The 102,172-nt window shown below is 35.8% G+C and overlaps 7 protein-coding genes across 8 annotated transcripts; 6 read left to right on the top strand and 1 right to left on the bottom strand.

Moving 5' to 3' along the window:
- Nucleotides 1-16,326: 16,326 nt before the first annotated feature.
- LOC100370001 (uncharacterized) lies at nucleotides 16,327-19,586 on the top strand. The gene is made up of 4 exons (XM_002731104.4): nucleotides 16,327-16,546; nucleotides 16,724-16,808; nucleotides 18,581-18,754; nucleotides 19,147-19,586. The coding sequence occupies exons 1-4, from the start codon at nucleotides 16,352-16,354 to the stop codon at nucleotides 19,458-19,460; spliced, it is 768 nt and encodes a 255-aa protein (XP_002731150.2). The 5' UTR covers nucleotides 16,327-16,351; the 3' UTR covers nucleotides 19,461-19,586.
- A 3,694-nt stretch (nucleotides 19,587-23,280) lies between these two features.
- On the top strand, nucleotides 23,281-26,666 carry LOC102807504 (uncharacterized). Its single transcript, XM_006811950.3, has 3 exons — nucleotides 23,281-23,641; nucleotides 24,167-24,284; nucleotides 25,990-26,666. The coding sequence occupies exons 1-3, from the start codon at nucleotides 23,393-23,395 to the stop codon at nucleotides 26,004-26,006; spliced, it is 384 nt and encodes a 127-aa protein (XP_006812013.1). The 5' UTR covers nucleotides 23,281-23,392; the 3' UTR covers nucleotides 26,007-26,666.
- A 10,421-nt stretch (nucleotides 26,667-37,087) lies between these two features.
- Nucleotides 37,088-42,474, top strand: LOC100369855 (uncharacterized). 2 transcript variants are annotated; one of them, XM_085490524.1, is made up of 5 exons: nucleotides 37,088-37,327; nucleotides 39,172-39,289; nucleotides 39,463-39,714; nucleotides 39,914-40,213; nucleotides 41,136-42,474. In XM_085490524.1, exons 1-5 carry the CDS (start codon nucleotides 37,130-37,132, stop codon nucleotides 41,618-41,620), a joined length of 1,353 nt encoding a protein of 450 aa, XP_085346650.1. In that variant the 5' UTR covers nucleotides 37,088-37,129; the 3' UTR covers nucleotides 41,621-42,474. The 2 variants fall into 2 exon arrangements, with proteins under 2 accessions (XP_085346650.1, XP_006812011.1); XM_006811948.3 differs by having other exon boundaries at nucleotides 39,448-39,714.
- Nucleotides 42,475-50,737: 8,263 nt separating this feature from the next.
- On the top strand, nucleotides 50,738-55,040 carry LOC100369703 (EEF1A lysine methyltransferase 4-like). Its single transcript, XM_078011185.2, has 3 exons — nucleotides 50,738-51,011; nucleotides 52,849-53,132; nucleotides 54,278-55,040. Exons 1-3 carry the CDS (start codon nucleotides 50,861-50,863, stop codon nucleotides 54,557-54,559), a joined length of 717 nt encoding a protein of 238 aa, XP_077867311.2. The 5' UTR covers nucleotides 50,738-50,860; the 3' UTR covers nucleotides 54,560-55,040.
- Nucleotides 55,041-60,576, bottom strand: LOC100369553 (uncharacterized). The gene is made up of 4 exons (XM_002731102.2): nucleotides 60,383-60,576; nucleotides 59,041-59,346; nucleotides 56,800-56,815; nucleotides 55,041-55,702 (listed from the first exon to the last, which is right to left on the bottom strand). Exons 1-4 carry the CDS (start codon nucleotides 60,489-60,491, stop codon nucleotides 55,099-55,101), a joined length of 1,035 nt encoding a protein of 344 aa, XP_002731148.1. The 5' UTR covers nucleotides 60,492-60,576; the 3' UTR covers nucleotides 55,041-55,098.
- Nucleotides 60,577-60,891: 315 nt separating this feature from the next.
- Nucleotides 60,892-76,391, top strand: LOC100369403 (cytosolic acyl coenzyme A thioester hydrolase-like). The gene is made up of 7 exons (XM_085490523.1): nucleotides 60,892-61,136; nucleotides 62,631-62,751; nucleotides 64,685-64,856; nucleotides 66,087-66,311; nucleotides 69,203-69,412; nucleotides 72,398-72,600; nucleotides 75,252-76,391. The coding sequence occupies exons 1-7, from the start codon at nucleotides 60,925-60,927 to the stop codon at nucleotides 75,345-75,347; spliced, it is 1,239 nt and encodes a 412-aa protein (XP_085346649.1). The 5' UTR covers nucleotides 60,892-60,924; the 3' UTR covers nucleotides 75,348-76,391.
- A 724-nt stretch (nucleotides 76,392-77,115) lies between these two features.
- LOC100369260 (cytosolic acyl coenzyme A thioester hydrolase-like) lies at nucleotides 77,116-89,975 on the top strand. Its single transcript, XM_006811957.3, has 7 exons — nucleotides 77,116-77,377; nucleotides 78,905-79,019; nucleotides 80,229-80,397; nucleotides 80,911-81,147; nucleotides 84,459-84,668; nucleotides 86,893-87,077; nucleotides 88,447-89,975. Exons 1-7 carry the CDS (start codon nucleotides 77,226-77,228, stop codon nucleotides 88,570-88,572), a joined length of 1,194 nt encoding a protein of 397 aa, XP_006812020.1. The 5' UTR covers nucleotides 77,116-77,225; the 3' UTR covers nucleotides 88,573-89,975.
- Nucleotides 89,976-102,172: the final 12,197 nt, after the last annotated feature.

Raw genomic sequence — 102,172 nt, 5'->3', positions numbered from 1 at the left:
CATTTCGACATCTTTTCAAAAACAAGCATGCATAGAGATAGCGCCATAAATGCAAATTAGAGCTTTTATTAGAGCAACCTTTTAACAAGAAAATCTACATAATATAATATCATTCTGTTTTTGGTCAGAGTGAGCACCACCAAAATAAGTATGAGTTGATTTTTTCTCATGAATTTTGCCAAGATAGAGCGGTCTTTGACGAATTGATGAAACCTGCAAAATGTGTGCCTGTCAAATATTTAGTTTTCTGTGTCTTCACGTATTAATGTTTTTGTGACTCTTTTGGGCTGGGCCGATTTCGTTAAAACTTGGCAGGCAGGCAGGTAACAACTTCACTCTAGTTTGGTGGTAAAATATGAAAGAATATCCGGCCCAAAAAACTGATTTTTGAATAGCTTCGCGCCAAATGTATCTCCTCCTACAAAGCTGGGAGTTGAAAACACATAAATTAGTTATTACGAGCTGTGTAAGCCGAAAATTTACTGAATTTATTTCGTGGTTCTGTAGTTTATAAACATGCGGCAAACTATGTCTACGCATTCGATACAAGTCACGATGAGAGATGCAACAACATTCCAAACATTTTCACGACAAGCGAATCGGGTTTCAGTTTATGTACTACGAAATGAGAACAAATTTAGCTGTGTTACACTAAGGCAAATAACGGCAGGGACAGGAACATTTCAAAACAAATTATGTGGAACGTATACTGTCGAGTGCCTAAGGTAGGGAAGTGTAATACTGGGTATGAATGGCATGGTAATTAAGATTTAATAACCACGTAAAGGCAAGAAAAAAAAAGAAAATCTTTCCATATTCCACAATGCAAACGGAATATTGCGGGGGAAAATGTTTGTAATCTTATCTAAATCTAGGTCAAAGTGTTTATCTTACTGACATTTGACCATGTGCTGTCTTGTTTATATATGATTATAAGAATGAGTATTTTTCCGATAAAAGAAAAATAAATAATCAAAATGGATAAAAACAGTTAAGTAAAAGAACACGGTTATTTTTCATAAAGACTGTGTTATGTGTTGTACAATTTTATGGAGGCAGATTTTAAGGTGTAATATCTATTCCACTTATACCAGATCAAACCAGTCGGATTATATACCTTGCTCATCGAGTGTTGCCCATTTACATTTGCCCAGGTACATTCAATAAATGATGTTACAGTATACCACCATCCACCAAACCCTAATTTCGCACAGTTATATGTTGCCGACACATCATTGTCTCTGTCAATTGTCGTGAATGCTTGACCATCGTTATAAAACATTGCATTACCAGCTGTTCCTGAATAGTTCCCCAAATGCAAGACGTAGTTATGGGCTTCGTCTTCAATCCAGAATGAATCATACTCGGCGAATGCTGTATTCTCATTTTATAGCTAGCTTGTGACGTCAAACAATGGATTGCATCGTTACCCATCCAGTAATCTCCATTGATATTGCCAAATCCTTCTTTATAATCGACCCAGCTTCTGTTAAAATCTCCATAAACGTGTATTACTGCAATGAATAATAGAAAGTAAATGGACAGCTCATTAACATTCATAGAGACATGGAATACTGTAAACAGACAACTTCTGTTCTGAATATAACATAAATAAAGCTTAGAATATTGACACATTGTTGATGTGATGCATTCATTTTTTGAACTCACAAAAGCAATCAGATACATTGTGTGGCAATGTCTTCAGTGTTTTGTATTCAGTTTATTGGACATGCACGGTATTATATCTAACAACTATTAAGTCAATACCATCCATAATCACATATTTGTTGTACAAGCATTCCTTTATTAAAACAGACTGTGGTTAGGCAACATGGAGGGAATAGGTGAAATTGGCGTTGTTTACATGTTAATTGATCGAATATATATAGTATAGTAAGTATATTGACAGGCCATATGAGTTACTCACTGTTACTGTTTTTGGAATAACTTGTTATTAACGAAAACAATTATTAAAGAAGTAGGGCAATATTAGGCAATAAAACTGAGCGGTTTTGACCGATTCACGTAAGAATTATCAAACTATACATCCTAATTTAATACAAACATGACCTAGAGTATTTTTCCCAAAAGTAACAAACGCGAGACTAAGTGAAATGTACAATCTGGTTAGTATTTAAAGATTTTATTTAAAAAAATATAGTAGTACATACCAATACCAGGTTCGTTCCTTACTAAGCGATGAACTAATCGATACTCTTCAGATGTTCCAGGGCAATTATTTCCACCAAAACATGGTCGTGTACGCCTTTCATTGCCACAATGTTGAGTCCAAGAGGTCCATGAACCCCATTCATCCTCTGTAATAAACAATGCAATGGTAGTTCAATTTAAGCTACAGTGAATAACAAATAATCAAGCAACTTTCTTGTTTTATCGTAATTGGTGAATAAACCACCTTTTTAGATAGTATTATATGTCATTAAACGCATTCCCATTAAATGTGGTAGAACATTCTTTAAAATGAAGGATATGTACTTACGACTGAGACATGTGACACCGGCATACACGTCATGAATGCGAGATGTCAAGGTGATTCCACATTGGTCTAGAGACAATTCTGTGCCGTTACACTTCACTGAACAGACAGCTTCACTCTGGGAGGTGATGGCATTAGTTGCCCACCCTGAAATGAGATAAAGCACACACGTGATTCTGCATATTTAATATTTTTAGAACAGATTAAGATATATATCCACAAATTTAATTGATGAATATCAGTAAATTGTCAAAAGCCCACTGGTGATAAATGAAGAGTCGAATTATACAATAACTAATCACAATCAGGTGCGATATTACGTGAGGAGAACTAATAAAGAAAATAAACAATAAATTTACTGATATATTACAATACATCGTCAAATTGATGACAGCAATTACACTAAATGGTACAATGAGCTTGTTTGGAAAACTCTTAATTGAGGTTTATATTTAATTTATGGGTGTTTTTCAAGCGTGTGCCGGTCACTGGTAGCCTAGTGGTTGTCATCAGACTCATGACCGGTAGACCTAAGTTCAAACCCCTACCCTGGGTCAGTGTGCCACAGACTCAATGGGAAGGCCAATTCCACTGGCCGAGATTAATTCACTAACGAATACGACTCTGGGGGAACCTTGGTTGTAGTCCGCAGGTGCTTGTGTTCGGCCGAGCCCGGTTGACGCCAGGATAGCGCATTAAAATTGCCATTTGATAGAGAGATGGCCACACAGCCCTGTCATGTAGTCCCAATCATGAATATGACTGTGGAAAAAAAATGCACTATGTGTCAGCACTAGCACTTGCCATTTGCACATACAAAAAATAAGTCCGGACCTGTCGCCTTGCACAACAAAGTATTTAAAAAAGGGTGTTTTTTTGAGTGGGTGGATGTCAATTTACAATACGACATAATAACAATGCGTACCCGAAATAGAATCAGGAAATCCTAGGTGTTTACATGCGATGTTGGCATCATTAAAATTCCAAGCCAAGCCATTTACACCAATCCATCCACCAAGCCATTCGATGAATAACTGTAGAGTGCCATTACCACTCATGCCTCCGTTCCCAAGTAACCTTGGTACAGCTATAGAAAATGAAGGACGCTAATGAAAAGGGCTTACACAGGAATATAGTTTGAAGTTAATACATTTTACTTACTGTGTGACATGACAATGTTGAAAGTTGTCTTTCATTCTTAATCAAATGATGGTAAACAACAACTATCCTTTAATTTATAATCGTTCGTGAAATATTGTGGATATAGAAATTAGTAATTTGAATTAAAAAATACCTTTTGTCTGAGTATTTAAAATATCACCTGAAAAACAAATTAAAATGAATATTAGTCATTTTATCATGCATATTTCTTAATAAGCCATGTCAGTCATTTTTTCGAATTGAATGTTAGTGAATTTTTACACAGTAACAAGTTAATACATTTTACTTACTGTGTAACATGACAATGTTGAAAGTTGTCTTTCATTCTTAATCAAAGGATGGTAAACAACTACTATCCTTTAATTTATAATCGTTCGTAAAATATTGTGGATATATATAAATTAGTAATATGAATTCAAAAATACCTTTTGTCTGAGTATTTAAAATATCACCTGATATCACTTTAAAATGAATATTAGTCATTTTATCATGTATATTTCTTAATAAGCCATGTCAGTCATTTATTCGAATTGAATGAATTTTATCGACGGTAAAGAATTCTGGTTCAAGGACTCAACAACGATCAGTAAGATTAGGTTGGAGTAATGCAATTCAGACAAACACTTTGTACCTTTTTTCTCGTTAATGTAACATTTCTTAAATTCAACTGGGTGCCCAAGACCTGAACCCTCTCCTAATGTTAAACCTTCGTGTTTCAGAATGTAGTGCCTTTTTTCTTTCCTGGTACCTGCTGCAGTTGCTCCAAAGTTCCCATGTGCTCCAAATGTTGATGATAGGTGTTACTATAGAAGATATAAATTAACACGCGTAAATATATATAACTACACTATATTGGAAGCTACAATATAATACTTTCAGAATGGCAATGTTTTTCTAATCAAGTTTCAAGTTGACAGGAATACGTACCAGGAATCTCACAATTTGTCCCGGTGAATCCGCCACTGAATCGGCAAGTGCAACTGTACGTTTCTCGTGAAAGCGCAACACACCATCCATTGTTCTTACAGGGATCGTTGGCACATGGATTCTAAAAAAAATATGGCTCAATAAATGCGTAATAATAATGAAATACTGATAGAGACAACAATAATAAATAAAAACCGGTATATTTAATTAAAATAAACATATTTTTCATTCTAACAGTTGTCGATTTCAGGATGCCCATGAACGGATGTGTTTACAGATCATCACTGTGGGGCACAACTACCCAAAAACGCTAAATAGATATTTATTTAGTAAAAAGCTGTGTGATTCAACACAATCAACATTAATCTGTAAAAGGTCTAAAATGTTTTACCCAGTCACAAAATGACACCACAATTAAACATATGTGCGCACATAAATGAAGGTGATATAATGCATGTAAATTAACTTAGAAGCTTGTTTATAATGTTCATAATTGTCAGAAATAGGGAAGAAATTGTCCCACATCCTATCGATCTTTTAAATTTAAGTTGAATAGTCTAATATCACACTCGGGTCCTACATGCAAAGTTTCAAACGAAAGCGATTGAGTGAGTCTTATGACACTTGTTGATAGACAGAAGACGATTTCTTACAAAGATATTAAATACTAGTATATATAAAAAAAAACATTTCATTTGTTTTGTGTGTAGTGCCATGAACGTGAATACATATTATGACGCGCAGCAAAGTCAAAATGGTTAATACAATAGTTTAGAATACATAATCTCATACATTGAATCGATCTCATTGAAACATATAACACTGATATTAGTTCATGTGAGGTTTGGAGGTATGTGTGTAGATGCAGTAAAGGCAAATTATTAACGTAGATGGCAAGTCAATAATATACTACTCCGTACACCACCAATTCAACACGTAATGGTTTAGTCTGATGATAATTATTTTGAAAAAAAATGAATAACTATTTGAATTGAGAGTTTGATGAACTAATACTTACTTTTGCTTCGTCTTTTATGTCCCCTTGTAACTTATCGATGTCAATCCAACTTTTCCTTGATGTATATGTATATGCAGACAGTGGAATATTGTCGACTGTAACGTTGTACATATCGCACCGTTGATCCATGAAATGGTATCGTACTGACTTACACATGCCTTCAATGTCAGCACATGCAGACTCACATAAGAGTGAATTCGGAGCATATATAACTTTTTTGGTGAAATACTTATTGACTCTCCGGAGATTTCGCTTGCGGTTGCAATCCAAATTGTACTCATCAAGATAAGACTGCATACGCTCAATCGGTGAAATATTGTATACGCCATGCTGCCTGCAGGACAAATGATTCTGTTGAATTAATCAACTTACTGATTACCATGTTCCAGGTGGTTAATTCTTTATAATTAGTTATTCAGAGACTTCATTAAGTACATTACATTAATTACTATTTTTTTATCTTCAAATAACCAATTAAAAGATTGAATGATTGTCTCTTTGTTCTACTAATATTACTAATTTCCCCCAACGTGCGAATCATTCCAGTCCCTATCATTTTATGTAGCATTGTGAATGGCAAACAAAATAATTATTTATAGCATGTGCATTTATTATTTGTCGCCTTGTGTTCGATGGAGAATATGTGTGTTATCTCCCTTCACTAATTAGATGCATTAGACTAATTAAAAACATAGACATCCCGCATATGTTTTTAAGAGAACAAAAACAATATTGATATTCCAATCACCCATGTTACGTTGGGGTAATAAACTACCCAATTTGATTTCCGAAAAGCGGCGAAACTAGTACTTCTGAAATATGTTTTTGATATAAATGTAATCTCGTAAATTTATGTGTGCGTTCATGTAGTTTTTTGTTTTAGAATGATATTTCTGACGTGCCTGAAAAACTTTTTTTTTATTCTATACAAATTTCTATACGATTTTCGTGTTGTGAACACTTTGGACGCTGGTCCTTGACACCATTAAAATGCAATTTTACTATTTGATATCGAAATTTAAATTATATTTACAGATATTCCAATTTTTTCGTCCAAACATATACATATTAGATGCAATGGGTACAATTATCGGTGACTTTCGTATATCCCAATACTGACAGAACTCCTTGATACTTGCCTTGGCGTTTATAAGTGCGAAATTTTTACTGTATATAAATATATTATTAAAGTGAGTTTTTGGGGGGGGTGTATTGGTAGTTGTTATTCAGCATTAGTAAACATTTTACCAATGTTACACATACAAAAACGTATACAATATCTTACAACGTTTATGTCAATTCCTAACACACTTTACTTTAGTAAATAAATGGAGCAATGGGGGCATCCTGATTGGTCGAAATATCTGTAATATGTGTTTTAGCACGGTTGGATTTCTCTGTACTGAGTTGATCGCAAACTAAGTTGGAGTAACCAAAATTGACACACCCAGTAACTTAATTATCCAAGACATTTTGAGGACGTGTTTCAATCAATCCAATAGTTGTTACAGTCACCTCTAAATAGAACATTATAATAATAATAATAATAATAATAATAATAATAATAATAATAATAATAATAATAATAATAATAATAATAATAATAATAATAATAATGTTGTTGCTCATAGTAATACTATTTTGTGAACAATAGTCAATAGAAATACAGCCATCACTGTGTAACCCAATTAGTCTAAAAGCAATAATTATTACAAATATCAATCCAAATACACTAAAATCAAACTTGACTTAATTACACACCTCCCGCCTGTAGCTGACGTCGTATGTTGTTAACGAAATTGTAACACTCGTATGTAAACTTATCAATTCGGTAATGTGTACATTATTTAGATCGTGTACACTAGCGAGTTAAAAATATTTATTCAGCCATTAAGAAACAGACATTTGCTATCGTATTCACAGATATGCTCGTAAACGACCATTGGCGCAAGGAGCAAAATTAATACAATGGTAACGGTGAAATACATTCCAGCTCACTCATAAGCGAGACAAATTTGTTGTAATTGAGTATTCACAAAATCTAATATCAAGGGGATTATGTCTTTCATTTTCAATACGCAAATTGCAAGATGAACAACGTAACCTACATTTTTCTTGATCAAGTGACGATTTAAAATTGTAATAGGGACGGAGTTTGAGGGAAGGAGCAGTGTCGTCGTGGCAGAATTGTAGCACACAATCTTTAATTCTCTGAGTGTACTGTGAAAGAAACACACTTTTTGAACCTCACTTTGTTCAGCCATACATGGCCGAATCAAAGGCGAAAAAGCAACATTTTTATATTAAACGCCCGAAATTACATTAACGTTAAATAGCATATATGGGGATATCCATTGGCATCCATTTGTAATATACTACTTGTGTCATTAATATTGTCAAAACAAATTGTTTTTGCCTAAATAGTAGAAACAAGCGAGGCTATATTGACTCTGATGGTCATGCCTTCCTTGTCAATTTCATAAACCAGTACTAGTGAGTATAGAAGTCTTAGCTACTCTTTAACTGAACAAAGTAGACTGACGTTTACAAAACATTTGTAGTTAGCATGCCGATATACAAGTTGCTTTGTTTATATTCAACACAATCACTTCATTTTGAACGGTGACTATGTCATTGATAAAGATTTATTAAATCCAGTGACTATATTACTGAACAATATATTGAAAACTACTACTGTAAGACATATTAATACATATGGCATATACATCCATGGTAACACTTACGTCGTTTCACCACAATCGTCAACGTTGCATTTTCTCATTTAATTATATTTTATAATGACAATATGGTTCATTACATTAAGTAATTAATTTTACAAAAATAGTATTTTATTGATTGCGCACATATCATTGCATTGCCAGAGCGATAACCTGCGTCATTAGGTGTTGTAAAGAAATTAACCAGAAATTTACGCATCAATAAAATAAGATTCAGAATATATTTCAAGGCCAGTACAAAGTATTGATCAATATAATACGTCAAACAATCGACAAGCAACATATATTGAATCAAATGAAATCTATATCCGCTAGAAATTCACCAGTATCTGCTCTCACATATAAGTGTTAACGAAGGACTACTCAAAAATAACGAACAACTGGGACCAGATGCTGCGTATTAATAGGTATAGGTTTTTCAAGTAAACAAGCTTATGAAAGAGACAACAACGTAGACTTTGTTTTATAATGACATAGGCTTCGACAACACGACGTAAGGGGTTGGAACAGTAGAATTACCGGTTCAAGTAAATTCTTTCAGTTCGACGACCTTAATATTGAAACTTGTTTCACTTGCCAGTTTAGTGTTATTAACACTGGCTTTGTTTTCGGTGAACTTGACACACTTAGCTGATAACACTTACACGTAGAGATACTAGATTCGATCTAAAGGAATACACTTCAGTTTATTACAGATATTCCAGCTTTATTCTGCCAAACAGTCAGCTGAGGTAACCCCTCGCTGTTCCGTTCTCTCGTTATCCCCTTACAAAAAGGCTACAAACTTTCAATTTTAAAAGTCAAGTCACGGCGCGGCAGAGTAAACATGTGATTAGACAAACCAAGTTTTGTTTTCAATGAATAAACTTACAGTATATTATTGAAAATCAACCTCCCTACACTCCTCCTCTCCTACATTCAAGTTAAATCGTACATCTCAGTTAAAACTGACCGAATTTTAAATCGTACACGAAAAACATCTCGACCAGGCTCCAATTACCAAGTAAGATGATACTGTAAAGTATACTTGTATACTATAGGGAGAATATGTACCTAGTACAATTACCCAGAAACTTAGGATCCGATTCTGCGAAAGTTAGAAAATGTTATTAAAAACTATATGCTGTTCAGTAGGCTATCCCTACTTCCGGCTCAAACGATAAGATGACCGTGACCTTTGAGCTGTGCCAGAAGTGAGGCGTCATATATATAATATGTAAAATTCTTCATATTTCTATATATAGATTGCAATATAATAGAATTGAATCGTTAGTACATTGCATTTCAATATTCGATTACAATTGGCTGAAAATAAATTGTAATTGAATTGTATTACAATAATTTAAAGGATGTCGGAACCACAATCGAACTGCGGAAACCACAAAGAGATACGTTATGTACCTAAGTTAATTATCATTGAGTTAGTTGATTGGCTACTCAGTAACAAGTTACGTAAGCCCAAACTTCCGGCCACACTGTATGTATACTTTCAACACACGCTTTATTCGGCAGTAGCTGTATAGTATTCGTATAATCTACATCGTAGAATAAAGTCTCTTTCCTCGACTTAATCGATCGTCTCCTTTATCCTATTATTCGATTCCCACAAAGGATTGCATTTTAATTTAATTAATGAAGACTGCGACTAGCAGTGGCTGAATTGTTTTCATAGTTATGAGTTGTGGTATTTGTAATGTGTTATTCCAGCGAATCACTTCGTTCGCATCCGCTGACGCCGTGTTGCATTTGTTGCAGCATCTGGCACCATCTGGTGTACGATTGAGATGAATGATTTTAAAACTCGCTGTTACGATTCGTACCTTTACATATTGTACTTATAACAATACAGTTTACTAGGTTTGCTTGCAAATTTTATTGTTGGATTAAAATGTTTATTTTATTTATCACTGGGGATATCAGTGACGTTTTACGAAATGTGCGCATATTCCACTGATTCTGATCGTTCTTTGCGCATGCTCGATCTGACCATGAGATATTGTATATTGTAACCGCTCCTTTAACCATTATCCTGCAAGCTCCAAACACTTTCATATTGACTTGTCAAGATAAGGGCTAATCTTTCACACAAGGTAGTAAGACTGTCTGGCACATATGTTTTGCAGTCACCTTAATAAAAATATTCAGAAAATATTATTGCATGTAGTAGCGACCGAACGATTTGATCCATATGACCGCTGATGTACTCGTAGCGTACTATAACGCAATGCAATTGTGTGTTCGACATATCTATGCACAAACAATATGTGCATTAGGAATACATTCCGCAGTGTAAAAGTATTTATTATATCTGTAAAATCTCAATTAATTAAAACCGGCACGTTAAAAGCTCAAAGAAAGAACTGTAGAGATATATACCAAGAACTGTATTAGTATGTATTAACTAGATGTATATTTGCTTCGCATTTTACAATGTAAATGCGATCCCAAAACATTGTTTTTGATTTTTCTTCAATTTTTCCATTCTTCCAAATAAATCCACTCCAGAACCAACTGTAAACTGCTAGCTTCATACAAAATGAAGCGAAGAAAGATTTTTTAAAGATTTTGAAGAGTCTAAATTACTTCAGAACCATCCTCCCGTTTACCCGCATCTAAACAGTATTAAATTGTGTCCTCATTGTGACCTCTGAAAGATCGTTTAGAATAAACAACAGACTTGATTGAGTTAATATCTTTAAAATGGAACTGGAACTGTGATATATTGTATTCTAATGTTCTGTTTCTAGTTACATTTGACTAAGTTTGTTGTTAAATTATGTTATGTATTTATTAATTGATGAGAAACACATTATACCCAACACGACATTTTATGTAATTACGAAGAACGTATAACACACCCGCACTGTAATCTATCTGACTTTTGAGTTTTGTCATTAGTGAATAAACCTACTGTATATAACTAAAATCAACCTGTGGTGCCAGTATCAGTTCTTCACACCCCAAACCTCCTCTGGTCGATTCTTTACTCGTACACGAAACACACGTCATCAGACTCAAATTACCCAGTAAGATCATAAACCTTCATAATATAGGGGAGATGTAATTTTTATTTCAATGCAGAATTTCCTGGAAACTTAGGAGCTGATTCCGCGTAAGTTAGAGAATGTTATATCGTAAACATGTTTTTCTGCGTGCAGGCTATCCTTATATCCGGCTCAAATGATAATATGACTTTCAAGCTATTCCAGAGGTGAGGTGTCATAAATAAATTACAATATCCAAAATACTACATACTGTATATGATTAGATCTTAATTACATTGCATTTCTATATTGGAATTCAATTAAAATGGCTGCATATAATAGCGACCGAAACGATTGGTTCAACTCTTTGATCAAAGCTTAATATAGAAAAATGTTGTGTAATTTCATTCACAAATAACAAGAACAAGTTTGGTTACAATTGTGTAATTAGGAATTCCCGTTTGAAGCGAGAGACATCGGTCAAAGATCTGGGTATTGAACTTGACGGCTTTTTGAAATTTTCCAATCATATCAATATTATGGTTAAAAAAATGAACGGGTACAAAAGAAATTTATCCAATTTTTATCTTTTAAATCTAATAAGCATTTTTTAACTTCAAAATATAATGAGCATTGTAATTTTGTTAGCCTTTCCCCTCTATGGGTTAGGGGAAAGGTTGCTGACCTATGTTTTTTACATAAATGTGTTCATTCGAATATTGATTGTGCTCATTTGACCAGTGCAGTACCTTTTTATGTGCAGCGCGTTTTGAGGCATACAACCCTTTTTTCCATTCCCTATTCAAGAATTAATATAAGGAAATATTCTTTTTTCGCGAGTCCTATCGCTTTTTAATGACATTATTAATGACTTCAGTTTTTTTTGCAGATCCTGTAATTGTGAATTTTCTCCTGTAGGTCATCCGATTGAATAAATAAAATAAATAAAATAAATAAATAAATAAAAATAAATAAATAAACTCTGAAGACCATCTGCCAAAATACCGCCGTCTTTTCGGAACTCGTTTATAACCACTGCCACTATTTTTTTCATTCGTATGGGGTAATGTGATAGACTCAGTCAAGAAATTCAAGTTTTGAATTATGTATAATATATTTTAAATTCTAAAATATATTTCGGATGGAAGTAAGCGTGAGTAACTTGTGTTTTATTTTAGTTATTGAAGATAAGATTATATTGTAGGCAAAAGACAAATGTGTCTGTCAAAAATATTCTAAAAGTAAGGTCTCATATACACTATATGCAAAATTCTGCATATCTTTATAATGATATCAATGTTAATTTTGTTTATTTTAAATGTAGATACAACTGTGAAGATAAATATGTGATCTACTAGAAGTAATTATTTCTAGTTGAAAATCATCTGAGGTTACGCATTTCCAGGATTGCATTATATTTCGGTGTTGCGGATATCTCTACTGATATGGTTACTTTTTGCACACAAATTCTCTGAATGTCATATTTGCAAGATGCAAGCTCGTAACAACATAGTGTGGATAAGATTTAATAAAGTGTTCATAATAATATCCTTTATACGTTTTAATTATTTTTATATTGGTAACTCTCGTGGTTTGTATATTGGATTTAAGTTACGCAACTACAATTGAAATTAGATTGATATCAATTTGACTTCTCTAGCATATCATACATAGTCGGTTAAAATATTATAAAATAAAAGAAGACCTTAACAAATTTGGTAAGTCTGGTACAAAAGAAAATAAGATAGTCAAATAGACAGATTCGCAAAGTGGGTTTGCTAGCTAGACAGCTTTATTAATTATTCGTTGTATGAAGAGTTTCAATCAGCGTATCGGACCGCACATAGCACTGAAACGGCTCTTTTGCGGGTCGCTAACGATGTACTATGCAGTATTGATAATTCTAAGAATTCAGTTGCTCTCGTACTTTTGGATCTTTCAGCCGCTTTTGATACTGTGAATCACAGGATTCTCATCGATAGGTTGAGATCAAATTTTGGTTTAAATGGTCTCATCATCAAATGGTTTGAGTCGTATTTGAGTAACCGCATTCAAAAAGTGAAAATTGGAAATGTATTTTCTGATATGACGTCTATATTAGAAACCGGTGTTCCACAGGGCTCCGTCTTAGGGCCATTATTGTTCTCAATGTACATGCGTCCATTGGGCGAGTTATTGCGACGTCACGGCGTAAAATATCATTTTTACGCCGATGACACACAGATTTATTTATCGGTTTCTGAAGATGATCAAATTCGCGCCCGGGTGATACTTCAGACATGTATTCAAGACGTTAGCGATTGGATGTCTTGTAATTTCCTACTTTTGAATGTGTCGAAAACTGAATTTGTGTGCATGTCGTCTCGGAGATTCTCACAAGACTCGTGTCCTTTGTCTAGTATCGCAATTGGTGAAGAATTGGTTAGTGCTTCGTCAAGTGCTAGAAACTTAGGTGTCTTGTTTGATTCGCAGCTATCTATGGAAACACACATTTCTACTATTTGTAGATCTGGATATTCCCATCTAAGAAATATTAATCGTATTCGTAAATCATTATCCCAATCTGATACTGAAAAGTTGGTACATGCATTCATATCTTCTCGCTTAGACAGCTGTAATTCATTATTGTCTGGTCTCCCTGTAACTAAGATAAAACCTCTTATTCGTGTACAAAATGCAGCAGCCCGCCTTGTCACTCGTGCTCGAAAATATGACCACATTACAGACATTTTTATTAAACTTCATTGGTTACCAGTTGTACAAAGAATCAATTTCAAATTACTTTTACTAGTGTATAAATCTTTGTATGGTTTTGCCCCAAATTATCTATGTGAATTAATCGAATTTTATGTACCTAGTCGTAGTTTAAGATCTGAATCAAAGTTTCTTATTAAAACTCGTCAGGTGTGTAGTAAAAAGTCCAAGGTGTTATACAAAGACCGTGCTTTTGAAAATTTAGGTCCTAAACTTTTTAATGAATTACCTCTGTCTGTTCGTTCTAGTCCTTCAGTAGACATTTTTAAATCCAGACTGAAAACGCACTTATTTAAATGTGCTTTTAATATTTGACTGATTGTTTATTGTATCAGCGCCTTTGATCTTCATATGTTGGAATTGTTGCGCTTAATTAAATAAAGTTATTATTATTATTATTATTATTATTATTATTATTATTATTAATTAAGGGAGAACAGCTGGGAGAACAAATAACCTCGGTCTGAAACTGCAGTTGAATATTCCCGGGATAATTGCCGGTTATTCACCGAGACAATATACCATTCCGTTCGCTGTCGGACCTCGCGTTATGCGTGAAAACGAACGTAAAAATAGGACAAACAAAGGTCATAGCGCCGCAGTTAAGTAACAACTTCGCGTAGGGGTCAACAAACGCGAAACTATTTTTGAAGCGTTTCACGATTAATAATGTGCAAATATTGGTCAATTTTGCTAGAGTAAGTGTAGTAAAATGCCATCCGAGAACTTGACATTTCGACATCGGTCCGCGCCATTCAGGCATTTTGCTAGATCTCAAAGTAAAAGGAAATTTGTCGTATAATGATCGTTGTTTAAAGGTTGTAAACGCCAGGGGGGCAGCCAGAATTGTTTCGGGGTACACTCTCACAATAATCCGCTGTCCCCTTGGCGTGACTCTCATTTATGCACTTGTCAAGTTCAGATACGGTCGATTTCGTCGTTTTCAGATGGTCACATACTACAAACTAATAAGGGTTTGACCATAATTCGAAACTATGTAATAAATATTTAGTTTTTGCTTAACAGCAGATATATAGTGCATCCCACTCCGAGGTTTTACAATGCTCATCCCCTAATGGCTGCCATATCATATACTACTATCAAGGCCAGTAAGAATATCCTCATTTTGACCTCATGACAGGGGGTCCTTTACAATAAACAGCTAACTTGGGTCAATATAAGGTTAACGCTCCACACGTCTCACTCGCATGTTTATTAGTACGTGTTCTACTTTTAATGCTCTATTTCTAGGTTGAGTGCCAAGTACGAGTGTTTCCAAATTTCGTTGTTTCTTTTCATTTACTTAATTGTCAGTAAAATATTTCACAGTATGACTTCTCCTCTATTTAATAATACATGTTATGGAAATTATCGAGAATGTCCAACCCTATTGAATACATCACCAAACTACTGTGAAAGGTTAATTATTCACTGGGTTTGATTTTGCTTATTTCGCTGACTGGAAAATGCGCTAAATTAAAATCCGCTGAATATGTTAAATTTATCATAGAACACATTATCTAAATGATAAAACAGTGAATTTAATACCTACTGAATATGCCTGAAATGGTAAATCAGCAAAATATAAACCCAGTCAAAATTAGTCATTTTACAGTACTTGAGATTGGCTATGAATATACACACATTATGTTTTTTTTATAAAAAAAAACAAGAATCTAATAAACTAATATATTAATGAAAATCAACTCTTCTATTAAAGTCTAGTTCTGAATCAGTAAAATCGGTCAGTTGAAATCAATCCCTAAATCTGATACGAAGCACTTCTAGGCCAATTCCCCAGTTGCGCAAACATTCAATGGTGTCGACAACGTGAAATTACGGGCAGTGATATCTCGTAAAGTGAGAAATCGACAGTGCAGTGTACGGGAGTGTACGACGTGCAAAACACGCTAGTAGGGATAGATGTTTATTAAACAATTCGAACAAATGTGGTAAACACAGTCTTAAGCTTGTTTGTATGTTTGTGCATTAACCTTAATAAATATGCAGTTATTGTTTTATAACAGGACAGCACTGGTACCGAGCTTATGGTATTATAATCAAGTTTATATTTTTGCGGATGTACTCGCAGAATTTCTAAGAATTTTTGGAGAACATTCTGCGAATTACATGTTGTTCTGAAAAAAATAACCTTACATCCGTCCCAGAGGATAAGATGACCTTCAAGTTTAATCTATAAATACGGCAAACTAATTTTGAAGCAGCATAGTTGTTCTCTCAATTCTTTGTGAAGCACAATTCTCTGTCTGCAATGTTCAGCCTTGTGTTAGCTGTTTGCGTCTGCGTAGTGGTGAGTGGAAGAAGCCTTGAGACAAATACGGGCTTACCCAATGATTACTTCACTACAAAGGAAAGAAAGGCAGAATTCCAGCGAGAATTTCTAGAACTTTTGAAAACGTTTGAAGATATCTTACCAGAAATACAGGCTGAATTTTTATCTACAAAGGTCAGTAGTTAAACGATAACATAATGTATTTAACGGAGTATGTGGTCGCTTAGTGCACTCACTTTTGTTTTATAATAATGTGTATTCCAAGAACAATATTGTAGAGTTAAATAATAACTGTTTATTTTACCAAAATTAATTTCATTTTGTCTCATTTCATTTAATTTAACTAATCAGTACCCAGTCGAACAAGAAACAACAGAGGATTCGAAGTATGCCGAAGACGCTTTCGGGATAAGAAGTAGACGATGCAGTACATGCGGTGAGTGGTTTTCGTCACGTGACCATATGCTTGATCTGTTCAGTTCCGCATCATGATGTCTTTCATGAATGTACGCATACCCTTAATACTAATTATGTAATTCTCGCACATTTATGTTCTCTTGAACAACTGCTGCAACAATTGCCAAACGCATAAATCAATTTGCAATTAATGTTCAATTATTTGTTTCATAGCCAGGCAGAATACACTGTTCATATCAAGTAACTTATAGTGACGGAGCGCTTCTAACATATGTAGGTGAAAATATTTTCGCTCGAAGCGACAACTTTTTGGGCTCATTGGTCATCTACACGACTGTGACAGTACAATCTGCGTTGAAGGATGAGTGCAGATCTAAATGATTGTTTACGTTAGGCGACATTTCCAAAAATCATAGTTTTGTATTGCTATTTGTATGCGCATGTGTAAATTAGATCAATAACCCCGGATAATATCGCATGTTTAGAATGCTGGGTAGACTGTAGTTTGATTTATACTGCAGAGAAAATAGTCTGCTTATGGAATGTATATTCCTAAAACGAATTGAATTTCCATAATAATGCCGAAAATATGCCCCAACGTCATAGTGGGAAAAAAAGCCCGAGTGCATGTTTTTTTGTTTTGTTTGTTTTTAATTTGTTTGTTTGTTTGTTTTGCTTTTGCGAGTCACACACGCTACACTATTCACTCATGCTCAGATTTTCTCTCTACATGTGCATAAACTATGTGTAACGAGTGAACATTCAGAACAGTGCGTCAATTTGAAGAAACAAAATGAAACGTTCTTGTCAATCGTAAGGTTTCCGATTTCTTTGGAATTTTATTGCACTGTCAGATGACGTCGAAAAATTCGTTGTACGACGTCACATCGCAATAATTTATAACAATGAATTTTATTAACCAAAGTACACCGGTAGTACAACTATAAGTTGAAGTTTAAAGCAGGATAATCGTCACCTGCGCATGCGTCAGGTGGCAATAACGTGTTTACAAACAAGCGTCTACCCATGGGCCTTTGCGTTTTAGCGTGTGTTGTTATCGTCGCTTGGAACTCAATTCCCGCGCATGAGAGTTATTTTTATATAAAATGTTTTACAAATTTAAAATAACGGTTGAAAAACATTTTGACAAATCACAGCACAACAATGGATGTATGGAAGCAAATCGATTGAAGGAATCCCACGATGACTCGTCGGTAACTGACGTTACCAAATGTCCTATATAGCCAATGAGAGTGTATTATTTGAATGCAACGCGAGAGTCTTCAAGGTTGAACGTTTTTAAAATATTTAAACAAGATAAGATTGCATACACGAGTTTGTAGTGAAATTCAATGTAATCACTACAATTAAACCAATCAAAAAACAAAACAAATTGTAATATTCTTACCGAGACTTTGGTGCATATTTTCGCCATTTATATAATGCAATATTGAAGAAAACATCATTTTTTTTATAATGTGGTTTGTTTCTGTATGTTGATACTGTCATCGTGAATGTTGTAGCAAACATCCGAGCATTTGTTCGATGAAAGAATAAAATTCTCTAATACGCATGTACACTTGTTGTTGTGGTACGTACAATACCAATCATTGCACATGCGTATTAGTGTTTTTCCATTTTCTATTATATACTATGTTCATACATTTCAAATTTACAGCTGCTATTTTTGGGTAAAATGTGAAACTTACGATAAAATCTGGAGTTGTTAATCCTAGTAGTGGTTCCCAGCATCATATAGTAAACTCCAAAGTTATTTGTTCTTGTGTGTAGGTTGCCAGAGCTTACCTAGCCAACTATCTGAAACTGACGCATACTCTTGGCTTGGATTCGACCCAAATGGTCCCGGAGAGTGGAGAGTATCTCTTCAAAATATTTTCAAGGTGTTTGCTATAAGAGACATGGCTGACGATAGCAAAGCCGATGCTCAACGTGAATTTCCAAATAGTAAGTAGCACCTAGACCTGAGGAACATATGGCCGCCGAGATCTCGTGAGGAACGTGAGTGCCACGAGACTTGTTTTGATCTCACAAATACATGTAGTAATTCCTTCTCCCATAACCATAGTATTTTGAACAGTTGACTCGATGACGGAGCGAATTGGAACGCTACTTGAGAGAACTCGGCGGCCTTTTTTGTCCATTCATTAATGTTAACATTTATGCGATAAATCGAGAGTTGATTTCATACGTATCACTGAGTGTCATCCGATATTCCTACACCATAGTACAAGTACGTGTCAATTCAGTTCATATACTGTTGATGTATGGATCTACTTATACTTAGCACAGACAGGCCTAAGAGTTGTGTACTAAATCTGTCATCTTTCTTCATTTAGGTCTGCACAACGGGCAAGGCGATGCCTTCCGTCATGCCCTGTGGATGTACCGAGTAACAAAGAGGTACGGAAGCTATACAGCCAAGCAGTTCGGGGATGCACACGAAGTTTCAAGCGTCAATGTTCTGTCTGAACGACTGATGGATCTGTATAATAACAAAGTCGGTCGTTGTCTTGGCGAAATATCATCCAATCATTCGCGCCGTGATGTTGACGTTATCAAAGACGCTATATCGTTGGGTCATCTTCAGACAACCCTTGACTCGACTTACTCGGGAACCGCCACTGGCTCACACTATTACGGTGGTCGTTAACTCCTCGATCGTCGGTGACGTTGGTTACAGTATTGACACAATAGAAAAGAAATAGTTTAATAGTTTTCATATTGTAAACTGTAGTTTAGAATGTTGTTGTCCAAATATATTACTTCTTTTACACCATTACATTGTGTTACGATTCATTTGTGCGTAATTCAATAACGGCACTCGATGCGCAGTACAGTACGGTACTGTATGATGTCTAACCAAATACACAACCGGACGGACATCCGGGCATTTTCACTGCCTGGCAAGTCCAAAAACAGTCAGAAAACTATACTTTGAGATAGTTGTTGAGAATCCCCTGAACAGTGTATCTCTACATGTGTAACATGTATAAATTTGGTTGCTCAGGATTACTTCAAAGTTGAGTTTGTGACTGTTCCATCTATTTTCACCGGGCCTTCGACCGGCGTCGCGCAGACCAATATTAAAGTACTTGCTACAGTGGTGCTCGTCTTTGCAACGTAAGACGTTCTGTGACGTAGCTCCGACCCCTAGAATATGAAATCTAACCAGGAGTCGTAATTATGTAGTGCCCATACAGTGACAAATCAAGCTGAAACTCTTTGTGTTATATTATGTTATGTATGTCAGGTCAATTTGTAGTAGCGTTTCAGAGGGTCTCGATTTCAAACATGCAGTAATTGGAAGGCAGTAAAATAAAACATACACTGTAACATTGGAAAAGACGCTACATGTATACGAAGTATTTGCATATATAGTACAAATTTCTCAGACAATATTCCGATGACGTTTTTTTCTCTTACCAATTGAAAATGCTTCGAATGGAATGCGTACTAATACACGTCGCGGGACTCTGACTCAAAGTCTCGCTTGGCAGGCAAACCTTTCAATGTGTAGTGTTTGATTCGACCCAAAGGATTTTCACAGATAGCTCAGTTATATTACTAACTAACTCGTCTGTAGCGCCGAGTCGTCAACTCAATTCCAGCTCTTTACATTTCTATGAATTACAGTGTGTGACATGGAAGACTGACTACTTGCACAATTTTCATTTTGTTCAGGCGTTACTACTGTTCAATATGGACGTGAAAGGGACTGCATAGTATACAAATTAACGCCATTGCTTTATTTGTTCTGGAATCGTCAGCAGGACATTTTGATATGTTGAAGAAATTTTCAGAAAGATACTTTAGGGCGATAAGCTCATACACCAGTTCGAGTAAGTTATCACAGTACTATGATGAATGTGTTTTTGCGTATCTGTTAATCGACTTAATTAAATGAATGGATGTGTTATGTCTGGCACCGTTTAGGCCATATGGAGTTTTGGACGGAACTTGGCTCAGTAATTTGGAACTAATTACAAGATACCGTCGCTATTCTGACATCCGTAGTTATTAATGTAGTGAACGATTAATCCAAAGATATGACGTATTCAGTACTTAGTGTGATTGGCTTTATGATTGAAGGTTACGCCCTAAAGTCTTTATACTGCTTTGTAATTGGTTGATGTTTTGAAAATGAATAAAGATAGTTTGAGTTGGTCTTGGCGAGTACACCACGATAAAGTAGTCCAGTCCTGGAGAGTCCAGTCCTGGAGAGTCTTGGGGCGAGCCTTGAGGCAGTCCAGTCTTGGGCTAGTCTTGGGTCAGCCTTGCGATAGTCTTGGGGATTTTTCCCCAGGGCGCTGTGTCTTATAGAGTGCTCGACTGATCGACTAAGACGAGAGTTGAAACGTATTTCGTTGTGTGTGTCTTATTTGACTGTAAGGCTTAAGTGACTTCCCCGATCCCGTACCTCGAGGGGACGCGATATAGAGACGAGACGAGATTCCCCCCGACAAGTGTGGAGAACCCTAGAGGATAAGAATTTACCCATGATAGTACTCCACTTTGCACGCCATTGCATAAACAGGGATTTAACATGCCGCAACTCGTCTGATGGATGTAGAGTTATTGAAAGGGCGATGTTCGTCGCGATGAGTCCCATACCGAACAGACCGCCGCCCCATAAATAAACATTCGGATCGTGTCATACGCAATAATGGCAGCGTCATAGCGAAATATTTTCCAAAACTCGGCATTTGGTGGCGTCCTTGGTGAGGGCAAAACATACAAATATGGAATGACAACACTTTGCTCCCTAGGTTATTAATCAAACAATTGTCGATAAAACAAAGATGAAAATTTAAAAGGTCCAAGCACTGTGAAATATGAATTAACCGAATGTCCAAGAAAAGGACGTCACACGGATTATTCCTTGTGAGCTTAGCTCCCGTTAATGATATGACAAATTTAACCTAAAACATGTCTCCCATATTGCAATATTACGTCTCGGGATCGAGGTGTGCGGGGAAAATTCACGCGATGTATATCGCCTATGCTCGGCAAAACTATCTCCCAGTATGCACTGTTGAACCAACATTAAGTTTCTCAGATGTATAGGTATATTCAAAATACCATGAACTGCTCCTTAGCATTAACAATTGATAGACATGGAATTGAACCATGGTCTCCCTGGACACCCCTTCCTTTTGTGTGAAAATCGTCCTTACCATTGTTACCATAGCGACATCACGTAAACACGTTGAGTTCCCACGACGTTGCAGGTTCATTTAGGATCAACCATATGCATATTTAAAATAGATTTTATAAACATGTCTTTCAGGAATTTAACAAACACTATACTAACTCCGTAGTGGTAACACCACAATGATTTCTCATTTGATACACTACCCTGGTAATCACGTGATCGCGCCAAAACTTGCAGCCATATGCCGATCGCATGTTTATCTAGCACGCCTTAGAAATGTATTTGAAGTATTTAAGATTTTGTAACAGTGATTAACAGTCGAGCACCATTAAATAGTGTCACCTCATCTGAAAGTAACATCTTTAAAAGAAAAAAAGACACAATTACCAGGTTTGATTGAATGAATCGTTATAGTGGTAACAAAATCTACGGTTAGTATTCTCGGCCTAGTCTGACGTCATGGCAATATCCATCTGTAAACAGCAATAACATGAGCGGGATTAAAGAAATGAACTTGAGTTTTCCCGGGGAGTTTTCATGGCCTTTTTTATCCAAACATCTTTTTCAGCACCACAACAACCCCCAGCAGGAACTGTCCCGGCCTACTGTCGTATACTAACGCTGGGCGTTTTATTCGAATTGTGGCGATTTGTTTGTATTTGTTTTGATTTGTTTACACAGCGAAAAGAACATAAGTGACCCTCAAGCGTGTAAAGTTCCGAATATGAGAATACAATTGTACAGTACACACAGCATCTTACTCAATCGAAACCTATAATCATCATTTTAATGGAGTGGAATTACACGTCATTCAATGCAAAAACAAATAAAACAAGGAACTACTGACAATACGTATTAGATGGTCAGATAACAACCAGTAATTGTTTGCATTAGTGTGGCTACATCCTGTTTCACATACGACACCCACCATATAAAGTATCACGAGTAATCATATTATGTAACGCAGTAACAATGTGGGCGGTGATAGATGTTCATTAAACATGGTGAATATCAATTAACCGTTATTAGTACAAAGGAGGAAATAACGCATCTTTCCAGATCAAACTGGTTTCAAAACGTCTGAGTTCTGTGCTAGTCTTCCCCCGTAAAAATAAAAATTCAACAATGACTAAAACAATATAACAAGTTAGAGGTTAAAACAAGTGACGTCATTACTGAATTCCATGTATTTTGAAGTCAATATATATATATAAATCATGATATTTACGTGTCTACTCATTTCAAAAATCAACAATTATGTTCATTTGTTTGGCATCACGTAAATCGGAAATCTTAAACCCAGTGTAGGCCAGTCGGTTTAAGTCATGTCATTTAGATCCTAGTGTGCATTTCAGGAATATCGCAAGTGTCTGATACTAGTATAACAAAAAGTTTTGTTCATTTTAACACTTTCTCATTGCTGCTTGAACATGCATTTTCTCATGGCCATCGGGTTCGCTGTGATATTCGGTGTCATGTCTGTGTCTTCCTCACCGGTGTATTCGTCCTCGTATTCGTCGGATATATGGTCGATCATCTATGATATAAGTAGTAGTGATTATAGCTACGATGAGGAAGGGGGAAGTTCATCGTTTACAATGAATGAAATACAGCCGGTCTTAGACAAACAGGAGGAACTGTTTAATATTCAGTTACAAAATACAGTCGCAATATTGCAGGTGAGTTACTATGTACATCGTAAAGAATAAACCCTGGGAACAATATTCCGTTTGAACTATTTCACGGAAATACTTTTTGTTGGATAACCATTTGCTGGTTTCATGTGTGTGCGTGCACTATTCTTTCTTCATTTTATAGCCTTGTTCAAAGATGTGGGACGTCACCCAACGCCATCGCCCCATACATGCCTATATGCGTACAATTTCCATGCAAACACTTGTCACTTCTAAAGAAATATAAGCAAAATAGGTATGGGAGACTGTAGTCCGCTAGGATATATAATAGTGTTAATATAATAGTGTTAATTCGCTTTCACATAATAATTTAGTTTTGTCGTAACAAAAAGAGTTATCTTTTGTGTCGCAACTGTTTTTGCTATTGTTAAATACTGTCGTATCTCAGAACGTCTTGTGTGTGAGAACTCTGCTCTACACTCACACCGTTCCATTCACTAATTATTAGCCATTACCCTTTTGAAATCATGAGGATATATGTATTTAGGATTTGTTTGTTTCCCCCCACAGGATGAAGTAAACAATCTCAAGAACAAAGTCAACATTTTCGCGACTGACCAGAGAACAGCAAATGGTTTAAACATGAATACTTTTCTAGACCAGCTTAGAGACAAACGAAATGTCCAAGGTAATGGTAATATGAAGAATACTTTATTCGATGAACCATTTATTTGTCAGCACAGACCCTTACCATAAAACGGGAGAACAGGTTTTAACAGTTGCTCATTTGTTTTTGTTTTCGATCCCATTTCAGCCTATGGTGTGCCCAGTCAGGTAAACCAAAAGAAATGTAATTACAGTACCAATCTATTTACATTGTTGATTATTTACGATATTTCTATTTTCTTTTGTGAAAAATATCCCCTGCCTGCATGTTATCATTTGAAACATGTTCTATAAAGTATTGGGGGGTATATCCAGGGCGCCTGTAATTTAAACACGTATACTTCAGTTAGTTCGTTCGACATTACAAACATACTCTGAACACATTGTGCATTATCGGGCAAAAGCTTCGATCGTGCAGCACAGTATACAAGATATTGAATAAACATTTGCTCTTCGAAATGAAAGAACATAGTTAGCATATTTAATTGGTTAAAAATCAGGAAAATCAGAGTAGGTCATGTGATATCACTTATTCGTAGATCCGGTTGATTTGGTGCACAAATTACACAGCTCATGGCGTCAATAATAAGAATTAATATTAACAATTTACTTGTCTAAATAGGTAAGTATCCATAAAAATTATGTTATTGAGTAGACAAGGTAACTGATAACAATAATTCACATGTTATAATATTTTAATGTTTTGAGGCTTTTTATTTTTATTTTTTTTTTTGGATATTGTGAATTTTTTGAAGTATAATTATATTTGTTAACGTTATTGCTTATAAATGTATTGTTGGACACACTACATCTTCTGTGGTTTCATTTAGTCACATAAAAACAAAGGATATGCAAAAATATAGAGAGTATTTCAAATCGTGTATTGTCCGTAATATTCACATAAATTGTGACGGCGTACTGTTCGAGTGCATACCTTGAGATATCATCGTAATAACCTTATTATTATACATCTTTTCCTTCCAAGGATACATCATGGGAATGCCAAAATCTAAAAGGTTTAGAACAGAATCAGTGAACTTATTTGTATTGAGTCCGGTCAAACTCTGGTGGCAACCATGTTTGTTTTTATTATTAATCATTCCATATTTAAAATACCGCAAAATTACGACACGCTGTAACTTATGGCGTTACGGTGACAGATGTATAAAAATATCCAGCATTGTACAACAATATTCACAATTATAATTCGCTTTTCAAATATGATGACGGAATCTGCATACTCGAGTATAATTTTTAGGAAACATTACTCGCTTTCTTCAATGTCACAAGTATCACAACCGCTTTGATTGCGTTCTTCAGTTGGTCACGTAAGTCCGAAATTGAATATCTCCTAAAAATCATTCGTACAATGCCGGCTGTTTGTTTACTTTTTTGATATTAATGTGTTGCTCGCGCATATAGAAATTTTGCAAGGAGAATGCAATATAATCAATTGACACTTATGACGTCTCTGTGTAAAAACAAATCAACAGTATAAAAAACACCCGGAAATTTCACATCATACGGACCAGAATTAATTGGTAAACTCCCTGGCCACCTGAAAACGATATATGTGCATTTTAACCAATGTAATATGTGCGAAGCCAAGACTTTTTATATAATATTCCAAATACAATGCTTTTGCTCACACGTAATTGTATCAATATTTATATATAATGTTTTCCGAGATGTATCAATTGCGTTAATCTTCTTCTGTCTCTATAAAGGAAATCGCAAGAACTGACAAGACTAAATCACTGCTTCTAAAGGCTTAGAGTTGATACAACTGGTTGCCTGAAACATGCAAACACGATACAGGTGTGAAAAAACCTATAGCTATTGGATAACAGAAGTAATGGAACAAAGAAAGTAAACAAACTGGACGAGTATTTAGATGTGTCAGCAAACTTCTCAGCCATGTACACACTGAGGTGAAACAATGCTAGTTATCATATAACCATTGCGACATTCACGGAACTTGCGCATGCGCATCACTAAACGTTAAAATGTGATTTCCATGTCATTGATTAAAATTAAAATTAAAATGTCCAACCGTGTGTGTAACAGAACTTTGTTTAATTTGGGATTTATGATTAATTTTGCTTCATTCATAACATGTTTATGTTTTTCGTTTAAAAATATTCTTGGTCAAAGATCACTCAAACAGCTTTATTGTAGATGAAATGCATGCTCTTAAGAAGTTTTTAATCAATATTAATTTTTCTAATATGTACAATCTTGTTTATTATGTAGAAGTTTTAACAAAATGAGCTCAAATCTTGAGAAAATTGTTTTGATAACCTGTACAATTTGGACGAATAATTAGGTCATTCAAATGCATCATTATTATGTGGTATGCACAGCACCAGTCTATATATATAATTCAATAAAGAACATTGATCTACTGGTTCTATCCTAATTTTAAATCACAATATGTGAGAATTGCAGAAATGGGTTAGTTATGGGAAATATAATTTTCTGGCAGTTCTGGCTTTAAGTGACTAAAAAAATTAATAATAAAGTAAATCAGCACCATTGTTTTGTCTACAGTTTTGCACACGAATCTCAGATGGTGGATGAAGATTTGAAAAAAAAAGAAATTGCGTCTAAAGATGAATTTGATAGTTCATTGTCATTAAGGTGAAACTTAATTCTTTTGAGTGAACAAAATATAAGGATTTTACATTGTTGGTAAAATAAATATAATTTTCTGGAGGTTCAATTATAATACAAAGAAAAAAGTGATAATAGATGGGAAGTAATATATAATCTTCAATGAAAAAAGTGTCAAAGAATATAGGTCTCAAACCTAATAAAAACGGATCGGGGAAAGGTCTACGTGTATAAGCTCACTTGTGCGTGAGAATTGACCTCTCGAATTTTATGGTCAAATAGTATACGATATTATGACATTTATGGCTTTCAGTCAGTGGCGGCGGCACCGTGGGGGCAGTGGGGCGGTCGCCCTCACGATAAAATAAGGTGAAAAACTCATCTATATTTGTAAGAGAAATATACCTAAGTGTTCCATAAAAATTTGCTCCCCAAATGCAGGAAATAGCGTTTCAGAGGGTCTAGATTTCACAGTCAAGAAAAGCTGCCGCTGCCTCTGTTAGTAACTAAGAGTCACCAGCCTAGGGAGTCATACGATATATATTCGTTCTCGAGTACGCAAGAAATATGCCATTCAATGTTGCGAAGGGTCTATCCATCGAGAAAAATCCAGGTCATTGTAAGTAACTCTCAGTCAGTATGACAGTGGCTAATCGGTGCACTATATGCATAATAAACAGACAAAGATGCCTAAAATCAATTACAAAAGTATTTAATAAAAAAAAAGTTTTTGAGTAATGTCACATGTGTAACAGCTCTTACCGAACTCCCTAAAATACTGTTATTATTTCCCCATCTCGTCTGGCACGACGTGACACTATTTTACCGTACAACAGTGAACAGAGATTAGAAATCAATTCGCATATTCCAAACTAGGAACAATGAAACCGCTATTGTTTCCACACAATGGCACAGACCAGTACTCAAAATCACATAGTGGCTGTTCTGCCAAAAATATTAAAGTGTGAGCCATACAGTAAGCGGCTTTCGAAAATAAGTCATAGGATTATTTTGATGCTGCATAACTCATCATACAACTGACAATATAATGGAATTCATTTGAATACAGCCAAACGGGCATACGTAATAGCGTCCTCGGCGTCAAAAAATGAAAGAGAAATAAAAAACAGGATCTTAACTATGGAGGGCCTCAATCACAATACAAGACCATATTATAGAAAAATGATTTGATATATTTATGTCGTTACCGAGCAGCTCGAAAAGGTAGGTCTCATAGATAGGTTATATATGTTGGCCGTCTTTCTGTGTAGGCTCCAGCGGCAGTCTGTATTACATCGTCTATTTTGTACTGTAACCTGCGTGTCATTGTTTACAAACAAGCGTCTACCCATGAGCCTTTGTGTTTTTAGTAACTGTTGTTATCGTCGCTTGGGACTCAATTCCCGCGCGTGCGCAGGTGACGACCCTCCCGCTTTAATGAGGGCGTACTTTCTCATAATCTTCTCATGACAATCATTGCTGTTGTATAACAGTATGTATATTGTACTTTAATAAATAAATAAAAAATAGTCACTCTTATGATTTCTGTCAATGAGCGCGTAGTTTAACACAATCTCCATGCGATAATCATTAGTGTTCTATCTATCTATTTTGTATTCCAATAAAGACAAATGAATCACTGCTATGCTCTCTGCTAATGAGGGCGTATTTTGACATAATCGTTTTATAATGACAATAATTAGTGCTGTATCACATCATGTATTTCGCCCTGCTGAAAAAACGAATAAATCACTCATAAGATGTTGAACATTGAGGGCACAAATTGACATAACACATGTCACAAGACATGCTTCTCACGTTGCTACAAGTGTTTGCATGTGCTGGTTACTGGGACCAGCAAAAGATATCATATGGGAATGTTAACACTGAAATTTGGGAAATGTATCATTATCTTAAATTTGAACTTAAATATTGTGGCAATTAGTTAAACAAAAATGATTGATTGTAATTTCGTTATTAACCAGAGGGATGGGCCAGTGATAATCAATTGGTGTGTATACCACCAGAACCACCTAATTCCTTTCAAATCAATACTCCTAAGATGTGACCCCTCAAATTACATGTTCTAAATTTTAATACTCCTTCACACACACACACACACACTGTTTTGGAAAGTACAAATAAACTACAACTAAACTAAATTGGTTAAATTGGTTATTTATTTTATATTTTGTGTAAAAATATTACGCGTCTTGATGACCGCCTTTTAAACTCGCATACCAAATACTAATTCATATAGCTACGTGTCCTCCGTGTTGTACAGAAGCTACCAGACCATGTGAATTGAAAGAGATCCTGTCTTTTGTCGGTATTACTTCAATCAATCACTACTGTCAGTTTCACTGTGCCCCACAGTATCAACAATTCCATTCATCATGTGTCCCAATTTGGTTAGTTCTAATACTTCCATAGCTTGGCAAATATCTCTACCAATATTTGCTTCTACAATTTTCGGTGATTTTTTTTTAATTTTCTTTTCAACATTTATCAATTCGTGTTGTAAAACTTATTTATTGAGATCTGATACATTGAACACATGTATGAGAATATAATCATGGCAGATTATCACCCAATATTTTCTGGAATGCCATCACCTCTCACGGTTGGTCTTTTGAAGTCAATACTAACTTTGATATAACCTGAGACAAAGATGCTCTATCTATTGTATCAACAACATTTGATGATAAAAATGTCTATTTCAAGCAATTTTAGTCAATTTATAATGCTATCAGAACTAACATTGGCAGGCATTCGGTAGAATAATCAAAACGAAGAAACGAACACAGATATTGGCAGTGCAGAATCCATAACATTTGAGCCGAGTCTTAATCGCCAGGTGATGGGTTCCTGTCCCACTTTGAGCGCCAAATTGGTACCAGTATTCACAACAGTCTAAGTTATATATTCATCAATCTTAGGACAGAAAACGAAGGAATACTGTTTACTGAGCTATCGTGTTTGAGTCGTTGCTGTGGCGTACTAAGGTATGTTTCTACTTACAGTGACAAGACCCGTTGCCAATCGTCAAGCATTAAAATAATGTGTATTGCCTTGTTATATGTTTTTGGTTTGTCTATGCTAATATATGTAGCATAATCAGAAACATGCGGTAGTGGGTGTTGTAAATAAAGTTGTTACTTTTAAGTAAATATGGAAATTACATTCATTACACTCTAGCCTGAGATACAAATATTTCAAAATAGCTTGTAGTAACACTAAACGTATTTCAATATTAAAGGGCGGAGGTCGTCGCGCCACGCAAGCGGGAGATATGGGTCTCATATGAACAGTGGTGGCGACCTATATTGCTGCGCAGACTAACGAGTACACACTGATACGTTATCAAGCTTTAAGTAGGTAATTTCTTTGGTGACTGGGAGGTATCAAAGGTGTCATCGGTGGTAATTAATACGTCGTGCCCAGTTCGAACTCGTCCTCTTGATTTCAATTAGAAAAGCCCATTTGCTTGTGGGAAAATCAATGTGACGACAAACGCATTTTGAATACTGATTATATCTGCCACAAACTTAAGCGCGCGTTTGAATTCCATGTAGATAAACAGTATATCGAACAGGACGCGGTACGACGACTGTCGCCCTTTAAGGTGTAACATGTAACTGAGCATTGGAAAACAAATTTGCAGATTGATAAGCAATGTTGTAAATTAACTTTCAATATACTGGTGTCACAAACTACCGAGGTAATTTTAAGTCAAAATAATTATCAGTACAGTAAAGAGATTTCGATTGTTTTGTGACACATTGTGTACAGTTACACATACATAACATTTACTACAGAGGACCATTTGAGCGTTTAAGCATATTTCTTCAAAAATTAAAAAAAGAAACATAAAGTGTGAACAAACCTGGTGCCAATAAATGTTTATAACCTGTATTTTTTGGTCATTGAGCGAGCCGAGTAGATGTTACGTAGGTTAAAACTTTAGCCATCAAACAGAATCTAAAATAAGACTACAATCCTCAATTTCACTTTTGTAAAATGTGTCTCTCTGATTTCAACCGGCTCATCCCTCCTTGTTAAAATTCGAAAGCACCCTAAGTAAAAAATATATTTTCTAAGAGTTGTCATGGTTACCCATTATTTGTATTTTACCTAGTTTGTAGTTCTCGTGATCTAGTGTTCTTGTCAAAACGATGACTAAATGTTATTTATTTAGATTTCAAGTAACCATTCAAGGTAGATTTGAACATTTGCCAAATTGAATTAGTATTTTACAATGAAATACTTCAAAAAGGAACGCGTATATATAGATACAGCGGCGTGTCACAGAATAATCAGCCAACTCATCGTATAATGAAGTTGAATTGACTGTTTGATAGAAATTTGCACACCCAGCAAATGATTCAAAAATAGTTGATAGTGTGCTAGTGACGATCAATCAGTGTTGTACCACCAACTCCTTTTTTCTCTCCTAGGTTATGACCTGCCCTTAAATTACAAAAAAAAAATTGGAAAGTACAAATGTAAAATCTGTAATGAGTTATTTTATATTTTTTGTAAAACAAACATTGTATCATACACATTTTGTTCATGTCACTATGGAACCCGCATTTAACATTACGCGTCTTGGTGACCGCCTTTTAAACTCGCATACCAAATACTAATGCATATAGCTACGTGTCCTCCGTGTTGTACAGAAGCTACCAGACCATGTGAATTGAAAGAGGTCCTGTCTTTTGTCGGTATTACTTCAATCAATCACTACTGTCAGTTTCACTGTGCCCCACAGTATCAACAATTCCATTCATCATGTGTCCCAATTTGGTTAGTTCTAATACTTCCATAGCTTGGCAAATATCTCTACTAATATTTGTTTCTACGATGTATGTTTCACCATTTTTTAAATCTATTTTTTATTTTATTTATTTATACCACGGACCAATTTGTGGTGTAGAACCTTATTTATTTATCCTGGCAGATGGATGTCATCACCTATCACTGCTGTTCCTTTTCAGTCAATGAGAACTGAGACAAAGATGCTCTATCTATTGTATAAATAACATTTGATGATGAATTTCTATTTCACCTAATTTTAGTCAATTTAATACGCTACCAGATCTGACATTGACAGACATTTGGTAGAATAATGCCATCACCTCTCACGGTTGGTCTTTTGAAGTCAATACTAACTTTGATATAACCTGAGACAAAGATGCTCTATCTATTGTATCAACAACATTTGATGATAAAAATGTCTATTTCAAGCAATTTTAGTCAATTTATAATGCTATCAGAACTAACATTGGCAGGCATTCGGTAGAATAATCAAAACGAAGAAACGAACGCAGATATTAGTAGTGCAGAATCTATAACATCTGGGCTGCGTCTTAATCGCCGGGTGATGAGTTCCGGTCCCACTTTGGGCGCCAAATTGTTACCAGTATTCACAACAGTCTAAGTTATTTATTCATTGATCTCAGGGCGGAGAACGAAGGAAAACTGTTTATTGAGTTATCGTAGTCGATTCGTTGCTGGGGCGTACTAAGGTACGTTTTTACTTACAGTGCCAAGGCGCGTTGCCAATAGTCGTGCGTTAAAATAATGTTTATTGCCCTTTTATATATGTTTGCGTTATTATATGTTAACATGTATTATCAGTAAAAGTATTCCAATGTTAAATATTGGTTATGTTTGTTACAAACTTAGGTATAAAATGTCACATAGCATTGAAAGAAAACTAGCAATTTAATAAGTAATATTGTAAGTTAACTTTCAATATTTTGTTGTCTCAAACAAGCAAGAAGTTTTCAAATAAACAGTGCAGTAATGTATTTAGTGAATAACATTTACTATAGAGACTCAGCTACGCGTGGAGAATATTTCTTCAAACGTTGAACAAATAAAATACTGTGAAATACTTTATTTTAGCTGGAATTAATTTTCGCTGAAAAAGCGTTTTGGGTGTTTTGTATGGAATTTATTTTCACTGATTTTTTGCCGAGTTGAATATGAGACAAAGGAAAACAAGTATATTCGCTGGATTTTATTTTTACTGAGAAGCATCCCTTCAGCGAAAATAGCGAAAATAAAGTATTCTACAGTAAAAGAAAATACATGTTTATAACCTGCATTTTTTGGCTATCGGGCGAGTCGAGTAGATATTACGGTAGTTAAACCACTCAAAGAGATTGCAAAATGAGGTAAAATCCCCAATTTCATTTTAGTGCCCTTCTACCGGCTTATTCCTCCTGGTTAAAATCGAAAGCATCCTAAATAAAACAGATACTGTATTCTAACAGTTGTCATAGTTATCAAATATTTGTATTTCACGTTTCTCGTTCTCGTATTTCACTCATGTCGTTCTTGCCAAAAGAAAAAGAATAAATTTGTCTAAAAATTAAAGTTAATTTTGAACAGGGAACACTTTACATCGAGCAGGGAAATAATGAATTATCAAATTAAATGCGTACATGAATACAGCAGCGTGTCACAGTATGTATGGTCAGCGACCTCATCGGCAAATGAACTGTTTAGTATCAATCCACACGGCCTGCAAAAATTCAATATCACTTGATAGCGTACTAAATAGTACAGACGATGTAATTACCACCACGCCCCTGTGGGTTTATTTTTGGAAAGAATACATCACAAATAAACACGTTCAAGACATGGTTGTACACATGTGTATAACCAACCAAATCTACGTCTGTCTCAAATACCAACCCAATCTCTAGAGTCTCCAGAAACCTGTGACCTGCACACCTGTCACGTGCCATATTACTCATTTTGGCGCACGTGTCGGTGCTTATTGGGGGTCAGCAAGGGCGCCCCCAGGGAGGTCGATATATATAACACTGCGTGGGAGTACTTTCGATGAAAGATACAAATAATACACGATGGTTGGAACAAGACACCAGAATAACCAAATCACAAATTGTTTCGGAGATGTTACGTAATCTGCTATGTTAAAATTTCCAATCCTTAGTTTTGAGGTACGTGTTAAAATGAAGCGATAACACTGTTGATTAAAACAATAGATATCCATGACGCGAAAGAGGAATAATTGTGCAGAATATCTTTGGGAGGCTCTTGGTGTATATGTTTTGTCTTTCAAAAGTATTTGCCAGTCGTCAGTAGCTCATCCACTTGGAAGGGTCTAAGTTCACTTGGTAATATAAAGTGTGAGAAGTGTCCGCCATATTGATATGGACGCCTTAGGGAGGCTCGTGACAAATGTCATGTTCTATGCCATACTTTCATTAATATTAGTTCATACCATTAAAATACTGAAAACAAAAAAATGGGGTAATCGGATGTTTTTTGAGATTCAAGAGTTCGAAATATTTCAAACGATGGTCAAATGATTGTCATTTTACATTGGTTTATGTGGTGAGATTATTTATGCACTCCAAAATTGAGCTCGGTTAAATGGATTGAAAAAATCGTATACCATTATTGATATAAAATCTGACATTGTGAAATCATTTCAAAAAATTGACATATGACTTAGTTTTCAATATTTTGTTTTGGTTATAACGTATTGAGTAGTGCAAAATTAGAATTTGGCGTAAACTGCCTTAAATTATATTACTACATATAGTATTATTTTCTTGCGTTAAAACCACGTTCTGTGATATTAAATGGCAACAACGTTACAGCGATCTGATTGAATATAGTATGTACAAACTTGTTTCATAAATCCACATGATCCAATTTTCACTTTAAGTCGTTTTCGATTTTAGTTGATTAAATATTTTGACCTTTCTATACACATTTCTGAAAAAAAGCACTTAAAGACCTTTCCTACGCGTCAGCAGTACACATAGCTGGTACCAAATATTTGGGAATCACGTGACTGTTACAGTGCAAAATGCGCCTCGTGTTGTTGCAAATGATTTGGAAAATTACAGGTAAGATAATAATCGGTATTTTGTGTTACACTATAATTTGTCATTCCAGAGAACAGAATTTATACGCCAATATGGATTCACACATCCAGTCGTCATCTAAATATACACAAACCTCTCCTTAAACCAAAAGAAGGATGTTACACATTCTCGAAATTTGCGCATGCGCTGTTCTATCCGTGCTACAAAGTTGCGTACGTGCCCGACGGTAACCAACGCGTTGTTTATTGGCAGATTAATGTATTTGGCCAGAAGGTCATCTGATATCATATCAAATGTAATATTATACTCTTGGCAATTTCACTTTAAGAAAGAAAAGTCTCATAAATTCCCGTCCGCGACTGCCTCGATTCCGGAGAAAAGTTTGAATTCGATTTTCACAAATCTCTGATTGTTTATATTTAATCTCCACCATAAGCATTTCGATAAGCAGGGTCGATTCTCGTACGTGATGACATGTGCGTCCCACTAAGTTTTGGGTATATGCTCTTAACATTCACGTGATAAGTATGTGTGCCCTGGTATTAACTGATCGTTATTTTGTTGTGTTATGCGCACTGGCAGATTTGTCATAGTGAATGAACAAACATACTCGGAGACGAGCTCTTCGCTTTTTCGTTTCAATTTTTACTTTTGTGTGCCCCTCCGTTATAATCAAACCCCGTGTAACTGAGACTAAACAAAGTAAGACAAGGGTGTTCTGGTCGGCGTCAGTTTTCAATCAATATGAATAACATACATCATGGCTGGGACATTTACCTACTTGCGTGTTGTGAACTTCTAGATTTCCAATCTACAATCGGGCTCACTGTACAACGACTGGACGGTTCTACCGCATCGCAATGACGTTGACTGTTATGCTGTCACGCCCCCAGATAGTAGGCGACACAATTTTTATTATGAAGGAAATCATGATTAAGTGTACTCCAAAGATATTAACATTTTTATAGTTTTTAAAATGCAAGTCTTATTTGGGGTAAGTGTTATTGTGTTATTTGAGGTAAGTGTTATTCGAAGTAAGAAACTTATTTCGAGTGTTGAACCTGAACTAGATTGTCATCCTGATAACGTGAATTTAAGAGCGCCAAAGAAATGAAAGAAAGAAGCAAAGAGGTGATTTCTATCAATGAGCGGTCTGTTTATGGGCGATATTGTTTTTAGTTATTGTTTGAATTGATTGATTTGAAAATAAATGTTATTGGTATATACAAATTATGAAATAATTTGCGTGATTATAACTTCCTGCATCAATGGGGGTGGTGAGGTGCTAGTTTTTTTAGCGCGAGACTAAAAATAGCATTCCATCTCACAACAAATTATGAGCAAGTTGATAATAAAGTTGAACGTGAGTAGCAATGTGGACCAGACAGCTCGTGAAAGAAAAGTCGGTTGACAGTCAAAGTTGGAGTTGATTTGGATATCTCTATTTTGCAATTTGCTTTCAATACCGGGAAATCAGTAACTAATACCATGAGGAAAAATTCCGTTTCGATCCACATCCTCATTCCTACATAGTTGCCCCCTCCCAGTTTAAGATACACATGTAATGATGTTTTGTTATGCCCTCTGGTATTCTGGTATATGATGAGTCATGCTATGTTATTGTATTGAAAGATGATTCTTCCTCGTGGGACTTTGGGTTTCTCTGTTTTGCTTAAACACTGGTACGAGAATGTCCATCTACCATCACCGCCATCAACAGCAATGATGCAACTGGCTTCGCAGTCATAAAACCTTCCGAGAATTTCAAAGTTTTTCGCAATCGCTACAGAGGGGTTAGCGACTGTGGAGATGGTAGATATATTTTAGAAAAAAAAAACTCCACAGAAAAGGTTTAGAAAAACGAAATTTCAGAAAAAATATTTATAAACATTTATACATATTTTATATGAATGAAAATCATTAATTCCCGAAACCCGGTGCAGAGGTAAACCAAAAACAAATTGCAACAACAAAAACAAAAGCAACGCCATCCTGAAAAAAACAACAATATATAGCTTAAAGTAAGTGAAGGGAAACAAATAATGTGAGTTTGTATAGTTTTCCCTCCCAAATGTTCTAATGGTTAACACTATGCAGTCAACTCTAGTATATACAGACATATTGGAACAATAACTTTAAGTTTATTCCAGTGCAATGTATTGGCTCCAATCCAAAAGCTGTCAGACCTATACTGGTTTAGATTACCTGGATAGAAATCGTGTAGTTTTCCCAGCACGTGTGCGTAAATCCCAGGGACCTAGTTCTGTGAATTATGAGTGTTAGGAGAGTTTCAAATTTCCCACGACTTCCTGTCTATAAAAGAAACAGACATCCACTGTCTTTTGCTCAGTCATACTTAAACTTTCCCCGTTGAAACTGCAATATGCATTTCTTAATCGCCGTCGGTTTTTCGGTGATAGTCGGCGTGGTCTCCGTGTCTTTGCCGTCCACGCATGATACGGAGAGTAAAGATGGCTATGAGGGATGGAGCTCATCCGATGCGATGGATCAGTTACAGACGGCACTCAGCAAGCAAAAAGAGGTGTATATGCAGCTACAAGAAACAGTTAAGAAATTGCAGGTGAGTGAAATTACACGTGGAAAATGCAAACTTGCCCATTTCATTGTGTTATTTCTGTTCTATTACTACATAGGCAAGCCGTCATCGGTTCACCGATTTGCCCATTGATCAAATATTTACTAAACAGGTCGTGATGTGATGGAGGACAGTAAAGCAACTAATTACAAAGTAACTCGGACGACAAAAACGTAATACAGATTAAAAGTACGCCAAGTTTTAAGTTAGACGGGCACAGATTTTTTTTTAAATTTATGAATTAAAATTCCTAATTATATAGTTTCTCGGGCTGTACTTTCATTCGGGATAAATATTTGTATATGTTTTCTTTTTGTGTTCACTATTCTAGTAATAAAGTAGCTTGGCAATCCATGAAGGGTTATGTTAATGAATAAAGTTCCGCCGCAGATATTTGAACGTATTATTTTGACCTTGTCATATTAATTATAATAACACTTTAGGTAGTTATCTCTTCGTGGGCATAATAACGGGTATATCCACTCCAAGGACGGTGAACTCTTGCTCATAAATGTGATCATGTCGGAGTAGCGACGAGCTATGAACACTAACTAGTAACATACCGTTTTAACTATCTGTCTATAAAGACGTTTAATGGGATGCACTGGAGACGAACTGCATTTTTCGAACCAGTAAAAAGTGCAACGAATGCCCGTGTATTCTTTTAATGTTATTTTGGGTAGGGTTGTTAACTACGTAACAATGAATGCTAAACTGACTTAATTTGTTCATTGTTTGGCCAGCTTCCCTATTGAGTTATCATAATTAACTTTTTTTTTTCAATTGCAAAAAAAATAGAGTGCATTCTTTTCAACCCTTCGAATACAGTGATTAAGTGGCGCATGTTAATATTAACGGAGAATGCAAATTCAGGTGCCATCATCACGCGAGGCGTGTTCAAATTAAATTTCTTGAACTCAAATGTATATTACACGCGCTGCACGTCTCTCATGGTGACGACGCGAAAAACTATAACGCTGTAATCGGTTATTTGCAATACCATATAGGGGTTCGGTGATTTTTCGAGGGTACTCTGTTTTTAATTTCTTTTAATTTGATCGAGGAAGTGGATTCATCACATTTTTGCTATAATGAGGGAAATGATTTCTACCGACCAAAGCTCGGGTGTTTATGGTACGGTGATTAGAAACATATAGACCGTTTAAGATTACGTCATACATTTACTCAAATACAACGTGGTGCCCAATTACTAGTATGAACAAATATTATGTGTTTGCGCTTCTCAGTAGACCATTAGCCGGCATCTGGTGCACGTGATATTTGGTCCGATTAAATTAGTAGCTCGTAGGCTCATCCGAGGCTTGTCTATGGCCCCTGGTTTATGACGCAAGTGTAGAAATACATAAGCCAAACCAGAGCAGCGTTATCTCATGTTCGCAGGGTCTCAAGTTAAAGGGTGTGGTCGTCGCGCCACGCATGCGCGAGATATGCGGGATATGGAACTCATATGAACAAAGATGGTGACTTTGACTGTCGCGCAGACTAAATAGTACAGACTGAGACGTTGCCAAGCTTTAACTAGATAATTTATTTGGTGATTGGAAGATATAGAAGGAGTCGGCGGAGGCAATCAGTGCTCGTTGCACCGGGGTAAAAATTCGTACTCGTGATTTTCATTAGAAAGGCGTATTGGATTGTTGGGAAATCAATGTTTATCAGAACAAATGTCGCACATGCGCGACACGACGACCACCGCCTTTAAATATGTATCTCCGATGCCGATAGAAACATATTTGGGGAAAGACAGATAGATTCAATTGCCTTTCTATATATACTGTTAGATATGTTGGTGTTGTTTAATCTAACAGGAAGAAGTAAGTGTTCTTAAGAGTAAAGATAGCGACACAATCATTGAGAAGATATTTGGGAAAGAAACTAAAGCCGATGATTTGGTCAGGCATTACAGAAAAAGGCGTGACGTAGGAGGTGAGGAATATTTTTAGTATTTTGTTAATTGCAAACTCAAAATCCATGTTATTATAAGATATTGGATGGCTCGATCCAGTGGATAGTGCGAGGCACTGCATGTGTGACAGTGTTGCCGTGCAAATATCTAGTCCTTTAATTATTTTAACTTGTATCAGATACATATTCTACAGCGAGCCCTCTGTTGGAAGATGAAGTAACGGAACTCCAGAGTCAGTTATCTGAAACGAATACACCTACATTGGGGGCGTTCATCGACCTGCTTATGACGCAAGGACAATCCCATTCGACGGCAGGGGTAGTGTCCAATGGACAATGTCTTCAAGGCCCTCCTGGTCCACCTGGTCGTGATGGACGTGATGGTAGAGATGGAAGAGATGGTACCAGCAGCGGGATACCTTTGGGTGAATTATCATCTGAATCAGGTAGACAGCTATTAAAACCTTAAATGACCATCGTCTGGTCGGCGTCGGCCGTCGTCGTCGTTAGCCGCAAACCCTAGTATGCGTGAAAGCAAATACCTTAAATGAAATAAGTGCAGGAACTATGAAAGAAAAGTTTCCGAATTTAAATATATTAAAATATACCATTCTCACTCTTCTAATGTTGACTCTTCTTTTTCAGAACTTTTGCGTGGTCCACCTGGTCCACCTGGAAAATCTGGCCCGGTTGGACCGCCAGGTCCTCCTGGTCCCGCAGGGATGTCCGAACATTATGACTACGACCAGTCACCGGTGAACAACCGTGATATATCTCAATCACAGCCTCAACAACGATTACTCGTACAGGCACCACAGACACCACAACAACCGCCACAGCAGAATGACCCCCCACAAACAGTCGACAATAATGATTCCGGGGGTACTGTCTACGTCCGATGGGGTGCCAGTGAGTGTAACTCGTCTGCGGAGTTGGTGTACACAGGTGAGTCGTTATTAAGAGTCACGGGCTTATAGTAGATCGTGGTAGATATAGTAGTATATATCGGACCGTAAAGGAAAAGATAATCGCCGATAACCGGTAATGTAGTGGTTGTTGCATCACACTAGGATCAGTAAATTTTACTTGGACTGAACACCGTCTTCGCCAGCCAAGAACCGTTTGTTTCGGGTCACTCCTCCAAACTAACTCTTAGCAGATTGAACCACTACAGTGCGTATTTAATAGGCGCCCTTAACGACAGGGGAGGAGATGCGACAAAAATAAACAGCCAATCGGCTATCTTGTATCAAAATACAGTAGAGCGGCCCAAGCATATCAGACCACGCAGTTTTTTTTAAGATAAAAAGCCTCATCGATTACCAAAACCATGCACTTTGTCACTTTGCTGACGAAGTATGCCATAAACAGCCTGCAACGTTGGCATAACAAATTGTGGAAAACTGGGTGAAAAAATGCAGCGCCGGTTTTTGGGTTTGGCAAACAACCTAAACACACTCTACACGCACGGCTACTAGAAGAATTTTGAAATAATCGTGCTACACGTCGCCATTTTCGACATTCTGTTCTTTATCTTACCGCGCAATGTTACACAGCGTCTGATTGGGCGCCTTTCCAACAGGCGCATCCAATCAAACTTGGCTATTTGTTTAACATAAAATACGCTTTTACCCAAGCTGTTCCTGCAAGTTTGGTGGAGTCGTCAATGAGTCGGCACTAACAAACCGTACGATTCGGACGATGGCTGAACACCAAAAAGGTGAACCCATGTATCGTTTCTGTGGCAAAATTGCACTAAGATGAGGTCGTTGTTACTTCACGAAGATTTTCAACGCCGCGAAATCAAAATATCGATCTTGAGTAATTTGCACATATATTCATATACAGTGTACTTTTCATTTTACAGGTGTCATTGGCGGCGGGCATTATTCACACAAGGGTAGTGGGAGTAATCATCTGTGTATGCCCGAAGAACCCATTTATGATGAACCCGTTGACGGGGTGCAAAGTACTAGCGCACGACTGTATGGGGGAGAGTACCAAACTAATCAATATGGGCCAATGTCTTCACTTATGGACCATGATCCTCCTTGTGCCGTCTGTCTTGTAAGACAACGCACCACGGTGTATATGGTTCCTGCTCGCAATGTGTGTCCGGACAACTGGACTAGGGAGTACTTCGGCTATCTCATGGCGGCGCACTATGCTCACGAAGGGAGAACAGAATTCATATGCGTGGATCGCAACGCTGAAAAACTGCCAGGCACCCATACCAGTCAAGACGGCATCCTTTTATATCCGACGGAAACAATGTGTACAACCAGCGGCGGATTGCCTTGTTCACCATACGTTCAAGGCTACGAACTCACCTGTGCTGTCTGCACGATCTAATTCCTGGGCGGTTTATTAAATTGAAGTGTTAAACTTATTTCGCAGATTTTGTGGCTGAAATACACGCGATTAAGACTTGGTCGTTAAGAGCTAAATTCGTTCTACAATATGGTTAAACCCGAATTAAAATAAAGTTAACAAACTATACGTGCTATAACGGAATATAGTTGCACATATTTCGACATTCTTCGGTTAAAGCGCGGTAGTTGTCGCGCTGCGCATGTGCGACATTTGTGTTGATAAACATTGATTTTCCCACAATCCAATGCGCTCTTCAAATAGAAATCACAAGTATGAGGTTTGACCTGGGCGCGACTTGCACGGATTACCGCCAGTGACTCCTTCGATACCTTCCAATAACATGAAAATTACTTAATTAAAGCTTGGAAACGTCTCAGTTCGTACTCGTTGATCTGCGCAACAGTCAAAATCGCCATCTTTCTTTATATGAGACCCATATATCTCGCACATGCGCAGCGCGACGACTACCGCGCTTTAATAATAGTAATTACATGTACAAACATTCTATAACAGGTTCTGACGTATTTAAAGGAGTCGTCACTCGCGCATGCGTCAGATGGCCATAGCGTGTCATTGTTTACAAACAAGCGTCTACCCATAAGATTTTGCGATTTTAGCGTGTGTTGTTATCGTCGCCTGGGACTCAATTTCCGCGCGTGCGCAGGTGACGACCCTCCCGCTTTAAAGCGGATGCTTGGATGTATTCATGCTATTGAAGTTTCATACTCAACATCACATTTACTGTTATCGTAAGATGTCAATTTAAGGTCAATTTGTATAAAATATATATTCAAGAATTAACTTCAAATAAAAAAATGCCTCGTTTTATATAACAGTTTGAAGTATATGTGATGTTTTTTGATATATAATTCAATGTCAATGGTGTTGCAAGGTTTAAATTAACTGAGTACAAGATAGACAGCTTAGTAATTTATGCACGAATGAATAAAATGGTGGATTTGATGACGTACCCGAACTTCACGTCATACTGTAAGCTGAGCACTATTACAATACGCCCGTTCTATGCCGCTAGTTGGTCCACACATAACAATAAATTAGCTGTCTTAAATAAGTCCTTGAATAAATTAGCTGTCATAAATAGGGCCGTGAATAAATTAGCGACACAATTAGCATTTTCTTCAAGTTATCACTCAATCGAGCTGAAATTGCTTAGTTTTGTCACTTTTTGGGTTATAGTCTTTTTGGGTTATAGTCACTTTTTCTCAGAATAACAGTTCCTGTAGATTTTTACAATTTCGAGGTATAATCAAAGCAATTATTGCTTGATCACTGCTAAATTTATGAATTCATTCGAGAAATGTGTATATGTGGATATAATGTACATTTCTTTGCGGTTGTGAAAAAAATATCTACTGCTACAATTGATGAGACCAAGGCATTGAGTGTGTGCAAATACGCAAATTTAGATATACAATTCAAGAACCAACTGAATGCTGAGCAACACCGTGTTGCTGCCATTATTATTCATGTTCACACTGCAGTCCAATCACTTTACACCAACCTACAAATTTCAACCCAACTCCCCCAAATACCGCTCGATGCATATCCAGCTTCTCCTTGTCCCGAAGGCGACATTAAAATTAAACATTTGCCTGTTCATACCAGTGTTATTGCTAGTGTAGCTGCCACCCTGACCTCTATCCGATACGATTTAATAGTCACACCCTTCGTATCTGAAAGATAACTCTACGTATATCCACAGTCTAGAGGGAGTTGCGTTGATCTGGTAAACTAACGGACAATGCCCCCCTCCCATACACAAGCCTATGAACACAGGACTAAACTGAAAAGTCAGTGTCGGATCCAGAGGAGGGCCAAAACGCATGACGATTCATATAATCTGGATTACGCATAGCTTCTCTGCGATTTTCGCTCCGTAATGTTAAGCGAAGTTCCCCCCCCCCCCCCTTCAATACATTTTGCTGGATCCGCCACTGGAAAAAAGTTACTGACTATACACGCACTCTTGCAACTATACATGGTATTTCCCTATCCTCTATACATTTAGATCCTAGAGGTACGTCATGAAACTCGCCACCAGAGGGCGACGTAGTGCGGCTAAAAACACACACTGGTTTCTCGATATCGATCAATTGGGTGCACATTCTGACACACACAACGAATATGTTAGATCTATCTAGTCTCTCCCAAAGTCTTCCTACCTTTGATGTTATGTTCTTCACATTCCCAATCCTTATAAACACCGGCGTTTTCTTACTCGAAATAGTACCAGGCATGCTATAAACACGCCAAATTGGCGGTATGTTTGTAAATATACAATATGAGACAGGAAACATGGACCTACGTCACCCTTAAAAGAATTTCCACATATTCCCACAAATATTAATCCTGCACAACCGTGCCTACACACACACATATTAATCCTGCACAACCATGCTTACACACACAAATATTTGTCCTGCACAACCGTGCCTACACACACAAATATTTGTCATGCACAACCGTGCCTACACACACAAATATTCGCCCTGCACAACCGTGCCTACACACACAAATATTGGTCCTGCACAACCGTGCTTACACACACAAATATTCGCCCTGCACAACCGTGCCTACACACACAAATATTGACCCTGCACAACCGTGCCTACACACACAAATATTCGCCCTGCCCAAGCGCGCCTACACACACAAATATTGGTCCTGCACAACCGTGCTTACACACACAAATATTCGCCCTTCACAACCGTGCCTACACACACAAATATTGGTCCTGCACAGCCGTGCCTACACACACAAATATTGGTTCTGCACAACCGTGCCTACACACACAAATATTGACCCTGCACAACCGTGCTTACACACACAAATATTGGTCCTGCACAACCGTGCCTAAACACACAAATATTCGCCCTGCACAACCGTGCCTACACACACAAATATTAATCCTGCACAACCGTGCCTATACACACAAATATTGGTCATGCACAACCGTGCCTACACATACAAATATTCGCCCTGCACAACCGTGCTTACACACACAAATATTCGCCCTGCACAACTGTGCCTACACACACAAATATTGGTCATGCACAACCGTGCCTACACAAACAAATATTGGTTCTGCACAACCGTGCCTGCACACACAAATATTGGTCCTGCACAACCGTGCTTACACACACAAATATTCGCCCTGCACAACCGTGCCTACACACAAAAATATTGGCCCTGCACAACCATGCCTACACACACAAATATTGGTCCTGCACAACCGTGTTTATACACACAAATATTCGCCCTGCTCAACCGTGCCTACACACACAAATATTGGTCATGCACAACCGTGCCTACACACACAAATATTCGCCCTGCACAACCGTGCCTACACACACAAATACTGATCATGCACAACCGTGCTTACACACAAATATTGGTCCTGCACAACCGTGCATACACACACAAATATTGGTCCTGCACAACCTTGCCTACACACACAAATATTCGCCCTGCACAACCGTGCCTACACACACAAATATTGGTCCTGCACAACCGTGTCTACACACACAAATATTGGTCCTGCACAACCGTGCTTACACACACAAATATTGGTCCTGCACAACCGTGCTTACACACACAAATATTGGTCCTGCACAACCGTGCCTACACACGCAAATATTGGTCCTGCACAACCGTGCCTACACACACAAATATTGGTCCTGCACAACCGTGCTTACACACAAATATTGGTCCTGCACAACCGTGCATACACACACAAATATTGGTCCTGCACAACCTTACCTACCCACACAAATATTCGCCCTGCACAACCGTGCCTACACACACAAATATTGGTCCTGCACAACCGTGCTTACACACACAAATATTGGTCCTGCACAACCGTGCTTACACACACAAATATTGGTCATGCACAACCGTGCCTACACACACAAATATTCGCCCTGCACAACCGTGCCTACACACACAAATACTGATCATGCACAACCGTGCTTACACACAAATATTGGTCCTGCACAACCGTGCATACACACACAAATATTTGTCCTGCACAACCGTGCCTACACACACAAATATTTGTCATGCACAACCGTGCCTACACACACAAATATTGGTCCTGCACAACCGTGCCTACACACAAATATTGGTCCTGCACAACCGTGCATACACACACAAATATTGGTCCTGCACAACCTTACCTACCCACACAAATATTCGCCCTGCACAACCGTGCCTACACACACAAATATTGGTCCTGCACAACCGTGCCTACACACACAAATATTGGTCCTGCACAACCGTGCTTACACACACAAATATTGGTCCTGCACAACCGTGCCTACACACACAAATATTGGTTCCAGACAACCGTGCCTACACACACAAAATTTGTCCTGCACAACCGTGCCTACACACACAAACATTGGTCCTGCACTACCGTGCATACATGCACAAATAGTAGTTCCGCACAACCGTGCAGGGGGATAGTGGTACAGGCTACAGGAAATGAAAACGGCACTTTACATTTTTACAGGAAATAAAATGAAAGTTCCATTTACAGTAAAAAAAAATTGTCTTTACACTTTACAGATAAAGCAAATTTCTAATAAAATTTTACATTTTAATAATATTTTTAATAATTTCAGTTTAATAATCAAAGTTGGAAATTGATTTAGACGCTTACAAAATTAATATCTTTGTACAAATTACGGTCGTATTAAATAGCTGATTACATTTTACACCTTGCTCATGTCTACGAATATACGTTTTTTTATTTATTTAAATTACATTATTATGAGAATAAAAACAAGTGATTACAGCTTACGAACATACCCCTTCCTGAGCCTCAATAAATGGTTGAAACCAAGATTTACGACTATACGTACGACAAATGTGGTGAACTTGAATACCACGCGTATGTAGAGGTATATCCCTACACACCTGATATACTCACGTTATTAAATGACCAATGCACCAATAAAAAATAAAGTCAAGCATTATCACAATAACACGACCAATGTATGTGATTAAAACTAACTAACCGATGTGCAAACGAAAACTTGCACACGTGACATCTTTACTCTTACCTCATATGTATCGGTAATAAATGAACTGATGAAAACACCTTGCTTCCACCATACCACAGAATGCGGTAAAAGATCGAAACCCGATGTAAACTAACTCCGCTGTTATCAATGCACATTTCAATTAAAGAACAGAAGATATCATCAGAAAATGAGCAATATGTATAGTATTAAAGCAATCAGACTTGCTGTTTTCAACAAACATTTGAAAATATCACTTTTCACTAAAAATGACAAAAATATTTATCAAAATTAGACAATTAAAGATATCATCACAAAATGAACAAATCTGAGAAAGGTCCACCAAAGGTACCTACATACCGAGTATCAAAGCATATGGGCTAGCGGTTTTCAAGAAGAAGTCGAAAATAGCATTTTTGACCAAAAATGACAAAAATATTCGCTATAAATAAGACAATCGAACATATCCACACGAAATTAACAAATCTGAGAGAGAACCACCCAATGTACCTTCCTAGGAAGTTTCACAGCTATACAGTTTGTGGTTTTTAAGAAGAAATCGACAATTTAAAGTTGACGACGGCGAAGGTGGCGACGACAAACAGTAATACTAAGCTCCACTCGACTTCATCGACAGCGGAGCTACAAAATAAACTGCGAATCACGTCTGTTCTGCATGACGTAGACATGCTATACAATATGTAAAACACTATGGAAACTGACAGACTTGGCATAAAGCAAAATAATCGAAAGAACACTTTCCTGCACCTTATGTGAAGAAGGCTGTGAATTGTGCACCTGTCCCTGGTCGTGACGACGAGCCATGTATCTCTTGCTTTTCCTATTGAAGCATTGCTAGCATATACGGATCGACGACTCTGTACGAACGCCTGTGCCAACCACACAATAACTAGCGGATGTTATCAGAGTAGCTGTGATTCGTGTTGCTGCTAACACCTGCCGCCGGTGTGGGCCATTGTATTAATTTCCATACTGCACAAACCAACTCCATGTCTACCTGCCTTGATTCAAGTGAAACGATCAAATCTCATTTTTCGATTTAAATACGTAGACTTTTACATGGATATTTATCAGTGGGCTAATCATGCGTTACGTTCTGTTTATACGTCGCAGAGGTTTATATTTTATTAGTTATGTTTATTGGTAATAGTGAAAAAAAAAAATGAAATATTTTCAAAGTTGTATTATAACGAACCGTAACATTCGGCGCGCCGTTAAACTGTTGTTCTAATCCACGGTGTTCACTGTTGTGTCAACTCGGGGTTGAACACGGAATTCATGACCAGGACCCGAGCTAAACTAATCCGGATTAACTTGTTCACACGTGTTTTTCAACAAAGGGTTTAAAAAAACTCAGGGTCGAGCTTCGCATTTTACTGCACATATGAACACGAGTGAATGTTGGGGCTGACAGTATTTCTACGTGGGTACTGTATTTGTATCCGAACGATGTGTGTTGCTTTTAATTTGGGTAACTCTGTATTTGCTCAGAGCCCAGGTATAAAATAATAACTTGAACTGTGTTCCATTAATCCGTTGACGCCAACTTTTCTCACCTTTCTGAAAATTAAAATGCGGAATGAACAAAAAATATACCACGTAGCGGAACCCAGTCGGATATGGGATGAGATCTGTGCCAACATTATATTTATTTGCTGTGAGTGTTTTTTGTATACATTGTATTAAAATTAAATTTATATGTTTATATTGTCTTTGTATTAGATTGGCATTTAGCATTTTGATTTTGTTTCGTTATTATGTCTTGACATTTTTTGAACTTTTATCATGATGTCTTGTGTCGCAAAATCATAATGTATGAGGAATCAAACACCCTATCCCAGGTATTATGATACCCCGGACATTGGCATCGAATTGATGGTGCATGGCTATATTAATTTTGTTAATATATAGTATTTACTATATAATAAATATCATTGCCAGGCTTTCTTACTAAGTATACATTTCGTAATCTCGTATATTTCATAACCATCCCCAACCAGTCAATTTTCGACATTCCTGTTACTTATATCACTTGCTGCACTGTATGCTACGGGACGATCGCTATGTTATAATGCAGTGGCGAATCGAGGGGGAGGGGGTTCTTGGGGTCCGGGACCCCCCCCCCCCCCTTGACAAATTTATTCAATTTGTTTTTGTATAATATAAAGGAATCATTAACATTAACCTGGCGATTTTAAAGTTTGCCCCCTCCCCCTCCATAAACAATCCTGTATCCGCCCCTGTAATACTAAACTGCCTATAATGCAGCCAGGCTGGAATCGAAGTCCTCAATTGCTATAATATAACACTGTATATCCTATAGTGGAATACCATACAGTTTCTTTCAACATAGTTTCAAGGTCTATATGCTGTGTGGGGCGGTGAGTTTATGTAAGTTTCGAATTGCTATTATAATGCAATCCTGTTTCCTATCATGTGTACAACATGGATTGTTTGGTCATCATAATAATAAAACGCATTCACATGCACACAGTGTAATGCTACAATACCTATCATGGGCTATAATGCAAAAATAACCACGGTTGGGCATTCATGTCTAAATATTATAAAAAATATAAACTTGTTATAACGATACAAAGTTCATTAGTTTTGTTTCCTTGTAGATAACACTGTCCCATTTTGTTTCTAGTCTCTGTTTTCATAGTGAAAAAAATTATTACAATCGCAATTTTCAGTTTCATCTGTATTAATAGAATGGACCGAGTCATTCAGTTTCAGTAAAATGCAATTATTCTAATTATATGTAACGAAACAATTGGCTCATTTGTTATAGCCACAGCCTAGAAGCAATGTTTGGCCGAAGGAACAAATGTATGCGTGGGTGCGGCAAGCAAAGTCAGGTGGCGTACAAGTGATAATAAAATAAATGCGATATTTACTATATGTGTATCTTGAATACGGCTTGAAACTAAATAAAAAGACAAGTTGGGAAATCACGAAAAAATAGCATCTTTTCACAGCTAAACGATCCGTCGGGGGTAATATTAAGCAAACCACTAACACAATTCGACCGAATTTGTCGTTTTTGTGTGTAAAACCGGCGTAACAGTATGTGTTTTGCCTAGGGTATCGATCGTTTATGACAACTTGAACGTACGTGGGTTTTTATCAGGTCTGTATCTTCATAAAATCAAACGCTGTGCAAAACATACAATCCAACCAGGGAATAATACTTGCTAGTAAGGCTAAAATAATTTTGTTTTCGCACGTTTGGTCAGACCTAATAAGAATAGCTCGCTTGAACGAGTGCATCCGCCTTCTTAAAAGCCGTGGCTGTATAACGGAAACAGACATTCATAAGTTCTGTAACTATACCGGATTTTCGACATCTGCAGAACGCCTAATATAGAGTTGTTGTCACGACCGAACATTGTGCCAAACTCGGGCACCGATTAATGGCTTAATGGTATAAAATGACAATATTAATGGGGAGTGCATATATTTTAAATTCAGCGAATATAACTGTTTTCCTTTATTTTACATTCAACTCATCAAAAATCAGTGAAAATAAACTACATACAAAATACCTGAAAATTATTTTCAGAAAATTGATCGGGTTAATATACAGTACTTTGCAGCACCATTTTTATTTCGCTATTACAATAGAAGACAGCGATTCATTCCAAGCACCATTTAGTCGTTCACGATTACCAAAACTCTGCCAGTAAATAATTAATAAATCAAAATAAAATAAAGTAAAAAAAATGTATAATAAAAATAAATAATTGTACACAATTAATACTGTAAAAAAAACTCAAACTAGAATCTTATTTTAATCAGACTGCTATACACAACGACTATATACTAGTAACTATATTTATGAAGAAATAGTATCCATTTTAATTCATGATTAATCCAGTTCAACTATTTGATACCATTTTTAACGAATTTTAAAACAAGATTTCATGCGTCATCATGCCACATAAATTACATTTCTTAGATCTGTAATGCGGATTTTTTTTTTTAAATAAATAGCGCCAACGAAAGCACTACTAAATACGCCACTAGGAGGCGCAATCACAAAATGGCGCTGTGTGGCATGAAGTTGTATCAGTAGACTCTTTTATTGAACTCGTATTGTTTGAGAGTGCTATTTTGTCCATGGGCACACTTGAATTGGGCAGCTAATACGCAAATGGAAAATACAAACCATCGATATAAAAGCAAGGACTACTGGGATGAGAGGTATGGGTCCGAGGACTCGTACGAATGGTTTACAGGATACCCAGCCTTTCGACACATCGTGGTAGGAAAGATCAAGAAAACAGACCGTATATTGGTACTTGGTAAGTATGATGTATATAGATTACGATGCATTCAACACGTCACATGTACCTATTCCGGTACGTGCAATAACACTCGGGATATACATGCCATACGGGGAGCCTGAGAAGGAAGACCGCTGATAATAAACGTGTTTTATGTCAGCATGCACAGATGACAACAGTTAAATAGTATGCAGTTAACCGCGTCTGAATGTCTGCCCAGACCAAGGTCGCCGGTAGTGATAATAATAACACAATTATGAACACGTACACTGTGATATGAGCAAATTCATGTATTCAAAGGAAGAATTTTGATATGTATGCATATTATATAACATACAATATCCAGAACAGTTTTTTTCAGCATGGTTTGTACACGCCTTGTGGCTAACCGTGAGACCATCAACGAACTATGATTTACAAACTGGAGTTGTATGTTTGGTTTTTCTTGGTGTACTGACATGACATTTATTGCAGTGATCTGTGAACCATAGCACGATGTTTTCGGTTAATTAATTACTTAAAATAAAGTAATGATGATAGGATAAAGGTGCTTACATATTACTATATGACTAACAGATGTGACCTTTCAATGTAAGGAGCGAATAGTCAAAAGAATAAAATACTACATGGAGTCTGCTATTGGGTAATTGTGGCATAGAGTCTATCTACTGGAATTACCCATTGTTAACAGATAACCATGTTTAAGCAGGGTCATTACAAGTTTAAAATAATATCCCTTTTTATTTTGACCAATAGAGTAACTATGAATGTGTAAATTACTGTTGGTACTGTCAAACGGTATTTAAAGCGAGAGGGTCATCACCTGTGCATGCGCAAGAATTGAGTCTCAAGCGACGATAACAACATATGCTAAAAATGTTTGTAAACAATGACACGCTATGGCCATCTGACGCATGCACAGGTGATGTCAGCCCTGCTTTAAATATTTTATGGTAATTGAACACCCGGAAATCACTCTTTTCACCCAACACATGGGGATGTGTCGCATGACAGAATTAAAAAATGAGGAGCTCACCAGTTATATAATTTTTTTCTTGTCTTTAAACCTTGCCATGGTAGTGATTACCAATATGTCATAGGTATACTGAACCACAGTCATCTGGCACACACGTAATATTAAAATAAATACGATATTTACTATATGGGGGGGGGCATCTTGAATGCAGCATAAAACTAAATAAGAGACAAGTTGTGAAACACATTTTTAAGATTCCTACAAATCAGGATAAGAATACCAATCTTTCACAAAAATGCGATTCATTGGAGTTATATTAAGCCAACCGATAACAAAATTCGGCCGAATTCAGCGTTTTTGTGTGGAAAAATCCCTTGCATACGAACACCTAATTACACGAAGAACATCGAACACTTTCCTGAGGTATTGGAAACCGAAATTGTCATCTGAATGTAAGGCCATCACTGATTGGCTGCTGAGCTGGAATGACAATATAGTAAATATCGTTTTTATTTTATTATCACGTGTGTGCCAGCTGACTGTGTACTGAACATACAGGTATATGGGCTGGCATCTTTACAGCATAGGCTGTAATAGCATAGGTCTAATGCATGGCGTGTTCATGTCCAATATGAAGTAGTTTACATACTTATTCGAATAATTGGTTACTCAAACCTAAATATAATATAAAGAAATCATTTGTGCTCATATTTTCACAATTTATTTATTTACCCATGAAAGAAGCACTGATGAGGTCGACATTTCAGTTGAGTCTAAGCTTTAAACAAAATTTCAAATACTGTATTAGAAAACAAAAGTATTGTAGAAAGTTGACATTAGAGGGCGATATACTATTCTGGAATTCTCATCTTCTTCTAGGGTGTGGTAATAGTTTACTAAGCAAAGACTTGTATGATGATGGATACACAGATATAGTTAATGTGGATTATTCCAAAGTGTGTATTGATAAAATGAAGCAGAGATATCGTAATTGTCCTGGAATGGAGTGGAGGACAATGGACATTAGGAAATTAGACTTTCAGGATAGTAGTTTTGATGTCGTTTTGGAGAAAGGAACCATTGATTCTTTATTAGTAGAAGAAAAAGATCCGTGGAATGTTTCTGAGGAAGCAAAGAAATTGATGCATAATGTACTGAATGAGGTAAGGGGTATATCCTTTGATCACTGGTCAACTAAACTTTTGGTGAGTGGGTGTTTCTTATGATCACTGGGTGGCACTATATTCCCATCTATCTATGTATATTCACTCTTTCACCTGCAAAGTCTACTGTAAAATCTGTATCAAAAGCCGCGGCTTCTATTAAAATGGTACAATGCAACAGAGGGGATGCAGTTTCTTTTAGAACATTTACACAAATGAGAAATTGTGATTTTTTCGTTCTCAATTATTCAAAAAATCATCAGTCAATTTCCATGTGAGAATGGGGAGATGATTTCTAGCTTTCACAATTTATTATTGGTTTCACATCATATATGAAAGGATAGTATAATAATAAAATGCTGAAAGTATAAATACATTATATAAATATAGTCCTCATTGCAAATGAATTTCAAATTCAAAGACTATTAATTTGGGTTCCTTCTGTCTGCCCGTTCGTCTGGCTGTGCATGTATTCGGAGTCATTTCTGAGACACGTGAACTCAACACACATGTGTATGATGAATTACATGTGCACAATGACTTACATTAGTATTTGATCAAGTATGGCTGTCTGACAGCCATTGTGGGCCTCATAATTGCAATATTCTGATAGTTAAACATGTCTGGAACCAAGTTTTATTCCAACTATGTATCATTATCATGCATATAGGGTTACAGTTGCCCCTTTTTTTCACGATTCAAACAAAAATGCCAGACTGGTGGTCATTTTCTCATTAATACATTGCCTAATTTGCATATAAGTATAATATTTATTGGTCATGTATGTTATTTTGTGATTTGATCAAATCTGTCAAATTAACTGCCATTTTGTCTAAAATCCTGACATTCTAGTCTATGAAGAATTCATGGAGATGAACAGGGTGTTTTCATTCAAGCATGGCCAATTGGCAGCCATTTTTCCCCATGTCGTTTCCTCACTAATATATTAACTGATTTAAATTATATATTAACTGAGTTAAATAAGCATATGATATAAAATAATAATAACAGCAAGTAAAAAAAAAATAGTCATAAATAAACAAAAATAACAATAAAAAAAATAGAGCCAAAACCTACATCACATTTTGATCAAATTGCGATATATCATATTTTCCATTTTATAATTACTGTTTTATTTTTTCCAGACTAGCAGAGTTTTAAAGACTGGAGGACACTTTATATCAGTAACATTTGGTCAGCCACATTTCAGAAGGCCATTACTTGCAAAGACAGAATACAACTGGTCAATTCAACATCAGACATTTGGAGACTACTTTCACTATTTTGTTTATTCCACAACTAAAGGTGAACTGCTCTCCCTTCAAGACTTGCAGTCACAAAGCATTGTGGGTAAAACATATGGGGAGACGGAGTACTTGGATTATTTTGACAATGAAAATTTTTTGTACCAAATTGAAATCAGTTAGATTTTGTTATTTATTTTGAATTACTGTAAAACATGTCTTTCTCGCGAGCATGTCCACAATTCGTTAAAATTGCATGCCGCTTTTTCAACATGTTTTACAGTATATCTCCAAAATTATAGTATAGTTAAAAACTTCAGTTACCGGTAAACCTGAACAGTTTCAGCCACTATACAATATCATGCATTTCAAGATTATGCTTAGTTTTAAGTTTAATTTAAAAAATTAGAAATTATATTCATATGTCAAAGTCACATGAGAGATATAGCATCACTGCAGTTATCAAACATTCAAAAATTGGTGGCAGCCATTTCTGAGGACTCACAGTTTATTGAATCCATATTCTTGGGAATGGTGTGATATTTCACACTCTCAAAAATTTGTCATCAATATTAAGAAGTTTTTGTTAATTTAATTATACCAAAATATTGCGAAAAATAGCTTTACTTCCTTTATGAAAGAAAAAAACAAAACGTTCAAAGCATTTTACAGTCGTCTTATTTATATGGGTCTCATGTGATCTTACAATACATATAACTGTGCTATGATTGTGGTGCTTTTAAGAACGGACAAGATGATTCACTGGCTTTCTTAGATTGTTTTCCCTTGTCATTTTCCTTTCTAACCCACCACTCTGTGAGGGCGCCATTCATATTCACAGCAGGAAGTATGTCATGTACTACAGGGAAAATGAGAGTGTCCCGAATCAGATACTCCCTCCCACTTTTCTTATATGCAATCCGTATCCTGTCCCTAACTGTTTTGGGACTTTCCCAGTTCGTATGCGGTGTATCTTTTGGTAGGCTATGCAGCCAAAATGATATTTCGGGTTGAAAAAGAATAAAGCTATGGGGAGAGCCGAAATTAAATCTTGAGCTTGTTTCCGGGTAAAGTGGCGCAAACGTTGTGATGAAAAATGTTTCTCTGTTGAATTCAAAACACCATCCTTTTTTCCCAATAAAAGACTTGTTCATGCAGTGGTATCCAGCCGGGTCGTTGTCGGACAGCACTGTCAGAACTCGACGGACACTGTCACCGAATACCTCAATACTATCACCAAACTGCTCACCTGGTAGTTGAAAGACGAACCCATCAAGGTGTCTGAGAGAACAGATAGCAGTAAACTTGATAAACATTGGAATAGATCTGAAGTAGAAAGAAAAGTGATTATATTTGAAATAGTTCCACACTTTGTGACTTAAATTAAAAAAAAAAAAACTTCACATTAAACAAACAAAAATTTCCTCTATTGTCACTAGATGGAATTTCAGTGATAATGATAACTTATGTACACAAACAAATTCCAACAGTGACAATATATATTGTTTTAATATTAAAATCAGTCTATAGCTACTAGCAATGTTAAGCTCACATTTTACTCTGTCTACGTTTCTTGACTTATATTGTGGAACAAGCCACATTTGAAATCAAGTTTTCAAACATAAACATACTGCTGTTGGTGGCATGGTTGATCATCCAAAATCTCTGCTACAGGTAACATTATATATCTCAAGATTGAGCATTTTTTTACAAATGTGCTATATAACTTATAGTTTTGAATTTCGATTATAATATTTTTTTTCAAGCCAAAATTCAGCATACCGGTATGTGATAAATAACCACAGAAACATTGCCAAACACAAAAAAGTAGGTCAGCTCTTGTGTACAACAGCATGAACTTGCACATTCTGTGAAGCATTCAGAGTAAAAGATACCCGTAAGTGGATGTATCCAAAAGTTAAGAATAAATCACAGAAATGTTTTCGGGTTATGGAGGGAGCTAATGATCTGTTCATCTTTCTACTGCTTTTGAGAATCACGTAGATGTCCAAGTGCTCATTATACATGCGTGTTAAGAATACAAGAATGTTTGAAAAATATTCAAATTAACCTGTGGCAGAAATTGATGCAAATTGATGTACGCTCAGTTGATGCCAAAATTTGTGTGAGCAATTTTGCCTCTTTTTATGTGATATTGTTTGATAATTTAGGGCCAAATGAATAAAATTGCCTAATACATGTATTAGCTAAATCAAAATTTGGGGAAAATGTGGGTTTTATTTTTTTTTTGGAAAGGTAACAAGTTGACTTTGCGTTCAAAGAGTTAAAAATTGTGATGTTGGAGATTATAGTTGTGAAACACAAAGAAGCAAGCAAATATCTCAGCAGTTCAAAGGTCGTACATGTATTTAGTGGAAATTGCTGTTTAGGTCACACAGACTTATAAGTAGAATACCACATACCTTGTTATGTTCTCTTCTAATGTCAAGATTATTGAGGAAATGAAAGAAAATATATACATGTAAGTATTTCAAATATTAATTTAATTGTTAATTATATTTATAGTCATTAGTTTGCTATAAAACTATAATTTCACAATGATTACAAGAAATGAGATATTCGGTGACTATCTGACTTATTTTTTCAATTGTTATTAAATATGTATTTATTTTTCATATACATTATATTTTTTGACTACCATGTGCGAAGCACAAAATGGGAGTCTTTGCAGTTAGTGTGTCTGTATGTGTGTGTGTATGTGTGTCCGACTGCTGTCCGACTGTTCCGACTGCTATCTCAAGAACCATACATCGGTTTTTGATGAAACTTGGTGCATAGATGCTCTGGGCCAATGTGCAGATTTGATTAGGTTTTGGTAAAAATCCATGCTCGTTAATTACCTAATTTGCATGATAATTAGCTGATTTTTAGCTGTACCATGATTGTTCCACTGATATCTAAACAACCACTCATTGGATTTTGATGAAACTTTGTACATACATGCTCTGGACTAATGCTAGGTTTTGATTAGTTTTTTGTAATAATCCGTGGATACTAATTACCTAATTTGCATAATGATTAGTCAATTTTTGGTTTTTCCACTGATATCTCAAGTACTAATCATCACATTTCAATGAAACTTGGTACATAGATGTCATATGACACTGTACAGACCTGATAGTTTTTATGGTAATATCAGTACATATTAATTACCTAATTTGCATAATTAATTTTCAGCATTTGATATAAGTACTAATCATCATATTTCAATGAAACTTGGTACATAGATGTCATATGACACTGCACAGACCTGATAGTTTTATGGTAATATCAGTACATATTAATTACCTAATTTACATAATTAATTAATTTTCAGCATTTGATATAAGTACTAATCATCACATTTCAATGAAAATTGGTACATAGATGTCATATGACACTGCACAGACCTGATAGTTTTTATGGTAATATCAGTACATATTAATTACCTAATTTGCATAATTAATTAATTTTCAGCATTTGATATAAGTAGTGAGCATTACATTTCAATGAAACTTGGTACTTACATACTCGAGGACTATGCAGAGATTGATTGTTTCTGATAAATATTTGTGCATATTAATCACCTAATTTGCATAATTAGTTAATTTTCAGCTTTTCCACGGGTATCTCAAGTACTAATCATCGCATTTCAATGAAACTTGGTACATAGATCCTTTAGGACTATGCAAAGACCTGATTAGTTTTAGGGCAAATAATTGTGCATATTAATAAATAATTTGCATAATTAATTTTCAGCTTTTCTACTGATATCTAAAGTACTAATCATCACATTTCAATGAATCTAGAATTATGCAGACCCAATGAGTTTCTGGTAAATATTTGTGCATATTAATTACCTAATTTGCATAATTAACCAATTTTAAGCTTTCACACTGATATCTAAAGTACTAATTATTCCATTTCAATGAAACTTAGTACAAAGATGCTCTAGGACAATGTACAAACCTAATTAGTTTGGGGTAAAAATCTGTTCATATTAATTCCCTAATAAGCATAATAATTCATAATTTTTTTGTTCTAATCACATTTCAATTAAACTTGGAAACATAGATTTTCTGTTACATTGCGCAGACCTCATTAGTTTTACACTCAAATCTGTTCATATTAATTTTCTGATTTGCATAATTAGTTTTCAGCTAAGTAATTTCGAATTATATTTAATGTGTCTCCAATACTCTCAGCACATGGGAGTTCTTTCTAAGCTTTCTTTGATTATTATTTTATTATTTATTTTATTATTTATTTTGGTAAGTTTTGAATACCCACACAAGGACTATAGATAAAATAATAAAATTAAAATTTACAAAATAAAAAAAAATGCAGTAAAAGTGAAAATAATATATTTAAAATAAAAATACATGTACAGTACATAAGAGGAAAAAAAATAGAAATTAAAAAATCACATCTAGCAATAGGGCTCTTCTTTGATATCAAAATTATGTATATAGATGAAAGCTATGAGGCCCAAATCGACAACTATGTGTGGTTGTCATTGGTTATATGTATTTAGAAGCGTTGTTCTGTTGATGAATGACAAATCAAGGAAAATTTTGGTGATATGAACAGCCGTTTTGCCACTCATTTACATGCAGAAAGTGGTTGTTGCTAGAAGGCATTATTTAGGTGATTGACTTTCTTACCTAGAGACAGGCGTTCATTCCAATCACAAGAACCCCAAAGCTTAGAATGTTTAGCGAAGGTACACTCTGTGTTGTTTTTGATTGGTTGAAACATGTGTATTGAATCAGTAGCCAATGGGTCATAGGTCATCAACTTTGCAATGTCGCCCTCGTATTTCCTTTTCACTTTGTCAGGAATATCATCATCCATTGCATCATCATGATTGCTATGGTTACGGTTTCTCTTGGGTTTCACTTTAATATTATCGGCGTCATGTTGATTTACTAGTTGTATGTTATGCACTACACTGACAATGAACAAAACCACTGCAAAGAAATTTGGAGAAGAACTAGTTTATTTTTAGTTTAGTTCAGAGAAAACATAAGCATCTGGTAGTATTCAATATTTTATGCACTTGCTAGATAAATTTGATTCAAATTTTATTAAAAACAGCATAATTTAGCACAGGTTTTTTAAATGAATAATGATGAAAATTTGGGAAAGAGTAATTATAAATAGTACTGCCAATTTGTTTGTCTTCAATTTCTCAAGAGACTTGAATATACAGTCTATAGATCTGGAGGGGGGGGGGCATTTGTAGAAACTTACCAATGTGTATGCAAGGCACCAAAAGGGGGGTCTAAAACAACATGTTTCAAAATGAGGAAGTTAGGGGTCCCTTTTCATTGACACTTGATATGTGCATGAAGCTAGAATCTCTTATTAGCTCCATGATATGTGGCAATAATAGGTCCATTTAACCATGACATTGAACTACTGTATATGTAATAAGACGTGGTTAGAAAGACTCACTTCTGCCCCAACCACCCACTCCACACTTTAACCTAACTCTAATATTTTGCTTTTTGAGTAATAATGTATTGACATTATTCGTTTTGAATTCAACATTGCTGCAGTTTAGCAGCTCTTATTGGCCGCTTAAGCTATTTTGATATTACGTTGCGGTCGCCCCGCAACGTATACCACGACCAAGAGAGCTGCATAAACTGCAGCAAAATTCAACATAACCAAATGCTATTCTAAAGAAAAAAAAATGAATGTAAAAGAATGAACAAATATAATTAATAAAAATAAGTATATAAATTATATTGGTTGGGCAAAAAAATAAAATAATAAGACTAAGAGTGAATAACAATTTTCATAATGTATACATGTATACGAACATGAAAATTGGTTTTGTTACATAATACCACTTCTATTTATAATATTTCTTGTTTGCACTATTGCCCATCTTGCTGTTTACTGTAGTCAAGACTAAGCAGTACCACATTTGTCGATGTTTTACGACTAGCGGAGTTCATGCCTTCCGCATGATTTCAAGAGGTCCTGTCGTATACTTACCTATTGTTGACATGGCAGTTAATAACGTAAAAATCCAACTCGAATACCTGGCTGAAATCGAGCCGAAAATCAAACCTCCAAACAAGATCGCCTTTACATATGCATCCATCTCTCCGTTCCCTTGCACAACACAACTTTGATGCAGTTTATGCAGCTCTCTTGGTCGTGGTATACGTTGCGGGGTGACCGGCGTAATGACAGAATAGTCTAAGCGGCAAATAAAAGGGTTTCCCTTCAGTGTATATCGATTCTATTTATAGACATTGTGTCATTGTGTACCTCTTTCTGATTGGTCAGTGTGTCCAGTCTTCCACGACTGAACTTACAGCGTGGAGGTTTCGTTGTCATCTACAGCTTCAGTAAATTCGCATTTGTTATTTATTATATCAAGTCTTGACCCGTATGATATTGGAATACATGACGTAATCAACCTACCATCAGACAAATGCACAATATAAACAATTTATATAATAAAAACAATTTTGACATATTATAATTTGACATATGACCTTTGACTGACGAAACAGCTGACAACAAACATAATGGCGCTGTGGAATACACGGGTTGGATCAGCTTTCCGGATTTTACGGGTGGCAACTACCGGTAAATATGATTATGTCAAAACGAAGACGCATGTACATTTTTCCATCAAGCCCCGTCTCATCGCGCAAACAATACGTGGCTACATGGCGGTAGCAGAACCACCGGATTTCATCTCGGACCCGAAGTCATCGTCGTACATACAAGTCAGCAGGTGAGCGATCTTTTGAATTCTCGTTTAGATTTGATTTGATTCGATTCAGTAATGAGTATTTACATGATATACGCCTTTGTCAATAATTGCTCGATAAAGCATAGCCTATTACCAGCAGGTTTCCGTATTGTGAGCGTGAAGCTAGCCTCTGATTCTGAACCCAGCCATAGACCTAGTCTGATTTATAACCTAGTCACAATTTGATTGATGTAGAAAGTTGAAAAAAATTGCTGTTCTATTGTTTAGAACTGTCATTCTACAATAAAGTGTTTAGGAAGTTGCTGCAGTGAGAGACATTGCTTTAACTGTTTGTGAATGCTTTAGGATTTCCCAACCAAATTGTCCAACATTTTGTAGTATTTTAATTATTTTTTCTATAATTTCCTAAAGGGTTGACCATGTGAGCATAATTTTCTTAATGTTACATTTTGTGATCGAATTTTTGATAAAAAAAAAGAAAACATGAAATAATTTCACATTTTCAATATGAGATTTAAGATTTGGCTGATTAATTTATTATAATGATTAATGTGTCCTGGGCAGTAGGATTATCTAGGTATACTGTATGTCAACCAAAACATATTTTCAAAAAGTATGTAACTTTAAATTGACTTGTTAATTTAAGAATTGATCCAATCTTTTTTAGCTCCACTGCGAACTTTGTGGAGCGGAGCTTATCATATGAGTAATTGTCCATTGTTCCTGTCAACTTTTCACTTATTTGATTTCTTCTTGAAAACTACAATTCTTATTGTTTTAATACTTGGTGTATATGTACTTTTAGATTTTTTCATTTCGTGATGATATCTTCAATTCTCAAATTTTGATGAATATTTTTGTAATTTTTGGTAAGTGATATTATCGACTCCATGTTAAAAAACGCAAGTCTGATTGCTTTGATATTATACATATAGGTACAGGTAGACCGCTCTCAGATTTGTTCATTTCGTGATGATGAATTTTTTGTTGTTTTTTGTAAAAAGTGATATTTTCAAATTCTTGTTGAAAACAACAAATCTGATTTCTTTGATACTATACATATAGGTACCTCGGGTGGACCTTTCTCAGTTTTGCTCATTTTCTAATGCTATCTTCAGTTCTTTAATTGAAATGTGCATTGCTAACAGCGGAGCTATCTCAGCCGAGAGGCTGCTAATATTTTGTTATGGCTTGCCAAATGTGTAAAAGGTGCACAGGCTTTAAAATATGCAGCTTGCCTAATTTCGTGGTTACGTGAAATATTTGTCATGCCACTTAAAATCCGGATAATTCTTATTCTTTTTTGAGGCTTATTGGCGAATTTGCATGATTACTTCACAAGTTTAAGTGGTGGGCATATCCTCCTGATTTGTTCCAGCTTACCGGTATATTAATCAACCAATATAGTACTGATTATACCTAACTTGTCACACACATTAGCATTTTCTCGCTCATGCCACATATTTCAATCAATCAAGTAAGGACATGAGAATGAGATGGTTTTCATCTTTTCAGGATCATGTCGCACGATGATGCAAATCCACTTGGCAATATCCATGGCGGCATTTTGTTGCGAATGATTGCAGAAGCTGGATACATCAGCGCAACCAAATACTTCAACAGTGACCGAAGCAGGGTAAGGAAACCATCTGTTGTATGTCATGCTCATTTTCTTCGTTAGTGTTTCCAATTACCCTACCTACCCATATCTCTGGTGAAACTCTTTTTATGCATGTAAGTCTATTTTGGGCATTTTAGTCTTTGCAATTAGTGTATCTGTATGTGTGTGTCCGCCTGTTATCTCAAGAAGCATATGTTGGTTTTTGATGGAACTTAGATGCATAGATGCTCTGGTCTAATGTGCAGATTTGGTTAGCTTTTGATTGAAATCTATGCTTATTAATTACCTAATTTGCATAATGGTTACTAGTAATCAATTTTAGGCTTTCCACTGATGTCTCAAGTAATCATCACATCTCAACTTGAATGGAACTTGGTACAAAGATGTCATAGGACAATGCACAGACCTGAAAAGTTCTTTATTAATACCCAATTTGCTGATTAGTCAATTTTTTACTTACTTTTTTTACTTTTACTGATATTTCATATACTAATCATCACATTTCAATGAAACTTGATACATAGATGGTCTGAGACAATGTACAGACCTGTTTAGTTTGATTCAAATCTATATACTGTGGAATAATTTATTTTCGCTGGAATTAATTTTCGCTGAAAAGGCGTTTTGGGTGTTTTGTATGTAATTTATTTTCACTGATTTTTGATGAGTTTAATGTGAAATATAAGAAAAAAAGTATATTCGCTGGATTTTATTTTCACGGAATCATCCCTTCAGCGGAAATAGCGAAAATAAATTCCAAGCGAAAATAAAGTATTCTACAGTATATCAATTAATCACCCAATTAGCATGATGATTAGTCAATTTTTGGCTTTTCCACTGATATCTCAAGTACTAATTATCACATATCAATGAAACTCGGTACATTGTCATTGATGGTCTGTGACATTGCACAGACTTTTTTACGTTAAAATCTGTACATATTAATTACTTTATTTGCATAATAACTAGTCAATTTTCGGCTGTGCTCTGGAACAATACACAGACCTGATTAGTTTGGCAATGCATGCATAGCTTTGGATTGAAATTATAAAGCATACAAATTGCAAAATTTCCTCAATGTCCGTAATTATCCCATTTTATTGAAATTCATACATGTAGATGCTCTGAAGTAATCCATAGTTGTGATTACTCGAATAATGAAAAACATGCATATTGCTTATCTAATTGTTAGTAGTAAATTTCTGATATCTCAATAAATAAGATTTAAATTGTACTTGTGCTAGAGGTGCTCTGGAATAAATTAGACTATAAACCACGGTTGCTAAATCAAATGTATTTCCTGTATTATAAACTTCAATAATGTGGATCACATTGTTTTCACATTGTGCATCTCAAATAGCAGACAAATATTAGTTGCTAAGCTTCTTGTTTGGAAAGCTAATTAATGTCTCTAACAATCTCAGCACACAGGAGGACTTTCTAAGCTTTCTTTGTTTCTATAATTTTTTTTATTAATTTTGAACCAAATTGGAAAGATTTCACATTGACTACATATTTCCATATAATTATTAATAAAATGTGGAAAAAATTGTGCAAGTTTATTTTGTGACTTGTGACAGTAATTGACTTTGATGTTCAGAGAATTAAAACAAATTGCATTCCTAAAACAACTTTGAAATTTCAATGAATTTAGTGGAATGTCTATAAGCAAATATATGTTGACTTGTACTATCAACACCACAAATCCATTCTCTTCATCTTTATAAATATTTACAAATTTCACAATTCAATCTGAAACGAGGGGACTCATTGGCCGATTGAATAACATGAGGGCATTTTTAAATGACGTCATTGCACTCATTGATTGGATGGTTGTATTTAAATGTCATAATTTGAGATTTATAAGTATTTATAAAAGTCAAGAGAATGGGTTTGTGGTATCAATAGTATTTTCTCAGGATTTACGACATTTTCTCAAATTCTGCAGGAATTACCCGGGTACGAGTCATGTTCTGCGGCACTGGCTAGAGCAGAACGGACAAGTTTTCTTCAACCTATGTTTATTGGAGAATTGGCTCAGCTACATGCAGAAGTCATGTATACATCAAAGCACTCACTTGAAGTTCAAGTGCAAGTTTTTGCAGAAAATATATTAGAAGGTGGGTACTGTAAACGATAATTTTCGTCGCTAAGGATTTTCACAAATTGATGAAAAAATGTTGTGAGAGTCACTGTGATTTTATGTTTTTAGAACCCCAGTAAATGTTGGTGTGAGTATTGTGTCTTTAGGACATTGGTGAATGTCGCTGCAACCACATGTCTTCAGAACACCTATGAAAATAGCTGTATTTCAATTTAAAAAACTGTTTGTACTTGTGTAACATTCGCACAGCCCTCAAAGTTAAATTGTTTCTGTAGAGGCCAGCTGAAAAAGTTAGTTTACAAATACATAATAAACTACACAGAAACACCAATTATAAGCAAATTCAGATGTTTATTAAGATGTATGCACCAATGCACTTTAAAATTTCTCTCACCATTATCTTGATTGGCAGTTCATAACCATCTTGGCTTAGATAATTCGGCAACTGACTCTGACTCCTCGGCAGACTGCATTTCATACTCACAACATTAGATGCATCCCCTGTAACATCAACACTGATTCAGGATCAGGTTTGCTTTCCTTCACATCATTGTACTGCGAACTGAGTGGTTTATCACTTCCAAAATATGCAGCAATTTCCGTACTTCATTTCAATACAAATTAAATATGGCAGACTACCTTATGCATATGAGTTGAATTGTTGAAGTGCGCCACCAAGGGCTGAAAAGCTGTTTAGTCTGTTCTATGTTAAAGCAATAATCCCCAGCCGAAGGCGCGTATACCTTGAGATATTGCTCAATTCACGACATATATGCATGAGCCGCAGGCCACAGGAGAGTGCATATATGGAGTGAATTGTGCAATATCAAGTACATGTACTACAGTTTTATGTATTTCTGCATTAAACCTGTAGTCAATTCATGTTCCAGAGCCACTTTGTTTAGCTGTGCATTATCAGCCAATATACCAATAACTGCATATGCAAATTTTGTGTTTGGACCAATCAAATCGATGGATTAACACCATCAATATACTGGTATAATATAATACAGAATAGTATAGCAATTCATCACTGCAAAAATGATCGCAATCTTGAGGGATTTTATATCATGTGTCCAACATTGAAATACGTGTTTGTCGCAATTTGGACCATTCTATGATGTACGTTTCTCAGTGATTTATTCTAGTTCTCAGATCTGTTTCGCTTTAGTGTTGATGTCTACAGCTAGTTGATAAGCTCTCTTAACTGATTGCAACTTTCAGTGTTTGTTTATCTACTACCCAGGCACAAGAAGACTGACCAATAAAGCTTCCCTGTGGTTTGTACCAGTTTCTATATATGCCAGACCGAAGAAGATCCTTGAAGTGGCAGAAATGAACTACAAATCACCGGAGATCAAGGAACAAGGACGACAGAGATATGAATTCCAACTATCCGAGAGAGTTCTTACTCATAAATCGAAGCGAGATGTTGTGGGGGTTATTTTTAACTCGAATTTTGGAGCACAAAGTATGTTTAACTTTATTGTGTTTTATGAAATTCTTTTTTCTTTTTGACTCCCACAAAATGGGAGTCTTTGCAGTTAGTGTGTCTGTGTGTGTGTGTGTGTATGTGTGTATGTGTGTCCGACTGTTCCACTGCTATCTCAAGAACCATACATCGGTTTTTGATGAAACTTGGTGCATAGATGCTCTGGGCCAATGCGCAGATTTGATTAGGTTTTGGTAAAAATCCATGCTCGTTAATTACCTAATTTGCACGATAATTAGCTAATTTTTAGCTGTTCTATGACTGTTCCACTGATATCTAAAGAACCACTCATTGGATTTTGATGAAACTTGGTACATAGATGCTCTGAACATATGCGCAGATTTGATTAGTTTTTGGTAAAAATCCGTGCATATTAATTACCTAATTTGCATGATAATTAACTATTTTTTAGTGGTTCCATGACTGTTCCACTGATATCTAAACAACCACTCATTGGATTTTGATGAAACTTGGTACATAGATGCTCTGAACTAATGCTAGGTTTTGATTAGTTTTTGGTAATAATCCGTGGATACTAATTACCTAATTTGCATAATGATTAGTCAATTATTCGGTTTTTCCACTGTACTAATTAGTTTTCAAGTACTAATCATCACATTTCAATGAAACTTGGTACATAGATGTCATATGACACTGCACAGACCTGATAGTTTTTTTGGTAATATCAGTACATATAATTACCTAATTTGCATAATTAATTAATTTTCAGCTTTTGATATAAGTAGTGAGCATTACATTTCAATGAAACTTGGTACTTACATACTCAAGGACTATGCAGAGATTGATTGTTTCGGATAAATATGTGTGCATATTAATCACCTAATTTGCATAATTAGTTAATTTTCAGCTTTTCCACAGGTATCTCAAGTACTAATCATTGCATTTCAATGAAACTTGGTACATAGATCCTTTAGGACTATGCAGAGACCTGATTAGTTTCAGGGTAAATAATTGTGCATATTAATTACCTAATTTGCATAATTAATTTTCAGCTTTTCTACTGATATCTAAAGTACTAATCATCACATTTCAATGATCTAGAATTATGCAGAGACCCAATTAGTTTTTGGTAAATATTTGCATATTAATCACCTAATTTGCATAATTAACCAATTTCCAACTTTCACACTGATATCTCAGGTACTAATCATCACATATCACTGAATGTTTATACATGGATGCTGTAGGACAATAGACAGACCTGGATAATTGTGGGTTAAAATCTGTACATATTAATTACCCAATTTGCATAATTAACCAATTTTAAGCTTTCACACTGATATCTAAAGTACTAATTTCCATTTTAATGAAACATAGTAGTACAAAGATGCTCTAGGACAATGTACAAACTTAATTAGTTTGGGGTAAAACTCTGTTCATATTATTTCCCTAATTAGCATAATAATTCATAATTTTTTGGTTCTAATCACATTTCAATTAAACTTGGTACATAGAGTTTTTGTTACATTGCACAGACATCATTAGTTTTACACTCAAATCTGTTCATGTTAATTTTCTGATTTGCATAATTAGTTTTCAGCTAAGTAATTTCTCAGCACATCGGAGTTCTTTCTAAGCTTTCTTTGATTAATTCTGTTGTAAATTTGTAGAAGTCTTATGTTGTAGCTTAATCTGATTAAAATCTGATCTAGCTGAGCTCTTTCTGACAACTAATTAAAGCATGTCTACTAGGAAGTGGTATGAATGTAACTCGATTACTGATTGGGTGTGATTCAACAAAAAGCACTGTACACTGGTAATCGGAATTAAAAGCAAATAAATATACACTGAGCCTCTGCTCACAAGTCTAGTTCATTCTACAATTAAACTCCCAATAGATTACAATTTCTAAAATTATGATAAATTAATGCCGAAAAAAAAAAAAAAAAGATTTTGCTTTGCGTCCTAGGGAAAGGAGCATGTTTTTCAATTATGCAAGCCCTGTTAAAATACACCGTGTATGTACCATGTTTTTTCATGTTCAGAAATACAGGCCCAAAACAGGAAAAAAGAGTGTGTTAAATGAAATCTACAAACGTCATTTTTTGTGTTGCAGGCATAGACCATAATAAAGTACTTGGCTTCTTTTCGGTTTTGGGGTTTCAAAATAGATGCATTAAAACCAGTACCAATGGATGGCAATCAAATATTGCCCTCAATTAATAACCTCAAAATTTCACTTTTAGTCATGGCTGTTATTTTTGCTATTGCTGCTGTAGAGAGTATACTTTTATTCCCTGATTGGATGGGGACCAATAAAGGGGACTTATGTTTTGACATGTATGAATGTGTTTGTTCATTATCTCTGACATACGTGTACCTAGATGCAAGTGTATTTAAACTTCACACATACATCATAGATTCAAGATGGCAGAATGATAGCTGTTTTTTTGCTGTAATTCATCAAAATCAAACATTTTTGCCATTCCATGTAGAAAATCTGCAATTTTTTAAAGGCACCAACTTGAAGGCAAAATCTTAGATCATCTGGACAATTACCGTTGATGCCTCTGTGATATACAAGTCCTGATTGTGTATAGGTGGATTTCATTCAAACTTTATACATACAGTTTACATTGACCACTTGATGCATGATTGAAAAAGATCAGATTCAAAATGGCCAACTGGCCACCATTTTGTTGTAATTCCAAAGCTACATCCCTGACATGCTTTGACCGAACATGTACAAACCTCATATTTTTCCTAAACTTGATACTTCACCTTGCTGCTTATGTAGTGTAATATGTAATTACTTGTTTAAATTAAAATAATGATAACAATAAAGAAATCATCAGAATGAAAAAGATAATTCACGCTATATCGATACTGACTTGTATTTCTTCTTTGAGGTGGAGATCCTTGCACTGTAACTTATTCGCAAACCACTGCAGCTCACGTAGTATTGTCCTCTGACTGCACAGTACATGGACACTTAAAGGGAGGTGCAACAATGAAAATTATGGATGAAATATCAGGGATGGTTGCAGCCAAGCATTGTCACTCTCCTGTAGTTACTGCATCTGTTGATGCAATCAACTTTCACCAGCAAGTACAAGAAGGTAAGACAATATCAGGGATGGTTGCAGCCAAGCATTGTCACTCTCCTGTAGTCACTGCATCTGTTGATGCAATCAACTTTCACCAGCAAGTACAAGAAGGTAAGACAATATCAGGGATGGTTGCAGCCAAGCATTGTCATTCTCCTGTAGTCACTGCATCTGTTGATGCAATCAACTTTCACCAGCAAGTACAAGAAGGTAAGACAATATCAGGGATGGTTGCAGCCAAGCATTGTCACTCTCCTGTAGTCACTGCATCTGTTGATGCAATCAACTTTCACCAGCAAGTACAAGAAGGTAAGACAATATCAGGGATGGTTGCAGCCAAGCATTGTTACTCTCCTGTAGTCACTGCATCTGTTGATGCAATCAACTTTCACCAGCAAGTACAAGAAGGTAAGACAATATCAGGGATGGTTGCAGCCAAGCATTGTCACTCATCTGTAGTTACTGCATCTGTTGATGCAATCAACTTTCACCAGCAAGTACAAGAAGGTAAGACAATATCAGAGATGGTTGCAGCCAAGCATTATCACTCTCCTGTAGTTACTGCATCTGTTGATGCAATCAACTTTCACCAGCAAAGTACAAGAAAGTAAAACAATATCAGGGATAGTTGCAGCCAAGCATTATCACTCTCCTGTAGTTACTGCATCTGTTGATGCAATCAACTTTCACCAGCAAGTACAAGAAGGTAAGACAATATCAGGGATGGTTGCAGCCAAGCATTGTCACTCTCCTGTAGTCACTGCATCTGTTGATGCAATCAACTTTCACCAGCAAGTACAAGAAGGTAAGACAATATCAGGGATGGTTGCAGCCAAGCATTATCACTCTCCTGTAGTTACTGCATCTGTTGATGCAATCAACTTTTACCAGCAAGTACAAGAAGGTAAGACAATATCAGAGATGGTTGCAGCCAAGCATTGTCACTCTCCTGTAGTCACTGCATCTGTTGATGCAATCAACTTTCACCAGCAAGTACAAGAAGGTAAGACAATATCAGGGATGGTTGCAGCCAAGCATTGTCACCCTCCTGTAGTCACTGCATCTGTTGATGCAATCAACTTTCACCAGCAAGTACAAGATGGTAAGACAATATCAGGGATGGTTGCAGCCAAGCATTGTCACTCTCCTGTAGTCACTGCATCTGTTGATGCAATTAACTTTCACCAGCAAGTACAAGAAGGTAAGACAATATCAGGGATGGTTGCAGCCAAGCATTGTTACTCTCCTGTAGTCACTGCATCTGTTGATGCAATCAACTTTCACCAGCAAGTACAAGAAGGTAAGACAATATCATGGATGGTTGCAGCCAAGCATTGTCACTCATCTGTAGTTACTGCATCTGTTGATGCAATCAACTTTCACCAGCAAGTACAAGAAGGTAAGACAATATCAGAGATGGTTGCAGCCAAGCATTATCACTCTCCTGTAGTTACTGCATCTGTTGATGCAATCAACTTTCACCAGCAAGTACAAGAAAGTAAGACAATATCAGGGATAGTTGCAGCCAAGCATTGTCACCCTCCTGTAGTCACTGCATCTGTTGATGCGATCAACTTTCACCAGCAAGTACAAGAAGGTAAGACAATATCAGGGATGGTTGCAGCCAAGCATTATCACTCTCCTGTAGTTACTGCATCTGTTGATGCCATCAACTTTTACCAGCAAGTACAAGAAGGTAAGACAATATCAGAGATGGTTGCAGCCAAGCATTGTCACTCATCTGTAGTCACTGCATCTATTGATGCAATCAACTGTCGTCAGCAAGTACAGGAAGGTAAAATAATATCAGGGATGGTTGCAGCCAAACATTGTCACTCTCCTGTAGTCACTGCATCTGTTGATGCAATCAACTTTCACCAGCAAGTACAAGAAGGTAAGACAATATCAGGGATGGTTGCAGCCAAGCATTGTCACTCGTCTGTAGTCACTGCATCTGTTGATGCGATCAACTGTCGCCAGCAAGTACAAGAAGGTAAGACAATATCAGGGATGGTTGCAGCCAAGCATTATCACTCTCCTGTAGTTACTGCATCTGTTGATGCAATCAACTTTCACCAGCAAGTACAAGAAGGTAAGAAAATATCAGGGATGGTTGCAGCCAAGCATTATCACTCTCCTGTAGTTACTGCATCTGTTGATGCAATCAACTTTCACCAGCAAGTACAAGAAGGTAAGACAATATCAGGGATGGTTGCAGCCAAGCATTATCACTCTCCTGTAGTTACTGCATCTGTTGATGCAATCAACTTTCACCACCAAGTACAAGAAGGTAAGACAATATCAGGGATGGTTGCAGCCAAGCATTATCACTCTCCTGTAGTTACTGCATCTGTTGATGCAATCAACTTTCACCAGCAAGTACAAGAAGGTAAGACAATATCAGAGATGGTTGCAGCCAAGCGTTGTCACTCTTCTGTAGTCACTGCATCTGTTGATGCAATCAACTTTCACCAGCAAGTACAAGAAGGTAAGACAATATCAGAGATGGTTGCAGCCAAGCGTTGTCACTCTTCTGTAGTCACTGCATCTGTTGATGCAATCAACTTTCACCAGCAAGTACAAGAAGGTAAGACAATATCAGAGATGGTTGCAGCCAAGCATTATCACTCTCCTGTAGTTACTGCATCTGTTGATGCAATCAACTTTTACCAGCAAGTACAAGAAGGTAAGACAATATCAGGGATGGTTGCAGCCAAGCATCATCACTCTCCTGTAGTTACTGCATCTGTTGATGCAATCAACTTTCACCAGCAAGTACAAGAAGGTAAGACAATATCAGAGATGGTTGCAGCCAAGCATTGTCACTCTCCTGTAGTCACTGCATCTGTTGATGCAATCAACTTTCACCAGCAAGTACAAAAAGGTGAAATAATAACTGATGTTTGTAGCCAAGCTCACATGTACTTTCATTATCCTGTATAGTCACAATCAACTACCATTTCTGCTACTTAACTTATTGCTGTATATTTGTTGTAGCTGGTATTATTCACATGATTGGCAGACCCACATACACAGGGAATAAGTCAATGGAAGTGCAGGTTCTTGTAGATGTGGAGTATATGGACTTATCAAATGGGTCATCAAATAGAATTTACAGAGAGCGAGCATGTGATGCTTTCTTCACAATGGTGTCACTATCAGCTGATGATTGGGCACCCCAGAGTATTCCATCATTAAAGGTCACTGAACTATCTTTTTATGATTTTGCATATATCCTATATTTTACACTTCCTCTGTCATAGGTAAAATGAAAAATGTTTTGCAACATTTATGTGATCGAGTGGTGTGATTCTATTTTCCATTGTGCACTATAGTGCCTCTGCATCCAATGTAAACAAAGGGCATGTGACGCCAATAACCTGGAACATTTTGCTGTTCATTTGAATGAGTGTAGATATGTTTTTAGAACAAATGTTGATACAGCTTGCCAAATTCTATTGTTTTCACTGCTAGATGTATAATGATACATGTATGAGGATACCGCAAAGTATGCACGAAGACACTATGGCGGGAGTATTGACCGACGACCAGCGGAGGTTGATGCGACTGCTCACTGTTCAAATGTATACTTTATGATATCCTTGCAATAACCTTATTATTATACATCATGGGAATGCCAAAATTCAAAATGTTTAGAACAGATTTAGCAAATTTTTTGTGTAGGGTCTAGTCAAACCCTAGGAACTGCCATGCTTGTTTATATTATTAGAGAACGCTTACATGTGTAATCGTTCCATACTTTGAATTTGCGTTTCCTAATATGGTAAAATGCAAATACCCAGTGCAATATCACAAAATTACAGAATGTTGTAACTTATGGCATTACAGTGACAGATGTATAATAATGTCAGTTATTACCTTGCCCGTAACATCAAAGATGGAAGGGAAAGGTATAATAAGGGAAAAATTTCTGTCCGTCGTCGTTGTCGTCGTTAATAATGGTTATTGTGTGCACAATAACTTTACTAACTCTATTCCAAACTTTATCAAACTTGGTCACCTTATTCATCAGTATAAAGTCTTCCCCGAGTATGAACGATAGATGTCCTGTATGAAAATATCATGCAAAAATTGAGAAAATATGATAAAATATTTTGACTGTTTCTACTTGACTGATCACTGGTGATACACATCAAAGGTCATTGATCTCAGTGGAAATATGCATTGTTTTCTGTGTTCAATGAAGCAAATCATTTATTTTGTAATAATATCCTTGGTAATGTGTCTCCCAAATCCCATTGGAATACTACACTGGGTTTCAAAATCAACTCATGGAGAGAGTTTTTGCATGTCTGATACACATTTGCAAACCTAAAATCTTTACAGAAAACAAGATGTCAGAAAATCAATATAAGCACTCCTATGAATTGAGTGCCAAACTTTGATCAAGATCTGAAGCTAATAGAAAATCTGTTTAGTCAAAAGTTATCAAATCAAAAACAATACGTAAAAAGTACATCAAAAGCAAAACATTGCATCCACATTTTGAAAAAAAAAATTGTACTCAAAAATAGGTATTCTGTATTTGACAAACAGTTCATTCAACAAATGAAAATTCACAGGAATTTGTTTCAGCTATTAGAACAGAATGATAGAGCTTTTATAATAATAATAATAATAATTTAAAAATGAACTTTAAAAACAAAGACTGCAGTTCAAAAATTGCAAAATTACTGTTGACTTCTCTCTCCGCTGGTCACCAACTAACTATTTAAGTTGATTTGCATTACAAAGCAGAGCTAGCAACATGATAGCTATTCATAGAGAGCGTTATTTTTTTTACTTTTCAAATAATACAGTAGTCATGCATTGAATATAATAAGGCAGTTCATATTTGTCTCACTGAATCATTAATTTTTGACAGACACCTGTACAAAATACTTGGACAAAAGCCAGCTAAGATTTTCTGGTATCCTGCATGATTTATGAATCTATTCACGTCTAAATGCAACACTTTTTTAGGCACCAATGTTTTTGTAAGATATTTACATCTATCAAGGACATTTGGTAAACTGCTTTCCCACTGTTGTTTCAACCCCAAAACTCGTTTGTCTTCATAATTAATTATGACAATGCATATTCATATTCAAACAAACTATGATATAGGGAATAATATTATATAACAATGGGCAAGATCACCAGAGTTCAATTTTGTTTATTAATTATTACTGGTAACAGTTTCCACTGAAGGACACAAATACACAATCTACATACTGCTGTTTTATCATTACATATTATCAGTGTATTTTGATAGCTTTTGAGATAAATATTTTATAAATATTAGTATGAACAATAAAATCTTATTTAAGGTTAATCATTTGAGCGATATATTTTTATTTATTTTTGAAGTTTTTTTGGATAAGTTTGGAACTTGTGGTCATCATTTTCTCTTGGCTACAGATCTTGATAACAATTTTGAAAAAATATGAAATAATTATTTTACTGTTTTAATTTTGTGAATCGAGACAAAAGTTGACTTTGGCGTTGAAAAGTTTAGAAGAATTGACAGATATACTTTTACATTAAAGCAGGGGGGAGTCACTTACGCATGCGTTAGTTGGTCATAGCGTCTCACTGTTTACAAACAAGCATCTACCCATGAGCCTTTGCGATTTTAGCGTGTGGTGTTATCGTCTCTTCGGACTCAATTCCTGCGCATATGCAGGTGACGATCCTGTCGCTTTAATAAGTTTGCCATATATACATGCAGTATCTAAATGATAAATTGTCTCTTAGATTTGGTAAATTTGGTAGAAAATGGATAATTGCATTTGAGAAATGTTTTAAAATGAATAGATTCTCACTAATTCTTACTTTTGTGTTATTGCAGTTGTTGACAGATGCTGAAAAAAAAAGATTTGAAGAAGGAAGATTAAGGCAAGAGACAAGGAAAACTCAAAGACTACAAGCAAAGACAAACCAATAAAAAACAATCATCCTAGCGGAAAATTTGCTGCCACAAATTGTCATTCAAATTTATTATTATTTTTTTAAATATCTACACTGTCGATATGTTGAATCACACAGACCTTCTCACTGCCACAATTTCTCGCCCAAATTTGTCTGCATTTTTTTCCTTAGATTCTTCAATATTTCTGGAAATGAATCCTACTTTTGGAGCCAACAAACAAAATTTGAGTCAATTTTCTGTTTTTACTCAAACAATTTGGCTATTTTTGTCACAATCTTCTGAAGAAAAGTGCTGACTGTAAATGATATTATTTTGCGAATTTCGGATGAAAAGCGGAAACTGATGGTGAAAGCGTTAACAAGATATTAATTTCTAGCTGTGATCAAAAGTTTTTTTATATTTTTCTGAAAACAAGATATTTGTGCAGAGAAAAAAGTTGATCTGTGAAAGGATTATTTCTTTTGTTTCAAAAATTCTACATTCATTTGTCAGTGTAAATATCATGCATGGGTGAACAGTTTGCGGTGTTATTATTTTAACCTTGCCCAAATTATTAAGAAAGGGAAAGAAAAATGTCCATCAGTTTTGTCATGAGATTTACAATCAATAGATGACGATGGCTAGAGTCACTGACCATTATGCATTTGTGTTTATTGTATAGGTCTTGGATACTTGCAAAATCATGTTTATCTAACTCTTGTGCTTTGTTCAAATTTTCTATTTATCTAATATGGCATGGTTGCCGTTCTTTTGATGGGACGTGTACTCCCCATGCAGTTATGATAATAGATCCTGATCTATAATTATTTCAGTGGATTATCAAAAGTGATCTAAAAAAATATAAAACATGTGCGTTGAAATTGCAATAGTTGCAACTGCAAATGCAGTTTAGCAAACTGGGTCTGCATGGTGGATATTTCAACCAGAACAATTATGCCGACTCTTATTAAATTCAATTTAATTCAATCACATAGAGTATATTTATAGTAGTGTATTTTTGTACGTTGTGTATGTAATTTATATTTAATTTTTAGAATTAAAATGTACAGAATGTCTTGATTTCTGCTTCATTTTGACTTTTATTATTTAAAATCATATTCAACATGGCATTGCCTAAAATGTTTCATTATTTTTTCGATTACTCTCAGTGCAACAAAGGCATTACCTTCATTTTCACAAATATTTATCTATAGATTCAACTGCCATTGAAATTTATAAATATTTGTAAGTATGTTGTGCTCAGTGTGCGAGTATTTGTGAAATCACAAATATGTGAAAGTAAGAAAACTTTTTATTCAGGGATTACCTATTAAAAACTTAAAGATGAAATTAAAATCCACCAATAGACATGCTTACAGGACAATGTCTGGAAAAAATACTTGGCACAGTTTACAAACTACCAGTATTGTCCCTTTAAAGTTTTGATACTTGATGGCTGAAACATAGGAAACCTGTCTGTTTGAAATTGATCAATATTTTCACGATGGTTCATGCCTACTTGAAATAAAGAGCAGCAAGTAGTTGATGCAAATAACTGTTTATTATGAGAAACATGTTCCCTTAACATAAACAAGCGTATTCGTATAATTAGACGAGAGAGGGCGGAATTTATTATAAAACCGATGGAAAAGAAAATATTTTTGAATAAATAAATTTGCAACGATTTAACAGTTCCAAAATATGACTGACTGAATTACTGTTTGTTGGAATTGCTTGGATAAAAAAAAAAGCATTTCAAATAATATAAAATGAAAGTTCAGTCAGTTCCTAGTGACCTTTGACCTGTTCGAGGTTATCAGCTGGAATAACATTTTATTGCTGTTGGGTTTAGCTAACATTTTATTGCAAAATTCGATTATTGTTTATTAATGCTATTCTATAAACTGCCACAGTATGTCCAAATTTATACACTCATCTAAAAACCGTGTTGATTTTGTTGATCAGCGCCCATATGCCGCGGAAGTCTCTCAAAACAACACGTCGATCATGTCGTCTGCTGAGCACAACTCGTGCTCACCTGATCATAAATTTGTTGAAGTTTGCAGGTGAGTGTCTTTGTCGTTAACAAATTCATGTGTTTTGGTGATTATATCGCAGTGTACCTATAAAAGACGGGTGATGACAGTAGGATGTGTGTAAATCGAGTAATGAAACCATACCAGAATGTATTTCAATACAATTTCGGTTTCGATTATGTTAAAAAATATTTGCAGCATAGAAAAACTTATTTTGATTATGTGAATGTCGCCGACAACCCAACACACAAAGCAACATTAGCAAAAATACGTATCATTGACCATCGCCATTGCCCAAACTCTACCTGTATATTTCGGTACATGCTCACTCTGTAAAAGTAGCAATCAGGCTGAAAATTAACACATTTTTTGCACCGTGTACAGTACCTCAGAACCAGAAGTTGTAACTCATTTAGAGTTACATTTGTTTCCAGAAATATTATTCAATTTCACTATCAGCATTTTCAAAATGTTGGAAATAAATAACAATTACATTGCTAAAATATATAATTTTATATGTTTTCCAGGGGTTTTTCTAGAAAATTGGGGAAGATAGGGTTCTCCCTACCGGGGTGTGGAGTTTTTGATAATTCTAAGTTAAAATGGAACATTCTGTGGCTTCCTTGGGGCCAAAATTACTATCAGACAGGTCACAGTTGTAGACTGTGGCCACATGTGATCCCTGGTCAATCAGAATTTTATGGTTGCCAGAGGATCAGCTACCCAGGGAAAGGGGGTGCATGGCCATGGCATGAGGGCGCTGCACCCCTGTTCCCTTGTTTAAAAAAATCCCTGTGTTTTCAGTACAATACAATACAACTATGTATTAGTATTATATTATTCCTTTCTCTATATGTCGTTAGGGTATCCCTAACATGGAACACCAAGAAATGGTCAGGCAACACACTGTAAGTCATCCAAGTAGTCCTTTATAGAGATGTATAATTCTGATCCTATAAAGACCTGATGGACCAGTTCATGCTGTCATTTGTTTTGGATACTCAAAATTTGAAGTTAAATTGGTTCATTTTAAAAAAAAAAAGTTTAAAATTATGTAAATCCAGGGATTTTTTTAAACAAGGGAACAGGGGCGCAGCGCCCTCATGCCATGGCCATGCGCCCCCTTACCCTTAGCAGATCCTCTGGCAACCATAAAATTCTGATTCACCAGGGATCACATGTGGCCTGTCTGATAGTAATTTTGGCCCCAAGGAAGCCATATAATGCTTCATTTCAATATAGAATTATCAAAAGCTCCACACCCTGGTAGGGAGAACCCTATCTCCCCCACTTGGTGGCACCGCTGAATTGCAGTGCTCCCTCTTGCAGTTTTTTTTCTAGAAAAAACAAACTGAAATCCATAGTAGTCAAGTAGTGGGCCACTAGTTACTGAAAATGGTAGCTCCGGGACAAGATTTAGTAGTCTGTTAGTCTTTGTCTTATGTTAATTTTCATTTTATTTCTGACTGTAAAATGATCACACAAGTTATAGTAAAACTTTTGCAGGAAATCAAGTGAATTTCTCATTATGATCTCATTCTTTTTGTTATACAACAGATTAATGATGCCTGATGATGCCAACAATTCTGGTAACGTACACGGAGGTGTTATACTTAAGATGATTGAAGAAGCTGGTGCCATAATAACAACAAGACATTGCAATAAAAATAGGGTGAGTAGAATTATAAGATGATAACAGGTGAAATATTCACTGATGTTAACTCACTAGTTTGTGATGAAAACAATACATTCCTTAGTTAAGTGGGAATATTCACTGGGGTTTAAATTTCCACGACACAGGGGCATCAAAGGCAATTGCCAATTTCTAACACAAGTCTGATCCCTTAGTTTCAGTACTCCAGTGAGACTGGTAGAAAGGTAATATATGAAATGATTCTTAAAGAGAATTTAAATGTAACTTTTAAAGTACTGCTATATTCCACTACATTTTGTAAAATTAATTTTGTTATAGGCCATTTTCCATTCATTCAAGATCCCACAGGACAAAAAAAAATGTCATTGTGTCATAGTGACACCATACATGTATGTTTACATTTTTTCCAGCTAGCATGCCTAAGTGTGATAACAAATGTCGCTTGCTGATCAACATAGGCTAGCGATCTACTTTGATAACATTGCCTATAAGTTGTTTTATATTAACAGGAACACATACATGTATATTCAATAACAACAGCAGTGAACAATGCCATTATTTTATGAAACAACAAGGGACTGTGGGCATGAATGCCATTGTTGTTTTCATTTTGCATATGACCAGTAATGTCCAGATATTATGAGGTTATTAGGAGGATACTGCAAAATATGTACAAAGACAGTACAGTGGGAGTATTGACCGAGTTGCAGCCAAGGTCGATTCAACCGCATACTTTCGGATAACCTTATTCTTATACATCTTTTCCTCCCAATGATACATCATGGGAATGCCAAAATCCAAAAAGTTTGGAAAGGATTTACCAAACTTCTTTGTGTGGGGTCCAGTCAAACTTAGTGCTTGGGGCTTCAACTTTTTTTTTCATCATTAGAGGACGCTTATGCACGTAATCATTCCAAATTTGAAATTCACATTTCCTAATATGGTAGGATGCAAATACCTAGTGCAATACTACAAAATTCAAGAGATGGCATAATAATAAGCCAAGGTGGTAATTACGCAAATTATTTAAAATCAGACATGGCAGTGACTGAAAATGTTACTATTGTATGATTATAGGGAAAAACTATAATCATTGCTATTTCTGATTTCAAATAATACAAAATAATATGATATGTATTGTATTTTATTATTAATATGTCAACAATGGAAACTGCATGCAATAAATGTATTATTATGACAAGATAAATGGTAATAACATATTTTCAGGACCAATCAATAGATCCGTGTATGACAGCCCTTGCCAGGGTGGAAAGAACTGATTTTCTAAAGCCGATGTTTATTGGTGAGGTTGCACAACTCCATGCTGAGATTTCCTATACATCTGAACATTCGCTGGAGGTGCAAGTCATTGTATGGGCTGAAAATATTCTGGATGGTAAGCAAATTTGTAACTAGTCTAGTAAGTTCACATATAGTTATAAGTGAAAGGCTACTCATATCATCTACTTTCCTAAAAATAGACAGTTGTTGCTGAAGATATTACACAAATTCTTCTATTTGCAATAGCAGATCAAATTTCACATTTTCTTATTAAATGTCTAAGACATCCACAACCTGAAGGGGGTATTTGTACATGAATAGACATACACCTATAGATATATTACAAAAGTATGTTCAGTTACCAAAATGTCATAAAATATATTTTATTCAACTTTATGGTTTGTGTATGAATAAAAAAAAAAAATATTTTGTAAACCTTAATGCCTACAACATAGAATAAACTTGTTTGGTACAAAATTGATGCTATTATAGTCAAATATGTGATTTATCTTATATTCGCATTGCCTAATAAAGTTGGTGAAGGCAGATACCTTGGTTGATTGTTGACATTATGTTACTAATTCAAGTCTCTCTTGCTTAAGTATTTTTTTTGTTTGCTTGTATATAGGTTCCAAGAGGTTGACAAACCGTGCTACCCTATGGTATGTGCCACTCTCTATGGTAACAACTCCAACACCTAATAAAGTAGTGCCAACAGTACCAAAAATGATATATACTAACCCAGAGGCTGAAGAACAGGGTAGAAAACGATATGAAAATCAGAAAGATGAACGGGACCGATTTGGCAGAGTCACTAGAACTATAAGTTATGATATAGGTGAAGTAGATATGCTGAGAACCTCAGGTTAGTGTCCAAAATGATGTTGAATTAAGACTATTGTTCAGTTTGACCAAAAGGCATGTTATAGATGTTTTGTAAATCCAAATAGCAGTTGAAATACTGATTGACCAATCAAGCAAAGGTTTCATAACTTTCTATAAGAGGGTGAGCCCCTGTTGCATACAAACTATAAGGTCATGTAGCAGTCCAAATCTAGTAAAATCGTGTGAATTGCGTCCTGCGCGGTGCTCCAAACCCTTCACAAGCCTGACAGAACGGTGTAGTTTTTCACTTCCCCCGACGATTTGTTGTCAGTACCAATCAAATTGCAGGAATGTCATAGTGACAGCTATCAAAGAGTAACAATTCACAGCAGAGTTTATTTGTTGACAAAATGTGTGATAAGGTGCTGGCAAATGTCTGCCCAATGTCTTGAACAGTCTGTGATTTTTGCCATCAATGCAAACATGCATGGCTTTGTCCCTCTGGTTGCACAGGAAAGACACGTATGTAGCCTGACACGGTTGCTCGAGTTGCGCCCTCCATGAGGTGTTACCATGACCACCAAAATGAATATTCATAGAAACTCATTGCAAGAAGGCGTGAACTTTGTCAATTTGCAGTATTGATCTTGCCGACAAGACATACTGGTACACTATTCTGTCAGATGTTATTGGGGTCTTATGCCGTTTGGCCGGTGAGGGCCCCACTCACAACTGCATATTAGACTTATAACATTTGTATTATATTCATTTATGACTATTTTGAAAACCATAAATAAATTTAAACTTAAAGTTAATTTAAATATCGAAATTGAAAAAAAAAAACATTAAAAAAAAAATTGAAGCCTATACCTTCATCTGATTTTAATCAGATTGGTAGCAATCCATTTCACTTTATCTTAGAATGTGAAGTTGCAAGTTTTGTACAATTAAAACATGCTTCCCTTTTCTTATGAGTGTGGATTTTTCTCGCTAGTATTTATTTGAAATGATAATCATAACCTTTTGAACCCAAATTAACATCACCTATTCATATAATTTATATAGTAATAACTTTATTACACTACTATGCCATCAGAGGGCGCAGTATGGTAAATAAAATACAAATCATAAGAAAAAATACAGTAGCTAAACTATAAGATAAAATTAAAATTAAAAGATGTTAAAAGCTTAATAGGAAAAACAAATTAATGATAGTTACAGGATTCTCCCAATGTAGAGGTGATAGCTATCATATACCTGATTTCTGTTTTGCCTCATTTAGAAACTTTGCCAGGGGTATGAAGCACGTCATTATTTTAATGAAATTGTCTGTTTTATTTAGTTTATTTTTAATTCCTATTTCTTGAAACAGCTCCCCTCTTTCTTTATCGAGAAATTCACAATCTAGGATAAAATGTTAAAATGAATAATATATAATTTATAGTATAGGTTTATGTCAGGTTTATAGGTTTATGTCAGTCACTGGACATGTGAGCTGAATAGTTTCTTTTATTTTATTAAACTGATAACCAAAGGCCAAGACTAGTGTACAGGCTTCAAAAAAAAGAAAAAACTTGTTATATTATTTTCTTTCAAAAAGTTTCTGATCATCAAACTAATTTGCATAATTTATTTTTCGAAGAGTTTTCCAATAAAGGCTTGTCAATATGATAATAGGTATGAGTTTATCACACAAGAATACCACAAAGTATGCTCCAAGATAATATCAGTACTGCCTTGAATGCAGTTTTGGCAATATATACAATTCAATGAGAGATAACAACCCAAAATACCAACAAAAGTACATTTTGTACCACCAAGTGTTTGTACAATCATCTGCATTCAATGTTCGAATTTTATTTGCATCATATGCTTCATTGTTGATATGTTCAATCACAATCCCTCTATAGTTACTGAGGTTCAATCTTAACTTATTCCCTGAAGTAAATACTAATTTTAAACATAACAATAAAGACAAATATGTTTCATACAAGTGCAATGGAACATAGAAAAAAAAATGTTTTGTGTCAGATGTCCGTGATGATATTATATTTTTTTTTATTGGTTGACGTCAGCAGAGTTGAGTGATTACCACCAGAGTTTTGTATCAATCTGAGCCGCAAATAAGCACTGATTCTACTTTAATGGTAACTACGAGTGTCTGCTCATGTTAACCTAAGAGAAAATATTATAGGATTGTATATTTATCGCATGCACAGGGGATTTTCTAGAAAAAAAAGGGAGCACTGCATGCAATTCAGCAGCGCCACCAAGTGGGGGAGATAGGGTTTTCCCTACCAGGATGTGGAGTTTTGGATAATTATAAATTAAAATGTAGCATTCTATGGCTTTCTTGGGGCCAAAATTACTATCAGACAGGCCACAGTTGAAGACTGTGGCCACATGTGTTCCCTGGTCAATCAGAATTTTATGGTTTATGGCCATGGCATGAGGGCGCTGCGCCCATGTTCCCTTGTTTAAAAAAATCCCTGCATGCATATTACTACAAACTTTTAAATGTTGGAGTGATGAAAGTGGAACTAAATACAAATATATCATTGTGCACACCTAGTATGCTAATTTTGTTGGCAATCCTGTTCTATTTCATGTGAACATCTTATATACACTGTGTGGTAATTCTACTCTGTTGTGATACTTGCTCCAAATCGTATGGAATTTTGTTATTTTAATAATTTTTATTTTTCGGGTGGGGGGACTGGATAAATTTAGAAACTACACACAAAAGCTTCCCTAAGTAAATCATTTTTACTCTAGCTAAGATTTGTAGTTATTAGACTATATACAAACCTCGAAGCTCCAAACAATCTTTAGACAGTATGTGATGTCAAACTATGTGATATGCATTTCTGATCCGTCTGTATTAGCTAGGTCACACTGTGAAGATATACATGTTTTGCATGTAGTAATATGAGGTTATTAGGAGGATACCTCAAAGTATGCATGAAGACATTACAGCAGGAGTATCGACCGACGCACAGCATACTTTGAGGTATACTTTGAGTGCATACTTTGAGGTATTCTTGTAATAATCTTATTATTATACACCTTCCTTCCAAGGATACATCATGGGAATGCCGAAATTCAAAAAGTTTACAACAGAATCAGCGAACTTCTTTGTGTGGAGTCCGGTCAAACCCCGGTGGCAGCCATGCTTGTTTTCATTATTAGAGAACACTTACGCACACAATGATTCCAAATTTGGAATTAGCATTTCCTTATATGGTAGGATAAAAATACCCTGTAAAATACCACAAAATTACGGCACGTTGTAACTTATGGCATTACGGAGACAGATGTATAATAATAAATATATACATGTACTTCTTTCAGGTGTGATGCCCTATTCTGTTCCATTCTCACAGTCCAATCTTGTACATTTAGTTGGCCCATCGGATTGTGCAGTACACGGATACTGTAAAGGTGGTGTGACTATGAAGCTAATGGATGAATGCGCTGGTATTGTTGCATGTAGACATTGCAGAACTCAAGTTGTAACTGCTTCACTTGATGTGACAAACTTTCATAAACCTGTCAAGAAAGGTAAATATAGTTGTTATGTAATTATATTGGGACGACACTGCTAAGTATGCACAAAAGAAAGTTGGAATATTAAACAATGTTGTTGAATGCAAATCAAATGACTATATGCTGTCTTGTGTGATTTCCGCATGATATCTTTCTTTTGGTGTCACTGCCGGTGGTATGCAGACAAATATTTTTCACAATGCAAATCTTTCCAGGAACACACGTCTTGGAACTTTATGCCACACTTAATCACTTCCTACTTGAAATTAACATTTGAGGTACAAATATCTCTGTCATTACCACAATAATACTTTGTGTGCAAAGCACGCAATGAGAGTCTTATGTGTGTATGTAAGCATTTGTCTTATAAACAAACCTACCCCGAGTTATGGGGGAACCAGAATTGTCTTGACCCCCACTCTATTTATTGTGGTTATTTGAAGACATTACACTCTTTCTATCATACTAAACTGGTCACCAAATTTGTGTTTCTGCTTTTTACCAATGCTGGCATGAGCGTTGGCAAGCCTACGCAGGTTTCAAGTATACAGCGCCACCAATGGCTGTTCCTGGATCCATGAGTCGAGTGATGACCCTCAGTATTTTTCATAATTTATATTAATATTTAATTGAATTTAGTCAAGTTTGCATAGCTTAAAGTTACTAACCCTAAGCTTTGCAAACATTTCTATGTTAAGTAACAGGATATATGATGTTATTCCTACTTTCTACTTTCTACTACTTTGAATTAAAATGCAATTAGAATGCTAGATTCAGATTAACCATATTATATTAATAATTAAGATGATCTAGTTGTTCCATATAAAACCATGATTTGCTACATTTTCTGACAACCTCACTTCCTCCATTATTTCATAAAAATTATTAATAATCATTAGAATGTCCAAATAATTTATATAACTACATATAATTTGTAATTTTGAGATATGGTGAGATATATCAATCAAAAATATAAATCAATGAAAAAAAAAATTACAAAACTCATTATTTTCATGAATGTTTGGTTTGACCTTTGTGTGAAAATTAGTTTGGTGACCACACATATTATCTAGCTTTTGTAAAAAACAGCATATAATAAATTCACAGTGTAAATGTTAAGACAATTAACAATCAGATCATTTGTTTTAAGGGGAGCAAACTACCATATAGTATGTAGTATATTACAGCAGGGTGAACATTTGACTAAATTCAAACACTGAGGGCACTGTCATTATATACTGCTACTCTACAGATGCAGAAATTTCACTAAACTTCTTAATACATGAGAGCACATTGATGTGATTGAATGCCTGAGAGTGTAGCAAAAAGGTTGTTCTTGTACCACATGTACTGTATTTAAAGACAATGGTGACATGTGTAATCTAATATTTATTAATTTCGACTTCATGTCATGACTGAAGTCAATGTGAGTTCTGCTGTTCTTATTTGAACTGATCCAATTTGAAACCGCATAATCGCCATCAAAGGTACAGTTTTTGAATCAGCAGTTTTGTGGACAATCACAACTGTACATGGTAACCACAAAAGATACCAAAAGCAATTGTCATCATAAACAGGTGGTTGATATATAAAAGTTGATACCCTAATTCATGAATACATGACAATAATTGGTCAAAAAACATTTGTAGATGGAGAATAAAAAAAAAAAATCCTGTTTCTTTTTTATAACTTGAAAATGCCAATGTATACACTAGGTGTAATACACTAAACATGTAATCAAATACAATTATTTTGGCTTTTATACACAGGTATAACCAAACCATTGCCAAAAGAGCAATCACTGGTCACATTAGACAGGTCCCCTTTATACAGGTCATTTTTCATGTAAATTGCTTTTGAAGTTGTTCCGTTGGGCAGGTGGACAATATACAAAAGTTGTCATGAATACAGGTTTTACTGTACTATATATTGAAGGAACAGCAAACTGACTGAGATTGACTTTGTTGAATTGATAGCCATTTTGTCTAAAAATCTGAATCACAATTTATAAACAGGGTGATTTTTTTTTTCAAACTTTTTATCATGATCATGGATATTTACAGGTGCATGTCGTATTTTTATTTTGAGATTCAATTCTAATATATAAGTTTGCATACAATGGTCATTTTCTCTAAAATTTTAAAATTGCAGTCTTTCTTTTTCTGAGTGTGTGTATAGCACATATATGATATTTTGTCAAGTTATGACATCAACCTGTATCTACACTTGTGGATTACAGGTAGCGTACTGTCTCTGACTGGTATACCAACATTCACAAGCAATAAATCTATGGAGATCGAAGTATTGGTAGATGTGGAATACATCTTTGGTGGTGAAACACACAAAGACCGAGCTGTCAATGCATTCTTTACATTTGTGTCTTTGGGACCTGGCAGAAAAACACAACAAATACCTGCATTAAAGGTAATACACTACATTAAATTTAAATCAGTTAGTCACATAGGGGTCATTATTATCTACCTGGCAGTGAAAATTTGTGTCATAGAGACTTGGCAGAAAAACACAACAAATACCTGCATTAAAGGTAATACACTACATTATATTTAAATCAGTTAGTCACATAGAGGAGCATTATTATCTACCTGGCAGTGAAAATTTGTGTCATAGAGGCTTGGCAGAAAAACACAACAAATACCTGCATTAAAGGTACTACACAACATTATATTTAAATCAGTTAGTCACATAGAGGGGCATTATTATCTACCTGGCAATGAAAATTTGTGTCATAGAGACTTGGCAGAAAAACATAATAAATACCTGCATTAAAGGTAATACATTACGTTATTATACATCTGTCACAGTAATGCCATAAGTTACAGCGTGCCGTAATTTTGCGATAATTTACGGGGTATTTTCATCCTACCATATAAGGAGATCTAAATTCTAAATATGGAATGATTACGCGTGTAAGATGTATAAAAATAAGGTTATTACGAAAATACCTCAAAGTATGCACTCAGACAGCACACCGTGCATCCACCTCCGCTGCGTGTCGGTCGATACTCCAGCTGTACTGTCTTCGTGCATACTTTAAAGTATTCTCGTAATAACCTCATATTATATTTAAATCGGTTAGTCACATAAGGGTCATTAGCAGTGAAAATTTTTGTCCTTGAGACCAATAAAACACAAAGAAATGCATTAAATTAAATTCAAATCAGTTAGTTGCATAGGTCATTATTACCTACCTGGCAGCGACAATTGTACAATTCGGCCATTCATGAAAACCCTGTACAGTCGTGTTCAAAACATGTTACAGACGTGTATGAATATATTATTGATGTCTTCCTTACTTGGAAAATGTGCATTATTATTTTCACATCTAATGCAGCAACAGTGTAGTACATGACTGATATTTGAATCACATCACTGAACACAAAAACTATGACAAAAGCATGAGCCTTAGAAAAAACACACACTTCAATGGTATTTCAAGCTGTTAAATAACTAAGACTACAGTCTGGGAAAGGAGTATAATAATAAGTTTATCACAAAAATAAATTATGCACTTATGTAGTATGGGCTTGCATCAGTGTCTGCTACATGTTGGTTGATTCAGTCACCATTCTGTTCTCATGCATCTCCATAGAACTTCATATATTAAATTGTATGTATAATTTATTTTGATGATAGACACACCTCTGTCATTTATGTGCGAACATGTGTTCTACTAATATAACAAAAACTGTATTGTTATATGGAAAGCTATTCAATGCATGATACCTGTATAATACAATTATATAATATTTATTTTTGTTTCTAATGCCTAAAGGTACATACTCAAGGTGAGAAACTACGTTTTCAAGAAGGAAAGAAACGTTATGAGGCAAGAAAAGCAATTAGAATGAAAGCAAGACATCAAGCGTCTGAGCGACCAGTGATACAGCAGACAATGTAGTGGATGCCTTTATGTACTATTATCCGATTATATTTTAAACATTGGCTTAAACGGTGGTGGTCATCGTGACTGGGTACCATATGACATATAGCAATAAGTATGTGAGTCAAGTGTGTTGTTTGTTATTCCCCCATCAGACATGGTCAGAAAAAGTGGACTTATGTAGGGGATTCTGTTCAATGTCATTTATCAGACATGCCTGATAAATTGTATTCAATGTTGGTCAAAACCCACTCAAAATATTGTCAATTTTTAAATACTTCTAGACATCAAAAAGTACCGTGTAAGACATCAAAAATCATTTTGTAAAACTTCGTATAACATTCTCCACACATGTCACCAAACACAATTTTGAGATATTGAGGTATATCCTCAATTGAGGTAAATGTCTAAACCAGAAAAAAAAAACATAGTATTTTCACTGTATTTTATTGATAGATTTTCCTCAAACTGAGAATGATGACCCCTTATTTTTATTTCGTTGATATATCAAATATATAAAAATATCTAATAATACTTTTGTGTAGCATATTCTACCTCAATGTTTAAGTGGGAATTGAGTTCCAAGCAACGATTACAACGCATGCTGAAAACAAAAGTCTCATCGGGTTGTATAATAGCTTGAGAAATGAAACTAGTCTCCATGGATCTGTGTACACTGATGATTATCAAATCAGGATATGTATCAACATAATATCACTAGATTGGTTGTATGTACATGAGAAATTACTTATTTAAAAAGTGTGTATAACCTACACACTGCAAAGACCCTGATCAGACAAAATCAATTTGATCAGATTAAATAAACTATATGTTCAATTCCTGAGATTAATCTGATGGCACCAGACCACATTGTATAACTGAACAGATGTCTTCTTCTTGAAATAAAAACTGGTGTAATATATTCCATATTTATTTAAGCAATTTCGTGTTTGTTAAATTTGGATCCATATTTAATGGAAAGAGCTCAATAAATTGAATTTAAATGTTTTACTTTATCACTACAAACAATTACTTTTGTTTATTTCCTATGAAAGACCACAATTGCGCGTTGTCTGTGACGCCAAATATTCAAAGTACGCATGTCCATTTAATCATTGTAAGAACGCATTCACTTTGGGGGGGGGGGGCAATGCTTTGTGGCGTAACGAGGATCGCATCTGCTTATAGTGGCGTGGCGCATTTTTCGAGTTGTGAATTTGAATCTCGTGTTCCATTTGTACATGGTTGTAAATTTAGATTGCAATAATTTGAGATTACCTGCAAAGCAAAATATTTGAATTACCGATCTTGTGTCTTGGATACATTTAAAAATTACGCAACATAAACATTTTAATATTTTTTTCTCGAGAATGTACACCATGTGCATATATCAAGAATAAAATGATAAATTTAGCTTGAAATGTTTACTTTTCTATTGTAAACTTGTACAGTCCGTTGTTTATATAACCACATTACCTAATACCTATTAACATTCAGAAAAATAGTGATTGGCGTGTTGAATAATTGAGTCGTGCTTTAGAATTACTCATATCATATAACTCTCAATACCTTACATTAAATTTCCATTAAAGTGTGCATTCCTTAATTCGATTATTCGCCTTTACAATTAGCCAATACGATTGCTTTCGAATGACGTAATTTATTCAATGTAAATTGTATTTAATGTGTATCAACATGTCCGGGCATAAATCAGCGATACCCCGTTCCCATTCATTTTTCATTTGCATATCAAATGATGGCAAAACGTCATGTTTATATTTTAAATTGCCCCAATTAATGGAACCAAATACTTTCACACATTTTAAATCGGACTGCATTTCTGATGTACATTATACGGTCGTCGGTTCAATATTTTATTCGAATCGCAACAATCAAAGTATGGTCTTAATGCATTAAATTAAATTGATAACTACGGAAAATTGATATATTTAATCAATAATATCATTAGTCAAGTATCATTATGTAATTTTTTAGGGCTTGTCTAAAGATATTCAAAACATCCGACTGATGAATTTCATACAAAATACCCTCATATGGATCGTTGCCAGAAAGTTGATTGAAATACAATATAGTCGTATCGGATAAACGATTTTTTGAAATGATACTCTGGCGTTTACTATTTAATGGGAGCTGGAATACATTACGAATGTGACAGTGAATATAACTGTCGGGAAAGAATCTCGTTGATTGAAGTTGCTGGTTAGAGCAGCCAGGCTCAACGTTGTAATAAATGACCATTTTGAAGAACGAAGCATTATCTTGTATCTTGCAAATGAGGGCTAAAAATATACTTTAATATGTATTAGGATATTCATTTATATGATTATGTATTATACAGTATTATATGATTAGGACTTACCATAGCAAATAAGTCGACCCTTTTGTGAATTCGTTCGATCGAAGTCGGTCGTGTCGTATAAACACACAATGAAACTTTATTTCAATATATAAAATTTGGATTTGCGCGCCTATAAATCCAATAACGATGAATTTGTCGCATACTCTGGTATGATCATGTGGGCTTGTAGAATGAAACAAGGAACGACCACAGCCGATGTATTGACTCAGAATGCGATTTGTATAAATTACAATAGATTTTAAATATGAGTAAAATACCGTCGTTTTCAAATCACTGAAATGAATGGACGCAAAGCGTGACCCACTGCATCATTGTTCCGAGGCAATAGAATGCGACCTATATCAGACTGTCTTGAACATCATAGTCGTAAATCTTCTTTAATCTTTGAGAAATCTGTACATTGCCCAAGGTTTTAAGTGTTCAAAATTTATAGTAAGTATTTTGTCAACATTGCATCAGTAACGTTACATTTCATATGGAAGAACAACCAGCACAATCAAATAAATGATACAACAGAATAAAACCAAGGCAAATCTGTACTGTAATAAGTTCTCAAGTCAAATAAAAAATACATTCCCCACTCCCCCCGCAATTTTCAGACTCACTCAACGAAGCTATCAGAACACATTCAACACGGCATCTGATTATAGCGCTTACTAGGGTACAAATAAATCATCCAACCTTTAGCCGAAGCTCCAAATTAGCCGACTCTAAAAACTCGTTATCAGCACTTATGGTCATCGACGATCACCTTACTCGTTTTTATTAGAATCACTTAGGAATCGTGGTTAGTCGGATTCGTATTCTTCATACTAAACAGTTTTCAAAATATGGTTTTCGTTGAAACTGATATTCGCAGTTTTGATTTAATTAGTTTCAATATTTGCAAATTATGATCCAATGTTATAGTTTCAATCAGACGGGTTGGGAATGGACAAATTCCACGTGTGATAACTTTGGATTATAAAATAAAATACTTGTTTCAGTATCACGTGATGGTTTGTCCGAGTACGTCTCGCAATCTGCAGATTCGTTCTCAGCCAGTTTAGTATTAATTACTCGTATTTTCTTTCAAATTGCAATCGATTGCACCACTGCATGACAGGTAAATATTGGATTTCAACACCGAGAAATCTTGAAAAATGTTGTTTTGTTTGCATGTACAATGCAGTGATCGTGCTCGTCATTACCCAACTTCGAAAAATCTTGTAAACATGCTAACAGAATAGGACAGCATACCGCGTGCATCAGATACCCGCAAATGATATATGTGATATGTAAACTCATAGTTGCTGTCGACATAGGAAGTAAAGTAAGCAAATAACACCGAATAAACGGCAAGGTAAAGACTATGTCTAATTATAGTAAATACGTACTGCGTGCGTGACTCGAACCGGCGCTCGCGTACGGCACCTAATCGCCTAGCTTCACGCCACTACACTTTTTTGGGGATGCCCGGTGGCCGAGGGGAAGACGTGTAGTGGCGTGAAGCTAGGCGATTAGGTGCCGTACGCGAGCGCCGGTTCGAGTCACGCACGCAGTACGTATTTACTATAATTAGACATAGTCTTTACCTTGCCGTTTATTCGGTGTTATGTGATATGTGTTTCTTTTAAATTGCGCTTTCCAGTGACGACGCAAGTCTGTGGCGTAAATGGGTAACTCGGAGCCGGTCACTCGTATCATAGTGGTTGTTGCATCCGGACTCGTGATCGGTAGTCCCGAGTTCAACTCCTACCTTGGCCAGAACACCGAAAAGAGTCGACCCACACCCTGGGTGAGTGTTTCCACAGACTTAATGAAAAGGTCAATTTTACTGGCCGAGATTTAATCATTAATGATGCGACTTGGCGGGAGGGGGTACCTTGGTTAACGTACACAGGTGCTTGTGTTTTGACCGGCCCTGATCGACGCCAGGATAACGCATTAAATTGTCATTTGATAGAGAGACAGCCGCATAGTCCTGCCATGTAGGCATGAATAAGGCTTGTATGGCGAAAATGTAACTATATATCAGCACTCGCACTTGCAACTCGCACATAAAAACAGGTTAATCAACTCGTCGGTATAGTTTTGGTCTATAGTCGTCTGTCACTGAAGATTATGTTTTGGGGAAATTTTACTATGCCCTAAATGAACACAATGTTCGATTTGAACAGTATTGCCTTAACGCTAATACGTCATTTTGACGTCAGTATACTATAATCTAAGACACAGTTCTACCTTGATTGCAGTGACACGCCGTCATGTTTTAAAAATGAAATATTCTATCTTAAGTTTATCTTCAGGTTAAAAAATAATTTGTTTTTTTTAAATTTGGCTAGACTAGTGATAAGTCTCTGTCCCCTGTGGCGCTAATCATTACTACTAAAAAAAACCATTATCTAATCTCATTGATGAATTGTATATGATACAGCTGTGTCATATCCCTAGTAACATAAATCACAATAACGTGCGTTTGACTGAGAGCAAAGACCTTATCCTTTTATTCTTTTCAGTATAAGTTTGTCAGCTTAGTATCTTAAGATGTTTATTCATCCATTCATTCATTACCCATTTCATTATTTCATTCAATCATTCATTTAGTCACCCAGTCATTCAGTTGAGATTAGGCGAGAAATCGTTGCTATCGCCATCATGTAAAGCATATTTTGTATTTATTCCCTTTTTTCAAATATCTGTTGACAAATTGCCTTTTAAACTGGGAAATTATTGTCATATTTGTATTTACGAAATCATTATTGAATTACCATATAAAGACCACCTGCCTATAAAAGAAAATTATTATTCCAGGTACCTTTACTGTTTTTATTTCCACATCAATACATCAGACATTTCCTGATTTGAATTGTATGAAACAATTATAAATACAGTAGTTCTTAATGTATTAGAGATTTCAACTCAACCTCAAGTAATTGGTGTCTGTGGAATTACATTTTCATTTTGCATTACCCTGATTGCCAATGAATAGGTCAATGAATTCACGTGATTCTGTAGTTTTTTTAATTGCGCCTATCCTACTCCCACAATGTCGTAAACAAACATTGTAGATTTGAACATGTACTCAATAAATTAGCAAATACAAGTACCCAAACTTCCATGTAAACAATGACATTTGCCGATTTCGCCATATCCTTAAACCTTACTATTAAATGCGATCATTGTAGATTGGAAAATGGAAAATACATGAATTCGAGGTTTAGAGATTGAAAAACTTGTTCGGGTACTCCAAGTTTTCACTTTGGGGGTTTCACTTAGCCAATTAGTAATTCAGAAAAAAATTAAAAAGTGTGTTCATCTTAAACTATTTTCCAATGTTGAAGTAAAGTACTATCTGTTTGCTGAAATCAATATTTGTAGAACGTCTGTATTGCAATATACTACCTGTATTGTATGTGCATTACTATATATAGTAGGTTCCTCCATATTATGAGGTTATTGCGAGAATACCTCAAAGTATATACGTAGACAGTACAGCTGGAATATCAACCGACGCCCAGCGGAGGTCGATGCGCCGCGTACTGTCTGAGTGCATACTTTGAGGTATTCTCGTAATAACCTTATTATTATACATCTTTACCTTCCATGGAAATGCTGAAATCCAAAAGGTTTAGAACAGAATCAGCAAACTTGTTTGTGTGGAGTCCGGTCAAACCCCGATGGCATCCATGTTTGTTTTTATTATTATTAGAGGACGCTTACGCGCCGCGTAATAATTTGGAATTCACATTTCCTATTATGGTAGGACGAAAATACCCCGTAAAATACCGCTAAATTGCGGCACGCTGTAGTTTATGGCGTTACGGTGACAGATGCATAATAAAGGTAATTATTACATCGTCTAAGACATTATTACACTAACTACTATTAGATATTTTTCCATATAATTTGACATTGTTCGGAATACTGTGTATAAATTTCTTGTGTCACATAAATTAACGCATATTGAATGGCATTAATTTATACAGGTAACACATGTTGGTGCCCCGAGGATACTGTATTCGAAACAGTGAATACAACAGCACTTGATTGGTTACCGAAAACAATTATTCTAAGTGTTCCAGTTGTCTATAATATGATTATGATGGCCATTATATACCCACAATGCGTGTTGGATAGACATACGGTATTACATTCAATTCAATGGCTGGATACACATTTATAAACAAGCTAGTGATAGTTTCGCATGTATACCTTGCAAAAGACGGTGTGACATATAATGTAATACGATTTCCGCTACTGCATGCTGGTCTTCGATAAAGTTTCTAATAACATAAATTGTTTGAACCCCCTAAAGTTTAAATAATTATTTATTTAGCAGATCGCTGGTAAGCCAAACATGGGACAATTATGCCTACATCGGGAAGTTCTCATGCTTTTAGTGTTACAGAAATAGAAACCATTTTGACTGACTTCAGTATACTTAATTGGATTCTTACAAATTGGCTTGAATTCACGAATCAAATTAGGACAACACCAAAGAAGCTCTTGTAAGCAAGTATTAATGGATATAATGGATTATCAATCTCTCCGCAGCTGCGGTTAAACTGGCCTTCTAACTAAGCAGATGTAAGAACAAATTCAATTGGTATGATTTGTTAATAGGCAGTTTACGTGAGTGTCCAAAAGGAATAAATTGAAGCTTTTGTAAATAAATTTATGTGTGCGCGTGTATGTAACATATATGTAAATTGTAGTTCTATCGGAAAGACCACGTTCTCGCTTGCAAATCAATACTGCATGTTGAGCTATATTGTTCTATTTGTGTATACACTATGGGATATTATATTAATATTTCTGGAATTGTTTCATTATAGAAGTTCTCTCTCATATAATTTGAAAATTACTAAGTACAACTGGCTAAGAGAGATTAAATTGTCTTCGTTGGTAATTTAAGAAACATTAATATCAGAGACGCAATCATATACGAGTGGCCATAATTGGTTTTTGACGTAATAAATGTAAAAGCAATATCTGTCAGTATTACAAGAATGACTAATGCATGCATGCATCAGAAAGGTTATGTATCAATTATACATTCAGCCATGCAAAGTCGACTGCTTAACGTGTCGTGTAACATGCCTGGATAGATCCATCTAAAATAGTAATAAGGCTTTCAGCATATTGTATTTTTTTTCTTCAAAATTCACAGTTCCGATTTCCATTACGAATGACTGTTCTAATATTGGGGGATACTGTAACAGCATTTGTAAAAGGCGTGGTAGTGCGACCGATAGATCATCAGAGCATGTATGCATGTGCGTTATCATATTGCATAGACTGTTTAAATGCACTATATGCAAATACCTAGTTTTGGTTTCACTGCTATTCATAAGACGACTTCTACTCTTCCTCAATCCATGATCCAGACATGGACCAGCAAGAAATCTTGATATATGTATAAACGAAATGTCGTTAACAATTGACAAATCAAAAAGGTTATTAAACAACAATAACTTAATAGATAAATAATTGAACATCCGTCTTGTCCTGTTGCAGTATATATTTGAAACTTGGCATGTTGATGAAGAATAACATCGACTTTGTTCAAATCCGATATTTTAAATGGTTCTTTTTAATGATTTTGTCTGTTAATCACTTTTCTCAAAATCCAATAAGAACAGCTAATACACACTTGACTTCTCTAACTGACATTTTATCGCAATAATGTTGCTGAACCAAATATGTTACCAGTCAGGCTTCACCGATATGTTTCTGATGCAACAACGGTGCTCTTGTGTACTATCTTGTGATATCACTGAACGATGCCAGAACGTAGTGTAGACCTTTATCAAACTCGCGGGAGTTTGCTTTCAGAGTATCGCCACAAACACCAGAGCTATTTCCGCTGAGAGACTGCTTGTTGTATCTTGTCAATTACAACCCATCACAAACCAATGCGCTCAATTAGTTCCAACCATTTTATTACTGTGATGCATCAAAATCAAGTATTTTTGCCAGAACTAAATATTAGTCGTTTATTAAAATACTCCATCCATTTGTTTTATGAATCTGATTAAATTAGTAAACAATAAACAGATTCAATTACAAATCTGGCTCTTCAACATGTACTGCGAAAACAATGACACCAATACTATTTGCAGTAAGGGGAGCTTGCAAGATATTATGATACCGTTTTTTGAAGGAGTGGTATCACTCGATATGTAATTCTATGGAGTTTTTGAATAACTTAAAGCGCGAGTTGATTTGTCCACTACATACACCACCACATTGTTCATTAAAAACTAACATTACTGGTAATGTCACATATGTTTCCCTGAAATATAATGAATTACCTTAACAAACTTTTTTCAAACCAAAATATGGTGATTGTTTGTTATTTTATTATATTCATACACACTGACGACAATATCTAGTAATGTTTAACATATGGTTCAATAATTGCTCTGGTGTACAAAATACACATAATATACTTTGGTTTACGCTAGTCGTATCAATGGTTTTCATGAGAAAGGCGTTTATTATTAATTAATATTAGTTTAAATATACGAAGTACACTAATCCTTTTCGTTTTATATATTAGTGTACTGATTTCCCATCGACTCTTTATGCAAAATGATCATAATCTGGCTATAATCTATTATAAACAAGCAAATTAAATATGCACGTAGGTATTATATGTTATTGGTAAAGACATAGCCGAATGCATTGAAATTATTTCAACAATGCCTGGTTACCTCAACTTGTCTAATATTACTCGCCCACCTCCACCCCAGAATAATATTTCATGTCTGAGTGTGCCCACTTCTATTTTGGGCTAATCCGCACTTCCAATCTAAAAGAAAATCAGTTGCAGTCTTCTTGCATAATCATCACGACATTTGTCTATGCTTGACGTAACCGGGGTATTATATTACGTCACGTATAGGGAAATTTATAACCACCTTACGGGGTTTATGGCGTAGTTGCGGCTATTAGTCTACTTCAAAAAAAAATATTATCAATTGATTACTAAAATAAAATAATGGCAAGAAGCAGCCTAATAGACAGGGGACGGAGGTGGATTACATTCGTCCTATAAAATTCGTCATCCAGAAAAACTTGACACTGTGTGGCGTGACATTCTTAGTTTAACACCGGACGTTGCGCCTAATTCCAAAGGTTGCTACACCTCTCCTATCACAAAACACGAGGGAGATCTACAGTGGCGCATTATTCAGGGTGCCTACACTACAGCGGGCTTTCTTGTTGGTGCCAATCTCGCCACTTCAGAAAATTGTCCACTTTGTGGCGAGTTGGATTCTTTGCCGCATATTTTCCTGGCATGTCCGGTGATTGATGCCCTCTGTGGTAGTATCAAGCATTTGTCTACAAATCTTCTCAAGCCTGGTATCTCAGTTCCACATTGGTGGTTTGTTATTCTTCCTCCTCATCATTCGAGTAAATTTCTCTCTCGTCAGTGTGAGAGCATCTTCTTGTATATTATATCAACTGCCAAAATAGCAATTCATATCTCTCGTCGGAATAAGCGAGAGAAAAACCTGCTTGTGAATCTATTTGAAATATTCAAGAATCGAATTGTTGCCCGGATAAAGTCGGAGTACCAGTATTTCAAAATGATAAAACAACTGGAAAGGTTTGAACAAGTCTGGGCTACTAATGATACACTTTGTTCAGTAGAAAATGGAGTATTACAAATCCATGTCTGATTGCGTTTTCATATTTTATTTTTTCTGGTTTCCTTCACATGGTCATTTTGTTTCGTGTTTTCTTTATACGTTTCGGTTTTCCTTAGCATTTGGCAGGGGGGATCGTAACCTCTTGTAGTGAGAACCAGTGTGACTGGCCTGCCAACGGGATGCTAAGGTTTTTATAGTAAAAGTTATCAGTCACTTCCGTTAATGTAATTTAGTTTTATTATCCGTAAATCAAAAATCACTATACTATACTATACTATACTATACTATACTATGGTCGGGTGAGGACGTGTTTTCACATCGCTCCGTGGTTTGTGCCACTTCCCCAGCTTTTTGGCGCGTATAGTACTTCAGCGTGTCAGCTTTTTTACTACAAACACGTTGCATTTATCATTGGAGTGCTTTCTGTGAGTATTTTGTACTGTCATTTTCGGAATTTAACGTATTTTGGGTTGGTTTCATTTTGGGTGTGGCAAGGTGACACGTCATCGTTCACGCTCGGTGTACTTGACCAACTTGATCGCAATTATATTGCCTCTGTGAGCGCAGCGATTTTAAATCAACATTTCAACTATTGTACATATTTTCTTGTGAGTATTTACTTGGGTTTACTGGGGTGTTTTCTAGTATTTGGGGGGAGTTGTGTTTCAAGGTGTGGCAAGGTGAACGACGACCAAGATGGCGTCTGTTCAAAACAAGCCTTCGACCACACCCTTTTTAAAATTGACACGTAATCATGCAGTTCGCTGCGAAAATTGTGATGGCGTTTTTGTTCATTCATACGTGGAGGCAATGGCCGATTTAACTGGCGGTAGCAACATCGTCGCGGCCTCTCGTATGAACAGGTCTGTAGTTGTTTTTTTCTTTAATGTTACGTATATTGACATGGTGTGTGCGGCGGGTCTGGACATCGGTGATCAGCACATTGCTGTTGAACCATTGGTTCGTCCATCAACTAGGGTTGTTCTTTCCAATGTCCCACCATTTATGCCCAATGATTGTATTATTCGTGCGCTTGCTTCACATGGCCTCGTTATGAGTAATATTCGTACCATTCCACTCGGTTGCAAACAGCCCTCATTAAAACATGTCCAGTCTTTTCGTAGACAAGTGTATGTCCATTTGAAAGATCCTAATATTAATGGTTTACTGCCAATTCAGTATGATGGAAAGGTTTATAATATTTATGTTTCAACAGATGATTTTCGTTGTTTTTTGTGCAAATAACCCGGTCACACACGTAATAATTGTCCACAGTCTGGTGCTGTGCAAAACAGTGCAAACGAAACGTCAAAATTAAATATCAATGATTTAAACAAAGAATCTCACAATAATGGTAACAGTAATGATGTTAATGGACTGGTTTATGTATCTTCTGATAAAGAAAATGATAAAACTGTCAACAATCATATTGAAAATGATACAACTGTGCATAAAGAGGGATATGGTGATGATGAAATGGAAATTGAGAGCCAAACTAACAAAAGTAAAAAACGTGCTCGTTCCAAATCACCAATCAACAAAGAAAAACGGTGTGTTACAAATACAATACAAGGTGAATCTGAACGTAACAATGATTGCAGCGCTGACATTACTGTATTTAATGATACAACTGTTGAAGAGAGGGTACAAACCCCTCCTTCTCCCCTCCACCTCCCCCTTTATCTACCCGACCCATTGTTGAAACTGCGCCACCTCACGTATATGCTGAGGTAACTGTTACTAAACCGGTGGAAACGGTTTCTATGCATATTGTTAATAACGCTGGTGTTCATATATCATCAACGCCCCCGACAGAATCTAGTGCTGATTCTGTTAATTATTCGCCGTTCATGAACACCCCTTTTTCCTCTACAGATAACATGTCACAGGACCTATTTGTGACACCCCTTGCTTCGAAGGACGTACCAACTGAGGCCACAGGTGAAAACGAGTCTGATGATACGGACAATGAAGGGTCCGTCATTTCTGACATATCAAGCTGCGCTGACGGTGATATTCACCTTTCAAATGAGTCAATCAAAGAATTTTTGGTTTCCACTTTACACTCACGCCAGTTCATTGAACGATGTTTTGAATTTTGTCCCAATTTAAAAGTACTCCTGAAAAAGCTAACTAACTACAAGAATTCTCAAAAACAAAATTCGTCGCAAAAAATCCGTATTGGAAAGTTAATCAACAAAATTAAGAAACACATCAAGTCTACTGGGAAGCACCTTGCTGACTTTTAGATTCCTTGTTTTTTGTCTTTGTTACTACCTTACATTTATTGCCATGGCATCTTCCATATCTGGTGTTACACTCAATGTTAATGGATGTCGTGATGCTATGAAAAGGTACAATATTTTTGAATACTTAAAGAAAAAGCACCACTGCGACTTTTATTTTTTGCAGGAAACCCACTCTTTGCCTTCTGATGTAAATACTTGGCAAGTTGTGTGGAGAGGGAGGGGCGCTTTTTCCCATGGTTCAACAAATCACGCTGGGGTAGCTATTTTATTTGCACCAAACTCAGATTTTAATTTAATTTCTGTCACTGACATTATACCTGGTCATCTGCTGCACGCCCATGTCAAAATTAGCAATAATGCTTTTCACCCGTTCAATGTTTACGCCCCCATTGATTGTAATGAACGTATTCAATGTTTTCAAGAGCTCAAACATCACTTAAACAAGTTGAATGATGACCCAGTGATTGTTGGAGGGGATTTTAATTGCACGATTGCACCTGATATTGATCGGAATGGCGGCAAAGAGCCGGACATGCGCACATCTCATTGTCTCAGCTCCGTTTTGCAACGTTTTAAACTTGTTGACGCTTGGCGACATCACCATGGCAACATCACTAACTACACATGGGGGCGTGGTAACACGCTGGTTCGCCTCGACCGGTTCTATATTAACAAGCACATGCGTAGCCACGTTTTAAATGTTGAAATCAATAATGACGCTCGTGCCTTTACTGACCACTCGCTAGTATATATTAAATTTACTCAGGGTAACATCAAAAATAAAAATCCTGTTTGGTGTCTCAATACTGACGTTCTTAAAGAGGATCAATACATTGATACCATAACTGAATTCTGGGCTCGGTGGCAATTACAGCGTAACTCATTTAGTAACTTACAATCATGGTGGGATATCGGAAAGCATAAAATAAAACTGATATCTCAAGACTACTGTCATTTTAAACAGCGCGAGCACAAACAGCAAAAACGGGTCTTGGAAAATGAAATTCATGAAATGGAACATCATAACATGAACAACACTCCATTCTCTGATATTTACCATGAGAAAAAATCCATTTTATCACGTCTTGTTCAACAAGAAAATAAAGGTATGGCCATTCGAGCGCGCCACAAATATCTGAATGAGAGTGACATCTCAAGTTCTTACTTTTTCAACATTGAAAAACAAAATGGTCACAAAAAAACCATCACTCGTATCAAGCAACCTGATGGCACCATTACAGAAAATCCTAAAGTAATTAATCAAATTGTTCGCAATTTTTACCAATCACTTTACACACCTGATACTACAGATGAGCATGCGCAGAACACTATGCTCGAAGGTTTGCCTC

This window comes from Saccoglossus kowalevskii, chromosome 15, assembly GCF_978046115.1.
Source record: "Saccoglossus kowalevskii chromosome 15, keSacKowa6.1, whole genome shotgun sequence".
Taxonomy (NCBI): Eukaryota; Metazoa; Hemichordata; class Enteropneusta; family Harrimaniidae; genus Saccoglossus; species Saccoglossus kowalevskii.
Note: the sequence above shows the minus strand (reverse complement) of the source record. Positions and strands in the feature narration are given on the sequence as shown.

What these genes read in the sequence shown, in the direction of transcription:
- LOC100370001 (XM_002731104.4), top strand. Translation starts at nt 16,352, where the DNA reads ATGTTCAGCCTTGTGTTAGCTGTTTGCGTCTGCGTAGTGGTGAGTGGA. An exon ending in CTGAATTTTTATCTACAAAG is followed by an intron (nt 16,547 to 16,723) that starts GTCAGTAGTTAA and finishes TTAACTAATCAG; the next exon opens with TACCCAGTCGAACAAGAAAC. An exon ending in TCAACGTGAATTTCCAAATA is followed by an intron (nt 18,755 to 19,146) that starts GTAAGTAGCACC and finishes TTCTTCATTTAG; the next exon opens with GTCTGCACAACGGGCAAGGC.
- LOC102807504 (XM_006811950.3), top strand. Translation starts at nt 23,393, where the DNA reads ATGCATTTTCTCATGGCCATCGGGTTCGCTGTGATATTCGGTGTCATG. An exon ending in ATACAGTCGCAATATTGCAG is followed by an intron (nt 23,642 to 24,166) that starts GTGAGTTACTAT and finishes TTCCCCCCACAG; the next exon opens with GATGAAGTAAACAATCTCAA.
- LOC100369855 (XM_006811948.3), top strand. Translation starts at nt 37,130, where the DNA reads ATGCATTTCTTAATCGCCGTCGGTTTTTCGGTGATAGTCGGCGTGGTC. An exon ending in AAACAGTTAAGAAATTGCAG is followed by an intron (nt 37,328 to 39,171) that starts GTGAGTGAAATT and finishes TTAATCTAACAG; the next exon opens with GAAGAAGTAAGTGTTCTTAA. An exon ending in TGCGGAGTTGGTGTACACAG is followed by an intron (nt 40,214 to 41,135) that starts GTGAGTCGTTAT and finishes TTCATTTTACAG; the next exon opens with GTGTCATTGGCGGCGGGCAT.
- LOC100369703 (XM_078011185.2), top strand. Translation starts at nt 50,861, where the DNA reads ATGGAAAATACAAACCATCGATATAAAAGCAAGGACTACTGGGATGAG. An exon ending in AGACCGTATATTGGTACTTG is followed by an intron (nt 51,012 to 52,848) that starts GTAAGTATGATG and finishes ATCTTCTTCTAG; the next exon opens with GGTGTGGTAATAGTTTACTA. An exon ending in TGCATAATGTACTGAATGAG is followed by an intron (nt 53,133 to 54,277) that starts GTAAGGGGTATA and finishes TATTTTTTCCAG; the next exon opens with ACTAGCAGAGTTTTAAAGAC.
- LOC100369553 (XM_002731102.2), bottom strand. Translation starts at nt 60,491, where the DNA reads ATGGATGCATATGTAAAGGCGATCTTGTTTGGAGGTTTGATTTTCGGC. An exon ending in AACTGCCATGTCAACAATAG is followed by an intron (nt 59,347 to 60,382) that starts GTAAGTATACGA and finishes ATTTCTTTGCAG; the next exon opens with TGGTTTTGTTCATTGTCAGT.
- LOC100369403 (XM_085490523.1), top strand. Translation starts at nt 60,925, where the DNA reads ATGGCGCTGTGGAATACACGGGTTGGATCAGCTTTCCGGATTTTACGG. An exon ending in TCAACAGTGACCGAAGCAGG is followed by an intron (nt 62,752 to 64,684) that starts GTAAGGAAACCA and finishes CAAATTCTGCAG; the next exon opens with GAATTACCCGGGTACGAGTC. An exon ending in TCACCAGCAAGTACAAGAAG is followed by an intron (nt 69,413 to 72,397) that starts GTAAGACAATAT and finishes TATTTGTTGTAG; the next exon opens with CTGGTATTATTCACATGATT.
- LOC100369260 (XM_006811957.3), top strand. Translation starts at nt 77,226, where the DNA reads ATGTCCAAATTTATACACTCATCTAAAAACCGTGTTGATTTTGTTGAT. An exon ending in GACATTGCAATAAAAATAGG is followed by an intron (nt 79,020 to 80,228) that starts GTGAGTAGAATT and finishes ACATATTTTCAG; the next exon opens with GACCAATCAATAGATCCGTG. An exon ending in TCATAAACCTGTCAAGAAAG is followed by an intron (nt 84,669 to 86,892) that starts GTAAATATAGTT and finishes TGTGGATTACAG; the next exon opens with GTAGCGTACTGTCTCTGACT.